Genomic DNA, 144,179 nt, shown 5'->3' on the forward strand with positions numbered 1-144,179 from the left:
AGATGTTAAGCTCACAAATAATTGCAGAAACCCAGTAAACCCTACTCCTGACAGTGTTTCCAGTTCATATACTCTAGGAGTTCCCCTTTATCTTTGTCCTTCTCTTCACAGTGAAAAATAAAATAAGATTGAGTTATTGACTTGAGGTTCATAATTGGAGATAAAGTCTTACAAAAGATGAGGTACTTTGGAGTTTCATATGAAATAATAGATTGTGATAAACCTGTGTGCATGTGTGAGGAACGTAGGTAGGGGATACAACCTAAATTTTCATATATGTCTGGCAGCTTATCAGAAAGTTACTAACTGATTTATCAGGTTTAGGATTTTTATTATATTTTACCTAACTCAGGCTAAAATCTTTTCCATGACTAGACAATGTTTCTGGAAAATTCGAGAGAAATTCTAGTTTCTTCTTTAGGAGAGCATTGTTATACATTTATATTACCACTGCTTTGCAAAGAGATATGGCATCAATGTTGTCCTCAGATGGTATCAGTGGTTGTTAATATAAATCCTTTCATTACTCCACTTCTTGAGCTCTGTTAGTATACAAATAGTGACAGTAGTGGAATCAGTATTTTGAATTTCTGATGCAAAAAGCCCTGCCCCCCTATGGTTTGCTAGAGCCTTTTACTGATGTGATGGCTGACTGCAAAGTAACTGCAAAACGTCCTCACATGAAGAGGTTTCTTACCAATTTAAGGAAAAACCTTACATGAAATAGTGGAAATTCAAGACTATCTCTAGTTTATGGCTAAATAAAGCTTGTTAAGTGTTACAGACAAGTTCTGCATATGTACCAGAACAAGGAGAATAAAATACTGGAGACAAAGTGGATGATAGTACATCTATAGCAACTGTGAAAAGCCATTGCTAAAGAATCAGAAACAAATAAATGTCTCTGTGGTGGAAGAATAGAAGACAGCCACCTCCTTCCTCTGAGCCCCAGAATTAAGAAAAAAAAAAAAAAAAAAAAAGGAAGGGTTGTCCTCTTTTTTTCTCTCTTTGTTCTTTGGACATCTAAAATGAGAAAACAGAGTTTCTGCAGATTTGTCTTCCTGTGATCAAAGGAATGATGTGAAGAATAAAATTATGTATTGGTTTAAGTGAGGAGATCTTAAAATCCCCATACAAAGTAATGTTTGAATAATGACATACTGGTTAGCATGACAAAACACAAGTATTTAGCTGACTGACTAAAAGGGAAAAATGAGAGGATTAAAGAAAACCAAATAAAATACAAAGTTTCATGCAAACATGGCCAGATAAACACTATGTTTTGTTATATTTCATAACACAAGGCAACTTCTATGTGAGTGTTATAAATTTTACTGATGATTGCATTAAGGCTTTGGGGGGGAGTTATCGATTTTGTTTTGTGTGAATCATCCTGGTTTGTTTCCATGAAAAATATCTGATTCCTCCTTGTGATTCCAGCTAGTTCTTTAGTTCTTATTCCAACAGAATAGCTAGATAACACATCACTAAAAAGTTAATATTGGGCTCATCTGTAATTAGTTTGTTAAATAGTGTATGTTAAATACAAAAAAAAAAGTTTTCTTTTTCTTTTTCTTTTCTTTTTCTTTTTCTTTTTCTTTTTCTTTTTCTTTTCTTTTCTTTTTCTTTTTTCTTTTTTTCTTTTTTTTTCTTTTTTTTTCTTTTTCTTTTTCTTTTTTCTTTTTCTTTTTCTTTTTCTTTTTCTTTTTCTTTTTCTTTTTCTTTTTCTTTTTCTTTTTTCCCGACAACAGTAAGCAGTATAGAAAGGAACATAGAAATTGTACATTGTAGGTAGGTGTTATGACTGACACAACTAGTTGATGTTATAGCAGTTTTTGAAGGCACAGTAAATGTGCAGATGGACAATTACCAAATTACTGGGGCCTCTTTTCTTGGCTGTTGAGTAACATTATGTTGAGCTAAGAAGAGCTGTTGCTTGGACTCATTATGGCAAAAGTCAATGGTATTCTCCATGAGAATATGAAACTGATGAACTGATAATGAACTGATCTTTCATATGAAAGATCAGTTACTTTGTTATGGTTTGCACCATTTTAGCAGCCCAATGTTTTCTACTGATATTGAGACTGTTCACAGATCATCTTTCATCAGAATGACAGATGTTTCTGATGAGAACATCCATCAGAAAACGTTCTTTTGCAATTTCCAGGTCTGCAGATCATCATAGACAGGAAATTTGTCCTGAAGCTCATACCAACCTGAAATTATAGAGAATAGTGCTGGGCAAATAAAAACAAAAAGGAAACACTCTGAGTTACCTAGCCACTGGGATATGGCTGGACTGGTGTAGATCACTGGTATGGATTAAAATGGAAAAGCCTGAGTAACAACGAAGCTGAAGAATGTCATATGATGTGCATGAAAATAGGCTATTGCAACAGGTGGTGAAAAAGGTAAATCCATATCCGGTCTCCAGTCTCTGGAAACCAACTGTTGTTTCCACTTTGTTAGCATTAATTCAAGCCCTTTGTAAAATGTTTCTAGACTAAATGGGCTCTTTAGTTTTAAACAGGACAATGCATGCCATTCAACCACTACTATTATTAGATTGCTTGCCCTTAACAGCTCCAGAATAATCTTAACCTGTTTGTTTGTATGCTTTATTTTTAGTTTTGACCACTTAGCTGGATAATCATTTACATCAGTGTCCATGGAACTGTTGTCATGGAACTGTGAACAAGTTAAAATATAGGCAAGGGATATTTGGAGAGTAGACACTGGTGACCTTTTTTTCAATTTAGGGAACTGTAGGATATCTGAGGTTCTTATGCTTAATTTTCTTCACATCCTTCTGAGGAAAATAAATAAATAAATAAAACTGCATCTTGGGAATCACAGAATCATTAAGGTTGGAAATGACCTCCAAGATCATCTGGTCCAACCATCCCCCTACCACCAATATCATCCAATGAACCATGTTCCTAAGTACCACATCCAAACATTCCTCAGACACCCCCAGGAACAGTGACTCTACCATCTATCTCCCTTGATGCTCTTCTTGTACTGAAGGGCCCAAAACTGAACACAGGACTCCAGGTGCAGCCTCATCAGAGCAGAATACAAGGGGATGATCACCTCCCTGGTCCTTCTGTCTACACTATTCCTGATACAAGCCAGGATGCCGTTGGCCTTCTTGGCCACATGAGCACACTGCCAGCTCATGTTCAGGTGAGCATCAATCAACACCCCCAGATCCTTTTCCTCTCAGCTTTCCAGCCACTCTGCCCCAAACCTGTAGCACTGCATGGGGTTGTTATGGCCAAAGTGCAGGACTCGGCACTTAGCCATGTTGAACCTCATCCCATTGGCCTCTGCCCATCAATCCAACCTGTTCAGGTCCCTCTGCAGGGCCTTCCTACCTTCTGGCACATTGACACTTCCCCCCAACTTGGTGTCATCTGCAAACTTATTGAGGGTGCACTCAATTCTCTCATCCAAGTCATCAATAACAATATTAAAAAGGATGTGCCCCAACACCAACCCCTGGGGAACACCACTGGTGACCGGTCGCCAGCTGGATTTCACTCCGTTCAACGCTCCTTTTTGGGCGTGGCTCTCTAGCTGTTTTTTAACCCAGCAAAGAGTGTACCTGTCCAAGCCATGGTCTGCCAGCTTCTCCAGGAGAATATTGTGGGAGACCATGTGTTGTTTAGACTCTAGGTTTTGGTTCTAGGTTTTGTACATTAATCAGTGTAATCTCAGCAACCTCCAGGTCTGGAAGCTAGAATTAGATGGAAACCTCACCAAAAGGTTTTCACAGTTCTTTTGAAATATTAGCATTTGCATTAGAAAATGTTCTCTTGCAATTTCCAGATCTGGATGCTTTGATATTGGAAAGACTGGATAAAGCTTCAGATTTTGGGTTGTTATGTCAGTGAAGAACTTAGAGGCCTGTGCATCTTCTTCTGTACAATGGCTTTCATCTCAGTCCAATAAGGATGAATATTAAAGACTGATATTATGTATTGACAAGGTACTTTAGGTAAGTAAATGCAAAGCAGTAGCTTTTGAGTAGTATATATGGGAGAAAGACATAATTTTGAAATTAAGCTTTGATTGGTCACTGACCATGCTTAGTTAGTGATAGGCAAGTTTAATTGACAGTCTGTAGATCAGAAATAACACTGGGGCTCAGGAGTCAAATTAGAGTGATCCCAGACTGCATTGTATGCAGTTTACTGGGTCACACCAAAAAAATTCATCAGGAGTATAACATGTCAAAATTAGTCACTTAAGAATGTAAACAGCTCCAGAAACAGGATGGAGCACACCTCCAGCCATCTGCTTTTGCATTAGTCCCGCTTTTTCACAGTAGGTGCTGATTTTTTTTCACTCAGCCAGATGATCGTCTTAGATTCAGCTGAGTATCCCAAAGCAGCAGAGAACTGGAGGTGTCAACAGATTGCTATGTCTTCCTGTAGGGGCACAAGATTCTGGGCTCAGCAGGGAGGAGCAACATCAACAGCTGGTATATCCCAGGAACCTTTTTTTTTTTTTTTTTTTTTTTTTTTTTTCCTACAGACGTGAGAAGCAAATGATCTTGTCATTATTAGCAAAGGCGCTCTGGGGTAACCCTACACTCTTTTTAACTCAAGCCTATGACAAGCCTTCCTCCTCTGCCTTACCTCCCCCTCTCTTTCCCTTCCTCTCACCCTCCTTCCTCCTCTGCCTTACCTCCCCCTCTCTTTCCCTTCCTCTCACCCTCCCACCCTTCTTGTCATATTTTTTTCTGATATCCTGACATTCTGAATTGATTTATAACATTTTTTTTTCTTAGAAAATTATATTTCTATTCAGTTTTGTTTGTTTTGTTTTGTTTTCCTGTCTGCTCTGAAGCAGCTGGTTCTTATGGGCCGGATTCTTCATTCTGTAAAGCTAGATTTATTTGGGTTAGAATCTGTTGAGATAGATTTATAAAGTTATATGAAATAACACAGAGATGTGGTTTAGAAGAAATTAAATACTTTTTTTTTTTTTTCCCAGAAAAATCACTCCAAAAGTCCTGAAAGATGTACACTAACCATGCAACCAGAAAACAAGTACTGAAATGCCTAATCAAAAGAAACATTAGAAACCTCTCGTAGCAATTGCTATTCCATATAAAATTGCTATTCCATATAAAAGAGTCAGTAGGAGATTAGGCAATTGCTGTGAAAAGAATAAACCAATGGTTTCTTAAAAATTAGTGTTCAGCTGATAGCCATTTAATTAAACTGTTTCCTTTAGCATTTGTAAGTTTTAATGGAATTTCAGGGAAGGTTAAAAGGAAGAGCTGAATGATAAAAATTAATACAGACACAGAAAGCTTTCATTTTTTTTTGCTAAATGCATAGATTTCAATACATTGTTATTCTTATCAATAGAATAATAGACAATATATATGAACATTCATAACATAGCAACAACTAGTAGAAAAATCATCCTAAGTTTAACAAGGAATTATATACTTTTTGGTACTCTCTTTGCTGTACAACCACATTTCAAAGATGTTAAGGACATAAAGACGTTTCAAAGATGTTAATCTGATAATAGTGTCCATCTTTCAGTCACTAGCAAAGAACCTGACTGTGTGGCAAAGTGGATCGGATACTGTTTGCCATTGCTCTTTAATAAACATATGGAAGAAGAAGGGGCAGGCTGGCCACTGAAGGCTGATCTTTTGGTTTCTGAACCCTTATCCTGTGGACAAGTTGAGAGGACATGTAACCTACAGAAATTGGGTTAATCATAAATATTCTTAACCCTTTAATTAGACGTCCACTATATTTTATAGAATAGCATGTCCTCCTCTTGCTCCCCTTACAGCTCCTGTTAAAGCTCATCTCACTGTGCACAAAGGAATGAAAGATTCATAAGCTGGAAGCACAGTAAGGGTAGAGGAACAAGGCTCTGTAATAGTGATCTGCAGCTTACTTTGTAATGTGGTAGTGTCTAAATAAATCCTGCATCAATCTACACCCATGTCTTCACAGGATTATGTTGCTGGCTGGGCTTCTACTTAAATGCTTCCTCTAGACCTTGCCAAACCCCTTGCAGTCAGCAAGAATGTACTAAAAACAGAAGTTACACAGCACTCTGGTCTCTCTTCTATCCACCTATTAGCCTATCATAATATTTGATTCAATACTTTCATTACACATAGTAGTACCATGACATATTTTTGTTGCTATGAAAAATTTTGATGGCATTGATCATTCATGTGCTCTGTTTTAGTGCTTAAGCTACTCAGGATATATGAGAGTGGACTCTTTAATTCCTGTTGTTTCTATTCCGAATTCTATAATGAACTTGCCTGAATAGGGTCAACAACAAGTAAGTTATAGTACCTCCTGATGTTTAAACAGTCTTGGAAAAATAAAGCAGTCAGGCCCGTTCTGAAAAATGTTCAGCTGTCATAGTGGCAGATATTTCAATCACAATTGCATTACTCTTACAATGAAACAGACTGGAAACTTCCTACAATATAGCATGTCGTGTTTCTTATCCAAGAAAAAGCAAATCAGTTTCATCTCAGCATTAATTTCCCTTAAAGTTTTTATGTATAAAGGCATTAGAGATGCTGAGATGTAACAAACAAATTGTCCCTGCATAAAAATATTTAGAAATCTGGTTAAATATAACCACAACATGTCCCACATGCTTGTTATCCAGCCAGTTTACCCTTCATATCATTTATAAAAGGGCTGCCTATCCCTCAGTCTGCTTCTCCGGGGAAGTGTAGTAAGATAGGAGAGAGGTCTGTTTTGATCCAGATAATAGGAACACAAGGGTAACAGAAAACAAACATAAATTAGACTGTGAGTTTAATATACTCACCTTTGAAAAAGAAATAAAAAAAAATTGTGAGCAGATTTCTGTAGAGGATAGAAAACCAGGAATCCCTGAGGTACTCTCATAGCAACACAGAAGACCACTTCTTCAATAATTTGGCATAGTGATCATTGCTATAAGCACAAATTAACCAGACTCTTTTATTATTGGTATCCATTTGATTTTTTTTTTCTTCTTTTCTACACATAAAGTCATCTTAAGAAAACAAAGCAGTACTTTACAGTGGTCATTGGGGGTATGTATAGAAACGGTTATGGTAGACCTTTAATTTCAAACTTATTTAAAAGACAAGAAAACTAAATTCTTTGGGAAACAACAACAACAACAACAAACAACAGATGCTTTGTGGAATAGCATTTTCATTTTGTTTATATAGAATGAAGTGTAGTAAGTGCTAGTTAGCACAGCTTCAATTAATGTAAAATATCAGATATTTTTAATAAATTCAAATGAATTCTATTTATATTTTTCTACTTTCTTCTTCCAGTTTAGCTTTCCTCAGTGTGATGCATCCACTTCATTGAATCTCCTACCTAAGCACATACAGTCATCCTGATAATAAATATACATTAGTTCAAGGTTCAAGATTTGTGCAATCTTCTTTGGAAAAAAAATAACAATAATAATAATGCAGCAAATATGCTACACTGGATTAGAATAAATGGCTGGAATCAAGTAGGAGCATGCTTTGGTCCAAAACTACCATGTCGCATGTGACAGCTGCATTATACTAAAAAACAAAAAGTGGGAGATCCATGCAGTATGATGCAAATCATAGCTCTGTTTAAGGAAGACTTTGGAGTAATAAGTTATGATCTTGTCTAAAGTGTGATTCTTGTAAGACAGAACTGATCTGGAATGCTTCAGAGGCTTATGTTAACACTCTCTTCTCTTTGAAATTTTAACGTTTTATTTTTTTTATTTAAATAACATAGTGCTCTAATATCAATTATCATGTGCCACTGTCACAGTGCATGTTGCTAGGACTTAAGCTTAATGCTTTAAAGAGAGGAGACAAATACTTCTAATTTGTGCATGTTTGTAAAAATACAGAAATGTGCAGTGACCAATGTACTTAGGGTAAGGTCAAGTACCCCAAAACAACTGGTACACATTACCCAGAAAATATGTAGGGGTAAATTTTGATTCTAATGGCATCAAATTTCACCCACATAGGAGAAAACACTGACGGTGAAGGCAGCTTAGTGCTGTAATCTCTATTATTGTTTCATTTGTTATATTTACTCCTATAACTTGCTCAGTCTAGACAAAAAGTGCCATAATATGTCCACATTAAACAAAAGAGAGTTATGTGGACAAGCCATTGTAACGTGCAAAAGTGTTAAGTGGAAAAGGACAGGACAGCCCTGCTGCCACATTCTTTCTCCCTCACCCTGGACCCTGAGTCCCTGTAGACACCTCTCAACCCATCAGACCACTCCGTTTCCAACACATTTGGGCACTGCTCCTTCTCAAGTTACACTTTACTTTTCCCCTCAGGTAACAATCCTTGCTTTTAGGTTCAAAAATACCTCTCAGGACCTTTGTCAAGGTGCGTATTAATAGGGGAATTGCACTCAAATGTCAGGGGAGAAGTCATAAAACCACTGGACTTTTCTGTCTTGGAATCGCTGTTGCAAGTAGGCTGTATTTATAACTTGAATTTCCCACGCAGATACCCATTTACCCCACAGCTTCTACAAAATGAAAAACCTCTAGGGGTCACAATTTAAAGAAAGTGTATTAGAAAAATACCTTCATTTATTTGCATTTGATTTTAAAAGATGGAAGCAAAAAGGCTGTTACTGGTCATTTTTAGTTTGTTCCTTAATATATTCAGCCTATAATACAGTTTAAAAGCCTCAGTATTGTGAAAGTGATGACTTTCTTTTCTTCACTTCACTGTGGTAATTTTTACCATAGTGAAAACAATTGTAATAATACCTCAGGCAAGTGACTCAAGTGAAGCTTAAATACTTTGGAAAGATAGGATCAATGATATATTCATGATTTCTTTCTTTCTTTCTTCTTTCTTCTTTCTTCTTCGGCATTTTTTGTTTATTATTATTATTATTATTTTTTACCCCTTGTTCTGGGCTCAGTTTCCTTTTTGTAGGATAAAGGCCCTCGTCTTGCTGTCTAAATTCGCTTCCTTCTCATATTCACAAAATGCCTCATAGCTTTAGAAAGGCAATCTCTATTAGAACAAGAACAATAAGTGTTGATTAGATTTGGTCTTCTAGTTTCTTTTCCAGAATGGCACAATCAACAGGCAGTGGTCAGTCCAGAAGGTCTTTCCTACAAACCTTGCTTGGATTCCATAATCAACTTTGCTTCCTGCTCCCCCCACAAAAGGGTGATTCTCATATTTTAATCTTTGTTGACATGTGTGGATTTGTACTGTTACTTTCGGGCTAAAGCATGCACTCTTCTGACAGGTCTGGAAAAGCACACAGACGTGCTACTTTCTGCTTACATAGCTCTTTCACTTCAAACAGTCTTCAGTTTGTTTTAGACTTGTTTTACAGGAATTTCTTCAAAAAGAAGAAAAAAAAAGAAAAAAGTTAAATCTTGACATGGGTTCCAGAAAATAAGTATGCAGACTGATTGATTAATTAATTTATTTGTTTTTCTTTTTTTCTTTTTTTCTTTTCTTTTTCAAAAGAAGGAAGGCTCAGAGAAAATAAGATACTTATTGAACTATTTTAGTGATATTTAGATTCAGTTGTGCCCTTGAGATGCAAAAAGACTGGGAAGGACTATTAAGCAACTCATCTAGTCCTTTGCTTTTTAATCAAATCATTATCCTGACATTCTTTTCTTTTTCTTATTATTAATCTTCACCACACCCTCATACTTTTCCTGTCTTGTCTCTTTTTTGTTTAAAAGCAGCTTTCAAAATTTGCAAAAACAAGCCTATGTTTACATATTTGAAATACATTAAACTTATAGAAATTTCATTATCCAGTGTTTACAATTCAAGAAGCTAGACAGGTTTTAAATTTGTATGAGCGGCATATGGGTGGACCCTCTCCACAAGTTTTTTTGTTTGGTTGGTTGTTGTTTTTTTTTTTCTTTTTGATTCATTCTGTACATAATCTGTATTTAGAAATACTGCTTTGATACTGAACACTCTATGAACTCACTGAAATATTAAATAACCAAGTCTGTAAAACAACTGTAAATACTTCCAGTTTAAAAAGCAAAACAAAACAATAACAACAACAACAAAACTTTGAATGCTGCATTTTTATAAGAAAGGAATATCACTGTAAAGATATTCAACCTTGTAATCAATAAACATAACCTTCCAATGTGTTATTACAGACCTTCATTTGTCTTCAGATTTTACTTGCAAGTGTTATTGGTTGCATGGTATGAAGGTCATTTTATGGAAAGTACACATATCAGATGTGACAAAGGTAACATGCTACCAGACTATCTGTTTCAAGGAAAAATGCTACAATTATTAATCTTCACCACACCCTCATACTTTTCTTGTCTTGCCTACAGAGTAAAAATTGTGAACTGCATTAGCTTTCACAAATTTCAGTTTTAGGAAAAGAGTGAGTGTAAAGACTCACAGATGTTGAGTCTCTCATTATTCACAGATTTTGTCCTACATAATATTAATTTTGTCAAACCTGCTTTGTGAATTTTCTGTCTGCTTTCAGCATCAGAACAAGAATATAAACTTTCCAAAGGGAGCTGTTTGTTTTCAGATATTATCCAACACCAAGGACAGTGCTTTCTGGGGTGGGAGTTTGTCTTTGTTTTTAACTTGCTAGTCCCTTTAAGCATGTTGGTATTTGGAAACTAAGCAGCTTTTGTAGAAATCTGGGCACTGCACGTAGCCAGTTTAGTAACAGTATCTGAAGAACTCTATTCAGGTCAGATGCTTGCAACATCTCTAAAGGTTCTTTGATTAATTGAGGTGAAACCACCCTGTATAACAGGGTCAGCACACACAAGCTTTCATTATTTTCTTCATTTACATCAATTAGAATTATGGAGGGCCTGGGGCTACTCCTGACTTCTAAAAACATGATCTACTCCTAGGTGATGTTTAAATAGAGCACTGGAAAGACTACATCATAATTCATTAACAAATAAAACTTTTATTTCTTTCATCAATTATAGCAAGATTTATATTAGGTGTATTGCTAAAGTAAGACATTAACATATATCACCAAGGTGGTCGGACTCTGAAGAACTAGAGCTTGGTGTATATCACAACAATTAATCTAAACATAGTGAATTTCATTTGTGCACAGGCTGCAGTCAAGGAAAAACTAACATAAACTCCGGCAGATTTTGTGAATTCCTGTATTCTTTTTATGACAGCATAAGTTGTGTGCAAACCACTGCTTTGTATTATGGCTCAACTGAGAAATGTTTTTACCAGATAAATAAAAAAAAAAAAAGAAAAGTTCAGTTCCTCTACCTTGAAAGCTAAATGAAAGGAGTAATTCATGGAGGTGGCACAGCATATCACATGTCAGAATTAGAGAGGTATTCTAGAATTGAACCAAAATAAATATGGTATTGATAATACTGCAATTTTCTATGGTCTGATGTGTAACAGCAGACATCTTTCCTGTGAATGTTCTGCTCAAGGTGAAATCAATGTCACATTTTCCTTTTCTTAATGTAAGCTATTTATAGTCACTGTAGCCTTGCAAAGTGAAATTTGACTTATCAAGTGTTTTATCTACATGTGTAAGTCAATTACAGCAACAATATCACTTCAAGTAATGTGAATATTTCTGCAAATTTTAATAATATTATTCTGAATAGTGGAATAATATGGCTGGTTAACTAAACATTGGGTCCTGGCTGTGGCCTTAAATCCACCCATCTAGCACTGCAAACCTAAGTATCCTTTCTTTTGTGTGGAAGGACTTCTTTTTACATTATTTTTCCCATTTCCTTTCCATGCCCCTGTAACAGCTTCAATATAAGACTAGAGACCATATTCACGCTATGGATAGAGACTAGGAATAATAGAAATCGAGTTCTGGAATATATTTTCCATTTCTTCTAGCTGAAGTAAACTGTAAAAACAATGACTTATGTCATTAATCCAGATATCAGACCAAGACTCTTGCAATCTTGTCTGGCATCAGGAAAAGAATACAGACACAGACACATGATGGAGTCAAAATGGGCCGTGAAGTTATCAAGTTGGTGTTGACTTAACCAGTTTATAGTTACTTTGTGATCTGAAGTCTCTGGAGATCCTCCAGATTTAGAAGAGGGAAGGGCTAAGAGGGTCTCACAGAATTCATATAACATGTTCTGTCTTGTTTTTCCTTTATTTATTTATTTTATTTATTATTATTATTATTATTTTTAACATTTGTTAAGCACTTTTCATCTTCCAATAGTATAAGTAGGAAAAGTAGATTTTGCAACAGTTCAGACGAATTGTCCTGATAATTTCCAAAATCTGGTCTGCCTGAACATTTAACAATCACATTTGAATACGATTTTTGCAACATTCATATGATTTTAAACCCATCAATGCTTTTCAAAACTAACTGCTTCACATTGTGGGAAGCAACAGCTGCTCAGCTTTTCAGCTTTCTAATAGTATAATTGTGTTATGCCTAAATGCAGGATAGAGCCACAATTCATAGAATAAAGCAGTGTTCTAGGTCTACCCTCTACTTTAAGAATGTATCAAACTATCTAACTAAATGTCTAGATGCAGCTGCTGCAGTCAACCTCAGGCCTAGAGAGTGAAGAAAAAGTAAAATGATTTATTTATTTATTTATTTATAACATGATACAGAGAACACAAATGTATTCACTACAGTAGAAAATCTGACACCACTTCACCTTCATCCACTCCGCCTAAAAAAAAGACAGACAAAAGTTAGCTTAGAAGCTTTTACTTGTTTATGTTAGCACAGAGGATTTTCTCACTAGTATGGAGATTTTGTACAGCGTCTACTTTGTTCTGCATACTGTTTTCTATCACTGTATGAGAAAACATAAGAAATTGGAGAATTTAGGGTCTTCTGCTTCACAGATCTTGGTGGGGAGAAGAGCACCTGGCCTCAGAAGTAGCACTTAACAGGAACAAACTCACATATTACCAGTCAGAAGAATTATGGTAAGTACATTTGATACAATACCTAGTATACACCTCAACACTCTACCAAACTGAGTCATGCCTGGACAATGTTTGCCACCTGAAATGTACATTACCTGTGCTGTACTGAACAACTTTCAGATTACTCTGATTTGTGAGCTTAGTTCTAGCAGTTGCAATTAGTGAGGTGCTAAGAAACGAGAGGATATAAACTGCCTGGAAGCTCTGAGGCTGCTAAATCTGGGATGTTTTGTTATAACTGATTTCCTTTTGCATATGAGATGAACTGAATGTGGAAAATGCATGTTGCAGCTGGTGGTTAAATGCTGCATGCCATCTAGGTGGGTAGGTTTCCTATTCCAGCTGATGCCATACCAAGGTTGCCCTCAGAATGGAAAACATTTTTTACATGTGATGAGTTACTATAAGAACAGTAGATAGCTTAAACTAATACAGATAACATAGCTGTTAAGTACTGAGGCAGTAATGATCATTACGGAGCACATTTTCCTCAGTTCATTTGCAGAAATTCATGAACCTTGACAGCAGTTCACAGAACCTGATGCTTTTTACCGTCTGTATTTGTGTTCCTTTTTGACTCTTTCCAAAATCTTTGACACAACAATATTCAAAGTTACATATAAATCCAAATACATTGTAGCAGGACCATAATAGACACTTTAGGATTTATACATCAAATTTATATATCAAACACCACCACATTTCTTGCAAACTAGGCATAAAAATCAAGGCACGCAGTTCATGATATGTATTGGATATTGTAGTTCTTAATGTATGAAGACTTGACGGGTGGGAGAGGGAAGTGAAATTTCTGCCATATGATCAACATTTATATGAAATTATGACAGGACCTTTGCTCCATCAGATACTCTGTGCTGTTTCCTTTTTTTTTTTTTTTTTTTTTTTTTCCATGAAGCTGGAAAGGGTGTATTTTTACACAGAATTCTGCCTTGAATTGATATTATAATGATTCTTGTAATTTTGGTCTTTCTCTCTATCTGATCTGATATGTTAGATGTTGACAGTAACTTTGAACATATGTTTCTTCTGTAGATTTTGACAGAGTGCTCTTATTTCCTGTATAATAACAGTTTCAATTTCCTGTTCACCATTTTAGTTTTTCATACAGTGATCAGCGAATAAAATCTTCAGGGAAGACTGAATATGGTTTGATCTTTAAAGATGGCTGATTAATGAAATGATTAAACCCATTCTTCGTACCTATCAGATAATGCTGAAATGATTACACATTCCTCTTCCCTTTTTTTTTTTTTTTTTAACCAAAAATGAAAGGATCTAATTGAGATGATTCTGAGTTTGTAAAAACTTACAAATGCTAACTTCATAGGGGACTACAATTAGCACTACAAAAAAAATCAATCTATCTTTGTCCATTATAAGATTATGGAAATAGTGGAAAGTTGATTTTTGTGACTCAAATATTGCTGCAAAGTTTTAAAATGTCATTCATACATTTGTCTTTAATTGAAAAGATAATTCCACCAACAGTTTACACTCCAGGAACAGAATAGTCCAGATTTTAATGTATTACGAGCTAAAACAGATCCAATGATGATACTGAAATAATTTGGACACACTGAACTATATATCTAAACCAATAAGCAGTGCTTCTGGGTGGATCTGCTGGATGCCAATATCAACTATGCATGGGGGACTGCTATGGTCTAGCTCTGATGTGGTCTAATGAACTGAACAGTCATCAGCAGCTAAAGCACAGTCAGGTTCCCTTTCAAGTATGACTTATTTTCGAATACTATTTCAACATAACAGTTTATACCTGTGTCATCTTTTCAGTATGAACCAAGGCACCACAAAAAGATGTAATTAGAAGGACACACTTCAGAAAACACTTCTGATCCAAACCACACTGAAAGTGCAGACACATCTCATATAATTCTAGGGAATGTCTCCTGTGTGATTCTGAACAATAGAATCACAGAATGGTTTGGGTTAGAAGGCCTTCTAAAGATCATCTAATTCCATAAACAGGGACACCTCTCACTTGCTCAAAGCACCATCCAACCTGACCTTGAACGCTTCCATGGACAGGACATCCACAACTTCTCTGGGCAACCTGTTTCTGTGCCTCACCACACTGAGTAAAGAATTTCTTCTGAATAAAATCTCCAATTCTTCTGAATAATATCTCCAATTTAGAGACCAGGATAGCATGCCAGGACAATATCAAATGCTTTGCACAAATCCAGGTAAATGTTGTCAGTTGCCCTTCCCTTATCCATCAATACAGTTAACCCCACTGTAGAAGGTCACCAGATTTGTCAGGCGTGATTTGCCCTTAGTGAAACCACGTTGGCTGTCACCAATCACATCTTTGTTTTTCATGTGCCTTAACATAGTTTCCAGGAGGAAATACTTCTGTACAATACTTCTGTATAAATTCTGAATTAGGATATCTGTTAAATCAGCCTTCAGCTGTCATTTATAAATTCCCCTCCAGTTAATATTTGTTGGTTCTCTGTATATTTTTGTCTACATAATAGCATTTGTTTAGTATTTTGGCAGTCATTAAGTACTTTACATGCACAGCTCAGAGGTAAGCTTTACACAGTTCTCTGGTAGCCACTAGTGATAATATCTCAGTTGCACATCTTCTGTCTAGCAACTATGATGATGCAACCATAAACCTTGAAGTGAAAGTGAAGACCTCTTCTCCCTACCTGTGGAATGTGACATGATGATTCAGATATCCTAAGAGATGCACAAGGCAGATAAGTAGCAGGAGAGATGTGGCAGTGAATGTTAATTATGTGTAAGTAAGGAAAAAAGAACTATACAGAGTGAAATGGAGTTTAAAAGAACAATTCTCCTCTAGGACATTATTACTTCTCCTGTGGAAATGAAAAACAACATTTCCACTGGGTACATTTAGAAGTTTCCTGTTTCTAATACAAAATACTTCAGAAAATTCTGAATTTTCAAAGTATGTGTAATCACTTATGTTTAGTCAAGCCAGCCGCATTCTTGGTTAATCACGTTCTTGAGAGTTCAGCCTGACTGTGGCAGACATCCTGCTTTGCAGAATTTAATAAATAACTCTGAATGAATAACTTATTCAACAAATGTAATTTCTTTTACTGTTTGCAGAACATCAGTGAACTAGTGATGATTTTCTGAACTTATTAATTATCTCTATTGATTTGCTGTATATTTTTTAACTTAGTGGACTGATCATGAGCAGTTCCAGTTATGAACATTAGTTACTTGATATTTTAAAAGAAGTTGAGTTTCCCAATACTGATTTTGTACACTATGACAACAGGAGGATATGAATACAGCCAATTAGACTTATATGAACATTTACAGTTTTACAAGAACATCAATTTATCTAGCTTTAAACTCATGACACTTCTATTATTACTAGGTGAAACAGGATGAAGATGTAGTCACATAAGACCCATGAGAATGCTAGATAAACAACTACCGTTATGAAAAAATGCTTTTAAATATGTGGTTTCAATGTACAATGTGCTCAGTCAAAGACAAACTTCTTACTGGTCAAACTCCACTAAAATCAGGGGTGCTACAGAAAGGAGGAATTTGATCTCCAACACTTAAAGAGTAATGGCAGGGAAGTGGATCAGAGATAAACCAGCAAATACATTTGAGGCTCATCCATTGTTTTGTTCTTTCTTATATACTTTTAAACAAGTAGGGGAGAAATGTGGTAATACGCTTTTGGATCCTTATGATTTAAAAACTGATATACTAGAACAGTTCGATGCTTTTTGACATTTTTTCTTTAATATGTTTCTCTAACATTCTGATGTAACTCCTATCATCCTGGTAATATTACTCCTTTTTTAACCCACAGGTTGAAAATTTGTTTTTGCTGTGTTATGACTGCCCACATTCATTGCCTTGAGGTATTTTTTCAAGGAGTACCCCCCCCTTTAAGACTTTAAGTTACAGTTAAATGGCTACAAGGTAACCTTCTTAATATCAGTAGATGTTGTCTAAGGCTTTGGAAAGGCATGTCGTGTCTTTAGCCAAAAGCAGGTATCCATTTCCTTCAGGTTGGCCCAATATCACATAAAAGTTACCTAAAAACAGGATTAAAAGGCAACTTTGTTTAAAATCTTCTTCACATTTGTTATGAAAAACATACATTTTCTTTCAAGACTTCTGGTTTAAATTTTTGTCAACTGGAGTTTTTTATGCAACATTTTTTTATGACATTACTAAACACTTCGAAGGGTCTTCTCTGCTTTAGAGTGTGAGTTTACATACTTCACTACACAATCTGGATAAGCAGTGGTAGGTAAACTTTGAAAACTCACACATAAACATACCTGCCCCCTGCTGAGCACAGGAATTAGCTGGCTATCTGTCTTCAGAGCCAGGATGCTACCATACCTGTAAATGTTGAGGGTAAAACAGAATGGTACCTCATTGGAACTTGTGATGGCAATGAAACCTCCTATTGCATGAAGACTGGTCTTTACACTTCTGTTTATAAATCCTGTTGTTTAAAGCTATGTTCTGTTATGAACTCATGTTTATATTTTATCCATCACAACAATGTTAAAAAGTGAGTCATATTTTAATTTTATGTTGTCTTCTTTCTAAGCCATAAAGATAGAAAATTTCAGCTCATTCTGATTTCAGGGTCAGTGTACATGCTATGTAAAGTATATTAATTATTTTCATAAGTTTGCAGGTAACAACATCAGCAATAAAAAAGTTTTCCTGGTACACCTAGTAACACTAAGCAGTAACAAGAACTCTATAAAATCTGTTTTATAGAGGTAAGCACTGAAATTGCTGCTTTGTGTTTAATGGTTCATTTCAAGAATGCTATTCCCTGCATTGTGCTGAACTCACCTCTCCATTATGCAAATTTCAGGTATTTTTGTTTGTGTATGTATGTTTGGTTTGTTTGTTTTTAATTAGGTTACATAACAGGATTTTTGTTTTACAAAAACCATAAGGATTTATTTCTGTAAGCTGGAAAGTTGGTAGTACATCATTGTGACTGAATACTGAACTAATCACTTCAGTTAACTGTCGGCTATCTCTGACAAGAGGGGAACTCAATAAACCATGAATTAGTTCAGAGCTCTATTCAGCTCAATTTGTTGCTGTAAGTTACCTTTTGTGAGTTACAATATCCACTTCCCAACTGAAAAGCTCCTACTAAATCACAGCAGCAGCCAATTTCAGTCATGACCCATGCAGGGCTGCCCTTTTCTTTGTGGTATTCAGCTGTCATTCAAGTCAATCCTTTTCATTAAATATACTGTACCCCATCCTATGAAGGCCAGTTCAAGAAAAAGCACTGCAACTGCATATTGCTATTAAAAAAGTATGTATATTCATTCTCAACAAACAACAACCAGGGTGTTTATCCTTTTGGAATATTAAATGACAGAAAGTGTACTCTGTCTTGGTGCATATCTGAGCACATCAAATACTATGACTGCTCATTCAAAAGCAGCTAGATGCGCAGAAATTTCAATATTCTGAGACCTCATATACTAATCTTGAATATTTTACAAAGTTTTATTTATAAATATATCCCCTTTTGAGAAAAAGAACTCTGCTATTAGATTTTTATATGTGCTTTTTATTCTGGCTGACAATTCAGAAATATTTGGTATTGCATTGCAATAAAATAACAGAGGAGTTATCCTGTGCTTTCGGTGTGACACAACTCATGGGATTTGTCTCTAATCTTTGTTTCTATCTAATGTGGGATATATTTCCAGACATAACTCTACCATCAGCCTAAACAAGTTCAAAATATGGGAAGAATTCATTTTAATTCCCTTCATATGTTATTTAAAAATTGCTATTAAAAATATTTTTGGAAATATCATATGTATGATATGATCCAGTAACATTTTATACTATGAATGGTCCTACACCATATTTAGTGTCTTCATTCAAATATTTCTGATGAAGTTTTGTGTCCTGTACTAGAAGACTGCAGACCAGAAAACCAATGTAGCCCTTGTGGGACTGATAAACCATGAATCCCGGAAAAGCTTTAGAGGGATCAGAGCTCTGCCAACCCCTGAAACAGACACATATCTTGTCCTTCTCAGTTAAGGAAAAATAATGTTTTACAACAGAAAATAAGATAAATCCTAATCAAAAGTATAAGAAACATAACCAAAGCAATTGGAGATAAAAGGAATCGATAGAAAGTTTGATCAATTACCAAGTAGTTCAGGACAGATTTATTCACTTGTCTTCTTTCTTTTGACCTGAAAGTAATCTGGCTTCCTGATTATTTTATGCATCCTCCAATGTTAACACTGCAAGAATGAAAATAATAGTGTGGAGCAATAATAAGCATCCATGTTTTTTAGCTTTTGGTGAAGTTTTCTATTGTAAATGCTTTCAAACTTCCTTTATTACAAAAAGTGGTGTGCAGGATGTTCATTTTCCAGAGCAAATTGAAAGAGTATCCTCTGAAAATGAATATCTGTATTTATTTTTTCTATAGATACATTTCTTAGTATATGTATATTAATTTTGTGATAAAACCTCTTTTTGTAAGTATAATACCATAATTTTCTTAATTCCACTATCCAATAACACTGGTGTGTGTGTGTGTGTTTCCTGTAGTGTTAAAAGCACTTGTATTGAGACTGCTACAAGTACAGGAGTTTTTACTAATGCTCTGTAGTGCTTCCAGTCTTACCCTCCCCAGCAATGTGAAGAGCACCACAGCTTTATGCACCTTTAGTTACCTAGAGTTTGTGTTAATCATGTTGAAGGTCAAATTAGCTTTCTAGACATGAGACTTACCTATACATTTATGTTAGAAAAAGTCTGCAAAAATCTTTCTAAGCAAGTGAACTCTTGAGAGACTGTTCCATTAATGGAGCTGTATCCTCTCTTCCATATGCTATTTTGTTCATAATTTTTGTTCTTTTTTTCACACTCATGTTTAAACTGAAGCTGGCTGCAGGAGTAGCTGAAGGATTTTAAATACTTGAAGACCTTGCTTGTATGCCAATCTGAGCCATCAGGGTAGCTCACGAATGAAAAAAAAAGAAAAAAAAATTATTTTGTACTTTATATCAAAATAGCCAACAGGACAACATGAAACAGTGCAAATCACTTATTTAACAATGTCTAATAAGGGGAAGAAGTGGGATACACCTCCACCAGCCTTCACCTAGTGCTGTCAGTCATCACAGAGCAGTTTCAAAGCAGAAAATGCCTCCAGAAGTAAAATGTTTTCACCTCACACACTTTCGTTGTCAACAGATTTGCATCTTCCAATGTGCTACTAACTATTCACACAGGCCAGATATGAGATTCAAGTAGACAGTGAACAATTGTCCAAGGAATTCTTGAATCAAATGAACAGGATGACCAGGAAAAGGAAACAGTGTTCCCCAAAAAAGCCTTCCTGGGGCATCCTAGAGGCATTCATATTATAAACCATGTCTTTTGAGCACTTAGGTCCAAAGACACAGCAATGAAGCACGTAAGAAAGGAAAGCACAGACCTTTCATTCACAATGTCCATAGGAAAAAAGACTCAAAGTATAGCTTAGTTGGTTCAATTACACACAATTTTGCACTTTAAATAGTGCAGTGAACGGTGCTAGAAGCCAGGAGGGCTGTCTGGAAACTTGCAGAACTTGACTTGTCCTGACTGGCACTGTTATCCTTAACAGCAAGGGATGTAAAAAACAGTGATGCTGGCAGATTGCAATCTCACTGATTTCATGATCAGGGAGTACTACAAAATATCTCAATGTATGATATTTTCAGGTAGGAAAATGCAGTTGTTTACTTTAGAAGCCCAAGTGAAGTATTTGCAAGAAACTGTGTCATACAGCAAAGGGGGACAAGCACTTTGCTATGTGCAGTGACATGGGGTTGTTGTCTTTTCATAGACTTCACTTTGCTAACATTGATTGACCCAGCACTAAGTCAGCTGAAGTGCTTGCATGCTTCTTTGAAGTTAATAGTGTTCATGTTTTGCTGTGTGCTCCTTTCTATCAGTTCTGCTAATTAGCTGCTTGGGACTTCACTGTATTGCTTTGCCTTCTGTAAAGAATTATTTTGCCCTTTTTTTTTTTTTTTTAAGAACTTAAAAAATATATATATATTTTTAAAAGTTTAGCTTCAATGATGGTAGCAAGGGTTTGACTGTTAGTACACAAGTACTTCCCTCACAATATAGTAGACACTTGACCCTTTCTGGAAGGATCATTGATCTGAACTGAGTATGACTACATGAGTACATGACTACATATATATCTATCGTGTGCGTATATATATATATACATAAATATATATATATATATGTACAATGATTTCTTCTCAAGAGCAATACAAGCAAACCACCCTGGTCTGTGGTGAGTCTAGAAACATAAATTTACAATTGTGTTTATCTAGATAACAAAGTACACAAAGTACACCATAAAATCCTAATATATACTATGATCTCTCAACCATCCCACTGTGTTTACTCTTTGATTTTTTCTCGACTTTGTCAGTGCAGATGTTCCTGAAAGAGAAGAGAGTTCAATTCAAACTTCTATTCCAAATACTGCTTGTATGTTTGCTGTTATAAAACTTTTGCCAAAAATCTCATAAAGAGGTCCTCTAGCAGAATATGGAGGCCAGCTCTTTTCTCCTCTTTTCTTGCTTTCTTCAGTGAAAGTGCAAGCCACAATGTTGATTACTTTAAACCAAGTCTCTTTCTTAATTAAATTTTAAATACATTGCAAAAAGTAGAAATTTATTCGTGAGGGAAAAAAAAATTCCTTTTCCTCCCTGGCAGCCTAGAGCTCAGTATTTAAAAAATGTTTTGGGGAGAGGTGAGATGTGATTTTAGCTGAGAACTACATTTAGATGTGCCATTTTCTGTAGCCACTGTCTGAGTACGTAAAGCTATTCTTGTCTTAGAGGGGCTTCTACTTTTGCCACACTTTGGAAGGGAACAGGGTCTGACACTGCCTTTGTGCAGGGGCTTACTGATTATGTGATAACAGGATCACAGAATCACAGAATCATCTAGGTTGGAAGAGACCTCCAAGATCACCGAGTCCAACCTCTGACCTAACACTAACAAGTCCTCCACTAAACCATATCACTAAGCTCTACATCTAAACGTCTTTTAAAGACCTCCAGGGATGGTGACTCAACCACTTCCCTGGGCAGCCTATTCCAATGCCTAACAACCCTTTCAGTAAAGAGGTTCTTCCTAATATCCAACCTAAACCTCCCCTGGTGCAACTTTAGCCCATTCCCCCTTGTCCTGTCATCAGGCATGTGGGAGAACAGACCAACCCCCACCTTGCTACAGTCTCCTTTAAGGTATCTATAGGGTGCGATAAGGTCGCCCCTGAGCCTCCTCTTCTCCAGGCTGAACAATCCCAGCTCCCTCAGCCGCTCCTCATAAGACTTGTTCTCCAGACCCCTCACCAGCTTCGTCGCCCTTCTCTGGACTCGCTTGAGCACCTCGATGTCCTTCTTGTAGCGAGGGGCCCAAAACTGAACACAGTACTCGAGGTGCGGCCTCACCAGAGCCGAGTACAGGGGGACAATCACTTCCATAGCCCTGCTGGCCACACTGCTTCTTATACAAGCCAGGATGCTGTGGGCCTTCTTGGCCACCTGAGCACACTGCTGGCTCATATTCAGCTGACTATCAACCAGTACTCCCAGGTCCTTCTCTGCCAGGCAGCTTTCCAACCACTCATCTCCCAGCCTGTAGCGCTGCTTGGGGTTGTTGTGCCCCAGGTGCAGGACCCGGCACTAGGCCTTGTTGAACTTCATACAGTTGGCCTCAGCCCGTCCGTCCAGCCTATCCAGATCCTCCTGCAGAGCCTTCTTACACTTGAGCAGATCAACACATGCACCTAACTTGGTGTCGTCTGCAAACTTACTGAGGGTGCACTCGATCCCCTCATCCAGATCATTGATAAAGATATTAAAGAGAACTGGCCTCAGTACTGAGCCCTGGGGGACTCCACTAGTGACCAGCTTCCAACTGGATTAGACTCCATAAACCACAACTCTTTGGGCCTGGCTATCCAGCCAGTTTCTAACCCAACGAAGTGTACGCCATTCCAAGCCATGAGCAGCCAGTTTCTTGATGAGAATGTTGTGGGAATGTTTCTTGATGAGAATGTTGTGGGAAAAGGTGTCAAAAGCCTTATTGAAATCAAGGTAGACCACATCCACAGCTCTTCCCTCATCCACTAAGCACGTCACTTTGTCATAGAAGGAGATCAGGTTCGTCAAGCAGGACCTGCCTTTCATAAACCCATGCTGACTGGGTAGCAACATAGACCTCTGGGTAGCAACAACATAGACCTTTAGGTCTTATGATTTATTTCTATTTCCATTATTCCTTTTTTTTCTTTTTTTTTTAAATAAATAAAATAATATTGGAAAAACCTTGTTAAGACTTTACAGGAGTCATAACATGTAGTAGTTAGAGTACTCCTCAAGACTGTGTTTTCCATCTATTTATTTAGAGGACCAACTGTGGTTTTGCAGTTTATGCAGGCATTTTACTGGGCTTCACCAGATTGCTTCCTATGGCCTTCTTCCTTTGCATTTTCTCAGGCAGAGTAGTTTATCAGATTTTTATCTGTTTGGCTGTGCATGGATGACCTGTGTGGACTCCTTTTAGTTTACATTACATCAGATAAGGCTTAAAAGAGCCAGAGAGATCTACTGTGTCACACAAAACATGTTCCCTCTGTATTCACTTTGCTTTACTGCAAGCCCTCTCTGAATAACATCTTTCTTTCATCTATGAAGCTGACAAACTAACAAGAGCACTGGCACTACCATAATGAAATTAAGCAGAAATATTGAGTCTCAAACATTTGAAGAATTTAAAAGACAAGAACAACAAATCAAGTTTGAAAAAAACTCAAAAACTGAATTATTTTTGTTTGTTTGTTTGTTTATTTCCTACAGGCATCTAGGCATCTATAACATATTCTGTAGGATAAACACAAACTTTCAAAGGGAAAGAACTCTTCCAAAAAATTCTAGTAGATTGTTTTGATTTTTTTTAAAGGGGAGATTGGGAAAATCAAGATTTAAAAAAAATAAAATTATGCTGAGCATCAGGGCTAAAGAGAGTTTCCATCGGTCTAATATTTTCTTCTGAATGCATGAAAGACTAATGAGAGCAAAGGGCGGTTGTTCTTTTCTTTGGAATACATGTATAATTTCAAATAAATAAAGATGCTTAGCAAATGGAAAGATGAGTATGTCTGCACATTTTGAAAGAGTAATTCATGACAATACTCTAACTCTTATTATACAACCTGAGTTCACACAAAGTATGCATTTAAACATGAAAAGTGTATGGGTATTTTTAGATATTCAAGACTTTTCAATGGATCATAAAAACCAGAATACGTTCAGAAGTGAGTTACTCTCTGGAAATTAACTATGATATTTTCCATAAGAGTAAATAATCCACATTTTTATCATTATAAATTTTTCTTTCATGGTGCATTATTTAGGTTGTTATGTTTGGTCTAGATACAGCAGACAAATGAGCATGTTGCATACTTGTAGAGCTGTTTCAAGAAAAAATAGAAAAAGTTGCTTCTTTTAGTTTTAGATGACATGTTCCTTCCTTGGGTACTTGTTTCTCACAAATTTAACCACAAAACAATCTAATGAATTTAAAAGGTACAGAAGTTATGGTGGTTTTTACTAAGCCTATTTCTACCATGTTTTCAGTCTGTAATGACAGATTATGTAGATATTTTTTTCTGTCTTTCAGAGTAAGAGCATTTATTTGACTAAGCAGTTTTACTTGTGATACAAAAATTCCGAATTCCATGAAAATTCCAAAAGGCAGTTTGAGACCCTTTCTTTGGTGTATTTTCAGGCCAATATTGATATAATCAATTTATTCTCCAAAACAAGACTTCCAATACTCTTTCTGTCTTTACATCTTAAATAGTTTCCCAGTAAAGCCATATCTATACTTCATTTTAATATTTTTCCAGCAATAGATTGAGAACAATGAGGCAGCTGTAGCACACAGATGTTGATGTTTGAAAGGACTCCCTCAATGCCTCGAAGTTGTTCTTTTTTACCTTCTTCACCATGAGTGAATATTTGTGGCTATTTGGTTGATATGGGGTTAGCATTCTTGCAGACCTCATTTTGTGACTGCTGAAAATGTATTTTTTAGTGTGACTTTCAAGGTCAATATAGTTTACGTTTGTATCTCTGTGAATGGAATTTATGTTTAAACCAACTAAAACCTATTGATAAGAATGCAGAATCCTTTCTGTCAAGTTCTGCTTCAACTGGACTTGGAAAAGACTGTTTCTGGGACCAGGCTTCCTACATGATAATCTTGCTCAGATTCATGAGTAAATTTACTCTCAATTGTGGAAACAAGCGAACTCATAGAAAAAGATTCACCAGTTCTCTATAAATATGTCCCATGATGTTCCTATACCTAATGGCACTTTGTATCTTCAGCCTTGTTAAATCTTTTAATTAAAGCAAGTTAACAAAGCCTAAGAAAAATAAATGAAACTACTCACAAGGAAATTAAATTGAGAAGCTAAGCTCATTTATAATTATTGTATTTCAGTTAGGCTTTACTAGGTATGGGTGAAAGGAGAGATAAAAAGAAACTACTATGATGTCTGGGTTTCATAAATATTCCTAGTGTCCTGTTTGTAAAGTCCACAATATTTATGATAACAGTGTATGACATGCAAGCTTTTTCATGCCAATTACTATAATGAAAAATTCAGTCATAGTGCTACATCACAATGAGTCAGGATTTGACCCCTAGGTTTTGTAAAGTTTCATAGAATCATATAACCATAGAATATCCCAAGTTGGAAGGGACCCACAACAATCAAGTCAATCTCCTGACTCCACAAAGAACCACCCAAAAATCCAACCACGTGTCTGAGTGTTGTCCAAACACTTTTTGAACTCTGACAGGCTTGGTGCCGTGACCATTTCCCTGGGGAGCCTGTTCCAGTGCCTGACCACCCTCCTGGTGAAGAAACTTGTCCTAACATACAGCCTGAACCTCCCCTGTCACAGCTTCATGTCGTTCCCCTTGGCCCTATTGCTGGTCATCAGAGAGAAGAAATCAGCACCCATCCCTCTGTTCCCCTCATGAAGAAGCTGTAGACCATGATGAGGTCTCCCCTCTTGCATCCTCCTCTCTAGGCTGATCAAACCAAGAGTCCTCAGTTGCTCCTCATACATTTTCCCCTCTAGACCCTTCATCATCTTAGTTGCCCTCCTTTGGAGACTCTCTGATAATTTTATGTCCTTATATTTTGGTGCCCAAAACTGCACACAGTACTCAAGGTGAGGCTGCACCAGCACAGAGCTGAGCGGGACAATCAGTTTCCTCAACTGACTAGCAACGTTGCGCCTGAGGTACTCCAGGATACAGCCGGCCCTTTTGGCTGCCAGGGCACACTGCTGATTCATGTTCAACTTGCTGTCGACCAGAACTCCCAGATACCTCTTGTCCCCCAGTCTGTACATATACCCAGGGCTGCCCTGCCCCAGGTACAGAATCTAACACTTGCTCTTGTTAATTTCATGCAGCTCGTGATTGTCCAGTCCTCTAATTTGTCAAGATCTCTCTGCAACGCTTTTCTACCCCTGAGGGAATCAACAGTTCCTCCTAATGTAGCATCATCTTCAAGCTTTCTTAATATACATTCAAGTCCTGCATCTATACAATTTACAAAAACATTGAAGTGAAGTGGCCCCAAAATGGAGCCCTGGGGAACCCCGCTAGTAACTGGTAATCACCCTGATGTAACGCCATTTATTATATCCCTTTGAGCCTGACACATCAACCAATTGTTTACCTATTGTATTATGTATTTGTCTAGCTGTATGCTGAATATTTTGTCCAGGATACTGTGAGAAACAATACCAAAAGCTTTGCTGAAATCCCAAAAGATTACTTCTAGTGACTTCCCATGATAAAATAGATGGGTAACCTTGTCATTAAAGGAAATTAAGTTAGTTAGACATGACCTTCCCCTTATAAACCCATCCTGTTTATGACTGATGACTACATTGTTTTTCAAGTGTTGTTCAATAACTCCCAAAATAATCTTCTCCATAATTTTACCAAGCACTGAAGTGAGACTGATAGGCCTGTAAATACCAGATTCTTCTTTTTATCTTTCTAGAAAACTGGGACGATGTTTACCAATTTCCAGCCAACTAGAACCTCTCCAGGTCCCCAAGACCATTGAAAAAAAAAATGAGAGAAGTCTCAGCAACATCAGCCAGCTTTTTCAGTAAACTACGTTTGCTGCATTGCGCTAAACAGAAGTACAACTACTCATTGCTCTGATTCACAGATTCTATAGAATTTCTAGCTAGTCAGAAGTTCTGACTTAGGTTATAAAATTTTATCAGATGATTCCTACACTAGGTCCAAATTTTTAGCTGGATTAGAACATTTTTATTAGATAACAAAAGTGTGCCTTATTTCTCACCAATATTTACCAAACTTTTGCTGCCAGTTTTTCCAACTTACTGTTTTCTGCTTTTAATTTAGGGAGTCATGAAACACCAGAAATCTAGTGATGCAGAACTGCCAGGAACCTAGTCACCTCCTCACATTCTTATGCAACCATATGGTTTCATTATACACTATCTTCCATTTGGAACAGACACACTTTCCTAAGTTACAATAATTTTTAAAATAATTAGCAACAAATTGCCAGACAAAGAATTAGTGACAGACATTTTAAAACTAAATCTATTTTTCCATCCAAACTTTCTAACTGTAAAGATCAAATATGTTCCAATAATCCTTGATAATTTTCTTTGTGAATTTTTAAAATCTGTTAAGGTAATGCTTTTTACAAGTGTGCTCCTTTCGTAAAGAATATGAAAATACCCACTAATTTTTTATAAGGGTGACCCTAGATGAAAAAAAATAATGATGTACATGTGCGCTTACTGAAAAGAGATTGGAAAGCTGGTAGATAATACTGCACATTTTTCATCATATTGTTATTATATCATTAAAAAAAAATAAAAATCTTTATCATCAAGTCATTGACTTATTTCCTCAGTGAGGGAAGAGCACTGAGTGATTCACTCAGGTTGTTTAGGTGAATTAGTTCTAATGGATTTTTGTATATTTGTTTTTTGTTTGTTAAATTCTCTCACCACCAGGAAATAAACTCATCACTTAATCTGGAAACCCAAAAGCAACTTTCAGGAATGTTTTATGTAGGCAAAGTTATTGTACTACTTATCTGATCACAATACTCCGGGAAAGAAAACAATGGCATAAAAGTAGCTTTTATAATAGAGGCCATGGTTGAGATTTGACTTCAAAAAGCTACATTACCAGGCCTAAGATCAAGTGTGTATTTATCACTCACCTTCTTCCTAGTGTTCCCCACTCCATAGAACTGGAGTGGAATCCCAGTGTCAATTTTTCAGAAGAAATTGTTGGACAGGTTTAACCTTTGCTAAAAATACTACCCAAGTGTTTGCTAGTGGTTTCTTGTCCTCTGTGGCAGCCATGACACTATCCTAGGCAGCTTCTTCCTCCACTTGTACAAAATAATTGGTTATATCCAGATATGCTTTGTGTCACAGTGAGTCTAATATTCACACCAACTCAAGATAGTCAAGCTCTCTCATCTCCCAAAGTGTTTTGATATATTAAAGGTAAAACACAGCCCTAGAGGACTACTGTAAAGCTGAGTATTTTTGTGAAATGACTCATAAATATAATTGTTGTTGACATATAGTAAATGTCACATATTCTGGTCATGTGTCTTACTCTAACTTACTTCCATGAGATGAGAGTAACTTACATAAATGTGAAACAGAAATTCAATCCAGGCTGAACTGAGAATATCACAGGGGGTGATGTATTCCTGAATTATCTGCGTCAGGCAGATGATAAAACTTCATTGGGGTATGAAGTTTTGCTTCTGACCGGTCATTGATTTTCCTAAGACTCCCGCAAGGTGAAGATGTGTTCTATAGTTTGAGGATATGTACAGCCTGACCAGCTGAAATTGTGGACTTTATTTCTTTGTGAGAACTCAGTAGTCTTCACAATAGTGATTTTTCAGTCTGTATCTTATTTCATATTGATTAAGTGGAAGTTGGTGTCATAACTAGCTCATGGCCTTGAGGTACAAAAATATAGTGGGCATGCTCTGTGTTTAGGTATTTTAAGTATTATTGTTCTTAGCTGGTTATTAAAGCTGTGACAGTTTAAGTCACTTAACTTTGCATTGAGGTGGGTGAGAACCTATACCAGTGTTTTCTGCATTTTAACCGATAAGCAGAAATCCCTTAAACTGGCCTAAACTGATCTGCTCACTCCAGATCAGAGTACCAACCACAGTCCCCCCTTTATGAGAGAAATGAATTCACCACTTCCAAAAGGGAAAAAGGAAATAAAGTAAGATCTGACTTTTCTTCCTATGAGTTTCCAGAAAGCTTGTCAGAATTTCTGATTCATTGTGTTTATCATTTTAATATTCAGTTTGCATCAACTTACAATACTTTTCTGTCTATGCTGTAATCAACTGTTGAAATCAGTGGCAGTAATAATGATACATGATGATACAGAACTGAGAGAATAATCAGGGATATTCAGTACTGGACATATTTATAGATGGCTAATAAATATATTCTTATGTATCAATATTATCAAATGTCTGTTCTTTATTAATATAAAGATTACTGTTTGCTTTCCCATGCATTTTTTTTTCATAATGTATTATATGTAACAATAATTAGAACTGATGCTACATCATACATAACTTTACATGTAATACATTCTTCATCTCTTCAAAGTGCAAAGTACATTAAATATTTTTAAAATATTCTCTTGTTCTAAGGGATTAACTATATCTTTATTCTCATATTATTTACTACTCATTTCTTCAGTAAGTGGAATGAGCACTGATTCCTCAAGTGTCTAAATGCCATTGAAGTCACTGAAATTCCATTGAAGTCACTGCCGCGGCACACAAGTTTCTGCTACAGGCACACATTATAAAAGAATGGGCGAGGAAAGCTCTGCTCAGACAACTTACAGCTGATACAGCATTGCTGTATGCTGGAGAGAAGAAATACAGAGAAGAGCTGGTTTAACACACCAGCCACCAAACTAGGCCCAGTTTAAATCTCCCCTCCCCCAGTTCTCTCCCTTTGTAAGATTCACACATTCTGCTTTTCCAATTGCTTTAGCCCGAAGCAGTTGACATTTACCCCAGCTAGATAATCGAGGAATAACATTTGCGTTACAGTTTAACATGACCTCTGCCTCTACAGCTCTTTTTAGATTACCTTCCAAAAAATAAAAAAGAAAAAAAGAAAAAGAAAAAAAGAAAAAAGAAATGGTTGCTGACACTGTAGTGAGGCAGGAGGTGTTAAAAAAATAAAAAAAATAAAAAAAAGAGAGAGAGAGAGAGAAGCTTATTATTGCAGTGGCACAGTCAATGTCATGAGAAGCTGCTCTGCCCTTTTCAGTTGTGGGTGAGCAACTATTAAGGAAAAGGTATTAAAAGGAGGAACAACTGTGATGCGAGGGACACACAGGTTAAGCTAAAAGCAAAGGTTAATGGATTGACTGTTACCTGTGTATGAGGCTTAATGTTGGTCTATACACAAGAGAATTGCTTCTAGCTTGTATTTTTTTCATGAAACTAAATTAAAGGACTAATTTATTCCAGCATAGAAGAGTAAGATACTGCTATTGTTGTTGTTGCTTCTAATGCACAAGGACACGCACACGGTATGTCATAAGGTGGTGATGCTTGTGAGAGGAAGAGCAGAAAAATGGCATATCTGGCTAGAGATACTCACTGAAATCTCAAATGGGTTAATTTGGGTGATGGTCAAGGAAATAAAATTTAGAATAATAATCTAATCACATTTAAAATTCAAAAAGGTAGGTTTAAAAATATTACAGCTCATATAGAAATAAAAAGAGTGGAATTTTATAAGAAGAGAAAAATGATTCAATACCTCCTCCAGAGCTCTAATTTTTTTATATTTAAAATTAATTTCTGTAACATTTATAAAATAGATGTTAGATCTTAGTGCCTGCTCATTCTTCAAAGAGTTTCAAGGGAGCAGATCAGGTGGTCTGTAAAGATTTCACACAAAGTGAGAATTAAGTTATTCAGTCAAGCAAATATTATATGCTATGATCAGATTATCTTTTCTAGTTTCAGGAAAACGAAACAAAACAAAACAAAACAAGCTGATAAAATCTTTTTTGTTTGTTTTTTTGTTTGTTTTTTTTTGTTCCTGTTATGCCATCCTGAACATAGAAGATTAGGTATTTGTATACTTTGTTGTCACTAATGCAAGCAAAATATTATGCAATAGAACTGCAACATTGCCCTCTCTCTTTGAGTGAATTTAAGTAAAATCTTTTTGTCCATAGAAGAAAGAGTGACAGAAGACAAATATATTTGAAATTAAGGAAAAACAGCTAATCTCGGGTTTAGGCCATCTGTGGATTTTGAACTTTGTAGAGGCTCTTTCATCACAATCAATTTAATTATCTAGACTTTTTCTTAAACACCACTTTCCACTTGTTTAAATCATGTTTTTAGTGAAAATAACTAAACAAATAATATCAGCATTATAGCTTGGAACAGAGAAAGACGAAAATTAGCCAAATACTCAGAAACTGTCACCTAAAATTGGCATCCTTTTCTTGCTTGATTGTAATTTTGTGAGGGAAGATCATCAAAGGAAATACATAACAGAATTCAGAATCATAATTACTGGATAACTGAGAACATCAATATGTTAACATATTGGAATATCAGCTTTCAAAACTTGACGTTTGAAAAAAAATGCCTTCATGAAAATATGACCTGTTATTCTGTTTCATTACCAATGTTGAATCATTCCCTGTCATTAATTTGGGGTTATTTTTCCCAGTTTTATTCTAAATTTCTCAAGTGACTTCCATCATTTCTCATGGGAGATTATTCTGAAACTTAATATATTCTGCTGTCCAGAACATCTTTCCCTATACTCATTTTTATATTCTATCTGTTATTTTAAATTATTTTTCACAAAGATGGGGTTATATTCTTGCACATTTGAACCAGAAGTAGATGGTAAAATTTCATTATGAGCAATTCATGCCAGCAGAAGACTTTAATCTTTATTTATACCCAACATGAGTCATAATTATCACTTCCCCAGACTATTTGTTATTATTTATAAACATATTTGTTTGTTAAATATTTTCTTACTAAGCAGAGAAAGTTGCCATATAATCTCAGATAATACTCACAGTGAAATTAATGACTGAACTCTTCCTTTTTTAATTCAATGCCATGGCATTTGGCCCAGACAAAAATTGTTGGATGAAGCTCAAATAATGCAATATAAAAGCTGTGTAACAGTTTTCCTACTGCAAGAGGACAATATGATATAGTTTAGAAAAAAATGAATGTCTCAAAGTTTGATCTTTATTTATTTATTTATTTTCATTTTAGGAACTGGTTTGTGCAACCTGTGGCTCTTCCTCTAGCCTTCAGAAATCCAATGAAGGGATTCTTTCCAAAGGCATCCTTTGGTCTCAGAGCACAACAGTTTTGGATGCTCCAGTCTTCAAAAGAAATTTTGAAGTTAACAAGATTTCTGAGAAACAGCGCTACATATGGGCACACAACCTGCCTGACTATACTGATGTCAACTCTAGGCATGACAGGGCTGTTTCCATATAAATGAAATACATCCTTGACAGGTCATTCCCAATATGGCATCCAACCAGTACATGCAATTCATTCCCTCTAACAGAGAAAGAACATACCATGATCTTTGCATAGGCACAGAACATCAAGAGGAGAGGGGAGTGCTCTATATTTATGACCTGGTACAAACAGCAGTCTTTTTTCACTATAGTATGAAGAGATACATTAATGACCAGGGTTGCATTTTTAACAAATGCTGACAAATGATTTCACATTCCACTATTTTTAAAGGTTGACATCAGATACAATAAACATAAAAATTAAGCAGAGGAAGAGGAACAAGACTTAACTGATGCACCAGCAGAGCTCCTGCCTAAACAGTATTTAATAAAAGTTTGCTTACATTAGATGCTAGGAAGTCTGTGACTGCTGAAGATTGTGAACAGGAATTCTCTGCAGCCCTGCTGCTCCAAGGTACAGGGGAATGGCTGGAATCAAGCAGGAATGAGCAATAGACTGTGGTATAAAAGCTAAAGAACATACACATTAAAAATTCATACATTTTCCTAGATATACTGTGTTCAGTAATGTTAAAAGGGATGGTAATATAGTAACAATGGACCTTGCAAAGAAATGAAGAAAATATGTATGCAAATAGAAACAAACAGAAACGGAAACCCCGCTAGTATGCAAGGTATTGACCAACAAACACTATTGTTATGTCCCACTGAAGACAAAGACTCAGGTCATCTACTAGAGCACCAGTGGACACTTTACTATCATTGATTCTCTACCTTTCTTCCCAGTACTGCCTTCCCCTCCTGTTCATCCCCAGTACATGGTAGTGGTAGGCCACAGGAAAGCAACAACTAGATGGAGTTTTGATTGCTGCATCTCACATGTTACCCAGGAAAGAGTCAGTCAGTTGATGAACATAAACAAAAAAGGCCTTCTGGGAACACACAATGCTGAAGTAAATGAACAGCTATGGAGAGATATTGCCAGTTGCTTGTTTTCCATGGTTCAGCTACCCGAGCTTAAAAGGTGAGGTTTGAAGCTTATTACCTGGGAGGGTCATAATGTCCTCCATCGCTGGTCAGGCAGGAAGGAAGAAAGTTTCCTGTGCTGAAGGCAACCTCTGAGGGGAGAGACTACTCTCCCTTCTGCATGGAGTGCATCTGTCTCTGTTGGAATGCTCTTGCATGCTGCAGGAAAGTGCTGTATTGCATCACTGTCCAGGAGCTCATCTCCCACCTCAAAGCCTCCAACTCCTGCGTGTGCTGTAGAAGGACAACCTTGTCAAGACAGAGCACAGTGGCAAGGGAATAATAGGCAGAGAAGCAACACAGGTTGGGTTGGGACAGAATGGGTGCAACCTTTAAAGTTGGACAGAGGACCATTTTAAGAAGCTGGGCATGCTCTTGGAGAAACCCTGACTGAGATTCTTCCTGGAGCACCTGGTGTAGGAAGAAGATCTTGAAGAAAGACATTTACAGGAGAAGGTACCTCATTGAGCAGCCATTCATATTCAACTTCTCTTCAGCACCTGGCTGTAGGGAGGAGGTGGTGCTGTTCCCATGAGAAAGGTCTTCCCCAATTTGACTAGCAGCAGGAGAAGGGAGAAGAGCTATTTGGGGACTGTGGGACTGAAGGCACTGTCAGCCCCAGGGGTGCTGGAGAGACCCAGACTTGGGACAAGAAATTCCCCAGAGAATGGTAGCACTCGATGTAAGTGGTGAGGAAAAGACACAATCAGTCCCCACTGTAATATACTGCCATAATTGCACTGGTGCTGTGCTGCAGCTCCACATGCCTCCTCCGCTTCCTCCTGTTTCTTGTCCTGCCTCTTTCCTCCTCTCTATTCTGCTCTCTCCTCTTATCTCACTTGTGACACTTGGGTCTCACCCTCAGCCACTCTACCACCAGGAGTGTCCCTCATCCTCCACTGTGCCTCATCCATGCATAGCCCTTCAGCCCACAGTGGCACCCCTCTAGCACTGGCCAACCTCTCAACCATCCCACACCCTGCAGCACCTAGACCCACACACAGCCTGAAACATCAGACCCAGGAAAAAAGTGGTACCAAAAAGTAGCAGAGGCAGCTGAAGGCCTCTAGCAGCCTCCCACCGTCTGCAGCATAGATCCTGGATCCAAAAAGTCCCCAGCAGAGCTATGAGCAGGGTGTGATTTATTGATGATAATTACAAAATAATAATTCTCCTGTTTTAGGTAACTCCAGCTCTTCTCCTCCTGTTTCTGCCACTTCCTCAGCTCCTCCTGCCCACAGAGATGCGTGCTGCCTCAGAGCATGTGCATGCAAGGTGGTGGCACTGCAAAAACTGCAAGAGCTCATGATTCAACTCAGTAGCTCACTTACCAATTAATAGAAACTTTTCTCTGTCTGTGCCAGCTCTACCCCAGGATGTTTCCACTCCCCAATCCCCTGCAGAGGTCAGCTTCATCAATTTAGATTAAATAATGCATTTGGGTGTTGTGGCTGTATATGGCTGCAGTGTAAACAAGATGTAGGAGCCTCTAGAAGAAATGGGAAGGGAAGGAAAGGGCAATTATTTTTATACACTTTTTTTCAAAATGTGTGTTTATGAGGTAAAATTAATGACTGCAGAACCCATTGAGAACAACTACACTTGTCATTGCTACGTGCATATGTAAGTTGCATCTGTCCTGCAAAAACCATTGTGCACTTTTGAGATGGTCCATAGCACTTTGTCTGTTACACATCTATGCATATAAACATTGGCAAAATACAGTGCCACAAAGGCAGGTGCAGAAAAAACTATAAGCTTGTAGATTCTATGGCAAGTGTAATTCTGGATCAGACCTTCTCCAGTCATTCCACATATAGGTACAGAAGTGATGGTGGACTTCTGGGGAATCTGGACCATTAGTCAATTCACAGTTCACGGAGATGAAATGTAGAGAAAGTCGGAGGAATACACAGGCAGTTCTACCATGCTCCTGGGCCAGAAAGCCCAGCTTGTTTCTATCCTGTAGGGTTTGTCAGAACATGGATGGGATGGGGTCCTGTGGTGGGGATGGACTGGTGGAAGTGGGGTGAACACAGTGGGAGGACGGGGCTAGTGATACCTGGCAGTTAATCTTCTACAGGTATATATATGCTGTATGTTAAGAGCTCAACAGCAAAAAAGGGCACTGGTCTGGACTAACTGATGATTAGAAAACTTTAGATTAGTGTTAAAAAATGTTAGAAGCTTTTTGTAGTCAGATTGTCTCAGTTAAACACTTCTTGTGCTCACACTGATGAGTTCACTGTTTCTTTAAAAGGGTAAGTTCTGCCTCACTTTAAATGAGTAGTGCTTACAGGAAACAAGTCCCCAGTTAACACAATGATTCTAGAAAAGCTTCTGTTAAAAGTGCAAGTTTTGGCCTTTCTGCTCTTGCCTGACAAACCCATTGAGATGAAATTTGTGCATGGGTAACACATGAAGACAAACAGAAGGTTTAATACCCTGTCCTTCGTTCACGCATGTTGAATATAGAGACTCATCTGCAAATGACTGCTTTCTTTAGGTATCCTTAGGCTTGGTGGGCAGGAAAACCTTGCCGTGCTGTATCCTAAGCAGGTGCATAAACTACAGGAACAGTAAATTCATAAACGCTTCATAAAGTATAAAGCATTAAGAAGTATATTTTCTTTAAAGTTACTTCATTCACTTTTTTTTTTTTTTTTCCTAATCTTGAAACTTACTTTGTTTCTTTATTTGTGAGCACAATTACTTGGAAATGAGTTAGCTGCTAAGAAACCAAAAGGAAAATATACTGTGAAATTTGCTATTTAGCTTACCCCTATTTTTATTTGAATAGCTGCTACATAGAATGATGATGAAAACATTTTTTTTCCCTTCTGTATGTAGGTGAAATTGTAACGGTTGGTTTAGGCTTTAGTTTAGCAGTACATGGAGTCTGTATCTTTCAGTTAGATACATTTATTTAAGGTACTTAGAAGCTGACTTTATGAGATTATTTAGACAGTGATTATTTTTTGTTGAGAAATGTGTCCTTTATCCCTCTCATTCATCCACTGCTAAGATATTTCTGTTTGTCAGAATGTTTCCAGTTCTGATAAATGACTGAAGACTGACTGCTACACTTTATTAAAAAGTAATAACAATTTTTGTACGCACCCTTCACATTGTAAGGGGGGGACCATGAATCAAAGGACACTGCCTGTCTGGGTCTGATAAATGCATCGTTTACCAGCTGAGGAGTTATTTAGGACTGGCTATTAATTTAAACCACATTTATCTTCCCTGAATGGGGGGAGGTTGCTGTGATAGGACTGCGAATGACCAATAGTGCAGCTAAGTGCACATTATTTATTACTACCGCCTGCAAAGCACTGCACAATATGTTAAAAACAAAAAAAAAAAAAAAAAAACGAAAACAAAAACAACAACAAAAAAAAAACAGTGCCAATTACCATGGTTAATCTAGTCAGGGCAGTAACAAATTTCTTCCTAACATAAGCCAATTTCTACACTTGTACTTCTTACTCTCTGGAAATTCAGTGTTTGCTGAAAATTCCTGATCATTAAAAACAGCCTATTTATCCTCTCCTAAAGCTTGTTAGGCTAGCACCCTTAACTCTCATCTTTACTATTAAAAAAAAGACTTTCTCAACATTCTAGAGTTTCCCAAATGCAATAATATTATGTAAACTATGTTTTATAAGAGATTCCTGAATTTTGTTCTGAGTCATCTGTGGAAAGAGAAACTTTGCTGAGGCTTAGCACACTGTTACGTAGAGCTGCTCCAAGCCACTGCCATCTAACCTTTTCAGAAAATTACACACATAGAATTAAAGTAATTCTGATGGAAACAAGCAAGCAAGCAAACAAACAAAGAAACATATACAGAGCTTTGCAAAGATGAGTGTATGAGATCAGCCTATTACATGTGCCTGTGAAAACTGTGTTCGTCTGTCCTTTGTTGCTATGGCCTAAGGTAGTAGCCATCACAGCAGGTACCTCTGAAATTTATAAGTGTAACTAAAATTGATGGTTCCTGAAGAGCAGCTACTAATTGCACTAACTGTAGCTGCACTGTTGTATGGTCACTCCCTGTGATCTTTCAGAGGACATGAAGTTCCTGGGATGGACACTATGGTCTCCATTGTGGCTTACATTCCAATTAACTGGCAGTGCAGGGTGGTATTGTAAGGTGGCCATGGACACAAGGAGAAAAGGAGGAACTGCAGACTCTGAAACCACAATTCTCCTTCTTCATGCCTGCTGGAGAATATTGATGACAATAATAAAAATAAGGTATTATTTTGATGATCTGCAATCATTTACATCCACATGCACTATTTAATTTCCACATCTGTGACAACACTAGAGGCCCTTCTGATATTTCACCTGGAATGTTTTTTTTTTTTTTTTCTTAATGCTGGATTCAACTCCAACAAACAAAATATATTTGCTCCACTGCATACAAAATTCTTAGTAATAAGTAGGTTCCTATGAAATTGTGTTCAACAAGCAACATCTACAGATTTTTAGCAGTACTTCATCCCTTGTCAGGCTTAACTGCTACCATTGCCTTGCATTTCAAAAAAACTATCACTGGAAGAATAGCTAAGTAATAATTATCAGTGTCTAATACCATCTGGTGCTATATGTGGGTAATGCTGTTCCTGCATGCTCATTGCATCAAATTCCAACAGAAATTAAGCCTTTATCATTACAAGAAGGGAGTAAATACTGAACACCATGTTTGGAGAAAGTGCTGAGTTTTCCACCACTTTAACCTGAGAAATAAGCAGGACATTTTTTGTGCAAGTAGTCCTAAAATAAATAAACAGAATTTTTAAAAAAAAAAAAAAAAAAAAAAAAGCCAAACTAACTTAAGAATTCTTAACATAAGAATGAATTCATTCTAGCAAAATGTTGCAAATACAGGTCTGATATAACACCTTTAATTTTATATATATATATTTTTAAAAAACATTGAGAGGATTTAACTAAATAACTAATCAGAGGTCATCCTATTTTTTTAGGAAGATGTTTTAAAGCAAATTATTTTTTTCTTTGATGTATAGGTGATGCTTTTATTCAGCTACAACACAGAAATTAATTCAGGATACTTTATTACAAAGAAGTTTCTCATAATTGTCTCCTCACTCCTAGAAGTTTATGGAGCTCTGGGAATCTGTCTTTCTCAGAAGTATAAACCTTGTGTTTATAGCTCTGGGGACCTGTGGCATACCTTTGGAATTTAAAGCTGGAAGGGAACATGTGGACGAAGTCCAGTTCCATGATCTTGCAAACAACTATATTATATAATCTCTTTACACTTACTAAACTCAACCTTAAAAGCAATTAGGTTTTCATTCCTCATCCTCTACAGCCCTGCCTTGCTTGGGAAACAGTTCCAGGGAATGATTGCTGTGCTAGATAAGATCCTTCTTTCTAATTTCTAGCATGAATGTACTTACCTATTTCTTTTCATGCCAACCCTTGCATTCAGCTTAAACAGTTCCCCTCCTTCTCCTGTGTTTATCTCTAGATGTATTTATAGACAACAATAAAATCTCCTTTAGGCGCTGGTTTGTTAGGTTAAACATGCTAAATTATTTTGATGTCTTTTTGATATTCATGTACTAAATAATCTTACTAGTGCTTCTCTGGGTTGTTTCCAGTAGCAGTTCATCTTTCTTGTAGCATGTACATAGTTCTCATGATTAGGTTTTATTAGGGTTTTTCATGGCGCTACTGATGTTTTTCTGTCTTTTCTGGAAATATCTCTGTACTGTATCTCAGAAACACATTGGCCATTTTTTTTTTTGGTCACAGTATATTGGCAGCTCACAGTCATACTGTGATCAACTAGAGAGTTTAGGTCATTCTCCTCTTGGTGATTTCTGACAGATGAGCTCTCAGCTTATAGCAGAGTATTTGTGTTATTAGTCCCTAAGTGACTGACCTTGTACTTTGTGCTATTGAATTTCATCTTACTTTTATTCCTGTCATTCTCAAGGCTATCTGATTCTTTCATTGAGATATCCCGATCCTTCTCTGTACTGATGATGTGTCTTGCCTCTGATGTTATCAATGCTTCTGTGCACTAGTGAGATCCCTAATAAAAATACAGCCCCTGTCTTCCTGAAATGTCTCAGAACTGGACCAGGAGAAACTACTGTCATATCCCAGACACACAGTTCACTTTTTAAACACGCTAACCACCCCTCTCTTCAGCCAGCCTTTTTTCCTACTTGATATACCTCCTCTGACAATCTTCAGCTTCTCCAACTTTACCAGTTTTACTGGTCTTCTAATCTGCACCATGGTTTTGATGTCTGATATCTAAATATCTTCCATTTAATGCTAAGGATGCAAGGGATGGAGTCTTCTGTTTTTTTTTTTTTTGTTTGTTTGTTAGTTAGTTAGTTAGTTTGTTTGTTTGTTTTTTACATTTGATTTCCAAATCACTGTGTTACAAAAGTGTCCCAGACAGCTCTTTCTAAGAATATGGAGCTGGATTTGTATGAAGTTGTGTTGGGAAGAGACTGCTTGGTGGTTCCACAGTTTTGTATTGCATGAGACACAGCAGTGAAAGGATAACACAGGCAATGAAGTAAGATTGAACAGAAGGCCATGACTCAAATATCTGGCACAAAAGAGTGTATTGCTTTCAAATTTCATGCTAGCAGGCATACCAATATGCCAACTTCCTGTCAAAAGCACAGAATACAATGAATATTTTTAGGTCAAAAGCTGCAATCATGTCATATAGTTTTCCATAACCCAGAGTTGTAGAGACTGAATATTCAGGGCAGGTAGATGTGCCCTGAAGAGTTTGCATGTCAATCATTTGTAGTGTAAAGAATGTCTCATATCCACATTGGGTCACAGATTACTTCAGTTACTACAAATTCTCCAACCTAATATTTAAACTGTGTTATACTAAAAAAAATAATTTTAATCACGTTTGTGCCATGTTATTACTCTAAGCGTTTTGTTTTCTACAAGCATTATAGGTAAGAATTTGACCCAGCTAATCCTCAGGCTCTGGTCTTTCTCTGAGTAAAAGATACACAGAGACCTCCAGAGTTAAACACAGAAGATCACACTGCGTGTTCTGGTGCTTCAGTTCTTTCCTTTTTTCCCCCAGAATTATTTTGTAGGAGCTCAGTCTGTGTTACTTCCTCTGCTTACACTTGCAGGTATTCAAAAGACAGTCAGTCCTAATTATCCCATCCCCCTTCACACATCCCCACACCCAATTAATAATGTTCAGTGATGTATGAAGCTGAGTTTACATTAATGTAATTTTTTAATACATTAAACTGCTGTGTGTCTCAGACATTTTATAAATAAATGTCACTAATTTCTAAATACTTGTGCTATCCTGGGGAGCACAGACTGTGAAGAGGAAAGGTCAGCAGGGGTGTAATCCTCTCTCTTCCCACTCCTATTTGTAGCTCCTGGGGATTCTCAAAGAGATTAAAACTTACTCTTGCTAAATCCCAGGACGTGCAGCTATTACTTACCGTACAGAGTGCAATACAATCTAGGCTCAGAAAAGAGAAGCACTAGAACCTACTGTTTGCTCCCATTGTCATAAAAATTGAGGTTTTCTCTAAATAAGCAAATCAAAAATGGTCAGGTACATCACACTCAAAAAATTTTTTGTGAACAATATTTCTAAATTTTTTTGCAAAGTCTGTAGGTCTGTAATATGAACAATAGAATAGATGTTTCTGCATGTGGGGAGCTACAGGGCAGAAAGGTTTTAAATTCAGAGTCACAGTTACCTGATCAATGAAATGAAGGTTATCTGTCACTTAAATCAAAGTTAATTGGAGTTAATGCATAAATTTAATTCCACATTGAAACTTGTGGTGAGAGGGTAAAATGGCACAGAAAAACCCCAAACCAGAAAGTATCACCAGATGAAATTTCAAAAGTAGCGACTGACATTGCCTACTTGTTTTTGAGCTATGGGGAAAGTCAACAAGATGCAGCATTATGCAAATTATGTTTAAAACTTCATCTGTTTTGGGGTCATTACTACTAAATTTATAAGAATTGTGTCATTTTCGTTCCATTAATTGTAGGTCTCTACATCTCTGAAACAGAAAATTATCACCCATTTGAACAGTGTACACATGTATACAGTGTACACATGTATTTGAACAGTGAACACATGTATAACAATAGCCTTAAGTACTTTTCTAAACCAGGACCGAAGTATATGATATAACTGAAAAGAAAGAAATATATTTTAAATGTATTATGCTAAAGTACAGAGAGAAAGTAAGTTATGATTCTGCTCCTAAATATTTTCATAAATAATCAACTGCAAAGAAAATGTTTTTGTTTGTTTGTTTATTTGTTTGTTTTTTAGCCTTTTTGCAAAATGAACCAAAAAAAAATGATTTAAATCTTTTTTTCCTGCTATCTATAGCTGACCTCTATCTCTGGTTTTTAGCGATAAAAGAGAACCTTTTCCTTTTAATTCTATTTCAAGGTGCAGATAGTACGTAGGTAATTGTAACAACATTTGTGGAGTTTGGGTTTTAAGCAGTGTCTACAGACTCTTTCTCCTGCATTTCCTGTGAGATGGTCTCAGAATGTGCCACGGCATTGTTCTTTTTGGGCTATGTTTGCAGACTATTTCTAGCCCACATCAATGCAATCCAAATAATCCTCAGAAGTTGCTTCATTATTTATTAGAAAAAGCAATCTGGCATGCGGTGTGTTATCGACAGCTGAAATCCAATACTCAAAGGTCACCAAAACAAATACCAGAAAGAAAAGGTGTTAAGGCAAATAAAAATACACCTTTTTAATTTTGACTGAATTGATTAAATAACAATTGAGTGGTGTCACAGGTCATAAGGCTTTGAGACATAAGGTCAGTTTAATAGAAAAGAGCCTGGGGCCATGTCACAGGGTATGCTCTGAGGCCTAGCACTGAGGCCACATCATTGTGCTCATTCCAGCCCTTACCCCATGTAGTCTGAAATGAAGAAATGCCTAAACAGAATAGAGAGCAGTCTAAATAGACTAGTGCTTATTGCTGAGGGCTACCCCCTGAGTCAATGCTGTTTAGAACTGATTACTTTATTTGAAGTGAGAGTAATGGGCATCTTTCAGGAAACATGTAATAAAATTCAGTAGGCCAAGGGGGAAAACCAACAAACAAACAAATAATAATAAAACTTTCTGTATCACCAGTACTCTATAATGTATGTACATCTCATTACAGTCCTGCAGTTCAACCCAGATATTTCAGGACTGACATGACATGAGTGAAGCAGAAAGGGAAACGAATACACCGAAATCAAAAGAACTTTCTACAGAAGAAAGAACTGTGCAGTAGTTTATATACACTAAAGTTTTTACACTAACATTAATTAATGTTGCACCAATTTGTGTAGTAATGTTGGCTTTTAAATGCTAAGTTGTTTTGCTCATAAAAATAGCTAGCCAAGGGCACCTACTGCTGCAGAAAATCACACATTCTGATTCAGTGATAGGCCTTTTTAAAAGGGCTGAGTGATTTTATTTTTAATAATACACATGAAAATCTTGGTCTATATCTAATTCAGCCAGCTACTTAAACCTGTGCTCCATCAAAGCACATGAGAAATTAACTTTACCAACTTCAGTGGGACAACTGGCACATGTGCAACTATTGCTTTCAGAACTCCTTTCCTAGAAACCCAACATATGGAAAATTCAGTTTAGGAAAGTAAAAAGATATCCAGATGATGTAATGCTTCCATGACTATCATCTGACTTCAAGGGAGACAAACGCATACAACCTTACTGTGTTGCTTTTTCTATGTAATTTCCACCTTAAACTGGAAAGCTGCCACTGAGGAGTATAAGAAAATTTCTCTACTGAAGTGAGCTGATCTGGAGGTAGCTTTCATTCCTTGTTTGAATTAGAATTTTGCTAACTAGTACACTAACTGACTTCATAACTCAAATATTGGGAAATTCTAGAGTCTACCTATCTACTCTTCATTTGTTCAAAACCAGTCATTAACTAATAAATACACAAGATGTTGTACATATAGATAATATTTTAATATAATTATACAACTCTCAATAAATTATCATCTTCAAACACAAAAATTATTTGAGGAAGCAAAGTGTGGGATCAATTAGGTGATGACAATCAATCTCTCAAATAACTTCATGGTGTTAAGACTGTTTTTTACCACTGGGAATCTGACACCCATTTTAATGTATATCCTACTGAATAATGGAATTATTACAGCAATTTTCATTCTTTGGAGTTCGAAAAGATAGCTTTCATTTTAGGATTGCCAGTCTATTTATTTTCTGTACTTTTTATCCTGAAACTGTTTGTTTCCATTTTGATCAGTTTATTTTAACAAATATCCCATGGCTTCAAAAGATAATACTTAAAAATATAATTATATAAACAGTGAAGTTTAGGACCTACTCTGTCTACAAACAACAAAAGCAAGGACTTTAATGCACTTTAACAACAGTTGTAAACCCTTTAAATCACTCAATGATAGAGAAAACCTTTAGCACTCTTTTTTTTTTTTTTTTTTTTTTTTTTTTTCATACAGAATCATCTTTGCATGCAGTTTTCAAGTACTTGCAGATAGGGGGAATGGATTCTAGGAACTATACTATACTTGAAGGAAATAAAATGCTATTGATCAAAAGTCATTTGAAGAAACTACGTATTTCTGTGAAAATAGCATCTCTGTTTTGCATACACTTGTTCTGTGGTTAGTGCTGTGGTTTGTGTACGCATAGAAGAAGGCTGGACTTCAGTCTGAAGTCCTACAAAAATATGTCAGACTATTTACATATTATCTACTATGATTGGTAGAAAATAGCAATGAAAAAAAAAAAAAGTTAATGTACAGAAATGATGCACAAGTGTTTGATTGCTGGAATGTTCTTTCCTGTGCAGCCTCCTTGGCAAAAGTGGTGGTGTGAGGTGAGGCAAGACTCACCTCTCTGCCAAACCCCATGACCATGAAAAAAGCAAGGAGGAGCTGTGAAGACATGGTAGCTCAGGAACAGCCTGAATGTCTCAGATAGTTCACATAGTAGGGTTAACACAAGCACTGCTAGTTCCCAATAACTTTGCATTTTCAATGTCCTGTGGCTTTGCACGTTTGTATAATAACATTGTTATCTTCGTAACTTATATCAGAATTTTTGTTGACAATATGGGCAGAGAACCATCAAACTTAATAACTGATTTAATTTCTATGCTTTCAGATTTTTCTCTTTTGGGGAAGACCTGAAATATATGAACATGAATGCTGCACAGTATGTAGCACTAATGTGTCAGGATTCTTTTAAACCAAACATTACAAATTCTCAGAATCTCTGAACTAGTCTAAGGATGTTTGACCACGTAATAATGTATTTACAAGACTACTGGATTTGAATACAGACAGAGAAATTGCTTATATTGTGTTATACATGCTGCCAGTTCTGGCTGTAAATCAACCACAGCAACTATAAGGGATATATATCTATTGAGGCTTTACTTTAGTATATGCCCACAGGTCACTTATACTCCAGGAATATTCACCTGGTTCATGGTCTACTTCCAACACCCCATGGATTTGGGTGGGAGGCCAGATGTTTTGGGCTGCTGTAGTAGCTACCTCTTCCTGACCTATATATTTACCTGAGGGACTAGTATTTTTTCATCTGTAGTAGATGATCCACACATGGCATGGGAAAAAGGTTGTGGCCACACAGAGAGATCAGGTGCTACTGAAAAAAGTGAATGAATAATTAGGCACTTTGACCTGATCTTTTGCTTTGTTGTACCTCTGTCTCAGTTTCACATTTTGTCTAATCTATGCTTTTGTATGACTGTGAAATATGAAAAGTGGTATCTTTAAGATTATGCATACCACACTCACCCTCTGACTTTACTTTCTTCTAGGCTGGAAATCATCGCTGTAGACAAATTATAACATTTGCATTTTCTCTGGATTTAGGCAGGACATTTATTTTCTGATCTACTTTCTCCCTCTCACAGTAGTCTCAGATACTGTGAAGAATGGAGACATGCAGGCATTGTGGATTATTCATGATAGCCCTGAAGCTTTTCTCTTGTGCCAGCAGTCTTGGGTTAGCTTCTTGTATTAAATGCCTGAGTTTTAAAGAATGTGAACACCTAACAGCTCAGGTTTATAGCAAGGGTGCACAACAGGTACTTGTACTTCTGGCATTGAGCTGTTTGTTTAGGAGTAAGATATTCAGAGTTTAAAGAGTTCTTGATAGATTCAGATGATCAGGTCCAAAGAAATGGCCATGGCTACAAGGTGTCCCTGTTGTACATCTTTGAAAGCATTTGCTTAAATTCATGAACTGGACTTCAGCATCCTTAGTTGGTTTATTTACATTTGTTAACTGTACTGTTTAACCTCTTACCTGTTCCTTAGTAATGTATTTTAAATTACACTTTTTATCTGATTTTGCATTAGGCTAGGAAGTCTGCCTAATGGTAAGCATTTTTTTGCTGAAATACTAGCATAAATATTCCTAACTTTGCCTTTTCTTGGTGATATTGGCCATTCATATTTTAAAGTATATATTACTACATGTTTGTACTTGGTATTTTATTTGGCATTCTTCAATTCTACTTCATAGATTACATAAAACTGTGTAAAGTCTCTGAGGTTGAATTCAATCTTTTCTCTTCAGCAAATTAATTCAAGATATAATGTCCTGTAAGTGGATAGAGGGTTTATGTAACCTTTTCCTGAACTTTCCTAAGAGTTTTCCAATTAACTGAGGTAACAGAAATAGATAAATAGACAGATTAAAACTGCAAAAAATCATTTTATGTTGTACATTGTTTCCTTTTCATATTAGCAAAGTTTCTTTAAAGAGCCATTCATATTTTTAAAGACTTTAACTAAAACATGAAAATTTAAATCATTGCTCACTGTTTATGTTCAGTGCATATTGCTCACCATTCAGCTTCTCATTAGTTTTTGAACAGTAAAAGAAATAAATTTCTTCTCCATAGAGGAAACTCTCTTGCTATGCACAAGCATTATATAAAAGGTCTGTTTCTATGCTCTGTGCATTCATGGATGTTGCCTTATAGCCTGGGAAGCTGACACTAAAGGAACAGTAGCAGAGATGTGAAGACCTCACCCAATTCACTGATACCAGTGAAGAGCCCACACACTCTAGATATGCAGCTAACCTGCAAACTAGGCAGTGCAAAAGTGGAAGCTGTAGTGGAGGGGATCAGAACAGTCCTTTTGAATGGGTATATTGAAATAATTACATCACTTAAGGAAAGTTATAGGCACCCGAGGTTGAACTTGTGGTTTACCTCATTTCATCAATATTGAATAAGAAAGGTGAAAACTGATTGTTATCTGTAAGGTAAAGGAAAGCTGATAGTTTGGGACTGCAAGATCAAAATCTGAGAGTAAAACAAGTCCTTCAGAACTATGATGATTAGGGGACTGGAGCACCTGTCATACAACAAGAGGCTGAGAGAGCTGCACTTGTTTAGCTTGGAGAAGAGAAGACGGAGAGGGGATCTTATCAACATATACAAATATCTGAAGGGAGGGTGTCAAAAGGATGGCGTCAGACTCTTTTGAGAGTGCCCAGCAACAGGACAAGAGGCAACGGGCACAAACTGAAACACAGGAAGTTCTGGTTTAATATGAGAAAACATTGCTTTACTCTAAGGTTGACAGAGCACTGGAACAGGCTTCCCAGAGAGGTTGTGGAGTCTCCTTCTTTGTAGATATTCAAAATCCACCTGGATGCAATCCTGTGCAATGTGTTCTAGGTGACCCTGATTGGCAGGAGGGTTGGACTAGACAATCCCCAGATGTCCCTGCCAACCTCAACCATTCTGTGATTCTGTGATAATTATAAGAAAACTGCTTTATCCAAAATAGTCTAATTCCAAACCTGTGCCACTGAGTATTCCAAGACTGGCTACTGGGGAAATGAAACCAGCTCTCCAAGTAAGATGACTGAAAACCATGTTTATCACAGAAAAATATGTGAAAGATACAAAATGGCCCCAATTAATTTTGATGCCTTAGCTTCCTATTGCTATGTGAGTAAAATAATCCCATAAAAAATTCATACAAGTGTCCAGAAAATACTTGTTACATTGTTTCCACAGTGATGAGAGATTCATCTCTAGCACCACTTATTTTCTCATGTACCTGCTGTAATGTTTTTCTTAAATCTTTGATTTAATGCTTTGACTTTTTTTTTGTGTGTGTGTGTTGTGTGTGTGTGTTTGAAAATAATAAAATAAAACCTAAATGAAATTAAGAAACATAACTCAGTTCTGGGGTCAAGTAGTTCTAGATACATCTGATAATATGCTTAATGTACTTAGATAGCTGTCTTCTGAAGAAATATACTGATTTGTTCTTGCCTTCAAGATTATTCTTCGTTATGAAGAAAGTTCTAACTTCTCAGTCACTAATTTAACAGTGTTTCATTGTGCTTGCAAGCTGCCTAAGTGTGCTAAGTAACTGAGAAGCCCATCTAAGTATGTTTATAATGTGAATAGTTAAAGACATTCCTATCCTCATACACATTCACAAAATTAAAAAAGGGTGTGAAAAAAAAAAAAAAGGAAGAAAAAAGAAACAACAACAAAAATGTCCTCTCTCTAGCAGGTCTAGTGGAAAGCTAGAACATGTTTGAATAAAATATTTACTATGACTCTTTTATTTGACAAAAATTCCCAGACCATGACTTCCTTTCATAGTTCAAATGTCAAGCATGCCTTCCACTGTGGTCAGGGTGGCATGCAGGAACAGAGAGAGACCCTAAACAGAAGTCTTTAATGATGACAAGCCTGGTTAACTCAATGACCCACAACATCTTTTGTCTCCTTTTCTCCCCATGTTGGCTCCTGCTGATTCATATGGGGGAAGCCAACTAGCAGAGCAGTTGGCTCATGCATAGTCTAGGGAGAATGCTTTCTTCACCCTTGTGCATAGAGTGCAAAAGGCCCTTCAATTTCCTCTACGCCGTTTTTTCTTTTTTTTTTTTCTTTTTTGTCTTTTTCTCTGATTGACTAGCTTTATATTGATTGAAAAGTCATTTCCTTTGCCCAGTCTTCTGAAAAACAAAATAAATGTTTTCTGTGACCCTAACTTTAGATTTTTTCTTTCTGCAGAGCTAAAGAAAAGTTTCCTGTCAATTATATTGAAGAAAAAATTATATTGTTGTTTTGTAGCACTTTTTTTTTTCTTCTCCCTATGTGTCAGAAAGGGAGCAAATGATGCAGTAAAGCCTAAAAGCTGAATAAAGATTAGGTGTAAAGTGCTATTGATCCCTTTACGAAAAGAAGCTAAGACAGATCCACTTCACTGTCAGGTTACATTTTCAGTAAGTTACCCAGATGCAAGATTGAAACCTCTACAAGGAGTCTTTAAAGCATTGTTGAAGGTATCAAATAAGATTAGACCAAACAGTAAGAACAACCATTAAAAATGTCATGGTGCAGCTGAGGTACTGTCAGGTCTGCATTGTCCCAGTCAGTTTAATGTAGCCCAATGCCTAAGTGTTTAGGAGATGCCCTTACAAAAGAAACAGAACTTTAAAAATATCACTTATTTCATTCTCTGTGTGTACACTGTACATACACACACACAGACATGCACATATATCTCTGTGTCCAGAATCTATAAGGTCATAGGAACATTGGGTGTAGTTTTCTTTGGACAGAGCAGGAGAGGATCTCTCAAAGCTCATCCAAAGAATAACCTGAACATTTTGGACATTATTACAAGCTATACCAGTTCTATAAGGGAACAAAATATTACATTAGCCAGTACAGTCATTTTTCTTCCAGTCACTCTACCTTCTTGTTACCTTTCTGCTATTCTTTTGCTCCAAGCAAGAAGCTGGACAGCAGCTGAAAAATTATGTGATTTCTTAGTGGAGAGTATATGGTTAAATGTTATCTTTCTTTGTACTGCTTTGATGTTCCAAAAGGTATGAGAAGCCTGCTTCTTAAGGAATATGTTTACCTTCTGCATTAATTGATAACCAAGTTTAGCAGCTGAGTAACTGTACAAAGAGGAAGTAAGATTGACCATAAAACTTGATTGCTAGTTGCAAATCCTGGACACACCAGAGACATGAATCTAAAGAAAGATTATGTAGCTCCTGATTAAATTGTATAAGTTTAAAAGAATTCTATAAAGCTAAGACAATGAAATGAATTTCTTGATTCTCAATAGGGCGTTTTTAGGAAACAAAAAAATTTTCAAAATTTTTCATTTTGAAAAAAAAAAATCAAACAGCAATTGCTAAATGAAAGCAAAGGATGAACTTTCGGTGTAATCTAACAAATCTGGAAATATCCCAGTGAAGGAGAAGGTAGATTCCAGTGCTTGAGAAACACTAATAATAAGCAACTTTTGTAAAACAATGGGGTAAAGTTTTTGAAATCCTGAAACACTAATGATACATTCTTTCAGTAGGAAAGTTCAAGCTTAAGGATGATGGATGTTATGTGATGAAAAGCTTTAAGCTAACAACAGAAATGTGGACAAACATAGAGATGAGGTTTAAATTCAAAGTTACAGGAATATAGAAAGAATTTCTAAGTGGCCTGTATTAGAACCAGAGTAGTAACAAAGAGGAATAAAAAGTAACATTTTCTATTTAAAAAGCTACTACTCTGTGGGTTTGTGAAACCAATGTACTCTCTTATAATGCGGTTTTCCCTGTTCACAGTTTTTCCTACCCATAGTGTTCCCTAAATAAAGAAATGATATTTTCAGATTGTCCCATGTCTCCAAACTACATTTTGGCTTCTGCCTAACCAAAAGTCAAGTGCTAGACTAGTCCAGAGCTCTTCACTATTTGTAATGCAGATGAACGAAGTGTGCCTGGTTCAGACTGAAGATTCTGAGGTCCAGCTGCAGCAGAAAGAGATGCAATCAGCTTGGACAACAACTTCATAGGGATACTTTTCCACATTTAGTGCAGTCTTTAAATGGTGGAGAGCAACAAAACAAATATTGTATCAATATTGTAAAGGGAAGAAAAGTACCCAAATGAATTACAGACCAGAGAGTCTGAAACAGAGCCTTGGAAGAAACATAAGAACAGTTGGTATGTAATTCTATCAATAAAATTTTCAAGGATATAAATTAATTTTATTCTACTGAACAATTTCTCATTGAAAACAACCTCAAATGCTTACATCAGGCCATTGTGGGGTGCAAAAGAAACAGACCTTTCAAGCTAACTGTTGGATCAGGGTTGAAAATCCAAATTATATAAATTTTAAGCTCTTATTTTGGACTAGCTCTAGTTCAATTTAATGGAATAAATACCTTCTAACAACTGGAAAATACTATGTGAGATCTTGTCGTGTGCTTCCCAGGCTAATTTCAGTGAAAAAGAATCTAGTTCATGTATTTTGGGACTGTTCCATGATGCAAACTGAAGCACTGTAGGTTAGGATGATTAAGAGATTTACTTATTATGAATTAATAAATCATGAACAAATCAACTAGATTGTATCTACCATGATGTATCATTTAGGGGTTGCTTGCAGCAAAAACTTCAGCCAGTGCTCGATTTTATTCTATAATCAGTGGAGAAGACAGAACAAGAGAATAGACTGGAGCCTGGTTTTCACTTTGGGATGAGTTGGCAGCTTGCCTACTTTGCTTGTAGAACTCAGACTATTTTGTCTGGAAGCTGATAAACCTCCCAAACACTCAACTGATTCCTGCACTGTATTTTCCTGCCTGAGTCTTTCCGTCATCTGAATTTAGAACAAATAACATCATTTTTAAGTTAAAAGTTATGAAGTGAGACCAGACAGACATACATTCTGGCAAAATGACATGGTTAATGGAAAATTAAGAAATGTAAAAGGAGAAAAAAAAAATGTATTTTTAGAAAATATAAAGCTTTGACATCAAACAATGCTTTTACTGCTAGATGCTGCTTTCATTCATCTTCAAAACTGTCTGCATTAATAAAAATTGTTCCATTCAGATGTTAGTTTTAAAAAATATTTTCCTCATATCATGGATAGCACTTCCATGTGAGATCAGGGAATGTCTCCGTTTTCTGTATTCACAGGGAAAACTGTGAGTCTATCCCTTTTAACACACTGAAAGAAACCCACTGATAGACCAGTGCAGGACTGCTGTGGGTGAAGTTACTTGAATGTTAAGAATGACTATCCACTTCTCTTAGGCAAGTCAAGATTAACTATGTAATGAAGATATAACATTGTTGATATGTAACATGATGACAGCTGATGTGGAAAACAACAATGCTGAAACAGTAGCATAGCATTCAACATGTATTAGTGTTCCTGTCATATATCATGGGTCACTGCAAAACTTCTGTGGAAGTTTCAGTAACCAATAAAACTTGTATATGTGACTTTTCTACTTACATTAACAGGAATATTTCATGTCATGATACCAATATATCTTCACTATGCTTCACAGACATACTCATGTACAGAATAATCTGAGTAGCACGCTCAGGTAATTGGTGTCTCAACAAGCCTATTGGTCTTGGACCAAGTAGTGAGTAGTGAGGTCCATTCACATAAGAGGAAAAAGCAAATATCTCGGTGGGGGGGGGGGGGGGGGGGGGGGGGGGGGGGGGGGGTGGGGGGGGGGGGGGGGGGGGGGGGGGGGGGGGGGGGGGGGGGGGGGGGGGGGGGGGGGGGGGGGGGGGGGGGGGGGGGGGGGGGGGGGGGGGGGGGGGTGGGGGGTGTGGGGGGGGGAGGATGGAGGAAATAACAGGCATACATGAATTTCACATATGACTGTTTTTATTGTGTCATTGTTATCTGCATTAGAAAACTGCAGTTTTAAACAGGTAACATATGGAACTAATAAACATCATATAACAATACTTAAGTTCTTTTAGCAACTGCAATATCAGAGTCTCTGCTGCATATCTCATGTCATGCCTGTGTCCTCTGAATCAGATTTGTAGACTTTATTATTGCCTTCCAGATTTTACAGAACTGCAGCTCAGCAGCTTCCTGTCATTTTAGTTGTCCCTTTCATTGTACCCCTGTGTTTTTTTTTTGTTGTTTGTTTGTCTGTTTGTTTGTTTTACAGACTTTTACCTATATAAGTCCAAAAATTCCCTTGAAATTTGAATTCAGATTGTTACAGGACAATTGGCAGTATGTGGTGCAAAAGCCAAATTTCAGTGGCTGTACCATACTGGGGGAAAAAAAAAAAAAAAAAAAAAAAAAAAAGTATGTTGTTCTGACTTTATTAGGTATGGAAGCCTTCTATCAAGATAACAATTGATGTGCCATTGTCTCAAACCCAAGGAATAAGTAGTTGCTTGTTTCAAACAGACCTTCTCTCAGAGAACAGGACAGAAAGTGAAACAGAATTGGCATGGTCTTTTAGAGATCTCCTGGGTTACAAGAAGATTGTGCTTAGCATAGCAAAACCTCAGAGCAATCTAGTAAGACATGTTCTATGTTGTGACTCAACAGAAGTACCACTTCAGATACAGGTTATTGATCTTTGTTCATCAGCTGCTGAGGTTAGTCATCTACTAACCTGCAGGCTAGGATGATGCTAGCTATGAAGACCAGTGGCTATTTGTTTCTAACAGTCCTTCTGATGACTTTGCTAACGTTTAAGCCAATCCAGGGAGACATACAGCATACTATGGTCACAACACACAAAGAAACTTTCTCTGAAGGAAGCATAAAAGAATGTGTTTATGTGTGCTAAAATGTAACAGTGAAGAGTTTACATAGAAACTCTGTCCTTTAAAATATTTCAACATCAGCAGCATAGGAGAACATGAGTAGCTGTACTCTGTTCAAAAAAGTTTTATTTAAAAAATATCTACAATATATTTTAGAGCGTTCATAATGTCCTATATTAATTAGTGTTGTATAACCTTTTGACTGCAATTCTTAAGATAGTCTGTGTATGATATCCTGGGAACTGGCAACATCCGCTTACTGTGAATATTATCCACATATGCTAATTTGAGGTTTAGCTCTGAAATACTTGCCAAAATGTCCTGACAAAAAAAACCTCTGGCCAGTACTGTGGAAAAGTCAAGCAGAAGTACAGCTGAAACGACTATCATCCCACCCTCACCATCCCCCAAGCCCCCCCCAAAAAAGAAACACACTTCACAGAGTTACAATTAATACTCTTTCTATTATCTTACACAAATGCATGTCTACTGAAAGGCAGAACTGTTTAGCCTATATTTACTCTGTACATGTCATAGATCATATATATATATATTTTAAATATGTTGTCTGGGCATCAAGGAGAAGATGACTTCCTATCACTGGACAGACTGCCCTGCAGCAGGGGGAACCCTCTTGAGGGAGGGGCAAATCGCTTCTTCCTTGTGAAAAAATGAGTGTGCCCCTTGAGAGAGGTTTCTGGGTGGAGGAAGCAAGGTGGGAGTGACAAAGTCTGCTACAGGGTCTGGAGCACTAATGGGGTTGGAAGACTTGAAAGAGAGAAAGAAGAAGCAGGGACCAGATCCAAATTTGGCAGAGCACAAAGGGAGACTGTGGAGTTGGTTCAATATGGGATAGCATTGAGCTGTTCTAAGATAAGCCATAGGAGGAAGGAGCCATTCACAATGCAAGCAGGCTCTACAAAGTACAAATGTACTATAAAAAGCTCTAGCTGGAGAGCAACATGACTTTGTTTTTCTCTGATAGACTTCAAAGACAAAGGCAGGGCACATCCAGTCCCAGGCTCTGGGTCTCTTCACAGCATCCACACACTCACACACAGAAAAGGAATGTACAGAAGTTTGTTCTTAAGAATTCAAGATTTTCTGCTTGTCAGATTTTACTTTTTGTCTGTCATGGAGGATAAACAATGCCATGTGACCTAGATAATCCATCACACCTTGAAACTGAAGTAATTTGTATTGTAATTTGTTGAAACACTAAAAGCCTTCCATGTCTCTAAGGTAGACTACAAACAGGGAAAAATGATTCCAGCATAGTGCAAGTAATTTATTAGAACTATTTCAAACAGCTGAAGCAGTGAAGAATATTCATTTATTCAAGGAAAAAAAAAAAAAGTATTTAAAATATTGTCTTCCTTTTTTTTTGCACACAATATTTTAAAGGTCTTTCTTCATTAATAATTAAATATAATAATCCTTGGCATTATTATCAGTTATGTGTGAAAAAGAGATATTAGAAATTATTATATTATTAGGAATTAGGATATTAGGAATATTATTAGGAATTATTAGAAATTATTATATGTGAAAAAGAGATATATATAAAAGATATTCCACATCTTAAAAAAAAAAAAAAAAAAAAAAAAAGACAACAAGGTCAGGTGTCATTTGATGGCAGGAATTGACTTGAACCTGATTACCCTTAGAGCCACTTATACTTCTGGAAGAGTAAAAGGCTAGGAGACTCATGAGAACCTTAGAGTGTTCAACTCAAAAGAAAATACTCCTGAGAGGCAGAAGGAGGAAACGCATTCCCAAGAATGATGGATAAAGAGATAGAAGATTCCTCAGATAGAAGAAATTCCAAAAAATTTGCTTGTTGAATGAAACCAAACCTGGAAGCAAGAACCTGCCCTGCAAGGTTTGACTCTGGTCAAAAATCTAAGGAAATCAAACAGGAGGCTGGGGGGGGACGAGGGTGGGCAGACAGGAAAAACCTCCAGAAAGAAAAGACAACTTAAAATATCACATAAACCATTCATATATTAACACAGGGAGCAGAACAAGATTTCTTTGCAAACATTTTAATTTGAGTTTTTTCAATTTTTAAAATAAAGTCTGTTGTCATCCTTTTTTGTATACAAGATTGTTTTGGGATTTCATAAGCCTTTTTGGTCACTCTAGAGGAAGAGTCCTGTCATTCCACTGAAAACTTGTAAGAGAGCAAGTGTATATTATTGTGTATTCAGATGACTGTACGTGCTGGTGGACCACTGCTACTACTCCACAATCAGCTGACTGAACACAAAGTGAAAAGTATTCTCCTCTTAACTGAAGGAAACAAAATAGAGGTAGAAAAAGGTGTAAGAGAGTTCAAAAGACATAAAGGATCACCTCTCTGAATAATATCATTTGTATCCAGAAAAAAAAAAATAAATATATATATATATATATACTTAAAGCTATCTCTTGGAGACTTTTCACAGTTGTGAAGAAAGGGAAGGGGGAGTGTAAGAAAAAATCAGAGACTGCTGGAGAGTTTAAAAGGAAACAGACCATCCATAGGAGACCACAACTGTTAGATTTAAAAGAACCCTGTAATTATCAATGTTTTCTGTGGAAGACACAAAAAAAAAAAAAAAAAAAAAAAAAAAAAAGTTATCTTTTTAAAACTAAAAAGAGTGAAAATAGAAACAAAGGTGGAGCTGAAGACATTTGCAGACTTTCCCGTGTTAAGACATGCTTCTTCAGATAACTATATGAGTGTTCATTCTCTGTAACACCCAGCATTTGTTTGTTCACACTGACCTAATTTTCAGAAGGCTTTAGGTTTTCATGTGTATAAGCAATTTATCATGAATACGTGAGTGGAGTTTGCCACACATGTACAGAATACAGTTGTTAAGGGAAAAAGAAAAAAAAAAAAACTTGTTCATAGAATAAGCATCTTTAAAAACTGGTCTTTCTTCTGTTTGCATAAAAATATATTATTAAACCATAAAAACTTTATTGCACACAGTTCCCTGTAAGTCAGACCCAAACTATTTAAATATTAATCTGTGCTAATACTTTTATATGCAAAATAAGTAAGCATGTTTTTATTTCATTTTAGACAGCCAACCCTTCTTTCTTGTCCATATTTACATTTTTCTCTTGCATTAAGTGCATATAGTTTAACACACTTAGACAATGATTTTTCATCTGAGGAATCAAACACTACATCAAAGCATATGTAATATTTTCAGCGTATATTTAATAACAACATTTTGCAGGTGCATAAGAAGTAATAATTGTTCATCAAACAAAATAAAATGAAACTTGAAAAAATGTGGAGCAGCTTTAATAAAGTATTTGAGCAGCAAAGAAAAATATTAAATTTGTAATCAACACATACAAACAAATCATTCACTAAATTTCCTAATTTGTTGCTAAGCAAGATAATTATCCATATTAAATATTATTAAAAAACTTTTTTTTTCCTTTGAAGTTAACATATTAGTATTAATATAACTATCATACATGAGAAATAGGAAAAACAAAAATAATAAAAGCATGCAAAATATGAAGTACTTACTCTCAGATGTTTGGACTTTGTGTTGAAGACTGGGCATATCAGGGCATATCAGGATCATAGAGTCGTAGAATCATAGAATGGCTTGAGTTGAAAGGGGCATCATAGATCATCTATTTCCAATACTCCTGCCATAGGATGCTGCTGTTTACAACAAAACAACATAAATACAGAGAAAGAAAATCTCACTTCCTACTGCAACACACTGAATGAATCTCAAAGATATAAATTTTGGAGTGAGCACATGAGAAAATTAAATTCCTGTCACTTCTTTAGAGCCAAAATTTATCTCTCTGCTATGTTCACTGGATCTACACTGATGTAAAACTGAGGATGACTACACACACGCATAAGTGAAAAAACAAAGCTACCAAACTGAGATCACAGCAAGAGTAAAAAACATAGACTTCTATACTTTTTCTTTATAAAAGTTATATCTGAAATCCATTCAAGCGTTCAAAGGTGAGAATTAACTAATCAAGGTACGGCTTTAAACTAAGTTTGAAGGGGTAAAGGATAAAACCAGGCTTGACAAAGACAAGCTTGGGGGTAGTATGACAATGGTTATGGGACAGTGTCTTAGCAAGATTCATTGGTCAGACATCCTAGTTGACATAGGTGATGGAGAGCCATGTGGCAGCAAGGGTACAAGGGCATTGACAGGTTAGAAATCACAAAAGTGCCCAGGAGTGGTCACGCAGAAATCAGGTATTCTTCCCCAAAAAAATGTGATGGGATTGCTAGCCCAACTGAGGTGCATCTACACCAATGCATACAGTATGGGCAACAAACAGAGGAGCTGGAAGCCATTGTGCAGTAGGAGAACTATGACATAGTTGCCATCACAGAAACAAGGTGGGATGGCTTGTACAACTGGACTACTGAATGGAAGGCTACAAACTCTTCAGAAGGGATAGACTAGGAAGGAGAGGTAGTGGGGTAGCCCTGTATGTTAGAGAGTGCTTTGATTGTCTAGAGCTTAACAATGATGATGACAGCATTGAGTGTTTATGGGTAAGAATCAGGGAAGGCCAATGAGGCAGATGCCATTGTGCGAGTCTGTTATGGACCACCCATCCAGGCTGAAGAGGCAGATAAATATTATGAAGACTAACCATAACTTTGAGATCACACTAAAAGTTATTATTTAAAAAATTTATTTATTCAAATCTTAAGCACAACATAAAATTTCATGTATCATATATATAAATATTTTCATAGGAAATATGATTTTATAACATTCTCCTGACTTCATTTAGACAAAGGGGAACAGGAAAGAAGCATGGAACCTGGAGAAGGTAATGCATGGCATTTTCTCTTAAAAGAATGAAAGAATGTTTTATTATTTTTTTTTTTTCTAGCATTACCTAATGATTCATAATAATCAACATAGGTGTTCATAAGCCCAACTGTAGCCTTATGTAAGTTAGAATTGACCTTAACTCTTGATCATTAAAGACCAACAGAAAACTCATACAAGTTTTAGATATTCATTACAATGACAATTCTGCCTTTGCTTTCGTCTTCACTTCTTCTTACAAGAGTTTAACAGAAATTGGATAAAATGAAGATAATCTTTTCCTAAAGTTGTTGGTGAGGAGGTAAAAAAGGTTAAGGTGTCAGATATCAGATGTGTGTTAAAGGAAATGAATAAGAGAAGAAATAATAAAATTCTTAACACCTAAGGCCCAAGCTTAACTTTACAAACTACATTTCAGGTAGAAAGGGGGAATAACCTGAATTTAAAATACAAAGCAAACAAAATCTTCATGAGTGTTAAAGTCTGTTTAAGACCTTGTAAAAGAAGCTACCCTTTGGACCTTCTCCATTTCTTCCATGTTTCAAACCCCAAAATGACCAGTTGTCTTGACCACATATATTTGTTCCTGTGGATATTATATGTTTCTTTTGTTTGTTTGTTTGTTTTTGTTTGTTTGTTTTTAAAGTATTTCAGCTCAGGAATGAGGAATAATGTTGTCCAAATTTAAAACAAACAAAAATATTGAAAAGAAACAGCATTTCAGATTTGAATTTTCACGCATTTTAATCTGTCAAAGGGCTTTTTCTTTTTTTTTTTTTTTTTTTTTTTTTTTTCAGTTCTCAGTTTTCTATTTGTGAAAAACATTATTGGAAATGTTCAGTTCCTGGAATTTCCATTGGACAGTAAAGCTGTCTTTCAAGCTGTCTCTTAATGACAGTATTGAATACATCCTGCTAAAGTTAAAGTAGCTTTATGTTAAAATATGTCAAGCCTTTGTTGAAGATATCTTGTCTTTTAAATGTTAGGACACAGTATCAATTTTTGTAATCTGTGTATCTCTGCTGAATTCAGTTGAGCAGTACCTATTTATATCCTCTAAGGATATACTATGCTGCTTGAAAGAATAAAAAACCTTTTACTAAAGTTCATTCATTTAAACTTTTCTACAATTACATTAAACTTTCTGATACTTTATTTTAACATAAAGTTGTGATTCATCTATAAAAATGTGAACAATGAATATGACATCTTTTTATGGCAGTGACTTCAAAATGCTTCCTGTAAGAATTTAACTATGCAATTAAGAAATATATATTTTTTGTAACTGCTTTGCAACTTTTATTATTCAAGTGTTTTTTTGACAAGCACTTAAACATAACTAAAATGCATTGATAATTAAGCATTTAAATTAAATTTTAAAATATTGCATTGAATGTTTAGTTTAGCTGAAATTGCTCAGAACAGAGTGTATCATGCTATAGATGCAGAATAAAGATAATTGTCTCATATTCAAAGATTTCTCATGGTCTGGGTTGTGGTTTCAAAATTTAAGTCTTTAGCTGCACTGATGTGAGGACTTCAGAATCTTGGAGAAGTACAACATTTTTCTGGGTTTTGAGGAATATGATAAGTATATGAGAATTTTAAAAACAATATGCTTAGTGGGTGGCTGCATCATGCATAACTTCTAAGGTGCTAACTATAAGTATCTATTTGTAATACATTTGACTCCTAATATCAGAAGAGCTAATAAAATTATATTATTAAAAATTGTATTTACATATTTCTGTAACCTCTACATGATAGTTAAGATATAGTTAAGGCTGAAGACTAACTCCAGTACTCACCTTCTGTGACATTCTGCAAAGTTTACTGTCAGCTCTACATGCTGCAAGGTAATGGAAACAAAACCCAAAACAGTTCCTAAAATTAGATCAGTTTCTAACCACACATAAGTTCAGCTATGATATGTGATAGAGTGAGCCAGCATGTATTTTCCATCTGTAATTATTTCACATCATTTCCATGTCCTTTCTAATGTCTTAAATAGCCATAAGAGATATTCATATTAAGAGGGTGTTTCTTTTAATTTTAGAATTGATACCTCACTGGTATAAACAGGCAGAGACAATTTAATAATATCTGAGAACTCTTTTTTCACCCAGGTCATATGAATGCTCATTAAGACAGCACTGCCTCATTTTCACGTAAATCACCTATGTTATATCAGTGTAGAGCACAAATGCAGATTTGTGCAATCCACATAAGTCACACTTAACCTAGTTGAGCCTGATATGGTAAATTAATAAATATTTTTTACTTGGAATAATCATGGTTGAAATATTATTTTTTTTCACTGTATCTACACTACAGATTTAACTTTCTAGACAGCAAAACCAACTATGATGTCTTTAAATTCATTTAAATATATCTATGTGAAAAATGCAGAAAAGATTTTCATATTTGACCTGAATTGTTCATTTTAAGCACATCTCTGAAAGAAAAGAAGATTGTGAGGAGCCAAATGAATGGAGATATATTACAAAATATTTTAACTGAAATTTTGAAATTTCAATCAAAGTGATCAATTACAAATGGTCATTCTCTTCCCAGTAAAAACACAGCTGTAAAATGCAGAAATGGGAATAGTCATAAGAGAAGGACTGAAAGAGTAGCCAAGCTATTCTTGTAGCATGTAGTAAGTAACAGGAAAGTGATTTGAAGTTAGTTTTGATTTCTATGGTAATCCAATAGGCTGTGCCTGGTATGAATGTCATTTTTAAATATACTGATTGATTCAGGTAAACAGGGGCTGAATTTCAGGTGGTGGGTGGTGGTTCATGCAGAGCAAGGTTGGATTTTATTAATATATTGAGTTTCTCTCAACTACACTTTGATCACTGACTTAAACTGATGTTCTTGGAGTGAAGAAACATATGCTAAAGAAGAACTTGTCATGCAGGACATCTATAATTAAAGAAGATCTTCAATGAAAGCATTTCACAACATCTCCATTAAGCTTGTCATACTGCAAAAAGAACATGAGCTGCTGTGTAAAGAAACGTTAAACAATTGTCAGCTGAAAGCAGATGAGGGTTTTATTGAATACCTGTATTACTAATGCATGAAGAGGTACCCATGCAGAGCACAGCAGATACAATCATTGCTTTTAATCGTTGTACAATTTTTATTACCAATGGAACTGCTAAACAAAAAGACAGGGATAGATTTCCTTTACCGGTAGCCATAGTTTTATTTCAGGAGAAATCAGTGACCTAGGTCAGCGAGTTGTCATTGATCCTTGTACCAGGATCACATCCACATGAAGACACAGGTAGGATTACTGTCTTGAAGACAGCATGGATCAGGACATTCAAATCTCACTAGCTGGGGTCACATAAAGGTGAAAGTACTTATCACTATTTCCAAATCATCCCTCTGCCGTTTGACAAGAAAAAAGTTGACATATATTTATACATTTTTTAATGGAATGTATAACAGCAAAGAAAGAAATGTACATTACTTGATTTTGCTATCTATACTCTAATTAACTAGATTTGTGCTAAAGTCACAGTAATCCTGTCTTGAATAACAGTTCAAATTTCTGGATTACTGGGGAGTGTTTTTTTAAAGTTAGTGTTTGGCATATACTAGAGACACTGCTGGCTACCTTTGATCAAGAGGCTAGTATCAGTTCTGATTTTTTTAAACAAACAAACAAAACAAAAACTAATAATAGCTATTTCCATCCACAATAATAGACATTTTAGTTTGTAAGTTTTATAAGTGTACATGACTCGATCTCTCCAGACATTTTAGTGGACACACTACAAATGAAGTCAAAAGGGGGTAAATTGTTCTTTTAGAAGTCCCTATGTTTAAAATAATGAATAAAAATGCTCTAATAGCAAAATTTATAGGAAAAGTACACACATATTGTTCCCTTCCCAATGGATAATTTTGATTATTCGATCTATACACAATAAAGCTTATTAACTATTTCAGACAATGTCATTTTTCCACCTTTCTCAAAATTGTTACATGACATTCTCAAATGTTTCATCTTCATAGATTTTTAACTACTTTTTTTTTTTTTTTTTTTTTTTTTGAGATGAAGGTCCGCACTATTGCAAATAACACCAAAGCCATTACCTCCATCTATGGGTAACCACAGCCAAAGGAAGAGTCTAATGTCTACTACTCTGAGTACTGCAGAGTCTCATTTTAAAAACATTGTTTTTCAGAACTTTATTTTTTAAATTTAAATTAGACAGATTAGTAAAATCTAATAGTTTATAAAAGTTTATAAAATAACTTTTTAAAGTTATTTTGTGCAGAGGAGTGCAATTTGCAAACTGATTCTTCATATGTTGCCTGGTTACATATTCTTTCATGAAAATATAAAGTTATCATAGCTCTTTGCTTGCAGATACTGTCAAAACAATAACCCTTGGGAGTAAGAAGGGGAAACTGAGTGTTTTGACTCCTTTACAGTTGCACTCCTTTATAGTTGGAAATAAAAGGTCAGAATACAGAGAACAGGCTAACATTGGGATGTATTTATTTGTTCATCCGTTCATTTCTCTGAGACAACAGCAGTGCAAAGGGCAGGAAACATACTGTTATTTGTTACTGTTTTTAAATTCCTTTATGGTTTTCATATTGTCTCTTTTCTCCCTGTCTGCTGTTGTTTCTTTCACATGCTCTCTCAAGAGTCCTCATTTTCAAAGGGAAAACCACCTGTTTTCTGTTTGATATCCTCAAATCTAGTGGTATCAAGAGTGTTTATGCCTCTAATATATTGCTTCTTTTTTGGATACATCTCCTAGTGTGTTCATGGTGTTCTAGATTAATAGAGTGGAATGGTTAACATGGGTAATGGATGATAATTTTCTGGAAAAACAAAATCCAAAACCCTTTCCCTTATTAAAAACTGCAGTGACATGGATTTGATGGATGGACCACTCAGGGGGTAAGGAATTGGCTGGATCATTGCACTTAGAGTTGTAGTCAACAACTCAATGTCCAGGTGGAGACCAGTGATGAGCAGCATTCCTCAGGGTTCGGTATTGTGACCGCACTGTTTAACATCTCTGTCAGCAACATGGACAGTGGGACTGAGTGCACCTTCAGCAAGTTTTCCAATGACACCAAACTGTGGTGAGGTTGACAAGCCAGAGGGAAGGGATGCCATCTAGAGGAACCTTGACAGCTTTGAGAGGTGGGCCTGTGTGAACCTTATGAAGTTCAACAAGATCAAGTGCAACATCCTGTGCCTGTGCTGGGGCAATCCCAAGCACAAATACAGTCTGGGTGGAGAATGGGTTGACAGCAGCTCTGAGGAGAAATACTTGGGTATGTTGGTTGATGAGACGTTCAACATGAGCCAGCAATGTGTACTTGCATCCCAGAAAGCCAACCATATCCTGGGCTGCATAAAAGAAGCATGGCCAGCAGGTCAGGGGAGGTGATTCTGCCTCTCTGCCCTGCTGTCATGGGACCCCACCTAGAGTAAAGTATTCAGCTCTGGGGTCCCCAGTATAAGACAGGCACGCACCTATTAGAGTGAGTCCAGAGGGCCACGAGGATGATCAAAGGGCTGGAGAATCTCCCCTATGAAGAAAGGCTGAGAGAGCTGGGGCTGTTCAGCCTGAAGAAGAGAAGGCTCCAGGGTGACTTCATTGCAGCTTTTCAATACTTAAAGGGGGCTTATAAAAAGCATGGAGAGCAACTTTTTGCTTGGGCAGACAGTGACAGGACAAGGCAGAATGGTTTTAAACTAAAAGAGGGGGAGAGATCTAGATTAGAAGTTAGGAGGAAATTGTTCTCTCAGAGAACTGAGGCCGGAACAGGCTGCCCAGAGAGGCTGTGGATGCCCCATCCCTGGAGGTTTTCAAGACCAGGTTGGATAAGGCCCTGGGCAACCAGATCTAGGGGGTGGCATCCCTGCCTGTGGCAGGGGGGATGTAACTAGATGATCTTTAATGTCCCTTCCAACTCAAGCCATTCTATGATTCTATGAAAAGTAAATGAGAAGGCAAAGAAGGTAATTTTTTTTCTGAAAGTTTTTTGAAAATTAGAACATTGTTCATCAGAACTTAAAAGTTGAAAGATTTTTAGTTTTAAACTGTTTTGTATTTGTACATTAAACATAGCAGAACTAAGGCATCTCTCTTTTTTTCAGGGGATAAAAGTGAAAAAATAATATTTTATTTTAAAATGGAGTATCATATATTTGGGGAAATTATCACGAAAAGTCAATAAAAAGCAAAATCACAGAGATACTAAGTATTTCAGCTTTCCCAGGGAGCAGGAACATGACCACTAGAAATGTGATGTTTTTATTTTGTCGTTTTTTTTGTTTGTTTTTCAAATATTATCAGAAAGAAGCTGTTCAAAAAATGTAGTGGTGGGCATAAACTGAGACAAAGAAACAGAGATAAAACATAAAATTCATTCAAAATATAAGGGCAGCAAAAACAAGAAAGCTTTTTCTTCACTTATGGGGATTTGCAAAACAAGACATGAGTGTTACAAGACTTAAAAGGTGTCCTGAATCAATTCAGAAGTTTACCAATTTGAGCTTAAGCCAAATGACTATCCAATGAAGAGTAACAGATGCACCTGATGACATAGCATTCCAGTTCAAGGACATAGTAGAAAAATCACTCTAGTTCTCCCCAGTGACAGGCTAAACTATTGATTACATTTACAGCTCAAATGCTTTTTTTTTTTTTTTTTTTTTTTTTTTTTTCCTTTTTTCCCCTTTCTAGAATGACAACAGAATTTGAAGTGTATGAAGAGCATGCGGTTTTGGCTTCAATTCAAGGCCAAACAAAGGGCTTTGACTTTCAACAGTCTGCAGAAGCATTTACAAGCTCTGTATTTGTATTTGTGCAAACTTGTTGATCTTTCAAGCTATCAAGCATTTTCAACAGCTGGAGTACATAACAGCACATTTCCTTTCATTTTCTGATGGGAAAGTTTATAGGTATCAAAACTTTTCTGTGAAAAAGTTAACTGATGACTTGAATCCAGGTATAACTTGTCCAAATCATGCATTGATAACCAGAATCACTTATAATTGATCAATTGATCTACTGAAACGAGTTAGAAAAATAAGCCAGTGATTACCTGAAAAACCATGTAAAATTACAAAAAAAAAGAAAAAAAAAAAGGAAACCAAATGAGAAAATAGAAAAAACAGTTCACATTTCTTTCAACTTTTTTTCATTGAATAAAGGGTTTCTTGAGGATATGAAGAGAACACTTTTTTTTTTTTTTTTTCAATTTAGCTTAAAAATTAAAATATATATATATATTTTCAAAAAGATGCAAAGGATGATTAATTTGAAATGGCTTGCTTTAAAATTCTCTGGTGCTTACCCCAACATTAGTATGTCTTTCCTACTTTCAGGTAAGCTTTAAAAGAAAAAATAAATAAATATGACCTATTTAAAATATGACCTATTTATAAATATGATTATTTAAAAATAAATAATATGACCTTCCCTTTTACTTTTAATATTTATTTTTATTTTTATGGTGTAAATGGGTTCTAAAAATACTTAAAGATTGAAAGTGTCTTTTGAAGTCCACAGCTTTTTCTTTCGTTTTTTTTTTTTTTTTTTTTTTTTCTCACTTTTACTAAATGAGGGGAAAATAAGAAGGAATTACTAAAACTAGACTAAGTGCAGGACCTTTCATACCATTCAAAGTAACAAAAACTATTTTTTTTTTAACAGTTTACAATTTTTATGACTGATAAAAAGGTTATGTACTTTTTAAAAAGTGAAAATAACAGTTTCAAATAGTTTTGTCAAACAGTTTCACTAAGAGACCAGAAACAGAATACTGACAGGAGTGTCACTTTGTTGCCCAGGATTGTAGGTGGAGCTTGTATAAAAGGTGTGGGGTGACTGTGTCTATTTCATCATGAAGTAGTGCAACCTGACAGGATCAGGTTGAAGAGCCAGCACCCACATGATGCAAAGATAGTGTGGGGGCATTTCCTTTACATTAGCTCTAGTTTGCTTCCAAGGACTGAACTTCCAACACAGCTAGAGCAGGTATGAGGTGTTCACAGTGAAAATTGTCCTGTTTTGTTTCATTGCAGTTTGTATACTCCAGTTTGTATGCTCTGAGACTTCTGTGTGATGTGAATCAGCACATGTTAACTGGAGAGAACTTGGACAGTTTCCTCAGAAGTGCTTTTCAGATTCAATCTAACAGGCTCATATGGACTCAGCTTCTACCTGAAGATGAGGAACTTAAGTATATTGGGTGATTATCTCCCATCCAGAATATAGAAGTACTGATACTAAAATGATTGCCCTTCTGCACTTCTAGCTAAAGATTAAGCACATTCTCTAGCTTTTCCCTTTTTTCTTCTTAAGGAAGTTGAATTGTAACAGTTTGCCTTCAGAGATGAGTGAATTTGCAGTTAGAGAATTACATGATTCAGAGAACTATGCAAACAGTACCTATCAAAAGGCAAATTAAAAGATGCACTTTAACTTTTTGGATAATTTTTCTTTTTCCCCTCCTGTGATCTCAGTGTGTCAGTATATAATATGACATTTACTTTATTTTTTCTTGCTCCCTAAGATGTTACCATTTGTGCAAATATTTTAATGTCTATCATACTGCAAGTTCTTTCTGCTTCTGTGTACTGCAATGTTGATGAATACCCACAACAAAAGTACTATATATAGCAAAGTTGCAGGCAAAGGAATACAACAAATTAAGAGTCCCCTTAAGATTTGATCCTATATTCAATGAAGTCAAACACAGAGTGAAACCCACAGTTATTTAGGCCACTTAAACTGCCTATACCCAAAATACACCTTCTGATTAGCAGAGAAGTATCATTTTCTGGGGGTTCTTCTATAATGGAAAGAAAGCATGATACATTATGGATAAAACCTGCATATAAAGTTACTGTTTATGACCCTGGAACTAAAGTTATAGTAACCCTGGAAATACAATAGCAAATGGACAAATAGGTCACTTATAAAAAGTTTGTAAGTTATTGAAGACTGCTGCCTTTTTTTTTTTTTTTTTCCCTAAACTGCTGACTAAAATTACATGTGACAAATTATATATATATAGATATAAAATTTATTATTCCTTTCAGAGGGGGAGGACGGGGTGTCAATTTATATTACATCATCAATTCTGTCCTGGTTATTCTTTGCAGTTTTGTTCAGGTTCTGTGAGAGAATGAGCTCATCTGGCTGGCCCAGAATGAATTTATTTAACAAACCAAAATGGATAGCTAATATTAGGATAGAGTGTTTTATTTATGTTCCTGGTTTCTCTCTGAATTATCTCATTTTCTTGTCAAATATCATCATGAAATTTCTTTCCTTATTCTTTTATGGATTTAGAAATCAGAAAAAGAAATTTTTGCAAATGATCCTTCAGGGATATATTTTTTTAAAGTTTAATGTATATAAACTACAAATATATATATATATTTTGACAATGAAAGGAAAGGATTTAAAATTTTTGCACGTGAACTTACTATTAGTCTCTCTTTTTTTTTTTTTTTTTTTTTTTTTTTTTTTTCTTGTAAAAATATCTAACCTAGAATTCAAAAAGAAACCTTAATTTGGTGTTCTGGCTTTTGACTTTGTAACCTCAATACTTTAACATAGATCATCAACTATTTGGGAACTAGAATCATCATTCAATTATCTTCATATGAAATACAGTTATATTTCAGATTTTCTCCATTGTTCATTTTTATCCAAAATAAGGATCAGCTGCTAGAGTGAATCACACATTTATGTTTCTAGTACTCTTGTGAGAAATCTATTTTATACATACATACTTATAATTGTAATGCACAGGTGTTCTCCACTTCTTCCTTCTTCTCTCTCTCTCCTTCTCTCCCCTCCACTGCTTTTTATTTAATATTCCAAGGGCAAAGACAGTGATTAACAACCATCATCTCATCTGAGCTCCCATTTTCAAACACAGCATGTCAAAAAAGCTGTTTTAGCTGAGCTGAGATATATGAAATTCTGGTCCCAGGTGAGACACTCCAGGCCACAGAAAATGAAGTCTGAAAGTGCACAGTATTTCTTAGGTAGACAGTATTTTTTATTTATTTATTTTTTTTGGCCACTGATTTCAATTACCCTTTCAAGCTTACTTATTTTCTGCAAAAACTGCAAAAATGTTCTATAATATTTTCTCCTTATTGGTCCTAACTTCTTCCATCTCCATTCCCACCTTACAAAGCGAGAGCTTAAAAGTCTGAAAAAAAATAAATACAGCCTACCTCTAGTACATACTTTCTATTTCTAATATTGAAGAGCCTTCTTAGGAATCTTAAAATAATATATGTAACTATTGTTTAATGTCATACCTCTATTGGATTCCACAGTTTGTCCTTTGGGAGAATTTGCCGTGTTGTGATGTTTGCGTAGCCATGAGATTCTGGTTTCGGAACTATTGTTTCTATAATACCCACAGTTTATTCCCATGCAGCTGGCATTTCATATTATTTTTCTTAAAAACAATATGGTCTGCCAATGCAAAATAAAGATAACATTTACATAAAGAATGAGTAGAACAACTGATATTTGTCTCTAGAAATGGCCAAAGAATGCATGCAGGTGAGTGCAAAACCACCAGCAATTCACAGTGCTGCCTGAAATTATTTTACATTGAAAAGCCATTCTCTGTCTAAATTTAGAACTAAATGGAAACAGATGAATAGCATTATGGTCTCCAAAGGCTCACCAGTTTCTGTGTTTAGATGTATATATGATTGGCTCCTTCCTTGGAGTGAGCTGATGACTGAGAAGAGTCAGGAGTTCCAGTGAAGTTAGTCAGCTGTGATTGAGATGGATGGGCTTTAATAATATTCTCATCCATGAAGACCACTGATAATGCTAACACTGACTGCAGATTCCAGATAGAGTTCTACATGACCATGAGCCAAAATATATCAAAAATGTTTACACCGTGAGAAACTTTATATATGATGTGAGTTTAGTGATGAATATTTGCTGTTAACATAGAGATGACAATGATCTCCAGTCATTCCTAGTCCCATGAAGCAGCACCAATATCATCAGAATTTACAAAATAGAAGAAAGCACCAAATGGATACTGCCACATAAGAAAAAGCAGTATAATTGTAACCATAGCTGTTAAAGTTACTCTTCATATGCATAATGTTGAGAATTTTTATTTCTTGAAGATTTTAGGCACATGTTTGTTCCTTTATTGTAGGCTTTCTGTTTATTTTGCTTTATTTACTTATTTATTTATTTAGGCTGTGTACAGAGGGGTTTGGAACATAATAGAACACAATAGTCATAGGACAACAGTGGATATTTTTCACGTTTTGGGCGAAGACACAGAAAGAGAAGTGAACAGAGCATGTAGCTCCTTGTTCAAAGTATTCATATATGAATGTGAAATAACAGGAGGGAAGATATATTTTGGCATTTCATTTAATAGTTCAGATTGCACTAATATGACAATATAGTATATTGTCTTTATACAATGCAAGTCTCTAAATGTGCAAGTTCCAATAATTAGAATATCAACACGTGGAAACGTGAATGGATTTCACCCAGCCTCACAGCTCTAAAAACAAAACAAGTTTTTAAGAACTTTTTAAGTTTCATATTATTAAGTTGTTAGCATGATGTATACAAAGTCAGCATGCCTATTGATAAGCCACATAAATTTATCTGTTTCCCAACTGGACCATGAATTTCACATGCACTGATTTATTGGGAAAAGTACATGTTATAATCTGCAAGCTTTTAAATATGTATTGCTTTTGATGTAAGAATTAAATATTCTTCATCAGCTTCACAAGACAAACCTAAAAGTGTGATATAATATTTCACAGTGGTAAGCATTACTCACAGTATAAAGGATTATTTGGAAGTGATCACAGGATTAGGTTTCTGCCATATGTCTGCCTGCCTGACTGTCCAAATGTATACAGTTACCCTGTCCCAACTGTAAATTGGAATATTGTTGTTAAAACACCATTGAAAATTAGATATGTCTGCTAAGATTTTGAGAGTTTTTTTGTTTGCTTGTTTGTTTGTTTGTTTTTTCTCTCTCTCTTAACTAGATCACTATATGTTTGTAATCCGAATTGTGCAGCCTCCACCTATAGTAAGAAAAACAATTTATGGCTTCTGTCTTCGGAAGTCTGTTTTGGCCAAATACGTACTAAGTATGCATAGTTGTTTCTATTCTCCATATAATATAATATGATAGCATTTATTAAGATTAATGTTAATTTCATCTATATTTTTTTTTCCAGAATTCCAATCATTGCTTTCTAAAATAAATCAGGAAAGAATATGAAGTGTGTTTTATGATGGGGCATACAAAGAATCTGCTTTGTAATAGCCTGCTTTCCAAGACTATAGTTATCCTTACCAGGAATCAGATATTTTAGCAATACGAGGAAAACAAAACAACAACAACAACAACAACAAAAAGACACAAAACAAAACAACAACAGCAACAAAAAAACGCATAGCCATACAAGTTTCATATATGTGTACACCATCTATTTTCTCTAGGTAATTAACAAATATTTGTAAATTAATGTCTTTGCAGGGTTTCAAGGGAGAGAGCTTACTACTCTTTTGCTCTTTAATGGGGCCCCTTAACTGAGCTGTTGAAAACCCAGTACAGAGGGTCACACAAGCTGAAAGGAAAGGAGTGTGCAATTTACACATTTTGCTCTAGTGGTAGTATTGATTCTGGCCTCTAAAGGACATAACTTTTCCAACTTGTCCCCACATAAAGCAAATTAAAAAAAAAAAAAAAAGAAGTTGAACTGTAATGCACCAGTCCATCCAAAGCATCTGTTTTCTGGAGAAGAAATATATATATATACATTTAAAAATATATGAAAAAAAAATAGAAAAGCAAAGAGGGACATAGGTTTTTTGTTTTGTTTTGTTTTATTTTGCTTTCTGATAATGGTATTATCTGTGAAAATAAAGGGTGTGAAAATCATCAAAAGCATCCAAGAACTTTGCAAGGTGGACAGAGTGTTACCATTTCCATAACCTTGAACTTTCAGAAAAACATAAGAGCAAAGAAACTAGTTGGTAGGGTATATAAAATTACTAAGGCGGCATTGAATATATTTATGACTACAAAGGTGTAGAGCTTATTTCTATTTTGAGTAGCACTAGAGAAAGGCAAGCTTTATTTTCAGCCATATTACCATAAACATACTAATATATACTTGTCCAAATATATATTACCATAAATATATTAATTTATACTTGTCCAAATTAAGTAAACAAATGTGATGTAAAACTCCAATTTCTGGAAAACAGCAACAATAAATAATCAGACACTTCTAAGTACCTTCAAATAAGAATAAGATGAGAGGCAGCCAACACTGATTCATTAAAAACAAATCACATCAAACTAACCTAATTTCTTTGTATGAAAAGTTAACAGGACTTGTGAATGAGGGGAAGCATGTCACACATGCTGACTCTGGTAAGGCTTTTGATATTGTTGCACATGACATTTTCATAAGTAAGCCATGAAAAGATAAACTAGATGATACTACTGTTTGGTGAGCATAACTGGTTGGAAAACCACTCTGAGAATAACTATCAGTGGCTCACTGTCAAACTGGAGAGATTTATCAAATTGGGCTCTTCAGGAGCCTGTCTTTAATTTAGTATGATTCAATATTGTCATTACAATGTTGGATAATAGCACAGAGAGTAAGCCCATTAAATCTACAGCTGACACCAAACTGGAACAGATGCAAAGACATTGGAGGACAGGATTAGAATTTGAAATGATCCTGTCAATTTAGAGAGAAAAAAAAAAAAAAGCTACATACATAAACCAGTAAGCGTAAAACTCCTAGAACAATAAAATGAACAAATTCAGGATGGGGACTATCTGAGTGAAGAACAATCTTGCCTCTCCAGATTTATTGTTTAAATGGGAGAATTGTTTTTGTCTGAGTACTGTTGCTCTTTACCACTTTGGTATTTATCCAGTGAGACCTGAAATATGTCTTGCCCAGACATTCATTATTCTTCTCCTTCTCTTTGTCACAAACTGCTTTTGTACAAGTTCCATGAACCAGAGATTTTCTCACTTCTGTTTCATGTACTCTGTCTCATGTGCTCCTTACCAAACAAGGCTGCCTCTGAATACTCACAGTGTGTTCTATTGCTTCTGCAGCATTTGACTCTCTTCTCCATTCAGTACACTGGTATTCTCATCTTCCAACTTCTAGGTCTCACCTACTTAATTTTAAAAGATATAAACAATGCGATGTCTTTATTCTTCCTTTTCATCTTGTTTTTTACCAAATTCTCTTCTGCTTATCTCTTGTTTTCTCAATTTGCCTTGGTGAGCATACGCGTGAGTTAGCCAGGCATCATGTAGATCCTTCTTTCTCATGATCTTGCAATATAGTAGCATTAGTCACAGCACTATGCATTGGCTTCCTGAGAAAAACAAGCGGGAAAATTCAAAAGTAATACTTACAAACCTTCAGTTGAAAGACTGAGGTTTGTATTAAATAATTGGAATCTAGGAGAATCTGTAGGAAAAAATCCCAAACTTAAATCCAAGCTGTGAGAGATTTATGTGGTCTTCAACACATTGGAGGAAGCAGCACTTCAGGTATTTGTTTAAAGCATATCATTGGAGCAGTGCTTTAATAGCAAATTCTAAAGGGAGGTGGAAAATGACTTTAAGGACCCGTATGTCCTAATAAGGACCCATATGTCCAAATAGTCCAAAAGCTCAATCTGGACTTCCCATCAGCCACTCATCTCCAATCTATCACTTTCTCTCCATGGAACAGTTATGCTGAACAACTTAAATAGTGTCTTAAGTCCCAGGTTTGGCAAGAAAAAATTATCTGTGCATCACCTTCCCATCAGTTAACTTTTATAGATCCATGGACCATTCTGGTTTCACTAAGTCATAAGTCATATTCCACTTTCACGTAAGTCATGCAGAAACATTAGGGTCAGCCATAAGTCATGACACTGCTTGTATAAAATGGAAGATTGGAGAAAATTGGACTGAAAACTATTAACTGCTGAGTCTGGATATGGGTGTGGGACAGCAAATCGGATGAATGGAAGAAACATAGGAAAAGAGTCAACTGGCAAAGTAACAGCTAAGCACCAAGGATTTAAAAGTGAAAAATTAAAAATGCCATTTTGTCAACACCTCCCTCCCACTCTCCCCCTCAAAAAAATTAAAATTAAAATTAAAAAAAAAAAAAATAGAAGGAAGAAAGGAGAAGAAGGAGAAGGAGAAGGAGAAGGAGAAGGAGAAGGAGAAGGAGAAGGAGAAGGAGAAGGAGAAGGAGAAGGAGAAGGAGAAGGAGAAGGAGGAGTTGTTAAGAAAGAACTTAAGCAAGTTGTAGATCAAGAGTACAGAGTCCAAAGGGAAGTAAGGGGGATGATCAGCGCTAGGAAACATTTAGGATGATACAAAAATGAAGAAAATAGAGCTTTTTTTTTTCTAAAGAAGTGAAGGCTGAGGAATAGTATCCTTTTCCTTTTTTTTTTTTTTTTTTCCAACCCTCTGTCAGTATGTCAGTATCAACATCTGCACATGAATTAGCTCCTGAACATCCACATCCAATACATACAAACATAAATCTACTCCAGAAGCCAAGACTGTATATTTGCAAGCTTTATAGTATTGCAATATCCCTGTAGAACTTGGGTCCATACAGCAAGCACAAAAGGCATTTTCCATTTCTTGTTCCAGATCATTCACATTATCTTTTTACCTATATAACAAGTATCTAGTCAAAAGAGAGGATTCTCCTGCTATGATTGATGGTAAAAACTAAGGTACAACCTTACTTTTAATATTGTGTGCAGTTCTGGTTTCCACAATATAAAAAGGATGTTAAGTCACTTGAAACCATCCAAAGGGACAAATTGTCCGTATCTGGATGGGAGGGCAACAAAGGTGGTAAAAGGGCTGGAAGGCATGTTGTACAAGGAGAGACTGAGGACTTCTGGATTGTCTAGTCTGGAGAAGAGATGGCCAAGAAGCAACCTCATTGCCCTTTACAGCTTCCTGGGGAGGGGAAGTGGAGAAGGAAGGGCTGGTCTCTTCTCCCTGGTAACCAATGACAGGATGCACAGGAATAGCAAAAAACTGCCCCAGGAGAGGTTCACACTGGATATTAGTAAAAATTCCTTTACCATGAGGGTAGTCAAACAGTGGAACAGGCTTCCTAGAGTGGTGTTTTTTGCTGCAAGTGTGTCAATGTTCAAAAGCCATTTGGACAATGCTTTAAGTTTTGGTGAGCCCCAAAGTGGTCAGGCAGCTGGACTAGATGATCTTTGCAGGTCCCTTCCAACTGAACTATCCTATTCTAGTCTATTCTAGTCTATTCTAGTCTACTACTCTAATCGGCTGTGAGGGTGGAAGGATATTTAAATTTTGACTAAGAAATATATAAATCTGACTTCTTCCTCCTCGCCACCAGACTCACCTGTTATAGTTTCAAAGCACTATACAGTAACTTAAAAACAAATAAGCAGAAGTTACACAACCATATTTAAAACAAACTCTATTTGATTATCCACTGGTAAACATCAAGTTTAGATGTCTCTGTGTCTCACTTTAAGATACTTTTTAAGAGCACCCAAGGCCAAATCTGATTAGGAAATACTTTTAATCTTACAAATAGTTTTAACTTTATTTAGTCTAAAATAAATTATGAAATTATGCCCTCTCTCTTCTTATTGCATGTATTTTCTTTTCTGCCAGAAAAAAAAAAAAGAAAAGAAAATCACCTACATATCCTGTACTATTGATTATAAAGATGAGAATATAAATCTTACTTAATACAGTAATAGCAGAATAAATATGCAATGCCTTTGATTAAAAAACAGTCTCATGTTAAAAAAATCTATAAATAATTTCTAAGAAAATTAAGATAAGGCTAATAGGAGCACAGGGCATGTCAGCCCCTGAGTCTGATCTAATTCCTGACGTTTTCTTTTTACATTAAAGGTAAATTTCTTACATGAGTCAAATCACGAGGATACATCTGAGTTAAGATTTTAAATAAAGTTGAAAATAAAAGATATGAAAATGCAACGCACAAGATTTTTTCAAGTAAAAGCTGCAGGATTAGTAATTTTAGTGATAACACTTACAAATACTGATATTATACAGGTCATAAGTACGAAAACATGATGAAATGTACATATTTTTGCTCCACTGCAAACTAATGAACACTATATATATTTTTTCTGGTAGTTTCTACTGGATAGTACAGCTTCATACTTAACAGCAATCACTTGAGATTTTTGTATCCAAAATAATTTATAAAACTAATTCTTACACTTCTATTTATTTATTTATTTGTCAGATGCACATGTATCTAATTTGTATATAAAGTTGCTAAGGGGAAAACCTCCCACATCATCATTTTTCAGAAAGGTATTTTCACTCAGATAACTCATCTGGGAAGACTGAAATCTAACTGATTACCTCAGCAAGTATGAACGTGTTCACTTAAATCAGATATGAAATAGTATCTGTGTGTTCCTTCTATAAAATCAAAAGTGAAGTAAGATTATTATACTACATAGGTGGAAACAAATTTGTTAAACATGAGGAGTTTATAATGTTGAGGATAAAAAAAAATATATAGGACTACAAAGCATGTTTATGCCGATTCTTAGTTAAATAAAATTCATTACACTTGGTATCTATGACTCACTCCTTTGGAAACATATTCCCTGAATATGTGAAACTGGTGGTCACTGAATACTAATCATGTACTAAAATCAGTACTTAGACACTGTTACTTGACACATTTTGAATTTTTAATTTTTACTTATTTTAGAAATTGAATTTTAAAAAAATAATTGTACAAGCAATGCCTCTGCAAATATGTAGTATTTCCTACACATCTAGGGAATCATGAGATGTGCTCATTAAAAAATGAAATGGATTAACAAAACAGGTGAAAACATGTTTTAATAAACATATTTTAAAAACTAGTAAATGGTGGAAGATCTTGCCAAATATTGAAGGTTTTTAGGGCAGCTTTTGAAACTTAGATGCAAATCAACCAACTATGCATGTTTTGTAGAGATCTGGCTCTTACCATAGAAAAACCTTCAATGTTCAGCATGTTTGCTAATAACAGACTGATTTTGTAATAAATGTTACATTGATAATGAAACAAATGCATTTGAATATTGCTGTCCTGTCGGGCTGAAAAATAACAAAAACAAAGACAGATGAGTACCATGAAGTTATGAATCACAGACTAAAGAAATAACCATTCTCTAGTGTCATCTACCTTCGATTCTCAAGGTTATTATGAACAAGAGTTCATTAATTGATACCATTGTACATGTTTTGTTACTTCTTTTTGTTTTACAGACAGCAGAGAGAAAATAGCTGAGGGCACTCTAACATTTTTCTGTGAAAACAATAATAATTAAGGAAAAAATTTACACTAATATTAAATATGTTTTGACTTTTTCTACCTGGGGTCAAAACAGTTCTTTAGAATTAATGTCCCTGGTATCACCCTTTGCTGTACAGAGCAACCTCAGAGCACACAAACTAGACTTCTCTCAAATGAAACTAAGTTGGAATATTAATTCCAAAAATGCACCCAATATACTACAGATGCCAGTGGGCATTCAGTCCAGGGGACACATTAGACCCAGCCCCTACTCTTCAAAACACATATATAACATGGACTCTGTGTTCTTGGCACTAATAATTGTTTCACATCACAAGACTATTCCTATTGTGATGAACTGACTGGCAATATGGTCCTAGAGTCTGTCTATCTACCATAACTGGCAAGACTGCTTCACACCACAGGATTTTGAAATCTTACTACCAAGTTCAAAATAAGCCGCCACAGAGATCCTTACTAGTGTAGTTCCATTATGCACTTGAAGCCTCTAAGAAACAGATTGTTGGTGCCCTGTTCCAAGAGGTGGACACATACAAATCCATCAAGTTCTGATGCCATGTATTCACTATGTTTGTGGTAAAACAGCTCCAGCAGAAAACAAAAATAAAAACTAATACAAACAAACAAACAAAAAATCACTTAATTTCCAATAGTCACTAGTGTGCTTCTTGTATGAAAGAAACCTCAACTGCCTCTTAGAACACACCAATAGTAATTCCTTCAGTAGCAACTATCATATTTGATCTAGTACAGGCTAAAAGACAGGCAAAACCAGCATAAGGCAGCTGTTCAGATGAGTTCAGCTGTAGATGGAAACTTATCTGGGACAAAATAGTGTTGTCTACTTCAAGTTAGAATAAGTTGACTGAGGATACCTTAACTAAATAAAATGTCCTACTTAGAATTTGTAGGCAGATAAGTCATATGATTTTTTCAATATATCTACATTTGCAATATTCATTTTCTGATAACATTTCTTGCACTATTATCAATTAGCTTTAATCACACAGGCAAAGATATATTTTTAAAAAGTGAACGCTCTCCAGAGAAATTCTGGGGGAAAAGCAGCTGAGAGTTTCCATGACTTCCTCAATGATACAGTAAATCAGTTGTTCGAGTGAGAATAGAGATCATATTTTCTGAGCTCTAAATCTGCAAATTTAATCATGCAATTATTTTTATTCTCTGTTTAAGTGTAATTATCACTGGCTATGGAAAAATACTTTACCAAAACAGATTGGAGAGTAATCACCAAGGAAGAAAATAAACTTGTAGTTGGTTTCTGAATTAATGAAAGGAAAAGTTTAATATATATGCCTGGAAAATATCTAGCACACTTAAACAAGATCCATGTGAAATATATCCAACCGTCAAAAAATGAAGGCAATTAGCAGCAATTATAGAGTTTCTTTCCCAAAACTACGTATCGTAAATCCTTTTAATCAGGGAAAGCACCAATAACATCAAGCCACTCTGTGTCTGAACAGGAAGCCTAGTATGTAAGAACACTTTGCTCTTAATTAACTTTTGGATACCACTTTTTGCAGATTATTATCGGCAGAGGTGCTGCATAGAGGAAACTATGTATTTTAGATTCCAATTAAAGGATTAATTGTATTTTTAAGTGCAATATGGTAATAAGACATAATGGTTGTTTGCTGGAGGTATACTGTACTTAATAGGCTCGTGGATTAAACAGTCTCTGCATTAAAAGGAATTATTGTATTTGTCATAAATACCTTTGGGGATAAATTTGCTTTCAACTGCTGGAGGAATTCTTTGATACAAAACATGAAGGATTACATGAAGGTGACTGGAGAGGTAGTCTGCATCTGTCAGGTGTGCTCCTGATCACAGGCCAAGAAAACTTACAAAGTAACCTGGGGCACATTACATTTAGAAACTGAGCCCTGTTATCAAAAATCAAAGAATCTAGTGCAGTTGAATGTTTTGTATTTTGAAAGGAGAAGGGAAGAAGTAATGCATTTGGAATTTATTGTGTTTCTGTACTAGCTGCACTTTTTCTACTGGGCTCACTAACCCTTCAGTTAGAGGGCAACTGTGTTTACAGCAATATCTGCTACTGTAATGTAAAAATGAAGCAGCAAGGTTAAGTTCTCAGTTTTTTAACTCAGGCCCCAAGCCATGACCACAAAGGGCAAATTAAGGGAAGGAAAAAAAAAAGAACAAAAACTAAGGACCTCTCCAGAGTAAATACTTTTCATCTGCTGCTTCAAGACTTGGTAGTTTCATATGAATTATTTTTCATGGGAATTTTTCAATCTGCTATAACCCCACCCACCCTTTCATGTTGGATATGGTTGGTAATTGTGCAAGGGCATGGGTGGGGGAAAAATTGCTACTGTGATTTTAGAGTAATTTACTTTCTAGAGATTGAAAGCCTACCTTTTTAACAAATGTATAATATAGAGTAAGCCTTTTCCTGTAAAAACTGATGCTAACTTGGTGTACCTTGTTTAAACAAGTGCAGAAACTGAAAGTTCACATTGCTCTAAAATTGTATGAGACCTAAGGAGGGAAAGAGTAAGGTCAGAGTGGAGCTTAGCTTTGATTTGGATAAGGGTATTGGACTAGGCTACAGGATGACCACATTATGTGACAAATGTGCACACATAGCAGTATAATGTCAAGGAGAAGGAGAAGGGGATAACCAAACTTAAAGAGATCCCATAAGAAGAAAGCAAAACAACTTTTGTAAACTGGAATGAAGTCTGGAGCCACAGAGGAGGAAATATGAAAGAGCATAATACAAGAGAAAATATATTTAGACTGTCATTGGCAGCTCTATAAAAATATGTGAACAGACTTGTGAACAAAATTATTTAACTTGATTTAGGTTTAGTACCTGTGTACAAGTTATACTGTCAGTTTTCAAAATAAATTTCCCAGCAGTCCTCTAGATCTTGAAAACATCTAAGTCCCTCAGCCTCTTAAAATGCTACAGGATGAAGAGAAATCAAGAAAGAAAGTTACTGGAGAGAGCACAGATTTAGAAGAGCAACACTAATCCCACAACATTCTCCTTTAAAGAAATCTCTCCTCAGTATAACGGAGACACTTTCTTTCCTGTTACAAGAGATCCTTTAGTCCTCAGCCCTCATGACAGAAGCTTCACTTAAGGATGATTGCATTTGGAAATCATCAGGAAAGCTCCCCATTTATTTGCGTGTTTCATGAAACTTTAAAGTCTTTTTAATGTTGAAATAAGCTCAGCAAAGAAAAAAGTCTGTGAGGCAAGGTCCAAACAAAAAGTTTAATAGGCCTTGATGAATGACGCTATTCATGTTTTTTCAAAAGTTCTAGATCTTTTTTAGATGGAACTAGATCACACAAGCATTTTTCACTTGTGAGCTTCTCCCAGTATTTTCCCTATGAAGTTGAAAAAAAAAAAAAAGTGTAGAATTTCTGTTACAATCCTATTTTGAGTCCTACAGCTGTTTGTTGTCAAGATATACACACAAAATGCTACCATGCTTCAAGATATAATTTACATAGTACTGCTGTCTTACATGGAAATTACTAGAATTCTAGTTTCATAAGGTATTATGTTAATTAAAATGTAGTTTATATGTGTATGAAGTCCACCACAACCAAACCCTTAAAAATCCTAATGCAATAAGCTAAAAAATCAATGAAGTGTGAATAAAAGTTGATGTCTGTATTCTTTAAACATTATAGTAATTCATAGAACACCAATACTGGAAGATAGAAGAAATATAATTTGTTTTCTGAACAGTTTAAAAATAAACTCCGTGCCAGGACAAATTATAAGTCTATTTCCCATTCTGATTTTTTTGTTGTTGTTGTCTGAAAGTTTTAGCAAAGGAAAGTTTAAAGTAATCAAAATAAAAGACCAACTGGGTATTTATTGACAGTCAAGGTCGGCTTGTCAGTGCAAGTCAGTTTTTCAGAATCTTAAGCCAGTGAGACAAATAAAGAGGAGTCTGCTAAGATAGTTATTCCTGAACCCAATTAAAGACAATGAGGTTCTTTCAGCTTGTCCCATTATAACCTTCAGTAAACCACCACCTAATTTTTTTTTATTACAATTATTTGTGTAAATGCTAGCTCATAGACAATTAGTGTTCTCTGTAGGAGCTCACATGAAATACTGGACTGGCTTTGTAGAACAGCATTGCATAAAAGTTAAATGGCTTTAGGAGTAAAGGAACTTAGTATGGTTTTCTGAATCAATTCAACATGCCATAAAATTCCAACTGGCTAGTTTTGGAGAATAAAAAAAAAAAAAAAGCCAAAAAAAAAAAAAGCGTGTCTGACTTGTAATTTTTAGTGGCTTCAGAGTGGAGCTAGTGGTAAATCTGATTATGCTGAAAACTTATTTGCAGTCTTTGGTACTGAACAATTACATTGTTCTGCAGTGCTGGGGAAGATTTTTTTTAGTTTCAGAACTAAAATATCTTTATCTATTTCAAATTCTTCGTGTTCTCCCTAGTAATGACAATTGCTTCAGTGCATTGGCTGGACTGACTCCCAGTTTTAAGATTTAGTATATTTGTTTTCTCCTTTGTATTCACATGGTCTATGGGAGGTTCTGGAGGATTTTCTAAAGGTTTTGCAGAGAACACTTTCCTGTAGCTAATCTATATTTTTACACTCTTCTTCATTAGATATCAAACATTGCTTGCTAATTATTCATCTTCATTAGGAAATCTGACTGATTTGGAATCCCTGGAACAAGTGATAGTTCAGCATAGGAAATTATTTATATTTTCATATTAGTTGGTCTCAGATAACAGGAATACAGAGGAATGACCTCCTGAATCATATGTGGACCTTTACCCATTTTGTCCCATCTTTTGACAATGGTAAACCAGACAACAGAGATGTTTGACTTTGTTCATATCCCATAATCTGTGGTTTAGGGACATTTTTGCTGATTGCCAGTTTGCCTATACCAAAATCAGATGTCCATACCTACCCTTCTACAGAATGATCAATAGATCTCTGAATTCTCCACTGGAGTCCTTTTTAAGGACTGGCTTCTAGCTTGACACTTTCTTTGTAATAGTCAGTTCAGTTTAAGAAATACATATATCATATCAGTAGCATTTATTTTAAAATGCAAATTCTTTTTGAACTCTTTGATTAATTCCATTTATTATAGTAATATTTTATTATTCATATACCTAGTTTGATCTAAAAACTCTTTCTCAAATTCTTCATCCTGAGATAATTTCTATATTTCATTTCATAGAAAAAGAAAAAAAAAAGACGGATAAAACATGGATATAGAAATTCTGTGAACTACATCTTAGTGAATGTCAATGCAGATGACTCAACTTTTATGCTGTGGTCTGACTGTCCTAAAGGAATTCAGAACACAGTCTAGGTGATTCTTTGTCTCTTCAATAAGACTTAAAGAGAGTAAAGACAAGTCAATACAAATGTTTGGAATTCTTCTCTATACTACTGGATTTCAAATTAGTGGAAATGTTTTTTTTTCCATTAATTCTTTCATGTCATTACACAGATGATTGTCTGTTCTTGTGCATATCTGAGAACTGTAGCAAATAGTATACATCTGATTCAGATGAGAGCATACTGACTACATTCAGTTTAAAACATAAATATTTACAAATGTGAAATGAATTTCACCTGGGGTAAGGTCTCAGTGGACAAGCACTCGAGAAGGAAAAAATAGTTAAAACCTGCAGTATAACTGGCTCCTCAAGATGTGAAGACCACACATGTGACTCAACCCTTTGCCATCAGGAGTCTGTCTTTGGCACTGGGGGAGGGAGGAGGCTGGTGAAAGAAGAGCGTGGTCATTATGTAGCCCTGGCTACTGGGTAGATTTAAAGATCAAAGAACTACCACATAGATTCTGCTACTCAAAATGAATTCAATTTCTTGTTACAGGGGTTCTTGTGTATCAAGAATGCAATAACAGAGGCACTTAACCTGTTTTGGTATGTTTTTTGTGTAGTTTTTCATCTCCACTTTATGAGTTCAACCCAATCCACATCTACAAATACCAGAGCTCTAGTCGACAAGTGAGGTAGAGAATAATGCCAAGTTTGGCATTTGAGGTAGTCCTCAAGATTAAAAAAAAAAACAAAACAACAACAACAAAAAAACATTCCTACATTTGTAGCTATTAAAATCTGGCATACCCTTTAGAGCTAAAGCTGAAAATATTTCTATAAAAGATGACAGTACTGACAAAAACAAACAAACAAAAAAAAAAACATACAAACATGGAGTCATAAGAACAGATTATGTATATGTATTTTATGTATGATACGTATAAATACTATTGCCGGTGTAACAAGATTATTACAGAAGTCATCAAAATATGCTCCCTTTCCTCCTGTGAATTGAGAACTTCATACTAATGCAACTACTTTCTCCAAGTATTAGAAAAAAGATCTTATACCAAAAAAACAAACAAGCTAAAAGTCTGTGATGCTGGCACATAATTCGAAAAGGATCTAACAAACAACAAGTTTTAATAACTAGTCACACAAAAAGCCAGAGTAGGACAGAATAGATCTATTTTTTGAATTCTTGCACCCTGCTGCCTACGCTGCTTTAATTCATCTCTCTGTTGTGTATTCTGATAGTATATTTTATACAGTCACAAGAAAAAAAAAATCTATAGTGACTATTTAAGAGCAGTTGTTTAATATTTTGTTTTATCTACATGTCGTTTAAGGCATACTTCTCATCACACTGCCAATATTTCATTCATACTAGAGTCTTTTACAAGTGAGAGTGACATCAGCCTGAGATTAATTTTTTTCCAGATTGAAGTTGCCCTGAGGTCTTCTGCTCCTTCATACTGCTAAGTGCGTGTGACAAAGAAGACATAAAGAAAGTGAATGCATTACACAAAAGGATGTGGCACACCAAATTCTTTGTGACAGTTATTGCTTGACCAGCAAAAAAGTTTCCAGCAAAAAAGTGACCATCCCAATAATTGTGCCCATTAGCCAATACCATTTGAACTTTTTACAGTACAGAGCTTTCATATCTACCAGAAGTTTTATAATATTATTTCCCATTTTGGACAAAGAGTTAACAATATTTTAAGGGGCATGTCCTTTTTCCTCTTTTTACAACATATTTTAATCTTCCCACACCCATCTCACTTCTACAGGGAGCCTAGTTCTTTAGGGCTTCAGTCCACATTGAGGACTAAAAGCCAAGATGGCACTGAGATTTCAAGGACTCCCCTTCTATCCCTGCCTCTGTGGTTCTTACCTTAACCATTCCATTCCTTATACTGACAAACATTTCCCAGTCTTCCAATAGCTTTGTTTAGCTCCAGCACTAGTGCAGGCAATGCTTGGTGCACTGTGGCAGACTAGAAAGAAAACATGGACTCTTCCTTCCATAACTGGAGCTAGGAAGTCCTGCAGGGAAAATCAAGAGGGGAGCCAAGGATGAGGCATATAGTGGAGCTGAGTGGCCCAAACCTCCCCAGGTAGTATGAAAAACTATTTGTATGGACAGATAGTGCAATTGCTGTGTGCAAGCAATTAAGCGGTCTGGTGTTATTTTATAATATACACATCTTGAATCACATTACTCTCATGGTGTTTGATATCAGTCATGTCATTGGCACCTGTCACTAATGACCATTGAAATATTTATAGTGAAGTGGCAGATGCAATACCAATCAGATGTGGTTCGGAAAGAGAACATGCAGCCATCTAAGCAATATTTAGATGCTGATATAGACTGTGATAAGATGAAGCATGAATGTTGAAAGTGCTGAAGGCTAAAGCAGAAGATGCTGAAGGATTGGTGGTGCTGTGTGTGCAATAAAGATGATTTTTCTGCTTAAGTCAGTACAGTTATCTGTATGTTCACCAAAACTGATTATCATGGTTATGATTCAGGCAGTTTATCCATATTTACTGGGTACTTTTTTCACCCAAAATGCAACTATGTGCTAAAAATTACTTCAGTCAATGAAAGAAAGGCAAGGGGAACCGCGAAAAAATAAAATCAAATCCTCCCGTGCTATTCTATAGCAATAAACTGTCCAACAATTAAGCTTGAAGTGATTATTTCCTTAAGAATATATCCCTGCAATTTGTTAAAAAGATATGAATAATTAAGGTGACAATGAAATATTCCACTTCTAGACAAATTAAATGTTTTGTCTGAGACAAAATGTATGTATTACTTCCCATCTCTGTGTTCCCGTGAGAAAAATGAGAGAAAATCACTTCACGTTGGTCCAAAATTGATTTTTTCCACAATTTTTCAGGTCAGCCAATGAAGTGAAAAATCAATTCTTCACACAGCTTTAACTCAAGCCCTTCTTGAATATGGAATTATTACTTTCCTCATGAGCATTTTCCATGGCATTCCTCACCACATAAATTAATTTATCTTAATTTGGCATAGATTAATTAATTTATCTTCATGATACTTTTGTAAAAGAACTGGTATTGCTATTTCAATTTTATATAAGAGAAGTTGAGGTATAGTTGGATTACAGAGTAAAAATTGTACTTTTGGTTGCACCCCACAACTAAAATCTAATTTAATAGAGTAGTTAGCTGTTGTGTTAAATATACAGCTCAGAGTATAGACTAATGGTCAAAAATGGCCACACTTCCCACAAACATCAGCTGTCTCTATGTTTCTGCAGTGCCTTTGTGTACAAGATAGCAGTTTCTTATTGGATGCTCCTCAGGAATATAGATGATGATTAGCTGTGGAAAAATGTACTTTATAAAGACTATCACACAGGAACAAGCTCAAAAACACAACAGAGTTAGAAACACTTAAAAATAGTAATAAATATATATATAAATATAATATTTACTTCTAACCATAAAATCTTCATACAGGGTGGGATTCTGCCATATTCAATTAGTAGTGAGGCTACCGTACTCTGCTACAATACAGAAAACATCAAAATTGGCTGCCAGAAAACAAAAACTGCACAACGGGGAATGCAGGATGAGACCATGAATATTTAGATCATGAAGACCACAATGATAAGGATTAATAACACGTTTGAAAACATATCTGCACACAGATACAACCATGACGTTCCACTGACGGTATTGCAGGCTCAATGAAATGTCAAATATGGCCTACATTGTCCTTCTCCTTTCACATATTTTTAAATAAGGCCACGGGATATTATGTGAGATACAAAACATCAATGCACTTAAAATTGTATGGGCAAAAATCCTGTATCTTTGTATCACTCCATTAAAGTGAAGTTAAACTTTGTGATTTGTCAGCCTGAACATCTTCTTTAAGTCTCATTACATCTCATTACAGGGCAAAGTAAAGTGATTTTCATTTCTGAGATGTGATTAAACACACATTCACATACTGACTGAGGTATAGACCCTTTTATTGAGAAAAAATAGACTAGTTGGCTGTATAGTGCTACAGTATGACACTCTGTGAGACCATTACATTTAATCCTTCCTTCAGACTCACTCCAGGGGTGATTTCAATTAAATTTGTTCAAAATTTATCAGTTTCCCGCACGTAGGCATAAATGATTCAAAGGCACTTATACATTCACTGAGCAGAATGTATTGAAGGGTACGTATTATTGTTATAACTTTTTGCACTTTTTTCATAAATTTACCTAACAGGAGCTTTTATTATTCAAAACTCTTGTACTCGGCGTTAAAGGTACTTGGTGTTCATTCAGAAATAAAATCTATTTTTCTATGCAAATTTTCAGAATACTCAGCCATCAAAACTGCCCTTTTCTTTGGCATGCTGTTATAGCTATTTCCTTGCAGAAACATAATGGCATTTAGCTTACTGATGACTTGGAAAGCCATCTTCTGTCCACTGCTACAGGACATGACATTGTTGATTCTGACACAGTTTTCAGGAAACATGATGGTGTCTGTGTGTGGAGTTCATCACGATTTCTTTATTTTCTCAATTATCATCATGGGAGATGTGCTTTTACACTAAACAAATACATCAGTGGTGAGAAGACAAACAAGTAAAACAGCACAAGCATTTCAGAGATAGCATTAGATAAGAGGGTAAGCACTTAGTTCACAATAAATGTGTTTGCTCTTATCTATCTACAAGAACCTATTAGACATCTTTGTGCCCTGAAGAATTTATCTGCAGGAATGCATTGTGTAGGGTCTTTGCTTCTAAATGTGTATCTCTATCTGAAAGTACTGGTAGTATACTTACTTATACGCCTGTTTAGAGACGACAACTTCATGTATTTCTCAAATCTTTCAAAGACTGTGTTAAATCTACTTTTGGTTTTGGTTGCTTCTCATGCCTGCCAAATGGAAAATGTAGAGAAGAAAACTAAGTAATTATGATACGAAATGGTCTGAGTAAATAACCTCTCCAGATTATGTAAGTTAAATGTTTTAGCAGGAGGGGAAAAGATCATCAAGTTGGTAGAAAATACAAATTCCTTCTTTTGTGTGTGTATGTATGTATGTGTGTGTGTGGATGAGCGCGCGTGTGTGAGCGTCTCTGGATGTAGCCGAAGGCTCACTTGTTAGCAAGCTGTAAGGATTAAACATTACATTGTACTCATTACCTCCTGAAATCTGCAAGTCTTCCTCCTACAGAATAGCACTTACTCAATGGCTAACCAACCCACTTCAATAAGATTGCTTATTAAATAAACTATCATTCAGACTGAGTGGGAGTGGCAGACCGGATTAGCATAGTAAACATTTTGTTTGAATTACCTGCTATAATTCAATCTTTTATGCTTTTGTTCTGATTTCTTTTCATCATTATGAACTCAGGGAGAACACGGAGCATTTCTTAAATTGTGCTATATAGCTTTCTTTCAAATAATTTGAACTGTATTTTAAAGACAACATCAGATGTCATCTTCTGCTTCATATATGAGCCATAAACCTCCATGCATGGCCTGTCTAGCTAAAGCTGACATCTTGGGGACACTTTCTGTACTCCCTCCACCAGGGAGCAGGGCAGGATAGTGGCTTCAGACAGTAAAGTGGTTCCTCCCTAATGCTGGCAGGATAGTCACAGAAAATTATTCTGCATTCATCTATCAATCTACTCTGAAAGTCAAAGTCACTTAAAATAAAATGAAAGAGCAGCATTAATAGAAACAATAAAAATTCAAGGTAGCACATACAAAGGACGAGAAGTAGAAATCACCAGTTTGCTCTTTTTTTCTAGAAACTAGAACTACAGTACTCAGTTCACTGTATCGTTTTACTTATTTCATGCAGTAATTCCTGCAGAAGACTAATGATGTTAGTACTCTAGCTTTTATTCTGCAGCAGATACAGCTACAGTTGTAATTTATTTTCATTAATTCGGTCTTGGCTGGCATTATATTAAAAACACAGCTTTACATAATTTGTTTGTACAGTGACTAGCACTAGGGAGTATTGGCCCATGACTTGAGCTTCTAAGAATGACAGTAATGAAGATGATTCCCAAAGGAAGGTCTGCTTGGCAACTTTCAGACCCAAGACAATAAATTTTTCTACCTTCTTTGGAGATAGAAACCATAGGAAGAATAGGTGGTGCAACTGCTGCACATTTTTTTTATATAGCTGAGAAGTTTCCTGGAATAAGCACAGAGAAATATTTCTTGGTCTGATGATTATTAATATAAAATAAGCTAGTAGATTGAGTAAGTGCTTTCTGGTCTTTACTGAAGTCATATTCTAAACCATCTGAAAATTAAGCCTCATGATTTTTTTTTTACCTTTGTATTTTTTAATAGTTTAGATTACAAAAGCCTGCTTTTTTTTTTTTTTTTTTTTTTTTTTTTGACAGGATACTCAAAAATTGTATCTGCAGTAACTATTACTTGCTTATTTCAACACTTCATCTATTCATTGTGGCCTTGGATTCACAATTTATGACAAAAATAACTTTATTAAAAAATTAGATTTCAGAACAAATATATTTAAACTTGAAATTGGGAGAAAGCTTTATTTGTACAAAATATGAAAATTCTGTATTCTTAATTTTTTAATAAAGTAAATTAAACAGTGAACATTAATATTAGAACCTACTTTTTTTGTTTTTGTTTTTGTTTTTTCACAAGAAAATGTGATTTCTAAGAACTTTGGGGCAACCATTTTTCACAAACATTTGAAATAAAATTCTAGCCACTTTTACCTTACAAATTTCAAAGAAACTGAGTGTTCTAATCTAAAAAAAAAATAAAAATGTTTTCAGGTCATATTTGCAAAATGCATGAGGTTTAAAGCCCCACAGTGTATTACCATCCAAGAGGTGCTTTGTGTTGTGACAAGATGTAAGACTTCTATGAGAGCCCTGTGTTAACTCGCCTGTGCTTCTGTGCACTGAAGCTAAACAAATTAGGTATTTCACAGGGTAGATAAGTAGAGTCCTTGATTTTAATACCTTAGTATATGAATGTAAATACTGGAACTGGAATAAGGGAAGCAGGAAGAGAAATAAATCTTAAAGGGAAAAACAGTTGTCTTTATACCCTGCAGGCAAACCTCTCTGCTATTTATATATATATGTATATATGTATGTATATATATATGTATGTATATATATATATATATATTTTCTGGTGTCCTGGTTTCAGTTAGGACAGAGTTAATTTTCCTCCTAGTAGCTGGCAGGGTGCTATGTTTTGGATTAGAATGAGAAGAGCGCTGATAACATGCTGATGTTTTAATTGTTGTAGAGCAGTGCTTACACCAAGCCAAGGACTTTTCAGCCTCTCTCTGTCCTGCTAGCGAGCAGGCTAGGGATGCAGCAGAAGCTGGGAGGGGACAGACCCAGGACAGCTGACCCAAACTGGCCAAAGGGGTATTCCATACCATCTGACGTCATGCTGAATAATATATAGGGGTGGCTAGCCGGGGTGGGGGGGTGGCCGGCTGCTCGGGGATAGGCTGGGCATCGGTCAACGGGTGGTGAGCAATTGCATTGTGCATCACTTATTTCGTACACATTATTACTATTAATACTATTATTATTATTATTATTGTTGTTATTCTTTTCCCTGTCTTAATAAACTGTCTTTATCTCAACTCACAGGCTTCACTTTCCCGTTTCTCTCCCCCATCCCGGAGAGGGAGGGGGGAGGGTGAGCGAACGGCTGTGTGGTGTTTGACTGCCAGCCGGGCTAAACCACAACATCTGGTAAGTAAGGAAATTATTTCAAATGCTTCAGCAAGAAAATTATCTAAGCTAATCAATCCTAGACCACAAGTGTAGGGGGAAGAAGGGATTGATGAGAATGCATTTATATGGGTCCATAAATGTGCCTGGACCTTCATGAAGCACCAAGAATAAATAGGTCCTTGTCTCAAGAGAGTTCACAACTAATGACAACAGCTTACATATCCACTTACTATTTGACAGGCTAAAACACATCCTGCCATAACATAACATCATCTGTATCACTCCTCCTTCCTAACACCCCACTTTAGAGAATCACATTTTAAAGCTGGTTCAATGTATTAAATGTGTTAGGGCAACTTCCACAGTTTACTACAGAGTGGTCATATGGATGGTATTGAATAGACAGCACAGAATGAATATAATGTGTTGAAATACTGAAATCACATCAATGATTATTCTTAGACATATTTTATATGTCTTTGCTCTTCCCTCTGTGCTGTTGTTTTTTGTTTGTTTGTTTTGTTTTGTTTTGTTTTTGTTTTGTTTTGTTTTGTTTACAATGGAATTTTGGACTGAAAAATTTGAAATCATATTCTAGTGGGCTTTGTACTTCCTACAAAAGCCTGTATTGCTAAACCTGTTATAAATGTCATTGGAGCTTTCTTACCAAGTAGAAACTGTTATATGACTTGCACTAACCATTTTTCCCTCAAAGGGAATAGAAGGATTTTGATTAAATGAATTTTCTGAAATGTACTTAAATTTTATTTACTTATCTCTTTTACTTCTTTTCAAATATTTAAATGTTACTCTCTATTTTTTTCTGGAAGTGATATACAGCATGTACCTCCCACTACCTGCATCCTACATATTCTGAAATGCTCTTGACATATAAAAACAGACACTCTTACTGCCCTCCTTCAATTAAAAAGTACAGGATGTAGAAGAGAACACATTGCATGTAGCCTCACAATATAATTAGAGCGAAGACAGATACAATAAAACAATGTTTGATGCAGACATCAGAACACAGATCTTAAGTGTCTAGTCAGAACAATGGGTAAAATGTTATAATCAAATTAAATAACATATTTTGTTATCATATGCACTTTCTTCTCAGGAAGTAAAATAATTTATCTTACGTCTTTGCAGTCATTCAACACAATAACTTTAAAGAATTTCCCCTTATCCCAGGTGTTCATAATAGGATTTATATACCTTGGTTAAATATGTAATGTGGTGTTATATCAGAAAATATCAGGCATGTGGAGAAGTTGAGGGATGCTAATGTTTTAAGGCAGACAAACATAGATTTTGCTGACAGAGAAGGTACTGGATTGAATGGTGACAAACCAAAGGCTGGTCTGGTTCAGCTCCTTGGATGTTCTATAAACGGTTTTGGTAAAAATATAGGTTTGATAGTAAAGCATCTGATGATACAAAATGATAAAACATCTACACAGTAGACAATCTTTTAGTTTTGTGCTTGCATTGCTCATTTCCCTGCCTGGCAAATTTGGAGCATTGTAAAACTAACGGAAAAAGGATGAAAGTAAATGGGTTCGGTTAATATGGATGCTTTTGCACACAGCACTATGGAGAATTAATCTGAAATGCTGCTGGCTATTTCGGTCATGTATGTTCAGAAAAGTTGAATTTAAGCCAGAACACAAAATCCACAATGATGAGAGGATCAATCCCTAAATTGTAACACGAGACCAAGAGAGCAAGGGACATTGTGCTAGCAAAGGGAGGGCTGAACAGGAAACAAATATTTAATATACATGCATACTTATGTTCCGAATTACGTTTTCTAGGCATATTTGTCTTTTGCTTATTTTATTTTCATACTTTTTTTTTTTTTAAATCCCCCTTCCAAAAGTCAAACACAAGGCTAACACTGAAATCTCTTTACAGGATAGTCCAGTTCTATTGGGCTGACCAATGAACCAACAACATGGGAAACTTTTGACAAAAATTATAGGAACTACTCATAGATGATGCTATAAGAAGTTCAATCCCTATTCCAAAGAAATCAGACATCCCTTTTCCTTGTCTTATCTGAACATTCAGCTACATTAGAAAAGAAATTTTATCTACTTTCAGTACTTGAGAAGATTGAAAGCCTAATGACCCTGCTGAAATTCAAATCTGGAGGCTTCAGGCATTCAAATTACAGTTCTGCAGAAAGATGGGGTTTTATAAAGAACAATACACTTTTCCAATGCCTTTGGCACATAAAACAAAACAAAACAGAACAAAACAAAAAAGCAACTCTAATAAAATGAAAATTATAAAAATTAAAAAAAAAAAAGTAAAAAAAAGAAATAGTGAAATCTATTTGAAGGCTTAATGGTTTCATCACAAGAACAATTTTAGACTATGGAAGGTCATAAATCAGACATATTTCGTACTGTTTAAAATATATATATATTTTTTTATTTTTTTCCCCAGTCTCAAAACTGATCAGTGGGGGCTGAGAAGTCTTCATACTCCATTGAAGATGCATCTGACATTACTGTGTTACTGGTGATGTCAAACATGGGCCCCTCTGGCTTGTTCTTCGTGTCAGTTCATGCACAGGAGCCTGACAATTTAACCACTCAGGGGACAAGCTTGGCAGATGAAGAACCCAGATAGATTTTAACTTTTACAGCAGTGGCATCTGAGTCTGGTTGGTCTTTGGACATTTTCAATTGCAGACTTTGTCAAGCTGTTATTTCGATAGCCTGTTGCAGAGGTACCTTGTCCTTCTGGAACAAGTTTATTCTAAGCCATCTTTAATTATGAAGAATTCATATACTTTTAAGGTACGTTTAATATTATGTAACGTGTGTAGCTACAGTTTTGTTCATAAGTGGAAGATGAAAATCATTGCATACAAACTGAATCTCATAAAATGCAAACATTAAAAGGATAGAAGATCCTAGAATCATAGAATCATCTACGTTGGGAAAGACATTCAAGGTCAACAAGTTCAACCATCAACCTGACCTGCTCAGTTCCACCACTAAACCATGTCCACATGCCTCTTAAGTACCTCCAGGGATGGGGAGCCCACCACTTCCTTTGGCAGCTCATTCCAGTGCTTGACCGCCCTGTCCATGAAGACATTCTTCCTAACGTTCAGTCTAAACCTCCCCTGGTGCAACTTGGGAAGTTACTCAAGTTCAGCACAGTCCATTTACCATTTTTGGTGTTCATTTAATAGATCTGAGGTATAAACCATAAAATAAATGTATTCATGAATTAGTGAGCTTTCCTTCTCTGAATCAAGCCATTTGTTTTTCTGTCTTATATGTCAGTATGTTTTGTGCATCTGTCATTGTTCCACTCAAACAGACACTTCCTTGATGTCATATTTCAGCAATATGCAAGCTGAAAACAAACTCCTCCAGCTCTACAGTTCATGAATAAAGCTTTTATTACTATTTGTGCCAGCAGAAGGAAAAAAGACACTTGAAAGGAAGGTCTGAATGCAGAATATGATGGCATAAAATTCCCAAGTAAGTATGACCTGAGTCCCAGGCTAAGACTCAGTCTGCTGGAGACACCAGCAGTCCCCCTGAGACTGAATGTTACTGGTGAACCCAAAGAGGATGCAGAACTATTGCTGACACTGCCTGAGCTACAATGGCTAGTTTAAACAGGTAAACACATGCCTGGTATTACATGTGTTGTTATTCCTAATGTAGTGGAGAAGGTGTTCACAAAATGTCCAGACTTCAGTCAATGACAAATCTACATCCAGCTATGCATTATTAGAGCACCTGGAATGCTTTCACCAGCTTACAGTTGCTGATTGATTTTTTTCCTTCTTTTTCTTAGGAAGTAAACTCTCAGAAATACCTAAAACAAAGGTAAATCCTTACATTTGTCTAGATTACCAGGATGAGATTTTATTCTAGATCTCTGTTTTTTTTGTTTTTTTTTTTAAGCTGAAGTAGAATTTCTTTGAATCATTGCCTAGCATGTTTTAGTGACTCCATTTATACTTCCCATACTTTTACAAGTACAACAGTCAAATACCTTTTATATTTTCTACCTTAGGATACTATGAGGTGCATGATTAATAAATGAAAATCTCCACCTCTTCAGAAACCCATAAAACAGACCTCAGCACAAGATTTGCTATCACTTACAGTAGCAACCCTAAGCACGTCTCTTTCCACATAGAAACTGTGATCATGCCATATACACTTTAAAATATATTTTCTTAAAAATAAAATATTATTCTAAGTATTTACATATAAATATATATATAAATATATATAAATATATATTTATATATATATTTTTTTTTTCTGCCCTCCTGAAGTATATATATCTTTAAAAATACTTGGTTTTATTACAATATAATCTTCTAAATCACACTCCAGTTTTCTGTTCTTATACTGTCTATTTAAGCTCATGTTTTCATCATTTAGAACAATTGTAACAAAACGCCTTTGATAAAGTTTTTCACGCTAAAGTGTTTGTAGTTGTATTATGCATTAATTCCATGTATAATTGTCACACGAATTATAAAATTGCTCCAGTAAGCCAAAGATCATACAGTCTTTATTTTCTAAAACATTCAAGTGTCTGAGAATTCTTGAGTGAATAATTCTTAGTTTTGAAATAAAGGAGAATGCAACTGTAGTCTTATTCACTTGCTGGGTCTAAAACTTACCACTTCGTGTTTTTAAATATATTGGAAAGTAACAAGGTGAGCAGTTCTAGCAACCCAGTGACTCTAGGTCATTCAATTACAATTGGAATGTTATTTCATTCTCCATAAACTTCATAGTAGGTTAAATTCTTTGCAGACATCAGTGAATTAAACTTCGGGATATATCAAGAATATCATTATGTCATTTTCACAAATGTGGTAAATGAAGCAAAGTTAAGTTAAACAACTTACTTGAGTTCATGCAGCTTTCCATCAGAATCCAGAATATAGCTGCCAACTAGTACTCTATTTTGACTAGAAGACATTTTTCCTCACAGTGGCAAATGAAAGTGAACAGTGAAGATGGATGACACTCTTGCATCATAAACAAAAAGTATACAACCAGAAAATATAATTTCTGAACAGACGTGCAAATGATGACCTCAAATATGAACTATTCAGTTGCACACTTTACAAGCTGGTGAGCTCTTAAGCATGGTGTAGGTTTCCCAGACTGTTTTGGACAATAAGCGTCCTGCCCTACTTGGCATCTTAAAACACAATAGAGAGTAACTACAAATGAATGGGATGAAATAATTTAATTTTAAATTATTTTATCTACCCAGTTATGTAAAGATCAAAACATTGTAAATCATCTTATAAATAGCAAATAGACAAATACTCAAATGCAACAAATATATTTGTTGGTAATTTGCCATGGAAAGAGGTACACATTCTTAATTCCCATTTCCTAATGGTATGTAATTGGTAGGAGACAAAATCAAAAGCAATGGAAAATACCAGTCTTGTCCACAATGGCAAATTTCAGACACGTGCAAATGTAATCCTGCTGGCTGCAATAAAACTCAAGGCCACAATACAACACAGTCCCTACACACATAAAGACATTATGATAACTGCAAGACAGGATTATCTATTTGTGCTAAATGTGGTGCTTGTGCTATGTGCTCTCTAGATTTCCCTAAAGAAATCATGTTATGATCATTACGAGCAGCTCCTGGATATCTTGCTGAGACATTGCCACTTCACAATGGCATTTGCAGTCAGCTATTTCCAACAGCTTCTCATAGAAAAGACAAAAACAAATTTACTTAGTTTATCATAAGTAGTTTATTTTTGTTTTGTTTTGTTTTGTTTTAGTTGTTGTTGTTGTTGGTGGTGGTGGTCTTTTGTTGTTGTTTTTGTTTTTTTGGTGGTGGTGGTGGTGGTGGTGGTTGGTGGTTTGGTTTGGTTTTCACTAAAAACTGCATCTGCTCCGAAAATGTGCTCATAAAAGCTCATGCTCAGCCTGATATTCTCCAAAAGCCTGTGGAGTGCTGCTATGTGGTACAGAATTGTAGTGAAGCAGGTGAAAGCATGAGATGCTTATATGAGAGGTCTATCTTTGTGAGTCACTCCCTAAGACTGTTGCAAGAGCTTTGCACTTGCCATGACACACACAGGTTCTGTGACCTACACTTTTCTGTTCTCACAGAAGTCTTTACTCCTGCCTGTCCTTCTGTTTCCTTCTTTCTCACTCCTCTATGTTTGGTTCTGATGGACGAAAGAAAAAGCATATTTCCAGGCAACTTGCTATATTTACACTCAGGTGACATGGCAGCCAGACCATTACTTATCAACTCTCCATTAAACTTTAATAGATTAATCATCAATTATTGAGGAATTAATGTTCAGATCCAGCTGTGCTGTCCCAGTTCAGTTCACAAGTGCCAAAAAAGATACTTTATGGACTATGCTGTTGAGCATTCAGATTCTCAATCACATCTTTCATAACATCTCAGCTTTCTGAAGCAGAAAAGAGAAATGTTTGAGGTTTTTTTGTTTGTTTGTTTGTTTTTTAAGTGAGTGTGCAGACAGAATAAGTGAGATAAGAGCAGAAATCTGAGCTGAAGAATAATTTTACTGTGTTTGGGAATATCCTGATACTTTTATTTCATGAACAAATATCTTTATTAAAACAAAACAAAACAAAAAACAAAATAAACAAAACAAACAGACAAACAAAACAAAAAAAAAAACACTAAAACACCACTTGAAGAGCAGCTTTAAGAACTAGATATATAACGCTAATCTGAAACATATTATCCACAGATCCTATAACACGAACAAATGCATATCTGCCACACACTGGCAGCAAAATTGACAGTGACATATTAGTATGCAAAAAAAAGTAAAACTACCATTCTAAACACAGCTGAGCTTTGAATCTAAACCCAAACCCACTGTTATTATAGTTGATACACATTTAATAATAATAATAATGATAATAATAATAATAAAATAAAACATGGTAAGAAGTGTTACTAAGCAAATGATTCTGAATTGAATTGGTACTTTCTCTATTAGTATTGGAAACTGAAATTCTGAATTTTATATGTATATTTTGTCGGCTATAAGTACTGAAGCACAGGTCAAGCAATAGATTTAAACTAAAGACATACTATACATATCCCATAAATACAGGTTCTGTCAAGCAATCTTTCCCTTCCCCTCCCCCTGACAATATCAGTCTACCTGTCAATCCACCTACCTATTAGTATGCTGTACAAGGTTGAAAAGAAATACCAAAGCAGTGCTTCTCAGTCAGTCTTCATTGCCACAAGGAATAAAAAATGAACAGAGAAACTTCATCACTAGTTCATTATAGTCACTTGTAAACAATTTAGAAGCATAAGCAGACTTTGAAAGTAGGCAAGTAGGCAAAAAAAAAATATATAAATCAGGATACTGAAATTGTCATCTGCAAATCCTACAGGGGAAAGTGAAAGCATATATTGATATATAAGGAAGGAAGCCAATGTGAAATGATAAGTGTATTACCAAATCATGTTAGCTGATTGCTTTCCTTGATGAGGACAGGTTGGGAGATATCAGACAGAAATAATTCTGACTTTGACTTTTATGGAAGATTCGAGTACACGGAAGAGAAGATTGGAAAATAAAAAATTGTTGCTGTAAATATAGGCCCCATTAAGCATTGATTGTGACTCAGGTATGAGGATCTAAGCACAGTTTGTATTCATTTCATTATTGTTAGGAAAACATTGGCCATGAAAATAAAATCTCTTTACCCTGTAGTCCTTTAAAAGCATCATTGGTACTACATCCAGCAGTTTTCTTCAGTCTGTTGTGGTAACCATCCCAGCCACATGAGAGGTTATTTAGCAAAAACCAACTGCCATCCTGAAGTGACAGTTTCCGCAAACTTCATACATTACTCTCACAGATACACTTGGACAAAGTACCCACACCAGTAGACAGTTGTGAGATGTTGGAGCGCTGAAGCTGTACACTGAAGGACAAGGTCTACCCCCCCAGGCACAAGGGAATATTTTATCAAAGAGGGTACATAACTGGTATACAATTACTTAATTACAGGTGGGATTGTTAGTTCACTCTGCTTATGGTTTAGGCAGAGACAGCTACACTTATTCCATTAGCAAATATAATGGGATGGTGGCAAGTAGTGGTGGACAATTGGCAAATTGTGTTCTGATAAATAATGGATTGCTGGACTCCTTGGAGGCTGAGAGAGCAGGATGCAGAGCGAAGTGTTTAAATCAGAGAGGAGTCTAGGAACCACACCTTTAGTACTTCAGCTGTAGTAAATAAACTCTTCCTCTTACCTCAAAACTTGCCTTGTGAGAAGGGCAATTTCAAAGTATCCAGCCAACATAAGGATATTCCTTTCCTTTATGTATGGCGACATGATATTGAACTATTCTTGTTCTGCTCCAAATGACAGCTTGCAGAACGTTTAGAGATATTTGGGTACTCTTACACTAGGCTCCACACACTGGTTTACTAGAGATTAATACAGTGTGATGGTATAGAGGACAGATCTCCATATCAGTAGCTACCAAGGGACAGTGAGCACAGCAAGCTTGGGCACATTCACCATATGTGCATGCAATAAATTCTGAAACAGTAGCAATGTCCTCAACTACATTGATCTATTTAAACTAAAACTGGAAGAGCACTGGTGGGTTTTGCTTCCAGCACAACTCTCTGATTGATACTATGAGGAAAAATGAGTAATGTGTCCTCCTGCTTATTTGGTGATGTGTTAGAATAATTCAAGCTCTATTAATTTCAATGGAAACAAATGTATAAGAAGTTCTACATTAAGGTCACCTACCTGGTTTGGATTTCTGACTGTCCTGATGCTTTGAACACCTGTTTTGAAGTGAATGAAAAAGAATACTGGTCAAAATAAAAGATTAAGTAGAGACCCAGAGAAGCTTTACATGTGTATTAAAATAATTTTACTAATTTCTAACAGAGATGGTCTCTCTCTTCTCATTCCCTCAGTGCAGACAAAACAAAACAAAACAAAACAACAACAACAACAAAAAGACAGAACTGAGCACTGCTTTAGGGTCAAGAAGACAAAGGGAAGTTTGAAGACTGCTGCAATATTAAGTTGTGTGCTTTTTTTCTTTTTCTTTTTTTTTTTTTTTTTTTGGGGGGGGGATGTTGTTTGTTTGTTTGTTTGTTTGTTTTGGTTGGTTGGTTTTTGTAATAATTTGTTTTCTTTCTTTTCCTTTCATACATTCACACACACACACCCCTACAATGCATCTGACTGGAAATCATTTGATACATGTATTTGACATAAATTTGCTAGCAAGTCAAATACACAAGACAGTATAAGTCTGTAGTTATACCATCTTGGGCTTTGATCTTGTCAGATCTCATAAACTAAGCAAGACTGGGCCTGCTGTGTAATTGGGATGGAAGACCTCCAAGGAAAACCCAGCTGTTGTAGGAAGTGGAGTTGGTCACTCAGTAGGTGGCATTCTTCATTCTGGCTCCATACTGAATCAATGCCATACTAAGATGCTGCTGGAGGTATTATCTGTGCATGATACATAAATCTAAGATGCTGACCAAGTGGGCTAATTAGATATCCCGTGGCAGATTTCATAAGAGCTAAAATTGTTAACTGCAGCGTCCTGGACAAAGTCCAAACTGACTTCAAATACATTATGCCAACTTAAGTTTTCTCTCTAGTTTCAACTGAATGAAGTATTTAAATACTTTTAATTCACTGTATATTGTTTTGTGTCATTTATGTACATGGTTAAACAACTGCCACATTTTACTCTGGAGGTGATAGCACTTCACTGTTGGTTGAACTAATCCCTGCATGGCCTGTTATACACAGTTGTAGTGAAAAGCATCTTCTGCATGTAAATATATACACTGAAAAATTTTACTGCCATACAACTTATTTCTCAGAATAGATCATATTCTCAGAATATTTATATATCAGAATATATCATATGGCCCAGTGAGGTCAATCTCCCAATTTTTTTTTGTGAACCAAAAATAAATTAAAAATATATTTTAAAAAAATAGGATTGCCTTATATATTTTAATTTCATTACTTTAATTTTTAATTTCCGTACTAGTTCAACACTTACATAAAATTTACTATCCCATTGTAAATTTGTGTAAATGGAGAATATTTTGATTAACACCAAACTAAAATTGAAAAAGGAAAACAATTTTTTCTAAGTCCTAAGAACTGCAGATCTCTTAAAGTGAGATAGAACTGTGCAAGAGTTAGGTTTGGGCATTTTTCAGAATATACCACTTTATTTCACACTGGTAAAGAATTCACTGGGCCATTAAATAAATTGCATTATTAAAATCTCAATGTTATGTGACATAATTATGATAAAGTTTGGAGTATCATCCTGATTTTATATTGCTGTAGGATTTGCAAAGTTAAAATTAAAACTCTGTACTCAGCTTTGGATTTTAGAACTCTGATGGCATTATAGGTGAAGCATCAGCAAGAAGAAAGATTAATGGCAATGTAATTTTCTCAGAAGAAAGAACCTCTGCTGTTAACATTCCAATTTAATTATTTAACTGTCATTTTAAAAAATTAACACATGATATAAAAAGCTATACATTGGATTACATTTGTATAATTTTGCCAAGACTGAAACCACACAATTCAACACAATTTTATTTGGCAATACTTATGCGAAAGGAAGAGTGTATTTAAATGTTCATTTTAATGACATCTTGTTTGAACATGTAATAATAATTAAAGATATAATAACTTTATCAGCAAAAATAGCTGTCAGATCACTATTTTACTGTTGATGCTAGAATGTGATGAAATAACTGCAGAATATTTTCTGAGGGATGGAAGAATGCCGGAAAAAATGTCAATAATCCCTAATCAGGTTGAGATCATAAGTGTTTCGGAAAACTGCAAGTGATTAAAAGAAAAGTAACAATTCCTGTGCTACTCTATAAACTGAATATTTCTGAACATTCTTGAAGGAAATATTTTTCACTAGTGTGGATAACAAAATTCACACACAAAAGGGAGTCTCTTTCACAAGATAAATATGTATTTTGATTGTAAAGTAGTTCTGCAACTGCAGATACCTAAAGTGAGTTTTATTAACTAAAATTCTGGAATGACATCTCTTACTGGCAATAGAAAGATATTAACAATAGCACCTCATCTCTTTCAGGCTTTCAGGGGGATGCCTCAACCCATTTGTGAAACAAATCCTAGAACCTTTTCTCTGACCTAAAGAGTAGAACTCATCTTTTTCTTTTTAACATGTACTTCAGCATGTTCTGGCACAGTTTATACAGTAAGGTGGTAGGAAAAAGGTCATAAAGTACCAGGAGCAATGAGTGGAAATGAAGTCTCCTAATTCACAGTGAATAGTCTAAACATTAAAATACAAAGTCTAATCTGTTGGATTTTTTTATTAGTAGTATTTTTTTTTTCCTTTTTGCACTTTCAGAAGAAAGTAAATAAATAAATAAATAAAATCAATTCCTTATTTTCTTTTCTGTGAACAGCCTTTAATCAGCTCAACATAGACTGCAGTCTACATGTACATACATGCACAGACCGTTCCACGTATTGTTCTTCTCCCTACCATCGCCACCACCACTACCACCTCTGCTGTGTACAAATGTGAAAATAAATGTTTAACTCATTTCAAAGTAAGATGGAATTGAACTTGTATATACCACTTAATGGGAAAGTTTTAACTACAAAAGCTGAACAAAAGAGTTGAATGCTCCTCTCCAACTACTTCATAAAAGAAAAAACATCTTTTTTTTTATTGTTATTACCTTACTTTAAAGGTCAGAGGAAACAATGTTTAGTCCCAAAACGAGAATTTAGATATTAAAGTGGATGTTAACATTAATTTGCCTATTATTTGTTAACTGATATAGTACATAAAAATAGGCTGAGGTAGGTGGATTGAGACATTAAACACAGTTGTGGGAGATGGGGAGGTAAAGGGGAAACCCAAAGCTGAGAAATTTAAATTCAGACCTCAAATAAGCATGAATTACTACTCCTGACGTTACCAGATGTTTCAAAATAGATGTGGCCACAGATTTTAGATGCCTAAAGGTAAAGTTCTAAATCTATATGAAAGCACCTAAATATACTGGCTTGATTTCAAAGCATATGTAGAAATGTAGCTCCCACTAGTTTTGAAATAACACTTCTGGTAGGTTATTTCAATGTATAGTTTGAAGCTTGGCTATTTGAGCCTGAAAGTTATAGACACTATTACTGACTTTAGCTTTTACAAGCATAGTGATGCATCTGAATGTATAGCCAGATACTACATTTAAGGTCCTTTCATAGTTATCATGCATACATGGTGAAGACAGACACAAAAGATATTTCTCCTCCAGTGGTGAAACCAAAGAGCGTTTGGCTTAACTCAAATGTTGCTGAACTCTAAGGGACTAAAGTGTCTCATTCGTTTAAAAGATAAATAATTCAGGTGCCTAAATAAGGGTTATAGAGAGTAACTTTGGGTACTTAATATCAAGAAGTATTTTGGTTAGTCAATAAACATGTCTTACCTTGTTCATCTCTCCAAATCTCTGTATTTGTATAATGTTCCAAAAATATCCTATTTCTTATCTGATCTCTTCATGTTTTATATTGAAACATTTGAATATACAAATTGTCTTTTCAGCATTTGACAGAATTTTCTTCATGCAGAAGTTTTAAAAGTTTTGGCTTAAGCATGTAAATGAAATGAAAAATGACATTGATTTTAGTGGAGTAAAGTACAATTATTTCAGTAACTCTCTTCCTTTTATGAATTTCTTTAGTTGTACTTCAAGTAGTGTTTTGTATCACAACCACAGAAAACAAGTACTAACAACAGTGGAACAGATGTTTAAATGCTGTAAATTTGCATTGCATTGTTTGGTGAGACTGCAGTGAAATGGAGTTACAGTGATTTAAATCACCTTAAAATCTAATCTTTTGCCTAATTACATACACACATACAAACACCTACCCATCCATATGAATAAAGACAGAACCTAAATTTATTTAAAAAGTTACACTCAATGATTATTAAAAAAAAAAAAAAGAATAAAAATCAACCTTCCTTTTAAAGACAACTTATGTGCCATCAGGTCTGCACTATTGTTAGCTAGATTAAAAGTATGAACAAAGTAGCATCCCTTCCATTTAAGTGTGATGTCAGGAGTTTAAGAGTTAACACAAAGGCATGTTTTCCACATGATATAGAAAAGCGAAATATGAAATTGGATGCACAGAGAACAACAAAGCTTTAAATTCAATGTTATGTTTATTAAACAAAAAAACAGCATGGCAGAATATTAGCAGAGAAAAAAAAAAGTGCTTTTGCAACTTAAAGATTTTAAGGGACTTGACAGCTGCTTAATTTATAGCAAATTCTTATACCTGTATCTGTTGGTTCCAGAATAATTTTGTTTCAAAGACCACTAAGATGTTCATATAGGGCTAATGTAAACATCTTTTACAAATCTACATTTTCAATTCAATTTTCAGTTAATTCAATTTTAATATCTGTAGGGGAAAAAAAAAAAAAAAAAAAAAAAAGACGAGCCCCCAAATGGGTGTTCTTTCTAATCCTAGATTCAATTTCTGTGCTTACTGTTGTAATTATTTGATTTTTAGGGTTTGATATCAACCCCCAGCTAAGCTTAGGACCAAACTATTTTACTATAAACCTGAAGTACTTACATAAGATGAATCTTGCAAATAATAAATCCAACAGATACATATTTATTTTAATTGATCACAGATTGAGGTTGCAGATTGCCTGAGATAGAAATGTACTTCTGTGGGCTTACTCTTGTTTTCTCATGCACTAAGCCTAAGACATCACATACAATCTAATGCTGGTATTTCCCTAAGATACTACTAAAGATTTAACCTCAAATCTCTTGCAGTAAACAGAACAAAAATGTTTTGATGTTTATGAAAGGCTGTCCTAAATTCTCTGAAGTTATGTTTCTTTTTTTTCCAGATTGGTTTGGAAGTGTTTCAAAAAGAACTTTTCTTGTGGGATTTGACTCCTCAAATTCCATTTCCAGGCTAAAAAACAGAAGTGGAGATCATATTTTAGAGCTTTAAAAACTGTAAAAACTCAGAGGCTGTTCTAGAAATCAATGCTACTAGAGGGAAGGAGGTTATGCCTTCCAAACTGTTTTTTTTTCACTCTAGTTTCATTCTATCTCTCCACCTTAACGCCCACACAGAGCTGGTATTTTTTCCTATTCCTTACCAAATTCTGAAAGAAACTGAATTCAGTGATTTAGGGCTAACGTGACTATTGGGGTACAGTCATTGGTTGAGTTCTTTTCAACCAGGGACTGGAGATATGTACTGTTAAATGGTGGTTTATTTCCTTATTTTGTTGGGTTTTGTGTGTGTGTTGTATAGGCCCCCACTAAATTATACACTACCCATTTGTTGTGTATTGATTTTTTGTTAAAATACTCAGGAGGTTGCATGACTTCATTTCTACAGAGAAATGGTTCATGAAATCTTAATCTACATCAAGGTAGCTCCTACTTTGACCAAAAAAAAAAAAAAGGCAAAAAAAAGGCAAAAAAAAAAAAAACACATTTCAATTCTCACTATTCAAACCAAAATTATATTTTCACTCTGCCATTTTTTTCTTTTTTTTTTTTTTTTCCTTTAACTTGTACGCTTGTGGATTTTGTTCTTAAAAAAATATCAGTAAACAGCATCTCATTGAAAAAGCATTAGTTATTCTAGTTTAGTATAAGAATTACTTGTAAATGTCCTGACATTGCAGAGGCTCCATTGTTGAACTGAATGAAGAATTTACAAAGATCTTGCATTTGACTAAAGTTGTTCGGTCATTTAATACAGATTTCCATCCACTATGCAACACAAAATTCTCTCTTCTGGTAGCAATTCATTAGTCTCCCCACTCACTCTTTTAAAGCTCATATTTTAACTTTTATTCTTCTTATTATTATTATTTAAATATCAAACAGTATTTAAAAGCCAGATGTGTAGAATAGAAAATGTTTCTTTGCTATGATCTTGTACAGTGTTGAAAATTTCTGTATGAAAGGCATCAAGGTAAGCCCCAGTGGCAGATGTATTACTGAACCGTTCATAATATGTTTTTATTTTCCCCTTTAAAGCTGTTAGAAAAAAGTCTAATTCAGCATAACGTGTTTGTGGAGAGGGGCTCTATCCCCTTAGTGCAGTTTGTAGTGAAAGCATACTGCTTATGGGTGCTCAAGTCATCTGTGAGAAAAATGAATTTTGAGTGTGGATCTCCTACAAATCATTTCAAAACAAAAGTTTCCTGTTATGAACGTCCTCTGCTTTCTGAGAAAGAACTGGTTAGGCAGCTAACGAGATGAACATTCCTCTCTGCCAGCATCTGATAAAGACAGAAACCTCACTCCACTCTACAGTTAGGTACTTGACACCAGAGAGCAACTCAAAATATGCTCCTCACACTGACTCTGAGTCAAGGGAATGTTAATGTCATTGGAGGGGCTCAGCCAAACATGGCTCCAGTGGATGAGCAGAACGAAGATCTAGGGCAAATACTCCCTGAGCATACAGGAATCATCATAACACCACACTGACCTCCCTAGAAGCTCCCAGAAGGTGATGGCCACAGGGTAGGTGGTGTTCTGCATCACACTGCAGGATCCAGGCACAGACAAGTCATATGAAGGAAGCGCAACCTATGTTGTGCTGGGAAAAAGGCAGGAAAAAACAAAGGGGATGCGAAAGGTGGGTAACAACAAATATGATCTGAAGTTATTCAGACAGATGAAGGGATATGGCAGGTTTGACAGTAGTACATGTGATATACTACCAATGATATTAACAGCAGAACAGGGCACGTGCTTCTCTCTCCACCAACTCTCAAGTTCATTCTCAGGCACACTGTGCTCTAGCTGAACAGTTCTACTTCTCTAACACTTCTGTCCCTGTTCACCTCTTTGAAATTAAGAGTGACTGACCTACTAATTCAGTCCTAGCAGCTCCTATTCATAAGGCTAGCATTAAAAAAAAAAACAAAACAAACAAAAAAAAACTTCAAATTTAACGAAACCAAAGTTGCAGGTGTCAAGAAATCCCTAATCAAGTGGTGATTTTTATTTTATTTCACTAACAAAGATAATTCTACATCACATTCCTTGTTAAGCTTCAACTAATAATTCAGAAATGCTCAAGCACTTTCATGTGGTTTTCTAACATGAATGGACAATCTTCTACTTCCAACTTTCCCATTCTTGTTTTGTTGTTGTTGTTTGTTGTTTTTTGTTGTTGTTGTTGTTGTTTTGTTTTGTTTTAAAACAAAATAAAGATCCAGATTTAAGCTTCTTGGTCTTTAATAAATTTGTTTCATTTTGGAGTAGCACATGACAATTTTCTTTTCTGGGGATATAGTTTATGCTGTTATTACTTTGATTTGCAGTGTATTGATGGATTTGGATTGCCAAAATGTGATATAGTTTTAAATATACGCATACACAGAGGTGTTATTATTTAGTTTTTGAGATAAAAAGGGATGCATGGAACTAGAACTTGCCCTCTGTAGCTATACATAATATCGCAGCCATTATCTAACCTTCTTTTTAAACATTAAAAAAAAATAAGATTAAAGTTGGTCATTTGAATATGTATGAATGAAACAGTAAAGTAAGTCTTAAAAAAAAGTAGTTTTAAAGGAATATTGTTCACAAATTTGTTAAGGCATAACAGGGAAAAAGGAAAACTCTGCAAATGTGAGGTAATGACAAATTTTCTAACTGGGAAGGAATAGATATAACAAAATATTACACTGCTAGTAGCACTTTAAATGGAGGCCTTAAATGCTGATTTATATATATACTTACTGAGCATTCATGGGATCTTTTTTATGTTAATTGAATTTCCATTGATTATTAAAAGCCTGTTTACGTAAGGTGAGCAACTACATAGATGCTCTATTTCTATTACATAGTTGTTAAACCGTGGTAAATACCTTTTGAGAAATGATTTGGTGTTTAATTAGCATACAATAGTTCCCCTCTTAAAATTAAATTAAATTCCTATTTGAGGCACTTAATTTAAAGTGTTAACCAAACGTGCATACCTGCAAGGTGGTAATTTCAGATTTGTAGTAGCAGTCAAGGTCTAGTAACTCTGTAATGCTGAAGGTTAGAAAGTATGAACTCAGTTCTCAGCTAGGTGATTTTTAATCTAATTTTCCATGTACTACATACAAATGCAAGACAAAAAAATGATTATGTGTTTTCACAATTAATTAAAAAATGACAAACATGATCACTGCGGGAATCAGTAAAATAAAATTAATTATGCATTGTTGGTTTTGTTATTGCTATTGCTTTAATGTGATTGTGAATATTTAGCCAAAATCAGTGATATAAGATTTCATTTAATCTTTGGTGAACTTTTTCATCATAAGAAAATGAAAACCTCTTTAGCATGCCTAATGTCATTTTCCTCACATGCTAAGATTCCTTCTTTACCTTGTAATATGTTCAAACAGTGCATCAGGTCTGCCAACTACCAAATGTTAGAAATAGGAATAAGATAACAGAGAACAGGATGATACCACTATGTATGTGGACTGGGAGTACATCAGTCTATTCCTGACTTTAAGTTTATTGTGTAACTTTGGTGAAGCCAGACATTCTGGTGTGGATCCAAAACCAGAAAGAAAAGAGTGAATCCTCAAAGAGGTAGGGCTGAGAGAAACCCAAGACCTTCTCACAATGCTGTTGCAGATTGCTGGGTTTCTAAGCATGGTGGCATACAGCCAACAGACTGACTACTGAAAGGGACAAAATCAGTCAGGAGAATGTGCCTAGACCTAACCAGTAAGCAACTATATCATAGTAGGGAAAAAATCCCTACACAGGCTTCCAGAGGGTGGCTTTGTACTCCCAGATCCCTCTCTTTGGGGAAGGCACTGTAATACTGCCAAAGGAGCAGGTGGTGGAGTTACTGTCACTCCCTTAGCATCTCTTCCCAGGCCTCCATTTAGAGTACATCTAAGTTATTTTCACAGAGGATTGTAGCTTTTTAGAAGTCTTGTTTTTCTTCTAATGCAAAGCAGTGAGAAAACATTGATTTTTTTTTTTTTTTAAGAGAACACACATTCATTTTCCAGAAAGTTCCATTTGTAGGTGAGAAAATATGCTCTATTTTCTAAAATATATGTAGATAGATAGATAGATATAGATATAACAGATAGCCAATCAACAAGCAAACACAGAATGAGACTATTTGGCTGTTGAGTCAAATACTTAGAGTTCCATTTAGAGTTTCCACATTAATTCAATCTCTTGTGCATCGTGATTCAGCCTTTAATTAATCATCCTCTGGCTTTGTGACTTCCACATTCACAGCTGGCTCAGAAGGTCAGCTCAGTGAAGTGGGAAACCTGGCAGGAGCCCACTGGGTACCAGTGTTCCCAGGACTCCCAAGCTCCCCAGGGAACTCATGAGCAGACAGATACTGAGGACTCTCCACCACCCCAAAAAGTCATGAGGACTTTAGGGACCCCCTTGGTCAGGCTCCTAGATTTAATTATTCCCCTTTCCATTGCAAAAGGCAGTTACCTCAGCTTGGAGGCATTTTCAGCTTGAGCTGCTTGACTCATGCAGTGCTGGAGGCTAAAGCCCACTGAAGCTTTTGCTTGCCCTGGTAATCCACCCACTTAGCACTAAGGGCATGGGTCAAACCACTGAAGTGCTGCTGGTATCATGAAGACTGAATTTACATGACCAATGCCTTCTGGCATCTGTAATTAACAGAGGAAAACCTTTTTTTTTCTACTACTTTTAAAATGACATTAAAGTAAGGTTATGTCCTTGACAATAATATTGATGAACTGCATGTGAGAAAGGATATTTCAGAAGTGAGACTGAGCTAGTTGCAAAGATAAAACAATGAAGACTGTGTCTAACTCAACTAACCTAGAGTGGAGTGAGGCACTGCTCAGAATATAGTAAGGAGAAGCTTTGGTAGAGGCCTCAAATGTATGTTTTATATGTGCTTCTTTTTAAACAATCCGATTAATTTTGAATTAATAATGCATCAGCTGATTTGAGTCATGATACTAGCTATGAAGGTTATGCCACTGGAAAACAACAAGCAGAAAACAAACAAACAAACAAAAACAACAAAGTTAATTTTAAAAAGCCCAACCCTGTAAGAACTTGAACAAGGCAGCAAAAAGTATCAGCCATTACTTGATGAATTTTATTTCAAGTTGCTGGGACATAATCAGCAACATCTTTTCTAAAGCAACAAAAGAAATGCATCTAATTATTGAATATCAGCCTGTTATCATTACAATTTTGGGGGTGTTTCAAATCCCAAAACAGTATCTGATTGATTTTGAAAAGCTCACATGATATATCTTATGCACATGAAAAATCTTCCTATCTTCCTGCATAATATTTTATGCACATAAAATATTTTATTTTATTTTAAGCACACAACTATATCTTAATCCAAGATTTGTTCATAAAATAGTTCTGGGATCTGGCTTGTACAAACTATTTTTTTTCTGGTAATTTATTTGGCTAATAAGTACATTAATATATATATATATATATATATATATATATATATCCCAAGCATTTTACCACACAAAATTATAAAAAAAATTAGTTTAAATGAGTTTCAAACTGTATATAGCCTGCTTGATGTGAATGCAGGTATCTCTTTGTCATAATGCCATTTGCTTTTTCATTTGAGGCAGCTACATAAAAATGTTGAGAAAAAAAATAGTTATTTCTTCATCTGCACTGCAAATTTGTGTGCATTTTAACTGGATTGGAAGGTAATTACTCTAACTTTACAAAGTTATTTTAAGATGGAATCTGTCATTGGTTCTTCAGTTATCAATCTGTGTTTTCATAAAGATGGGCATAACATCTGCAATGATGATGACACTGGTAGCTCTGGACTATTAACAGTACATACTATCTTCTCCCCATTTGGGATACAACAGAAAACATAGTAGAGGAGAAGCTAGGGTTATTGTTGGGAGTGTACAACAAGGGTAATGATCAATGGATGAGTCTGTAGGAAACTAGGCTTCATTAGACCTTTCATATATATTATCTTTTTTATATATGTCAGTTGTCTGAATATGCAAATGTTGTTTGTAATTCACTTCTTTACTTGTCTAGTATAGAAAAGAAATAAAAACTTAAAAGTAGTTACAATCCTGACAGTACTGACTACTGTCCCACCACTCCTGTAAAGAAGTAATATTAAGAGTAAGACTAGAAAGTTCTGCATGCAAATTCTATTTACAAGGCTATCAGCATCAGAAAGCATAGTTAGCTATTTCACTGATATATGGGTACATGGCTATGTGCTTAGCTCCATGCTGCAGTGGAGCCAAACTTACATAGGATGAAAGTCTATGAGAAAAAGGACTTCTGGTGGTAAGAAAGGTAAGGTCCTAGCTCATGCATGAGAAATCCGAAGGTAGTCAGGTACTGCAGCATGATGGTAGAAAATACAAGAGCAAAAGACATAGCAGGTTAGGGGGGGCAGAGTGAGAGGTCAAATCACTCTGGATGATCCATACAGAAATCTACCTCCTGACATCAGTTAGACTTTTAAGCTCTCAAGTTACCCTAAGGAACAAAAGAGCTCCCTGCATACAAGGCTGCAGTGAAGTTGGCAAAAACATTCAGAATTTCCAAACTAAGGGGTTTACGGCATGGTTCAAATATGGCAAAGTAGGGAGTATGGGCTATAAATTGAGAGAACAAAGCAAGTCCCAGCACTGCAGAAAATATCATTGAAAATGAAAGAAAGAGAAGGTAGACTTTCGGACTCTGGAGCTGAGAGAAGGGATGGAGGAAGTTCCCAAGGACGAGAGGCTTGAGTCTTAAAAATGTACTGAGGACAACACCGCAAGAGAGAGACTTAGAAGACATAACTGATTTAAGCGGAGTTCAAACCTTTGGACTGGCGTACACTTTGTTGGGTTAGAAACTGGCTGGGTAGCCAGGCCCAAAGAGTTGTGGTGAACGGGGTTAAATCCAGTTGGAGGCCGGTTACTAGTGGAGTCCCCCAGGGCTCAGTACTGAGGCCAGTTCTCTTTAATATCTTTATCGATGATCTGGATGAGGGGATCGAGTGCAACCTCAGTAAGTTTGCAGATGACACCAAGTTAGGGGTGTGTGTCAATCTGCTCGAGGGTAAGAAGGCTCTGCAGGAGGAGCTGGATAGGCTGAACCGATGGGCTGAGGCCAACTGTATGAAGTTCAGCAAGGCCTAGTGCCGGGTCCTGCACCTGGGGCACAACAACCCCAAGCAGCGCTACAGGCTGGGAGATGAGTGGTTGGAAAGCTGCCTGGCCAAGAAGGACCTGGGAATACTGGTTGATAGTCAGCTGAATATGAGCCAGCAGTGTGCTCAGGTGGCCAAGAAGGCCCACAGCATCCTGGCTTGTATAAGAAGCAGTGTGGCCAGCAGGGCTAGGGAAGTGATTGTCCCCCTGTACTCGGCTCTGGTGAGGCCGCACCTCGAGTACTGTGTTCAGTTTTGGGCCCCTCGCTACAAGAAGGACATGGAGGTGCTCGAGCGAGTCCAGAGAAGGGCGACGAAGCTGGTGAGGGGTCTGGAGAACAAGTCTTATGAGGAGCGGCTGAGGGAGCTGGGATTGTGCTGCAAAAGAGGAGGCTCAGGGGCGACCTTATCGCACTCTACAGGTACCTTAAAGGAGGCTGTAGCAAGGTGGGGGTTGGTCTATTCTCTCACGTGCCTGCTGACAGGACAAGGGGGAATGGGCTACAGTTGTGCCAGGGGAGGTTTAGGTTGGATATTAGGAAGAACTTTACTGAAAGGGTTGTTAGGCATTGGAATAGGCTGCCCAGGGAAGTGGTTGAGTCACCATCCCTGGAGGTCTTTAAAAGACGTTTAGATGTATAGCTTAGTGATATGGTTTAGTGGAGGACTTGTTAGTGTTAGGACACAGGTTGGACTCGGTGATCTTGGAGGTCTCTTCCAACCTAGATGATTCTGTGATTCTGTGATTCTGTGATTCTGTGATGCTCCTGCCCTCCTTTGAGTCCTGATTTTTTCTTTCTTGATTTACTTCTTCTCTTTGATCTTTTTTTCAGGGGATTGCTTTTCTGCTTGGCTTACGAAAAGTGTTTTAATGTATCCAAGCAATGTTTTATCAATACTACTATTATTATTACTATTATTATTATTTTAACAAAGTTATAAGACAGTGATAAAAATAAGCAAAAAGAAATATCTCAAACAGCTTACCAGATTTTAGAGTGCCTCCTAAGTTAATGTGTTGTTCTTTTTTCCAGGCGCAAAGCTCTGAGGAAGAACCAAAGTCAGAATTTCAAATCTTTGCTTCCATTTTGCTTCCCATTTTCTCTGAATTTTCTCCTTGTGTCTTAAAGGAAAAGGAAAGAAGACATTATAAGCCACCTCAGATAATAGTCTCCTCTTCAGCTCTTGCTCCTCTCCTCCAAAAGATGACATCTTTAATACAATCTAAAAAATTAGGAGAAAGATCATTTTTATAAAAACTCTCCTCAGTTTATAGGAAGGGGAATAAGTATTGATAAGAAAATGGAGAACTCAGTAATTTACTTCATAAACATTTTACTGTCTTACTTCTTCCCCACCCCATAAGTTTAGTTAAAGGCCCAAGAAATGTTTGAGTCAGTATTTGTAATGAAAATGAACTAAGTTGATTCTATACCTTTGAAGCCTTGATAACCCACTTAACTTTTAGTCATGTGTAAACATGCTATCCTTCTAAGCCAGTTTATTCCACCAAAACTAACAAACTTAAATATTACATTTAACAAACAATTGCATGTGAGAGGAATCAGGAAGGGAAGAGTGCATGTTTCAGAGTTCCTGACTGTGGTTCACTGCTTACTGAGTAGTTGATCATTAAGGCAAATACCTGAATGAAGGAACTAGATTTTAACTTTAGAGACATATTATGGAGCCCTTAAAAACAAGTACATCTATAGATATACAGTTACTAATACATGTATTAATAAAAGAGTTGCTGAATAAGCAGATTACAATCATATAAGTTTTTTTGTTTGTTTTTGTTTTTTTAAATAGGGATATTTAGCTTGCTTTTTTTTCTTTATTTTTTTCTGAGTAACATGTTAAAATAAAATAGCTATTGTTCCACTTTCTTGAGTTTATTCTGAATTCTGGAATATATATGACTATATATATGACTAGAAATGCAATTTCATGACTATAAATACAATTTCATTTCAACTACAACCAAAACATTATTATTAACATAAAATACTTGAGCTAATCTGCATTTCCACCATGACCTGTCTTGACACTGTATGTGTTTAATGCTATTTGCAAGTTTGTCTCAGAAATGTGGCTTGACATAATAATAGCCTTTCTTGACTGATGGAATGAAAAAATACAGTTGAACTCTTGTGTTTCTGAGCCAAAGGTAAAAAACAAACAAAAATATAAAAATGTTTTAATTGTATCTTCAATGTCACAAGTATATGTATTCCTTTTTTTCAGAAATTGCCACTAATTTAAAATTTAATAAGAATCTTGAGAGCAAAGTTTAAGCAATATACTATCAGAATTGTAAATATCCTGTTTGACTCAGGAACAGGCTTTTTAATGTTAAAGGTTTGGGAAATTAATTGGGTCACTGTGGGACTATTTTATCTATAGTAATACTAATAAGGATGGCAGAGAAACCGGTTACTTTAGTTCCATAACTCAAATTCAAAATACCTAGCAATAAAAGCTATGATTATAAAGCCAAATACATTACATAAAACAGGCAAATTACTTATGCAACTTCACATCTAAGAAATATTTCTAAAGATAAAATTAAACACATATAGAATTCAACGTGTATTCTCAAAACAAGTCTTCTCAAACAAAACAGGTTCAACAAAATACTATCATATTGCCAGATCCTCTGATAGTCTTTTTTTTTTTTTTTATATCTAGATAGCTATGGAGCCACTGGACAAAACTCTCCAGCTTTGACTGAGGAGATATGGTTATATTATTGTATTCTGAACTAGAGGAAGATCCTTTGGTTTGCATTTTATTGTATTTTTCCACTTCTCTGCTAGCTTCCCATTGAGCGCTGAGAGCATATTACAGTTTAGATTTGGACCTGCATCCTTTAGACAGAGTATCACCTTGTGTCAAGGAAGTGACTGAAAGAAGTCTAAGAAGTCTACCTCAGTTCAGCCAACTTAAAATTACCAATGTATATCAATGTATATCCTTTCTTCAGACTAGGAAAGACCTTGAGCGTTCTCCATCTAAGGTGTGTAACATCTGTGGACTTTTTCTGCATACTAAGCATGGGTGAATTTGTGAATGAAGCAACAAAACAATGGAGTTTAGCAGAAAGGCAGAAATCAACTTGCCACCTGAATAACCAGGACAAGACGAGAGTGATTTGTAGTCATTACAAAAGAGGCAGCTTTTAAGGAGGAATTTAAATGAGTAGAAAATTGTGGGGGTTAGCACAGAGCACCAATGTGCTTGAAGAAAAAATGGATAAGCAGGTGATGAAGGCACACGGTCGTAGGAAAATTACCACTGATGAGCCTACTTGAGTAAGTGCTCACGGTCATGAACAAAGGATTACAAAATCTAGCCTGAAGTTTGTAAACCAAATAAAAATTACCAACCTAATCCCTGCCAAAAGAAACAGGAAGATAGAAATATTAATTGAAATATTGCACTAAATTAATTAATAATGATATTAAAAATAAATGCTTAAGCATAATATAATGTGTTATTAATTATATAATAAATGCAGTAATTACTCAATTTAAAAAGGACAAGATGCACAACACTATTACAATGGAACTATCTGTAAAGTTATTACTCAGCTTCAGTAAGTAAGGAAGAATCAGGTCCCATATAAAACAAATGTTATAAAGAAAGCAAATGTAAACTTTGAGATGACACCATTGACATTTAATGTATCTATTGAAAGCAGATAAAGAAAATGCATATTAAAAAAAAAAATCCAAACAAAACTTGCAAGTACAACATTAAATTTGCTATAATGAAATTTTTGACTGTAACTCTCCCTCTGAGATTCTTTCCAGGAATCACACAAATTCAGTCTAATTTTTCAAGCAGCAGGGTGGTGGTTACACATACCTGGGATATAAATGCATTGAGAGATGAATAATTATTTTGTATTCAAATCACAGGCCTCCTGAAACAAGGCATCAAAATCACAAAGGGAAATTGATGTTGATGTGAGCTCAGTGAATGAAAAGTTTTGGTTTCTTCCAGGAATCAAAAAAGATCCAACATTTAAGGAAATTTAAGCTGATAATAAATGCTTCAATTAATTTTAAATAAAAGTTAAAATGTGATATCCTTCAAACTTGCAAAATATCCATTCCACAAGAGAAAAAAATCTCATCCGGGAGAAACATAAAATATTGAATTGGAAGAACCATACCATTTAGAGTGTGTCTTGGCTATACCAACTTTTACTAAGATTTATATTTAGTTGTTATTTTATTAATGAAACTTAATACTTAAGAAAGTTTCCCAAGAAAAGATTTCATTTTGTTTTCAAAATTTCCATCTTAGTATTTATCTTCATCATTTATTTATTTATTTATTTTGTCATTGCAAGATGCTGAAGAATTGTTCATGCATAGGCAAGATAATATCAATATTTCTGCAGTTTGTTCTTTTTTTTTTTTTTTTGACTAAAATGTAAACCATTTCCAGTAACAGCACATTTAGAAGTAGCAGGACTCAATTGCAATGTTCTTTCTTACATTTTAAAACAGAAGAGCTTACAGGTTTTAGATGGGAAGGAACAACCAAATGATTTGATTTTCCAAGAATCAGTGCTTCAGTAAACAATTCCTGCTAATAAACATCCAGTATTAATTTGAAAATGAGATGGAAATTAAGTAATTACCTATAAGAATGTCAAGTTAAGGCAATGTCTGATTGTTAAGAAAACACATGAAGGCATTTACAACTATTTTCAAACTAAAAATCCTATGTGTTATGGAGCTTAGACATATGCAGATTTCACTGCTAATTAGCAAGGTTTTATTAAAAATAACAAGCAAATAAATAAATAAATAAATATTGTATTCTCATATTGTGTTTTGAAGTCTTTCTCAGGGGCTGACATTGTTTTGTAGGTTGAATTCAGAATTTATACTGGTATCGCGTCACCTTTTTATAACATGCTAAATAGCTTGAAATCTTTAAATATTGCCTTATAATGGTTTCTTTAACAGTGTTTGGTTATTTTCAAGAGTCTCTAATCTTTCAGCTTCCTGTAGAAATGTGGATTCCATGTATATACTACAGTGATTCATTTTCAGTATTATGAATGCCTTACCCAGAGTTATTATTTCCAAATTACTACTACTGTTCCTGGGTATCTAAATATCAACTCACCATCTTTTGTTACGGCTATGAACACTGATGATATTCACAAAGGACTGTTTTTCATGTTATGGACCCTAAATCTTTTTTAACCTGTTCTCCTGGATATAAATCTGTCTTCCAGCAACAAATTCTTTATATAGGGTCATAGAAGTCTGACGCCGTTTTTGCCTGTGTTAAAACACATTTTTATACGCATGGACCAGTAAGATGAATATGTCCATGTATCATCCAGTGAGATGAATGTCTGTGAATGACTGCCAAAGATCTACAGTCTGCCACTTCATGTTGTATGTAAAGTTTATACAAATTTTTAGTTCATATTTAATTCCAGATGCTAAAATAAAACATTGACCTAACATTAATCCCTGAGAAACCCCAGCAGAAAAATCTCACTCTGATTTCCCTGCAAGTACTTTATGGAATCATTTACTTCATCATGTTACACCATTTTATATTTGCTTTATTTGTGTTATATAATGCTATTTGTTTTAAGAATGTCATACAGTGCTATTTCAAACAGTGTTCCTAATTCCATAAACATTACATTTAAGTAGTCGTCTTTATCAACAAGAACTGTTACTTCTGTTAAAATTGCAACAAACCTGCCTGAAATCATACATTCATAAGACCTATACATAGGCTATGGAAGGTCACTCAAGTCCTCACAAGATCATACTTGTCCAATTCATTAGTAGTATGAAAAATCAAATAAATTAAATTGTATTTTTAGAGTGGGCATATATTTTAAATGTATAAAGCATTTGACTGTGTCCAATAAAATACAAAAATACAGAATAGAAGAGGTTAACTTTAAGCAATCTTCAGTATCTGTACAGAGCAAGATCATTCTTAACCAGTCTACCACCCTGTATTTGAACAGTGCAGGTGTCTCCCTTTTGTTGTTAGTTTTTCTCTCCTACAGTTTTGTCATGAATTTCAAGCTCTTTTAATATGTGTTTGTTACACAGTATAATAAATAATTGATATATTATAGTTTATTGATGGTTTCAGTGTCTTAAAATAGTATTTCTATAGGAGTCCTTTCTTTTGTCCATTTCCAATAATAATGTATGAATTATCATAGATGTACATTCCAGATGATGCTAAACCAACTCATTCTTATTACAAAGTCTGTTTTTTCTTAAATTTATCAATGCGGTAATGCTGCCAAGCCATAACACTAAGCTGTTTGACAATATAAATCAAATTCCCTTTATCTTCCAATCCATCAGTACATTGCTTTGTTTAAAATTTATTGCCCTGGCAGTTGTAAATATGTGGGGAAAGCCAGCTATTGTGAAGATTTGCATCACTAACATTTTTTCTAGGATAAGCAATACACGAAGAAACACCTTCACTTTGTGTATGTGTGTGTGAGAGAGAGAAATACACTAAAACAGCTATTTTAAAGGTCCATTTACTTTTCATTCTATTATTTCATTTTCATTTTGACTTATTTTAATATCAATACTGAATATTAGCTTAAAACCTTATTCCACTTTTTAAAAGAATAACTACCCTTATTAATTTCAGAAAACACACTCAGAAAGATACTAGCCTGGGGGAGAAAAGGAAGGATGGGAAGACAGGTTTGGGGATTGGTTATTTGCATAGCCTATGTCTATCATCAAGGTCTTTTTTTTTAATAATAAATCAAAATAAATACAGAAGTTGTCAATACTGGATGATCAACAAAACACTTCTTGTATTCTAATCTTAATGGTGACCTTACTCTTCATATCTTAGGGAGTTGTTTTTTGGGAAGAAAAATATTTGCTGTTCTTGGTGGTTTGAGGTTATTAGTCAGATGCTTCTGATCAGCTTATATGAGGAAAAAAACAAAACTCAATTTGTACTCAGCTAGTTGAGTCTGAATTATTTCCTCTGCATAAGAAAACACAGGCTTATGTTATTGTACATGATTAGTAGCTACATAAGTAGCATATTGGCACTGACTTTTAAGACTAATTAGGTGTTATTGCACCCATCACTTCATGGCCAAAGTAATTTAGGACTTAGAGTTGGGCAAGAAAGCTTTTAGGCTCCCCTGAAGTTTTCAGAATTTCACAATAATTCAGTTCTACAGCAAATTGATCTCACAATCTTTGCATTTTTGTGGAAGAAAAAAAAAAAAAAAAGTTAAGAAATGTAAAGTCTTACCTCCGTCCCATCATACATCCAACATCTCATCTATGTCCAAAAGTTCACAAACTGCCTTTCATAAATGAGTTTAGAGCTGTGAAATTCAGCTTCTTTCAAAGCAAGTAAATACTGTAAACGCTAAAGATGTCATAATTTTGGGGCTAAGTTTACTCTGGATGTGAGAATTCATATTCATTTCCAGTGAATCAGCACTGACTCTGGTAAATGTGGTGCTTTCTTTCACATCCATCTAAGCATGCCACATCAGTCACCAGAGAAAGGCAACACCCCCACACACAAAGGTCTCTGAGTGGCTAATGCCGATGATGGACCTGTATTCTCCCTGCACTCCAAAATCCACCTCAACAGGAGGAAACTTTTTTTTTTTTTTTTTGACAGAACACAAGTCTGTTCCCAGAGAAAGTTTCCAACTGTTTTACCAGAGATTAACAACAAAATCTGTTTGGTGAAGAAATAAGATAGGAGCTGAGGTGACCCCAGCACAGGCAGGGCAGTGCCCTCACCTATGTGAAGTCCCCTAAAGCTTCTAACGCTTGAGCACAACAGCTGAGCAGACTGCTGGTAACAAGGTCCAAGAACTGACAGTACTGTGTTTGTTTCAACAGTTCTAGAAGTAACATTGATACTCATGTTTTCATAAAAATGTACCCATCATAGCAGTGATCAGTTCATGGAAAAAATGGTTTTGATGTGTTTAGAATCAGATTAAGTTGTTGTGTTTTAACCATGTGCTGCAAACTCAGGTCACTCTTAGAGATCTTGCAGTACTTCATAGACAAGTATGTACAAGTTCAGGGCTTGCAATGTGGTTCTGCTTGACCTTCCATTTATGTCCTATTGGACCTCACAGCTGATCCAATGATATCTATTTAACATGTAATCTAATTTAGACTATAGCTTGTTTGCAACTATGAATCAGTAAAAACAGAAAAGCAACTGGGCAGGAACTGCTAATGAAAGCTTGGCTGTTGCAACCCTATAACCCAGTGTGGTCACTGGCAGAGTGAGCTATACTACAATTCCACCATGATGTTAGTATTTATTATTATTTCTATAGTTTGGATGCTGTCTACCATATTTCAAACAAATGTAAAAATAACACAATGAAAGATGGGCTCTACCTCTTCCACTGTACAGTAAGAAAACAGTTAGCTCATGGACAAAGGTTTGTCCAACTGAAAACACCTGAATAAAACACTAACATAGTTCCAGCTCTGAGGAATCTCAGTTTAACAGAATAACCTCCCACCTCTGTCCTTGTCTTAAAGGTTACCTTAATCCTACCTCCAGGAAATTTCTGTAATTTAAAATATTATTCTTACAATGATTATTTTCACGTATATTTTCTCTGATTCTGATTTAAAATAGCTTCATGACAGTAGAAAAATATTCATAGTCTTCGGAAGTGGAGGTTGATTTGATATACCATAGTAATTATTTTTTTTACATTTATTTTACTTAGTATGCTAAAAATATTTTTTCAAACCTCTTTGCTGACTATTTCCTTGCCTAAAAAGTTTTGTTACGCATTAAATTTATTCACATATCCATGTATCTAAACACTTTTTACAAGCAGTTTTTTGCCCTTCCGGAGTAAAGACTACTTGTATTTCAAGTCTTTTTTTTTCATCATGCAAAAGAACAACTTATTGAAAATAAAACAGATTGGATAATTGTCTGTAATACTTCATCAGATAATTTAGTCTGCTTCTGAATGAAAGCTGAAAGTGATGCTCTTTTTAACTTCAACATGCTTTGCAGTTAAGCAGACCACATTTTAAGACAGCTTTTTAATCCCTGACTTTATGTTTTTTTACTAGAAAGAATTGCCATTAAACTGTTCATACAGATTTTACTCTGCACAAACAACAGCATAACTTTCATATAAAGAAGACTGAGAACTAGAATGAAACCTCTAAAACACAGAATCTCATAGATATTTTGAACTGTTTCACTGACATATCAGAAAGTACATATTAACAATTATGCTACAGTCTGTGGCAAACATTTTGTAAAGGGTTCTTGTGATCTGTGGAATAGAAATGAAAGGAATAACATAAATCAAAAGTCAGAATCCATCCTAGTAATGTGTTTTATATTATCCAGATTATTATCTCCATGACAATTATAACTAGGTTATCTTTTGTACTTTTGCACCTCAAGATGGTGAAAGTTCAAAAGAAGTAATAATGTCTTCATATCTTTCTTTCTTCACTTCTCTCTCTCTTTCTTTCTTCTTTTCTTTTTCCTTTTTCTTTTTCTTTTTCTTTTTCTTTTTCTTTCTTTTTCTTTTTCTTTTTCTTTTTCTTTTTCTTTTTCTTTTTCTTTTTCTTTTTCTTTTTCTTTTTCTTTTTATTTTTTTCTTTTTCTTTTTCTTTCTTTCTTTTTCTTTTTCTTTTTCTTTTTCTTTTTCTTTTTCTTTTTCTTTTTCTTTTTCTTTCTTTTTCTTTTTCTCTTTTTTTCCCTAATGTCTCGATTTATTAATATCACAAACTTCAATATAAACGCACATATCAAGCATCTGCTGAAATCTTAGAACCTTTGCAATGGCATTGATAAATTTCCTAGTTTGTTCTGTGGGAAGTTCATCAAGCTCATAACCAAATGTAAGGTATAGCCTGCTCAGAAAAAATAAGAGACAAAAGACATGTCAAAAGACTAGAAATGCAGAACCCTGAAAGAGATGTGCTTATCAAAGAGTAGGTGTTCAAGGCTTTCAAACTCAGATCACCTTACAGTTAGGTGCAATTTCATGGGCAAAGGAAAATGAGAATGATGACAAATATGACCAGGTGGTGGCTTTGTGACATAGTTATGTTTGAAACTGTGCTGTGCTGAACTCAGCCCTCAATGTTTAACACCATGTTAAGCCATAAGTGAGTATGGAAAATCTCACCATCGGTAGGCCTCAGCTTGTAGCCATCTTGTACTGGAAGAGACAGGGGACTTCCAAAAGAGCTGACTTGTCTTTAGTTATCCTTATAGCAATTCTATAGTCATATTAGCTACGCATTATGAAACACACTCACTAGAAATATACCAACCTCAATCTTTGCTGGTAGCCTATAGATTTCTGAATGCCACTGTCAGGAATATACCCCCAGCCTAGCACTTGATATCTGGGTCCTGTAAGATACGAAAAGATCAAGTCTTTTTATCAAGGCCTCTGAACTTGTCAAGAAATTAATCACCCCGTTTGGGTCTCTTTGAAGCAAAAATTCATTCTTTTGTTTTGATTCCCTGAATACTAAGTTATGCAATCTGATGTAAACTGGTGTCACACATTTCTTATAATTCAATTTATGGCTGGTAAATAATTTCTGAAGCAACTGAGTCATTAAAAATATCAGGACATACTGGGACATTTTACTGCAAGTACCAAAATTTGAATATTCCCAACTTGTGTCAAAATGATCTGTTACCATGATGCCACATCAGAATCTTGTCAGAAGAATATGCAGCATAATCCTCCTCTGCACACTACACAGAGTTGCACAAATGGCAGGCCTTTCCCACTTTCAAAGCAGGGGGAATGGGAAACGGCCTGAGCATGGTGATTTCTGGATGCTAGAAATGTCTGAATAGCAATAGCTAAAAGACTATTGCACTGATCAAGATAGCAATACAAAGCAACAATGCACCATATGTCTCTGCATAAGAAGTTCTTTTTTTTAGATGAGATATTTAATGCAACACTAAAAACTAAATTGCCATCAGTTCAATAATACAATTGAGGATGAGAAACAACAGAAAATATTATTTATTAGAAAAGAACACCATACACTTCATATTTGGACAATCTGTGGTTTAGTTTGTTTCTAAAGAATGAATTAACCTGGCTTCAAATTGTTTAAGATATTTCTTTTCTAACGGTGATATTTTACGTCCTTACTAAAATCAAACTTCTTAACTCTTAGAAGCAAGCCTTCACTTTCTAAGAGGTGGACAATGTCTTTTTAATCAGAATGTTTGATCCAGTATGTTTGCATTTTTATTTTTATTTATTTATTTATTTATTGTGAAAGTAAGAGTTTTGAGAGAATGCTGTTCAAATCACATTCAGCAGCCTAAGGAAGAGGGTGTAGTGCTCTTTCCCACATAATCAGGCACACAACCTGTGATGTAGGAGGCCATATCCTTCTATATCACAAGAAAATATTCCTGTATTACAGAGGCTTTCCACTGCCTGTTTTCCTGTCCTTATATACTTGACAATAGTTTTCTTAATTCTTGCTAGTTCCCAATGAGTCTTCAATTCATTGGCTGTTGGACTGAAGAAGTGCAGGAGAGACATGCAGAGGGGTTTGTTATATCTGGTGGTTAGACTGTTCTGATGAAATACCTGAGCCTCTGCCTTTAAGCAGCATTCTGAAGTAGTCAGAAAAGTAAAGGAGCCTGAATGTCGGTGTTTTCTATGTCAAACTCACTGCCTTTGTGACTTGGTTTACATATACATGGACACATAGACCTGAAATTAAACTGGTCATTCTGAAATTCATTATATATTTTAAAGGAATGCCATAGAGTTTAGAGTTATATGTGCTTAAGTAAAATATGTCTGTAAATATGAGATCTGGAGAATAATGTTTCTATGTTTCCATGTAATTTTCTCAATCCAGTTACATGAATATTCTGACGGAAGATTGTTGTGGTGCTTACCTCAAATTACGTATACTTCTTTGATTCATTTTTCTGATTTTACTGTGAGAGTCATTCTGAAGGAAAATTAAAAGGATTTCAAGATTTTATGTTTGTTTGCCATTAATGGCATCAGCTAAAAAGTCAGTCTTAAGTCAATTTGATTTCCTTATTATTTTTTTGTTTGTTTCTTTGTTTCATTCAGTTCTGAGTTGATACAGCTTAGAGATACACCGTTAAAGTCTTAATCATACAAAGTTATAACTATCTCAAACTACAAGTGTATAAATGTAAATGCTCTATAAAATATGGAATTCTAGTGTCAGAGCTGTCTGTTGTTTAGATATTTTCTAAACATATTTTATCATACCTTGTGTAGCACAGATTTCAAAATCCAACTCTATCAGATTGCTAGTACTAGAGATAATTCCAGGGGATGGTGCTCATGGCACTTCTTTTTTCTCACATATTAGCTCTGCAAAAAATGCAAAATATGCCATAAAAAGTCACTGATAGGAATGAAAGAATGTGGTGGACTGTTATTAAAAATAAAATCAATAAAAATAATAATATTAATAATAATTAAAAATAAAAATAAAAATAAAAATAAACCTTCTGAATATTTTTCCTTGAAGAATTCTTGTTTAAAAAGTACTGATTAGTACTTTTTTCTTTAATTTACACTAAAAGAGATAATTAAGCACTACATTGTTTCATTTTAGATATACATCAACAAAAGTGCTGGCACATTTTTTCCTAATCTGTGCCTTCTCACTTCACCAAGCTTTCTGATGTCTTTCCAGTTTGGAGCTCCTGCTTAGATAAAACAGATGACTTTCTGGGCCTGCTTCTGCTAACAGCAGGCAGGAGCAACGGTGACTGATTGGTTGAAACATGAGGATTAATGGGTATTTATATTTCATTAAATTTTATGCTCACTGGAGAATAATGTATCACTCGCAGATATTGAAACATATGTCAACCCTATCCACTTACATATAATTCAATTTGACTTAAATGCATTGATCAAATTTTATTAAAGTCCAATATATCTTCCAAAAAGGCCCGCTAACACAATATTGCTGCTTCACATTCATCAGATAAAAGGAGGCAATTGTGTTGTAATTCTATTTATACAATTTTTCGGGAAAAGAGAGGTTATTGTGAAGCGAATACTCATTACAAGGTGACTGGTGCTGGCTGAAGGACTTGAGACTGAGATTATTAAGAGAATTCTCAAGTGGTGCCCTTTAGTTAAAATTACCCCAGGGTGGGTCATGCCTGTTTTCATCCCCAGTGGAAAAGAGAGATCAGCATTGTTAACGATATTATCCAGGAAAGTTTGCCATGCCATATTTTGGAGTATGCTAACAATTTATTCATGTTTCAGTTGTTTTCTGAAAAGCCTCTTTTATGAATCATGTATAACTGCCTTTCAAAAACTACTTTTCAGTATTTGTTCCTTTTTTTCTTTTTTTTTTTTTTTTCCTCTGCACTCATTTTTATTTGACTTTTGCAATTACTCTCACTGTGATAATTAAGAAAAAAGTAAAAATGTTTCTGTCTTTGATTCTGCGCAGGAAGGGAGGAAGTCCCTCTCTCAAAAGACCTGCGTCAATAATGGGATGTTTCTCAAGAAACCTTAAAAAGATGGAGAGCAACTTTTTGCTCAGGCAGACAATGACAGGACAAGGCAGAATGGTTTTAAACTAAAAGAGGGGGAGAGATCTAGATTAGAGGTTAGGAGGTAATTCTTCATTCAGAGTGTGGTGAGGCACGGGAACAGGTTGCCCACATAGGCTGTAGATGCTCCATCCCTGGAGGTGTTCAAGACCAGGTTGGATGTGGCCATGGGCAACCTAATCTGGTGGGTGGCATCCCTGCAGGGGGAATGTAACTAGATGATATTTAAGCTCCCTTCCAATCTGAACCGTTCTATGATTCTATGATTAAGTGCTTGTGTTTAGACTCTTGCCTGCAGTTCTTAGTGGGTAGAATAGGAGTAAAAATCACAGAATCACGGAATCACAGAATTGTAGGGGTTGGAAGGGACCTCCAGAGATCATCGGGTCCAACCCCCCTGCCAAATGAGGTTCTCTAGAGCAAATTGCACAGTAGGCGTCCAGATGGGTCTTGAATATCTCCAGAGGAGACTCCACAACCTCCCTGGGAAGCCTGTTCCAGTGGTCCGTCACGCTCACTGTGAACAATTTCTTTGACATATTGGTGCAGAACTTCCTGTGCTCCATTTTGTGGCCATTGCCCCTTGTCCTATCCCCACAAACCACTGAAAAGAGGTTGGCCAAATCCCTGTCTCCCACACTTCAGGTATTTATAAACATTAATAAGATCCCCTCTCAGTCTTCTTTTCTCAAGGCTGAACAGATCCAGATCTCTCAGCCTTTCCTCATAGGCAAGATGCTCCAGGCCTCGTATCATCTTTGTGGCCCTCTGCTGGACTCTTTCCTGGAGATCCCTGTCTTTTTTGTTCTGGGGAGCCCAGAACTGGACACAGTACTCCAGGTGAGGCCTGACCAGGGCAGAGTAGAGGGGGAGGATCACCTCCCTTGATCTGCTGGCCGTGCTCCTTTTAATGCATGCCAGGATCGCATTGGCCTTCTTGGAGACCAGGGCACATTGCTGGCTCATGGCCAAACTGTCGTCCACCAGGACCTCCATCTCCTTCTCCACGGAGCTCCTCTTCAGCAGTTCATCCCCAAACCTGTGCTGATACAAGCTGTTGTTCCTTCCCAGGTGCAGGACTCTACACTTGCTCTTGTTAAACCTCATTTGGTTTCTTCCTGCCCAGCTCTCCAGCCTGTCCAGGTCTCGCTGAATGGCAGCACAGCTTTCTGGCATGTTGGCCACTCCTCTCAGCTTTTTATCATTGGCATACTTGCTGAGGGTGGACACTATTCCCTCATCAAGGTCGTCAATGAAGATGTTGAACAAGACTAGACACAGCACTGTCCCCTGGTGAACACCGCTAGTCACAGGTCTCCAGCTGGAGTCTGCACCACCGATCACCACCCTCTGAGCTCGGCCAGTCAGCCAGTTTTCAACCCACCTTACTATCCACTCATCTATCCCACACTTTCTCAGCTTTGCTAGCAGGATATCATGGGAGTCAGTATCAAAAGCCTTTGCTAAAGTCAAGGTAGATGACATCTACTGCTCTCCCCTCATCTACCCAGCTGGTGATGCCATCATAGAAGGCAACGAGGTTGGTCAAGCAGGATTGCCCCTTGGTGGATCCATGCTGACTACTCCTCATAACCTTCTTCTCTTCCAATAGCTTGGAGATGGAATCCAGAACAAGCTGTTCCAACACTTTTCCAGGAACAGAGGTGAGACTGACTGACCTGTAGTTTCCTGGATCCCCCTTCTTGCCTTTCTTGAAGACCGGAGTGACATTGGCTATCCTCCAGTCTTCAGGCACCTCTCCTGTCCTCCAAGACCTGTCAAAGATGATAGAGAGTGGTTCAGCAATCACCTCTGCCAGTGCCCTCAGCACACGTGGATGCACCCCATCAGGGCCCATGGATTTGTGTGCACTGAGCCCACTCAGACACTCCCGAACCACTCCCTCCTCAACCAGAGGGGAGCTCTCCATTTCCCAGACTCTTTCTCCTCCCTCCAGGGTCCAGGAGTCCTGAGGGGGAGTCTTTGAAGCAAAGACCGAAGCAAAGAAGGCATTCTGTATCTCCGCCTTCTCAACATGCCCTGTTACCAGGACACCTCCATCGTTCAGCAGGGGACCCACGTTATCCCTAGTCTTCCTTTTACTCTTTACATACCTAAAAAAAACCTTATTATCCTTTGTATCCTTTGCCAGGTTCATCTGCAGATGGGCTTTAGCCTTCCTTGTCGCATCCCTGCAGACTCTGACAACACTCCTATACTCCTCCCAAGAGGAGAGGCCTTTTTTTCACATTTTGTAGACCTTCTTCTTCCTTTTGATCTTGTTGATGAGCTCCTTGCTCATCCATGCAGATCTCCTGCCCCCCTTCCCCAGTTTCCTACTCTTTGGGATGCACTGATCCTGAGCTTGGAAGAAGTGCTGTTTAAACGTTGCCCAGCTCTCACAAGCACCCTTGCCTTCTAGTAATCTAGCCCATGAGATACCCCCAAGTAGGTCCTGGAAGAGGTCGAAGTTGGCTCTCCGAAAGTTCAGGGTAGCAATCCTACTTTTTGCCTTACTTCTTCCACCAAGTTCCATCTTGAACTCCACCATCTCATGATCACTGCATCCCAAGCTTCCCCCAACCTTCTCATCCATAACAAACCCATCCCTAACAAACCCATCCCTGTTGGTAAGAAGAAGGTCCAGAAGATGAGGGTTTAAGCTTCTTAATAAGAAAAAAAATAAAGACTATTTAAAAGCATGATACAGAAGAATCATTTAGTCCTCACTCTCAAATTATGAGGGAGCTGCTGGTTTAATATGTCTTAGGAAGCTCTTCATTTGTTTCTGTCTCATGTGTTATTAGGGGCTAAACTGCATGTGCACCAATGCAGAAATGAGCATCTCAGCACAAGGCCTTCAAAGAAAAGGTCAGTTTCTAGCCTGGAGTAGAAAGGGCATTGGCCCAGAAAGATGTTGCAAAATGAAAGTAAGAGAGTCTAGGAAACTTAAAAAACATGTTTTCTTCATGTGTGATCCCAGCACATCACCTGAACTAGCGTCCTACCTCAGCAAAGCTTGAAATCTTAGCGTTAAGGTTACTTTACTGGGAACCTTACTGCTTACTTCAAATAAAGTATATTAAAAATATACTAATTAGCCTGGGAAGCCTCCCCCACATAAAGGGAGTCTTATCCCCAACTAATGTTTCTTACTTTTGTTTTACTTACTTCTTATTTCTCATAGGTGCTATTTTGTGCTGTGATGACTATCAGTCTTCTCTTGTGGATATTGTAAAGATTGCTCTGCAGTTTGGTTGCATTTGTCCCAGAAATAAATAATTTCAAAATCAGTCCTTCCCCTCAACTAATCTTTGAAGATCAGAATATTTCTGTAAATTATGAAGAATGGTATTAAATTAAGTAAAACTGTCATGAATACTTCCCTAATATATTTCTGTGTTCTTATCAGCTCAAATATAGTCATTTTGCTGGCTTCTACATGACAAGAAGAACCAGAAGATACTTTTTCTTCATTCTTGGAGAAAAAGTTCATTTTTACAAACACTGAATTTAATTTTACTATATTGAGTAACATTTTTATTATATTGAGGAAATTTAAGTACATTCTTCAATAGAAATTTTAAATAACATCAAAATAGTGATGGTATCTCCTTGTTATCACAGCCCATACAAATCCATTAAAAATACTTTATGCAAATCACCAACCAGTCTCTTTTTGTGAGGCTGATCCTTCTGTCAAGACATGTGGTCCTACTCTTCTGCATATGTGTATTTAGCTTTTCCCAAACAAACTAAAGGTCCTTTGTCCACTTGTGGGGTATAGGATGGTATCAGAAGTGATGAGCAAGCATGCTCCAGACTTGAGCATGTTACAGTATTTTGTGTATTTGAAGATAAATTTCCCCCTTTTAGATAGCAAATGTGACAATTTCTTGACATTTGCTCTGTTTCTTCGTTTTCCTTTAAGATGTCTAGCATTCACTTCAAGCACTAGGACTTTCAAAGGCAGTCTGTAGATGTTTCTGAGATTAACTCTTTGCCATGCCTAAATTAGCTGAACTCTTCAAAAGCATTTCCTAGAACTTTACACAGACAATGGGTTTGTGCAGGTCACATAAACTCACGTATTTGTGAACATATTTGTTACCTTTAGCATGTCCATACTTCAGGTTTTCTATACTCTAGAACAATTTGTGCAGCTCATCAGATACTGCCAGATCAGCATATTCTTACATGTAAACTTGGTTTAAAGTATGTTTGCAATACTATGTGTATGGGCTTCAGAAAGGAATAAACCAGTACAAGAGAATATTTCCGGGTCCTAAAACTGCTTCTGCACTATGAATCCTGCCAGACCATAGCTAGAAATTGAAGTACAGACTTAAACTTAAAATTCTTTGCACAGCTTGGAATAATGGAATAGCTGATGTAGGACAGGATGGGAGAAGGTTATGTTGTCAATCTCCTGCTCAAAGCAGGGTCACCCATGAGGACCGATCAGTTTGCTCAGGGCTTTGTCTAATCTGGTCTTGAAAACTCACAAGAATGGAGACTCCACAGCCTCTTTGGTTCATGTGCTCCAAATATCCTCAGAGCAACAATTTATTTACTTTAATCCCTATATCCAATAAGAGCTTGTTTTGTTGCAATTTATGACTATTGTCTATCATTACCCTGCCATGCACCTGGGTAAAGAGACTGGATTCATCTTCACAGTAACCTCAATGTTCTCATAGGTATTGGAAGAATGGACTTAGTCTTCCAACACCTACTCAGCCCCAGGCTGTACAAGCCCTGTTCACTTAGGCTTTCCTTGCAGGGCATGCTTTTAAAATAGATAAATAAATAAATAAAAGGAAACTGACTGTGTGAGATGCTTTCCACAGACTGATGAAAGCAAGCAAATGTACAGATACATACTGATAATGTGATAACATGACATAGCCTATTACAGTTAGATGTTGAAACAGGGGCTTGGGTAGAACATTCAAGGCATATTGCCACTCCTTAGCCTTCTGTGCTTAGTAAGAAAACCACTCTGACAGACCTGCTCCTCTGAAAGTGTCAGTATCACACCACATTATGATTTAGTTAAAAGACATATGAGAAATACACATAAATGTGAGCTGCCTCTTCTCCTATTGTCATTAATTTGGTGATAAAATATTTAAGGGAGGATCAGGCACAGAAGCTGACACAACTTCTAGAAAAAGAAAAAAAAAATTGGCCAGAGATAAACAATAGCTGATTTGGATGAGCCAAGTCAAACTGTTCATGAGCTTTCCACTTCCCATTTCCAATGGACTTTTTTTTTCTGTTCTTATGCCCCCTTCTCTTTTGTTTCTTGTCAATGCATACTAACATAACTGTGTGCAAGAAGTTAAGAGCTCAATTGTATGTTCTCACAGCCATGCTAGGTATGATTCAAATTCACTCATACTAGTATTTCTGTTAGATATACTTTTCACTCAGTAGATCAGGAAGCAGAAACAGTAACCCATGGCTCATCTGTGAGACTATCACATGACATGCAGCACGTCATTTAAACAATCACAGCCAGTCATCACATCCGGAGAATTGATATGGAATGTTAAATGAGCATAAAGGATTGCCTCTAGTCACCCCATAAATTAGAAATTTAATTACTATTTTTAAGCTGATCTTCTCATAGATACACCACAAAACAAAATGAAACAACAACAGTCTGTTTTTTTTTTTTTTCTAAAGCAAGTGATTTCTTGTAAATTATTCACTCAAATGTAATAATATGGACATCAAAGTGTTAATTGTGCCATAGCTGTCTATGACTTTTGGAAAAAAATAAGTTACTTTTACTCATTGCTAATTTTTTATTTTTTATTTCTTTACTGTTATAAGACCCATGAAAAAAATCATGTTTCACCAAATTGAGTATAAACATTTTCCTGACTGTAGTGCTTCCTTTGGTGACTAGCACAACGTTATACAACTGCTCTGATGAGTCATATTTTGGGGCATTTTTTCCAACATTTCTTGGGAAATCCCTTCCAATTTGGGATATTCTACGATTCTATTGAGAGGGCACTGAAACAATCTCTCCAGGGAAGTGGTTAGGGCACCAAGCCTGCCAGAGTTCAAGAAGCAATTGCACAACATTCTCAGACATATGGTTTAATTTTTAGGTAGTCCTGTGTAGAGCCAAGAGTTGTACTTGATGTTCTGTGTGGGTCCCTCCGAACTTGGAATATTCTATGATTCTATACAGATACTTGAAATATCACTCAATAAAGGGAGAAAGTGTATCATCATGTAAAACAGTGGAAACCAATGGGAGGCGAGAGGCCACATGCTACTCTTTGACACTACAGGCCAATGGGGAGAGTATAATCAGAGACTAAGGCGAGACAGAAGGAATTTTAAACAGCTTCAGTTTATCAGTGGTTATCAGAAATAATTATAAATCATTTCATATTATCCTTTTCTATTTGTTCGTTTCTGCTCAGCTTCCAATGAGAAAAACAAACAAGCTACATTAAAGTCTTTCACTCAGCAAAAAACTGTTTTAAATTAACTGCCAAACTTAAGCAATGTATCTTATAGGGAAGTTAATTGCCTTTATGAAGATAAAGAAATCTTGGTGCAACCTTACCGTTAGTACCACTATACACAGAACAAAAGAGATGCAATATATGATGTGGTGTTGTTATATAGAATTTAAATAGCATGAATTTGGTATGAATGCACTCATCAAACATGAAGATATGAAGACATTAAGCAGATCGTGTCATGACTTATGAAGGACAAACTGTTTGCTTTTCTTTATAAATAAAGAAAAAGCAACATTCATGCATCTTTAACTCATATGTAGACCCTTTCTCTAGTAAAAACAAGGCCATTCTATGCAAAATACAGCTTTACACTTGAAATAGGAATATTTTAAATGCAAAATTGTCATTTATATTAGAATCTTATTATAAAGTGAATCATGCCTTCTCTAAGAGATTTTTAGGTGTTTTCATTATAACACTACCTTTGACATCTCTTGTTCACTTGCACCCTCATTACATCAATCAAGATTAACCTAACATGGAATTCAAGCAAGCAATCTCAGTTATCCTAAAAATGGGTTATATTTTTATGTTCTCTCTAATAATTTATTCAATTTAAATCTATACTCATCTAAATCTGTAGTTCCAGAGTCTTCTAATTATGCTATCTTTTCCTTGGAAGTTGTGTGATGAAGACTGACAAAAACCAGTAAAAGTCTTTAGTTCCAAGTAGTATCAACAGTGTCACCAACTGTGCATCATCAAAATGAAGTGGAACATCCAAAGATCTACTAGATACAGTGAAGCAAAAGGATATTGCTCTTTTATTTGCTGTAAAAAAATACAGTTGCCAGATTTAGAGAATGTATCTTTCCTCTTAATACTTCAGTTTGATTCCTCTACAAGTACACAGACAACAATATACCTTTTCTCTCCTGAAGACTTTCCAGAGTCACCTTTGTTGCTCGAGTAATCTGCTGACTTTCCATTTGGTCCATCCTCCTCCAGCTGATGTCATTATTGTCACCAAAGTCAATAGTATTTGGCAACAGAAGTATGTGATTTCTCTTACAGAGTGCCCATTTTTTGTGGTCATGACCCCAAGAGTTTTTTGGACTAAGAAGTTACACTGTGTGGTGCTCTTTATGATAAAAGCATCAAGCTTTCATGGTCTTTGAAGGTAATTCATCAGGCAAATTATTTATGTGAACTCTTGTGCCCTACCTTAATTTGCTCCAGCTGAGAGGTAGGGATCATTTCCCTAGAAATCTTTCTACAGAGTGCATCTACCAAAATCAGTTCTAAATGTAAACAGGTTACTTCAAATTTTAAAATAAACTGTTGGTGAATATTGTCTTTAGGTACAGATCCCAGGCAACACTCATCACTCAACATTCCTTGCATTATCATCTAGTTTTCTGTGACTTGGTTAATCCAACCACCATGTGCTGTTTCCCTCATATGCTTCTGTTAGTGGGCAGTCACCTTCATCTTGTGTCCACATCCCTGTTCTTCACAGACATCTATTTTTAATCCAGCTTCTATCTTAATGTTGGAAGCTTCTGCTATACTGTTGCTTTCTTTCTGTTCAATTTATTTTTTCTGTTAAGATGAGCACTTAGAACATTACATAGTCCAGATTTAATTCAGAATACAGTTGGCCTCAAAGTCACGGGACCAGATCTTTGTGTTTTTCTTTAGTTTTCTATATTTTGTTATTTAAAAAAAATCATAATTTCTTATTTAATAAGACAATTGCATAATTTTTGGGTGACGCTGACTTACAGTGGGCACAGGAAAGAGAGAATACTTGTTCAGGTACCCATACACATCTATATTGAGATGAAGCAAAGTACCACCATCAGGCCATCTGTATTCAGTCTGTAACAGCACATTTCCAAATTGGCTACCATTTGCAAGCAAAAAATCCCAGAACCTCCTCCAATGATGCTGGTCACCAAATCACTCAGTGCAGTCTCAGAGTTTTTTCTGCAGTTCAAGCCTATCTCTTTTTAAATTTATAGAGGTTGTTCACTCAGGTACAGAAATGATACTCTAGTTGGGACTTGGAAAAAGAATGGGTGTCTATCTATCCCTGCTTCCTCCCCTCTCATCAACCCGTAAAATTCCAGTAGAGGTTGCTTCTTCCTTGACATGATGAGTCTTTTCCTGAGTTACTGCTCTCAAGGGCTGATCTTGTGCTGTTGAGACCAGAACGACTGTTCTCAAGGGCTCAGGTAAAGGAAAACTCCATTATCCCAAGAAGAGCTGGCAGAAGGCAGAAAAGGCTGAAATACTGAGTTGACTTTCAAGCTAGTGGCAGGCACACCTGGTATCCTTCCCATTTCCAGGTTTTTACCTTTGCTGATAGACTATGCAAATGTTTGTTAATATTTCTTCTCAAGCTGTTATAGGTACAAACTATCCAGATATTTAGATACTACTGTATCTAATAGGATGCTATCAATCTTTTATAGTAAGAGAATACATAAATTATAAACAAATATGTCCTTTGGTATAGTGGAACAGCATAATGATCAAAGACACACAATAGAAATGTGTTTGCTTCTACAGTAAGCTTTATTCCCTCAGCACTCAGTCTGTAGTGGTGGACAGGCAGTGAGCTGTCAGTTTTTGTTCTGTCTGTCACACTACACTTACCTCCTGTTGTTTTAAGTAATCAATATGGGGGCTGAAATCACCTACCACTACCTCTGCTACCTACTATTTTGTCCACTCATAAATTATGAATCCCTGCACAACATCAAGTCTACAATTTCGATTGCATTTGCTAATCATTGATCAATAATTCAAAAGCCTCTTCTTCTTCAAGGGTCCCTAGTTTCCTGTAACATATGGCATAAGGCTGACAGTGTTCATGAGACTATTCCCTCATCACAAAGCAGATACAGGGAAAAAAAAAAAAATGTTTAAAGTTTTTTTTTTTTTTTAATATTTTTCTGAGACTGACTTTGTAATTTTTTATTATGTTCTCAGGTTGCTACAATTAATGTCTGCACAAGCACTGTAGCTTTTGTATAAAAGTAGCTTCTAAGTTTTTCAGTTTTACACTTTGAGAAGACATGCCAATTATCATCCAATATGTGTGGTTCAGTTTTACAATGATAACGATCGCTATACTTACTTTTAAGTTGGACTATATTTCCCTTTTTCAGAAGTCTTATTTTCCATGTTTATGTTATGTTGTTAATTCCTTATAAAATATCATGAAAATGAGATAAAAAAACAATCTTTATTTTGTGCTCCTGTAAATACATAAACATGAACACAGTGACCAATAGTCTTTCAGAAGTGAAGTTCTTAGCCATTACAAGAATGCTTTCTGCAGTACCTCTTTCTCTAAGATTGCTTTATTAGCTGTTTTACAGCTAGAGTAGGACCATGAATAATAAATATCATCAAACAGAATGGTTCTGATTACTTTTCCATGGAAACCTGTTAAAAGGCCAAATCCTGAAAACGCTGATGTACAAAAATTCACTTCATGAATAATCTGTATGGATTGAGTAAAGAAGGTGCAAGTTTAGACCTGCTAATATATTTGACTGTGTTCATGACTGGCCTAAACAGGCCGAAACACTTCCAATTCCCAAACTTTTTTCAGTCCTTTGTTGTATGACTTTAATTTGAGAAGAGATACAAAAAGGCATGTTTAAACTGTGTTGCATAAGACTCCTTTAATAAAACAAACATTTTTATTTTGTATTTCATTGGTTAAGAAGCTAAATATAAGTATATAAATAAAAACATTATAGTTATACTGTCTGATACTTTTTAAGAAAAGTTATTTCACTTTATTTTTATCTATTCCTCTAAGGTTTCAAATACTCACTTAAAAAGTTACAAGTCTTGTAGTAAAACTGCTAACATTACCATTATGTTTTTCTAGGCGACTAGACAGTGTATGTTTAGCTTGAGATGATCTGACATGTTTCTGAAGTTTGTACTTTCTTAAATCATTTCTTTCAGCTGGAATATAGCTGTAAACAGCAGCCATAGATATAGTCAGTATCAGAGTGCCCACGAGTTTTATTATGTTGGAAGCTTACTGGAGATTTAAAGGCAATAAATTGCAAGGTAGTTTACAAGAAAAATCAAACATTAAAAATATTCACCTTTAGTTCCTACTAAAGCTTGTGTTAAAATAGTATTAACAGAAACCCTTTCTACTGAAAGGGAAAAAAAAAAAAAAAAAAAAAAACACTTGTCTGTAGTTTAAACCTGATTTCCAACATTATAGCCAGCTTTTGAGACTAATATCCCTGATATTCTTGTTTAGAACTATTTTTTTTTTCAAGTGTGTTTTTAATGCCCAAATGATAGTTCTCTGATCAGAATAAAGATAAGACATCATCTCACCATGTTAAAAAGTTAGTCAAAGTAGCTTATATATGACAATACGTTTGTGGTTTGGTTTGGTTGGTTTTGGTTGGTTAGGTGTTTTGTTGTTGTTAGTGGTAGTTTTGTTTGTTTGTTTTGTTTGTGTTTGTGTGTGTGTGTTGGGGGGGGCGTTATGTGTGTCTTTTGGCACGTAATAAAAATTAAGAAATAATTTCTGCCCTACATAGTATACACATGCATTTTTGTCATGCAGGGTAACATGAATTTAACAGTTAGAGGAACAGAGGGAAGACAAAAAGAATGGTAATGAGATGATGCAGGTGCATAAGATAAGAATTTTCCTAATCCAATAATTAGGAAAATGAAAGTGGGTCCTGACTAGATCAGATTATTGGAGAGTTAAATGTGGTTCCACAGACATCTTGTTATGAACACTCCTTATTTTTCCTATCTTTTTCTACATGAAAAGCTCATCGATCCAAATTATAATTAATTGTTGCATTTATTTATTTATTTATTTATTACTTTTTGGTGTTTTTTTGTTTGTTTGTTTGTTTGTTTTTCACAGTATAACTAAATGATGCTGAAATCAGGTAACATGATTTAAAAAAAAAAAAAAGAATATCTCAATAATATTTTGAAAGAGATGTTCCAGTTCATCTGAAATTATTGTGTAAAAGTGGAGAATTAGTAGCACTCAAATCCTGAATTGGAAGTCATGTGTACAACTCTGCAATCTCTCGTTAATGTCTCTGCTTTCAAGTGCAAATTTTACCTTTTTCCATGTTTACCTGCTAAAGGACTTCTTTTCAGCACTTTCTGTTAATCTACTAACTTCTATATTTGGGTCAATCATGTCAAAATCAGTTTTGTTCAATCCCCATTTTGTATTTATGGCAGTACTTTCAGTAATCTTATTCTAGCATATTTTAGAGTCTTTGGTATTGGTAGTGGAATGGGCTGTCCACAGAGCACAGATGGAAGATTGGCCTGCATTTACCAAAGATATTGCTGCTTGACAAAATTAAGTATAAAAAATTAATTGTGTTCTGAACTATTTGTTCCTGACACTTCCTGAAGACAAAAAGGTTTTTACTGTGAGGGTGGTACTGGAACAGGTTGCTTAGAGAGACCATAAAGTCTTCATCCTTGGAGATATTCAAAAGCTGTCTGGACATGGTCCTGGCCAACTGGGTCTGGGTGACCCTACTTGAGCAGGGGGAGGTGGACAAATTGACCACCAGAGGTCCCTTCTAACCTCAACCCTTCTGTGATTCTAAATCTGCACTATTTCTCTCTCCTTAAATACAATAAAACATGATTATTTGGTCTATTAAAGCTGTTTCAGAACAAATTTCTGATACATTTACATATCTGTTCAGAACCAGATTTCAGATACATTTACACGACAGCAAACATTTTTAAGAAATCCTGATTTGTTCAAATCTGTAATCTTAAATTGCTACAACTAATTTCTAAAAAATAAATGCATCATCTAAGTAACTATTCTGGAGAGTGAGTCATGTTTTGTTTGTTTGCTTGTTTGTTTTATTATTATTAATAATAATATTAGCCATTTCCTGGGTGATTATAGACATTGCACTTTAATAAATACACTTCTGATAGAATTGGTGTCATAGATTACACTGATCATAACAACTGGGATATCTTATCTAGATGAAATGAGGAGGAACTCACCTAACAGAAATATTCTTTTTGTTTTGTTTCATTTTGGTTTTGTTTGTTTGTTTTTTATTCCTTTTTTTTTTTTCTTTTTCTCCTACAGAGAAAAGTGTTGTAACAGCTATCATGTAGAAGAAATACAGATAGGAAAGCTAAGCATGAAATGCAAGTTGAAATTGCATTACAGAAAGAAAGATTCTCATGTACTAATTTAAGCCAGTGTTCAATTGATGAGGGCTAATGAACTACAAAAGCTCTAACATCTTTTGCAGCAGACAACCCAGTGTAAACTAATCAACATTAAGTCAATATAATCTAACCCTTAGTTGTTCATTGATCTTTTTTTACAGCCTACACACTGCCTGGTCATGTGAATGGGTCAGAAATATATATCGGGAAGAGGATAAAGCTGTTACCACAAAGGAGGACTAAATTAAAATTGGCTGGCTGAAAAGAAAATGGAAATTACCTGCTGCATCTCTTCATTTTGCTTTCATAAAATGCCTATATTTTTCATGAATACCTGCTAAAAAGAGCCTGACCTGTTCATCCATGCTTGTCTAAGCTTGTCTAAGTATTCCAGCTGGAGCTGTACGATGAAACTACTAAAAACTTAATATGAGCAAAAGTTGAGTTTGCTCTTAAAAGGAGCTTAAAAGAAGTCACTCCAATACTAGAAATTCACTATTTCTCTCACTAAGCCTGAGAAGGGCATATGAAGATATGATTTTAGTCTATGAATCTCTTGACTGTTAAGAACCAACTGCTGTAGACATGCAACATTTCCCAAAGAAACACTGCCTTTTCTCACATCTGTGGATATATATGGGGGGATGTCAGTAGACAGATAAAGATGTTGCATCTCTTTTGAAATCATTAAGACCTTTGGGGGAGAGAATAAAAGCCATATTTTCTCCCACTTGTGTGGCAGACAGAAAACTGCAGAGATTTCATTTTGGATATGGGAACTTGGTATTTCACCTGGTGGTGTATATATCTACTTTATTAACAGATGAAGATTCCTAGGACAATGTTATGTTATACAGAGCTTAGCTCAAATGTCTCTTTCTGTCTGTAGAAATTAAAAATAATATGCTATTTTTAAATATAAAAACATATTTGAATCTATTGGTATGGACAATGTTTGTTAAAATCTGCTTTTGAAAATATTACTTTTGTACTTATTGACACACTGGGAAAAAATAGATAAAAGTAGAAGTAATTATTTTTCAACAACAACAACAACAACAACAAACTTTCCTATAGTTTTCTCTGCTACTACAGTTTTCTCCTATCAATATTTTCTTTCTGTTTGGAAATTTCATAGGAGTTTAAAGGTGCTAGGAACCTAACATAAGTGGAGTTTGAGAGTCAATACACCTGTGATTATCCCAGCTTTCAGCAAGAATATTCTTGAACCCAAAAGACCTTCTAAGACATATCCAGAACCAAAACCTGATTGCTTTGCTCACAGGGATTGTTCCAGTGCAGCTAATGTGACTGCTTGTGAGAGTATACTAAGCAAGTCTTGGCTTGCAATAAATAAATAAATTAAATAAATAAATAAATAAATAAATCATATTTCCATGCTAGAAAACAAAAGAATTTTGATACCTGTTTTAGAGAGGTGGTTTGCTAGCATTCTTACATAAACAGAAACAATAGTTTTCAATGTGTTCCAGTTATTGATTGCCTTCGCAATGCATTTTAGGCCCCTTTGGGATAAAATTACGTTAGAACATATATTTAAAATTTAACTGTTATTGTTGAATTTGAAATGGTATTGCTGCTTACTGTGACAAAATTAAGAGGGGATAGCTGAGAAGGATTGGGATCACAGTAAGGAAATCTTCCAAATGTCTATATATGACTCGATGTTATTGAGTCATGAATCTACTAGAATAGAAAATAGAAGGAGAAAAAAAAATAAAGCACTGTGTAACTTCAATCCCAGCTTTTTAGTTTATTCAAATGAAGGACCCTCAAATGGCTTAGTTAGGAATTAAGTTAATTGGGTTTGGTGTAAGGTTGGTGTGCTTCCCGCTGGAAAGTTTCCCATATTTCCTTGGTATAAGTAGCGGCTGGACTCCCATGTCACCCTGTTAGCCCAGACTTTAATTAGTTCTGGCATTCGCCTCATAATGATAAATGCTGAGATGATGAATGGAAATGCAAATGAGTGTGAAGTGGCTCAGCCATCAGAGCTGAATATCATTAATACCTTCCTACTGTTAAATCGATCAATGTCATCCCAGGATCCCTCTGTTCAGCGGGTGCAGATGGCTGTCTGCCAGAATGCCTTCCATTATATTGGCAGTGAAAACTTTGTGGGTTTTTCCTCCCCATATGCTTTTATTCATCTTTTGCTGAATATTTGTTTGGCAACTAGAACTCTAATATATTTCCAGCTGAGATGATAACTATTTAGGGTCAATAAGCAAGTAGCTAATTTAGAGCAAAATAAATATTAATATGGATCTTGTCTCACATCAGAAGTGGAGTATCAAGTGCAAATTCAATAAATTGGAGAGGAAGAGATTTTTCATGACGCAAAATTGCATGTGGTAAAAATGAAAAATTAAAAAACAATACTATCCAAAGATTTTTATTCCTTTCTGAGGTACAAAATAACTTTGTACTTTACATGTTTGTATGTCTGGCAGCACGTCTACAGAACTCCTTTATAAGAATCAAAGAGCTGGGTAATGTTCAACATGAAGTGTTAATATCTGAAACATATATTTTTTTTTGTGAATATGAAAAAAAAACTTTGAAAGTGTTTGGAATACTGGTTTCATAAGTGAGGTTGTATTTTTGTGCAGTGAGTTTGGCAGACATCCACAGGGGTCTTCATTAGCATAGTAGAGTTGGTTATTCTTCATGGGGAAGCTTCCCAGCCTATTAGGTGCTATTTGAGGAAGTGTTTCTGCACATCTAGACTTAAGACCTAACTCTGAAACACCCTTCAGGGATGCTTCTCTGCTTAACATAGAGGGAGTCTGAGGGTTAGCTTTTCTGAATAATAATTTCTTCATATATTTCACAATTTTATAATAGCCTTAGACGGTGAGAATGCTTTACTATGTTAAATCAGGAAAAGGTATGCTTCATCCATTGAAAGTACAAATAACCACCTTCTATGATTGTGTAGAGTCTGAGAGGCTAAAGTCACTGCAGTGTGTCATCCTAGAGTCTACTAGAGTCTACTCTCTTATGGCTACAGTTTAGTCTTATGTGATAACAGCCAAACCATGTCATTTTCATACTGTAATCTGTGTAATCAAAGCTCCAGTTGTCTATGAAACTGCTCATTTATAGTTCTGAAAAGACTGAGGAAATACATTCTATGATGTGTGCATCTTGTACACCATAATGCGTAGATGAAAAGTGTACTGGTCCTTCCACCCCTATTATCATAAATAAAATAGTATATATTTCATTTCTTTTCAGATAACCTCCCCTTCCATCCTCTCAGTAGGCTGGAAACTCCCCAGTGGTTTAAGAATTTACTGGAACCGGTCCAAGTATAAATCACTCATTATCGAGTCCTATTATTTATAGAAAATAAACTTTTTTTTTTTTTTTTATGTTTATATTCCAAACAGTAATTTCTATAAATCACCTTCACATTTACCCACAGAATTTGTTTAGTAATGGGATTGTTCTCAGATTTTATGTTAAATATTTTCATGTATTACTCTAATGAAATTTAAAAAATAAAATCATACAAAATATTTTGTTACTTTGGAGTTTACTAAAGCTTTGGCACAAATGCTAAAGCAGGACTGGCCACTTTCAGTAACATTGGAAACACAAGGAAATAAATTGGACATTTTAATTTTGAGATTAAATCACACCAACAGGATGGCTGGGGAAAAGCCAAAAGAAATTCTAATGACAAACAATAATTTAAACAGAATATATCCCACATAATTCTGTGATATTTTTGCTAGGGTTTAATGTTAAAAATATTACAATAATATCTCATACAATGAAGCTGCTACACTAACTTATGGAATGAGTTTGAACTTAACAATACTTTTGCTTACAGTCCACATTCACATGAAGTCTGAGATCAAAAGTTAAAAATGTTGCTCTCTCTGATTTGCAAAAGAATAAAACCACTCTGGGAAAAAAAAAAAAAAAAAAAAATGCTACTGTCTCATATTCACACAATATACAACCACAAGCAGATTCCAGAAATTATGTGTGTCAAAAACTAGTGTTATCTATGCTTCTTTTAGTAGCACAGACATACATTTCTATGTCATTCATGCTTACACTGCTAGCAAAACCATTTTATAATAGTGATTCACTTCTCTTTTTTGATTCAGTTCTATTCTTGTTATATATTGTTGTTTTTTTTCCACAATACCAGATGTATACATAGTATTTTATGGAACAGAAAAAAGCAGGGGGGAGGACGGTGCCTCAAAAATACTCAAAGTAAAATGAAATTAGGTCAGAAGCACAGAGATCAATTTGGGTAGTCTATGACAGAGATTTCATCACAAGGCTGTCAGTAAAGGCCCTGTCAGTAATATTACTTGAGAAGGGTTTTGTATTCCAAGATATTCTCAAAGCACCAGAGTTATATACCATCCTCCAGGCTTCTGGTCTCACTCATCCAAAGACACTTACCAAATGTTCCTTAAAGTAGCTCTAATATGGTTTGAGATGAAGGTGGTCCACACAGAACATGACAACTGTGCTGGTTTTTCTTTTTTTCTCCCTTTGCTCACACTGATCCCCTCCTAAGCACTGTTTAACATCTCATGTCTCATGCTATGAGAATCTACATTTTCTCCAAGCTTGTCACTTTGAACAGACTTCTTCTCTCGCATTTTTCATTTCAACTGAAAACTCATCTTGAAATGCAACTTTTAGACCCAACTAGAAACATTTAAATATTTCTTCCTGTGTTAAAGCACAACCACTAATGGATTTCTATAATCATATTTTATAATTTAATACATATGTCTTCATTATCTGTCTTTATATGTGGTGACTAATTTTCACAGTGCATTTCCCAACCCAGTGAAAGCAAGTGGAGATTTTTCCATTAGCTTCAATGGAAATGAAATTAGTTTCTGCAATTTTCTTTTTAACTACCATACATACTGTGAGGCCACTATCTTGGTTTTACTCATTGGCTTCCATTTCTCAAGCAGTTTTCCAAACTGAGGGCTTGCCTCTTATACTCAGTGGAGCTATGTGCAACGGGAAATATTATGCACAATTAATAAAGAAGGAGGATCTTGTCCCTAAGAAAATATGTGTCTATTACACATCAAGCTGATAACATTAACCTAAGATGTACTACTTTTCATTATAAAAGTCTGTGTTCAGATATTTACAGCTTTAAGAAACCTGAACCATGGGGTGCATGTCTACAGATGCACATGCACGTGTGTATTTTTGCATGAAAATCTGTGCGTAGAGCTTTGCACATAAAGCCAGAAGACAATGTTGTCTATCTATAGCTAAACAGAGTCATCAGGATGACTAAAAATAGGAACAGGCACTGGTGGACTGACCAAAGAGAAAGACTGGGGATGAAGGAAAACCAAGTACTAAGAGAATAATTAGTACTGCAATGAAGTACAGCGGAGTAAAGCATGAGGCTTGCTTTCAGAAGTTTAGAGACAGTTTCAGAAGTTTAGAGACAGAAGAGCTATTTCAAGCTGGACAAAGGAGGAGGAAGATTTCCATCAGATTCTGGAACAAAAACAGGGCTCTGAGGGCCTCAGCTACATCTCAAAGGTCAAAAAAAGTTCTATGAAACTCCTTAGCAAAGCTCAGACCTCATTTACCTCCAAAAATGTCTCTATGCAAAGGACAGCATCTTGCTACTGTTGCCACAGTTAGTGACTCATATGAGAGAGATTTGTGCTGTGGTCTAAAAAAAACTTTAGCTCAGCTTACAACAAGCATAGAGATCCAAATGCTAATTCATTACAATTCAATGATCAATGATTTTTTTTTTTTTCTAAAATACATGAAGCCCAGAAAAAAACAGGCAAAATTAGAACCTATACAAAGTCAAGGTCTCTCTGCATGAGCAACCTTATCTGAACCCTACAAAGTGTGATGCAGAGGATTTGGTGAATGGGAGAAGGTTACAGGATGTTTTGTGGTTAAAGCAGCCTTGGATAACTGGATTGCCATAGAGGTCCTTGATGAGGTTGGTCTAGTCATTTGAGCCAAACATTTTGTAGTCGGTTGTTAATTATGTACTGTTTGTTTTATGAGTCTCTGAGTCTGATTTGAAAATGCTGGATAGTCACCTTTACGTTAGTGAGGGCTGTGCTCCAGATTAGCAGGGAGAAAGAGAACAGTAAGCACATACATAGAAATAGGACCACATACATCCAAACAGACAAACAAAAAATCAGAGCATTGGTGTAGCCCAGGGGTACTACCAAGATGCTGAAACTGCTGTCAACATAAAAAAGGTATGTTTTACCATGGGTCCATGCTGCTATCTTTTGCCAACCAGTCTGAACAATCACCCTGCAGTTCCAGTAACTGGGAAAGAGCTACAGACCTCGGTTTGTTGAGTCCAGAACAAAGTTCAAATTCATACCCCTAAATCAACCTGGGCGGGGAAGGGCTGATATACCAACATGTCTCTAAGAATGAAGAGCCAGTCCATACTTCTAAAATTTATGTTTCTACACCTCAGGTTTTCCTGTTAGAAAACAGAAATTGCTACATTAATTTGTTCTACACAGGTATTTTTGCTACATGCTTTTATGTTAAATATTGACCACTACAGGATTTATCATCAAAAAATTAATGTTCCTGTCATGTGGGCTAGGTGTAGATGACACTCAGTAAGCCTGTTATGAGCCTTCATTAAGTAACAAAGATGAAAAGAGACACTGAAGAGTGGCTGGTTTTTGTAACTTCCATCCATCCATCCCATGAGTTGAATCACAGAAAAACAGAATGTGA

At 35.7% G+C, this 144,179-nt stretch overlaps 1 long non-coding RNA gene across 13 annotated transcripts; it reads right to left on the bottom strand.

The window, feature by feature from the left end:
- Positions 1-11,007: 11,007 nt before the first annotated feature.
- Positions 11,008-112,187, bottom strand: LOC121065940. 13 transcript variants are annotated; one of them, XR_005817420.1, is made up of 13 exons: positions 112,051-112,168; positions 106,874-106,931; positions 103,174-103,830; positions 102,315-102,474; positions 98,581-98,618; positions 96,973-97,030; positions 83,906-84,057; positions 72,386-72,677; positions 56,937-57,077; positions 35,047-35,204; positions 33,735-33,964; positions 33,073-33,157; positions 11,008-12,708 (listed from the first exon to the last, which is right to left on the bottom strand). It is a non-coding gene; the product is annotated as an uncharacterized LOC121065940 (long non-coding RNA). The 13 variants fall into 13 exon arrangements; XR_005817413.1 differs by having other exon boundaries at positions 11,010-12,708; positions 33,735-33,949; XR_005817416.1 differs by lacking the exon at positions 11,008-12,708 and adding an exon at positions 32,437-32,584 and having other exon boundaries at positions 33,735-33,949.
- Between the last annotated feature and the right edge of the window lie 31,992 nt (positions 112,188-144,179).

This window comes from Cygnus olor, chromosome 2, assembly GCF_009769625.2.
Source record: "Cygnus olor isolate bCygOlo1 chromosome 2, bCygOlo1.pri.v2, whole genome shotgun sequence".
NCBI classification, from domain to species: Eukaryota; Metazoa; Chordata; class Aves; order Anseriformes; family Anatidae; genus Cygnus; species Cygnus olor.